This window comes from Equus quagga, chromosome 3, assembly GCF_021613505.1.
Source record: "Equus quagga isolate Etosha38 chromosome 3, UCLA_HA_Equagga_1.0, whole genome shotgun sequence".
In the NCBI taxonomy this organism is placed as follows: domain Eukaryota; kingdom Metazoa; phylum Chordata; class Mammalia; order Perissodactyla; family Equidae; genus Equus; species Equus quagga.
Genome location: NC_060269.1, coordinates 76009998 through 76154176, shown reverse-complemented (window position 1 = coordinate 76154176; position 144179 = coordinate 76009998). Strand labels below are relative to the sequence as shown.

Below are 144179 nucleotides of genomic sequence, written 5' to 3'. Positions count from 1 at the left end.
ATGGTACTTGAAAATATGCTGCTAAGACCAATGTTGAAGAGTGTACTGCCTATGTTTTCTTCTAGAAGTTTCATGGTTTCAGGTCTTACATTCAAGTCTTTAATCCATTTTGAGTTGATTTTTGTGCATGGTGTAAGGGAATGGTCTACTTTCATTCTTTTGCATGTGGCTGTCCAGTTTTCCCAACACCGTTTATTGAAGAGACTCTCCTTTCTCCATCATATGCTCTTGGCTCCCTTGTCGAATATTAGCTGTCTGTAAATGTGTGGGTTTCTTTCTGGGCTCTCGATTCTGTTCCATTGATCTGTGTGTCTGTTTCTGTGCCAGTACCATGCTTTTTTGGTTACTATTGCTTTGTAGTATATTTTGAAATCAGGGAGTGTGATACCTCCAGCTTTGTTCTTTTTTCTCAGGAATCCTTTGGCTATTCGGGGTCTTTTGTTGTTCCATATAAACTTTAGTATTCTTTGTTCTATTTCTGTGAAAAATGTTGTTGGAGCTTTGATAGGGATTGCCTTGAATCTATAGATTGCTTTAGGAAGTATGGACATTTCAACAATGTTAATTCTTCCAATCCAAGAGCATGGAATATCTTTCATTTCTTTGTTTCTTCTTCGATTTCTTTCAACAGTGTTTTATAGTTTTTGGTGTACAGATCTTTCACCTCTTTGGTTAAGTTTATTCCTAGGTATTTTATTCTTTTTGTTGCAATTGTAAATGGGATTGTATTCTTAATTTCCCTTTCTTTTTTTTCTTTTTTTTTCCAAGGAAGATTAGATTAGCCCTGAGCTAACTACTGCCAATCCTCCTCTTTTTGCTGAGGAAGACTGGCCCTGAGCTAACATCCATGCCCATCTTCCTCTACTTTATATAGGTGGGATGCCTACCACAGCATGGTGTGCCAAGTGGTGTCATGTCCGTACCCGGGATCTGAACCGGTGCACCCCGGGCCGCTGAGAAGCGGAACGTGCACACTTAACCACTGCGCCACTGGGCTGGCCCCTTAATTTCCCTTTCTGCTACTTCATTGTTAGTGTATAGAAATGCAACTGATTTTTGTACATCGATTTTGTACCCCACAACTTGACTGTATTCCTTTATTGTTTCTAAAAGTTTTTTAGTGGAATCTTTAAGGTTTTCTAGATATAAAATCAGGTCATCTGCAAAGAGTGACAGTTTCATTTCTTCTTGTCCGATGTGGATCCCTTTTATTTCTTTTTCTTGCCTGATTGCTGTGGCTAGGACTTCCAATACTATGTTAAATAAGAGTGGTGACAGTGGGCATCCTTGTTTGGTTCCTGTTCTTAGAGGGATGGCTTTCAGTTTTTCTCCGTTGAGCATGATATCTGCTGTGGGTTTGTCACATATGGCCTTTATTATGTTGAGGTACTTTCCTTCTATACCCATTTTATTTAGAATTTTTATCATAAATGGATGATGTATCTTGTCAAATGCTTTCTCTGCATCTCGAGATGATCATGTGATTTTTATTCTTCATTTTGTTAATGTGGTGTATCTCATTGATAGATTTGCGGATGTTGAACTATCCCTGCATCCCTGGAATAAAACCCACTTGATCATGATGTATGATCTTTTTAATATATTGTTGTATTCAATTTGCTAGTATTTTGTTGAGGATTTTTGCATCAATGTTCATCAGTGATATTGGCCTGTAATTTTCTTTTTTTGTGTTGTCCTTGTCTGGTTTTGCTATCAGGATAATGTTGGCTTTGTAGAATGAGTAAGGAAGCCTCCCCTCTTTTTCAATTCTTTGGAAGATTTGAGAAGGATAGGTATTAAGTCTTCTTTGAATGTTTGGTAGAATTCACCAGGGAAGCCATCTGGTCCTAGACTTTTATTTTTGGGGAGGTTTTTGATTGCTGTTTCGATCTCCTTACTGGTGATCAGTCTATTCAAATTTTCCACTTCTTCTTGATCCAGTTTTGGAAGGTCGTATGTTTCTAAGAATTTATCCATTTCTTCTAGATTATCCAATTTGTTGGCATATAGGTTTTCATAGTATTCTCTTATTGTCTTTTGCATTTCTCAGGTGTCCATTGTAATCTCTCCTCTTTCATTTCTGATTTTATTTATCTGAGCCTTCTCTCTTTTTTTCTTGGTGAGTCTAGCTAAGGGTTTGTCAATTTTGTTTATCTTTTCAAAGAACCAGCTCTTGGTTTCCTTAATTTTTTCTATTATTTTTTTTAGTCTCTATTTCATTTATTTCTGCTCTGATTTTTATTATTTCCTTCCTTCTGCTGATTTAGGGCTTTGTTGTTCTTTTTCCAGGACCTTTAGGTGCACTTTTAGATTGTCTATTTGGGATTTTTCTTCTTTGTTGAGGTAGGCCTGAATTGCTATAAACTTCCCTCGTAGAACCGCTTTTGCTGTATCCCACAGATTTTGGCATGTCATATTTTCCTTTTCATTTGTCTCCAGGAATTTTTTGATTTCTCCTTTGATTTCTTCATTGACCAATCGTTGTTCAGTAGCATTTTGTTTAATCTCCACATTTTTGTGGCTTTTCTGGTTTTTTTCCTGTTGTTGATTTCTAGTTTCATACCTTTGTGGTCAGAAAAGATGCATGGTATTATTTCAATCTGCTTAAATTTATTGAGACTTGTTTTGTGGCCTAATATATGATCAATCCTGGAGAATGTTCCATGTGCATTTGAAAAGAATGTGTATTCTGTGGTTTTTGGATGGAATGTTCTGTATATATCTACTAAGTCCATCTGCTCTAATGTGTCCTTTAAGGCCAGTGTTTCCTTATTGATCTTCTGTTTGGATGATCTATCCATTGGTGTAAGTGGAGTGTTAAAGTCCTCTACTATTATTGTGTTACTGTCTATTTTTCCTTTTATATCTTTTAATAGACGTTTTATATATTTAGGTATTCATATGTTGGGTGCATAGATATTTACAAGCATTATATTTTCTTGTTGGACTGTTCCCTTTATCATTATGTAGTTCCCATCTTTGTCTCTTGTTACAGCTTTTGTTTTAAAGTCTGATATAAGTATGACTACTCCCGCTTTCTTTTCTTTGCCATTTGCATGGAATATCTTTTTCCATCCTTTCACTTTCAGTTTGTGAATGTCTTTATAAAGGTCTGAAGTGTGTCTCTTGTATGCAGCATACACATGGGTCTTGTTTTTTTATCCAATTGGCCACCCTATGGCATTTGATTGGAGCATTTAGTCCACTGATGTTTAAAGTAGCTATTCATAAATATGTATTTATTGCTATTTTGTTACTTTTTTTCCAGGTGTTTTAGTAGTTCTTCTCTGTTCCTGTCTTTGTCTCTTGCTCTCTTCCCTTGTGGTTTGATGGCTTTCTTTAGTAATACGCTTGATTTCTTTTGTCTTACTTTTTTGCTTGCTTATTATAGGTTTCTGATTTGTGATTACCATGAGGATACTATTTAATATTCTATGTATATAACAGTCTATATCGAGTTGATAGACTCTTTAGCTTGACCTCTTTCTAAAAGCTCTACTTTTTCACTCCCCTCCTCCCACACTTTATGTTTTTCAAATCATATATAGTCTCTTGTTTAGTGTGTGTCTATCCATTACCCTATTATTATTGAAATAGGTGATTTTAGTATGCTTGTCTTTTAACATTCATATTATCTTCACAGGTAGTTGATCTGCTACCTTTACTATATTTTTACCTTTACAAGTGACTTTATTGCCTGGTTTTTGTTGTTGTTGTTTTGTTTTATTTGATAATAATTTTTTTTTAAATCTCTATTTGTGGTCCTTGCTTTCCCACTTAAATAAGCCCCTTCAGCATTTCTTGTAGAACTGGTTTCTTGGTGATAAACTCCTTTAATTGTTGCTTGTCTTGGAAGCTCTTTATCTCTCCTTCCATTCTGAATGACAACCTTGATGGATAGAGTATTCTTGGCTGTAGGTTTTTTCCTTTTAGCACTTTAAATACTTCATGCCATTCTCTTCTCACCTATAGGATCTCAGCTGAGAAGTCTGCTGACAGCCTGATGGGCTTCCCTTTATATGCCTCTTGTGGCCTTTCTCTTGCTGCTTTTAGGATTCTCTCTTTATCTTTAATTTTGGACATTTTAAGTATAATATGTCTTGGTGTGGACCTCTTTGGGCTTATCTTGTTTGGAGCTCTCTGTGCTTCCTGAACTTGGATGTCTGTTTCCTTCCTCAGATTAGGAAAATTTTCATCTATTATTTCTTCAAATAAATTTTCTGCCCCTTTGTGTCTCTCTTCTCCTTCTGGGACACCTATAATCCGAATGTTAGCACACTTGATATTGTCCCAGAGTTCCCTTAGACTGTTTTCATTCTGTCTAATTCTTTTTTCTGTTCCACTTGGGTGATTTCCTCCAGTCTTTTGTCTAGCTCACTGATCTGTTCTTCTGTATCCTCTACTCTGCCATTGAGTCCCTCTAGTGAATTTCTCATTTCCAGTATTGTATTCTTCATGTCTGATTGTTTTTTTTTAATATCTTCCAGGTCTTTGCTGATGTGCTCACTGTCTTCATCCAGTCTTCTCCCCATATCTCTGAGCATCCTCATGATATTTTGTTTGAACTCTTTGTTGAGTAGGTTGCTTGTTTCTGTTTCATTTAGTCCTTTTTCTGGGGTTTTGTCCTGTTCCCTTGCTTGGAAAGTATTCCTTTGTCTCCTCATTATGCCTCTTTCTCTGTGCTTATTTCTATGTGTTAGGTGTATTGGCTGTGTCTCCTGATCTTGGAGAAGTGGCCTTATGTATGAGGCCTAGCAGTGTGCTTCCCTCTCATCACCAGACCAGAAGATCCAGGAGTGACCCATTTGTGGACTACTTGTGTCCTTCTGCTGTGGCAAGGTTGCTGCCACTGCAGGTACCCAGGGAGTCTAGTCTTTCCTTCCCTGGCCAGCTGTTTGCAAATCCGGTTTGGGGAGCCTCAGCACCGTTGGCCACAAAGTCTATCTGCACACTCCTATTGCAGTTTTCCTCTTAATTGGGTTGGTACCCAGTGTAGCTGGTTGCTAGGCTCAGGGGCTTACAGTTGCTATAGGCCTCAGGCCCACAAGGCTGTTGTCAGTTCTCTTAGGAGTACAGCTGAGTGGGGCTGGCCCTGGTCATGGAGCACTCAATTGTTTCAGGCTTTGGAAGGTGAGGCTGCTCCTTTTTATGGCTATTTGTGAAGCATGAGTCTTCTGCCGCTGAAAAGCCTCACCCCCCACAGGACCACATTGACATTGACACACACTGTCAACACAGTCCTGGTCCGTGCACACTTCTCAACCCCCTGGAGCATACCCTCACGCCACACTGCAGAGGCCCCCACCTCTCCACCAATGCCCCCCACAGTTCACCTGGTCCTCACACAGGCCCTGCCCCACAGAGGGAGACACCCTTGCCTGCCTGTAGAGGATCAAGGCACTCAGTCAATGCAGGCTGAAAAGTAGCCTGAGGGCTTGCTGTTAGGTGGGGCCAGTCCCTAGGACAGGTTGCCTGCCCTGGCTGAACTAGATTAAATCTGTTCTCTAGTGGGTGTGGCAGACCCCTGGGCTAACAGGCCAAGGGATGAACCTCAATGGTGCCCACTGGGGTCCGTGTCAGCATGCCTGGACCAGTTCAGAACAATGGCCCCCACCAATGTCTCATTCTCCGGAGATGTTCCTCCTCTCACCAAGATGCCCCCAGAACCCACCAGGTGAGTCTCGTTTCAATAAAGGACTGTCAGCCTTCTCTCTGGTGATTTTAGGCTGCTGAAATGGTGAGTTTGTGCGTGGGCCCTTTCAGACCCAGATCTTTTCAGCTTTCCACTGATAGCTTTTCTGGGGGTGTCCTCGCTGCAGTCAATAGTCAGCAAAGCTAGACAATGAGACCCCCATCTCAGTTGGGCTGAGTCCGAAGGATGCTTATAGCAGTATCAGCCCCACTCCAGTCTTCACTCCTCCAGGGAGGGCTGCGTACCTTAGGGTGGCTCCCGCCTGGCCAGCTGAGAAGCTCTGCTGCTCCCAAAGGTGGCTTTTTCCTCTCCAGCAGGAATTGCTGCCTCTTCTGCCTTAGTCAGGACTGTCCCTTGTTGTGGGGGTTCTTTTTATCCAGTTTTCAGTTTTCTCTCCAGGGTAAGTTTTCCAAAAATAGCTGAAACCTAGTTGTGTTTGTGGGAGGAGATGAGTTCAGAGTCTGCTTACACCGCCATCTTGATGGGATCTCAGAAAAATAATTTTAATTACGTTTCTGTCTTTGTTTAAAAGGTTCCTAGACAAATGGCTCTTGAACATTAGGGAGCATTAAAATCTCTAGTGTTGGGGGGGGGAATCTTGTTTAAAATGCAGATTTCCAGGCTCTGTTCCTAGCAGTTTTGACTCAGTAAGTCTGAGGGATGGAGCCCAGGAAACTACATTTTTAAAAACTTTTACCCGAAGTATAATATGCAGACAGAAAAGTACCCATATCATTGATAAATAGCTTAATGAGTTTTCACAAACTGAACCCACACATGTAAACAGAACCCAGTTCAAGAAACAGAATGTTCCCAGTACCCAGAAGCCTTCTCGTGCTCCTTTCTCTCACTCTCCCTTTACGAAGATAACCATTATGCTCCCTTCTGACTCTGTGGATTAGTTTTGCCTCTTTTTGTATTTCATGTGAATGGAAGATCATACAGTTTATACTCTTTGGATTCTGATTTCTCTCACTGCACACATTTGTGAGATTCGTCTATACTGTTGTGTGTAATCACGCACCATCCATTCTCATTGCTGTATGGTGTTCCACTGTGTGACTACACCACAACTTATGTATTCATTCTACTTTGGTTGGGCTTTTGGGTGGTTCCCAATTTTAGCTATTAAAACTAATATTGCTGTACACATTGCTGTTCGAATCTTTTGATGTGTGTATGAATACATCTCTTTTGACAGTGTACCTTGGAGTGGAACTTTTGAGTCGTGGAAGGACGCATGTCTTCAGGTTTGGTAAATGTTACCAAACAGATCTGCAAAGCGGTTACACCAATTGATACTCCCACCATCAGAGGATGAGAGATGGTTACTCCACATCCTCACCAACACTTGGCGTGATCTATTTTTCTCATTTTAGTCATCCTGGTGCTTATATAAAAGAAGACTTTTTTTAAAGGTTGACACGTGAGCTAACATCTTTTGCCAATCTTCTTCTTTATTTTTATTCTTCTCCCCAAAGCCCCCCAGTACATAGTTGTATATTCTAGTTGCAGGTCCCCTGGCTCTGCTGTGTGGGACACCGCCTCAGCATGGCCTGATGAGGGGTGCCATGTCCACGGTCAGGATCCGAATTGGCAAAACCCTGGGCCATCAAAGCAGAGCGTGGGAAGCACTCAGGCACGAGGCCAGCCCCAAAGAAGTCATATTTTTAACATGCCCCCTTCCCACATAATTCTGATGTGGGGGGTGTGCAGACCACACTTTGAAAAGTACTAATCAATTTGTCACATGTTAGGCTAAATGAGGCCAGGAGATATGATTTGTTTCACTTACAACATTCTTTTTTTCTCAAGACCAGACTTGCATTCCTCAGTTTACCGTAATCCATGCGACTCCATCTCATTTCATCCTCCACTGGCTTTACACGTTTCCATTGCCAGCCCAGCTCCCTAAGCATTCTAATGTCTACTCTTGAAGATTAATGAATCAATCAACAAATTACTAATTTAAAAGCAATTATGTGGAAAACACTATGTTAAGTGCTTCTTGATCTACAAAGAAATAATATAAAGTTTCCTTCCTTCAGAAATTTATAATCTAGTTGGATAGACAAGATATCAATATGAAAAAGCAAATACGTTAAAAAGAGGAAGTATTCAGGGCCAGCCCTGGTGACCTAGTGGTTAAGTTCGGCATGCTCCACTTTTGCTGTCTGGGTTTGCTTCCAGGGTGCAGACCTACACCACGTGTCTGTCAGTGGCCATGCTGGCGTGGTGGCTCACATACAAAAAGAGGAAGATTGGCAATGGATGTTACCTCAGGACGAATCTTCCTCAGCAAAACAAAACAAAAAAAAAGAGACCAGCCCAGTGGTACAGAGGTTAAGTGCGCATGTTCTTCTTTGGCGGCCCAGGGTTCACCAGTTCAGATCCTGGATGTGGACATGGCACCTCTTGGCAAGCCATGCTGTGGTAGGCATCCCACATATAAAGTGGAGGAAGATGGGCATGGATGTTAGCTCAGGGCCAGTCTTCCTCAGCAAAAAGAGGAGGATTGGCCGTAGTCAGCTCAGGGCTAATCTTCCTGAAAAAAAAAAAAAAGAAAAAAGAGGAAGTATTCAATGAACAGCTACTATAGTAAGTGCTAATTTGCAATGTAACTTATTAAACCATTATTTCTAAACTACCACATAAAGGAGCTGTTGTAGCCTACCAGATGGCGATAGGCCGTGTGGTCAAGAACTGAAACACTTGCCCATTAGCCAGCACCACAGCGTCAGAAATATGCATGAGGTCCTGCTGGGTCTTCCAGCCCAGCCCAGCCTCTGGTTGAATGTAGCCGCATGAGTGAGCCCGGGTGAAACGAGCAGAACCTCTCGGTCAACCCACAGCATCATGAGAAAAAATAACTTGCTCTTGTTTTAAGCCACTAGGTTTGGGGGCGGTTTGTTAAGCAGCAGTAAACAACAGAGATACATGCTATCTGCCACACCTGACGGTGCACAAAGTGAATCCCACCACAGTATTGAGAGTGTGATTCCATTTGTGGGAAAAGAGCAGATTTTTTCTATGTGTAAAGGAGTCAAACGCATGGAAGTAGAGGATGCGACTACACTACTACTAGTGATTACATCTGCGGAAGAGAGCACCCTGGGAGCCGGGAGAGTGCGCTCCACACCAGCACCGACCAACAAAAATACCACACACAGCAAAGGCCAAACACGTGGAAACTTCAACTTTCCCCAGCTATACGATAAAAAATAAAAAGGAATTGCCATGTTAATTTCAATAGTATCTGGTTTTGATCAAACCAGATATATACAAAAATATTACCATTTTAACGTGTGATCAAGATAAAAAAGTATTAACCAGATATTGCACATTAAGCTTACAGCACATCTTAATTTGGACCAGCCACATTTCAAGTGTTCAATAGCCATGTGTGGCCAGTGACTACCACACTGGACAGCACGGCTCTACAGTTTCTATATTCTCAATATCCATTACAATTTTTTACACTGAAAATGGATTCTTATATTATCTTTATAATTAAATATGAACAAAAAGAACATCAAAGCAAAATGGTTTATACCATTCAATCTGAAAATTAACTTAAAGACTAGAAAGAAAAAATTCAAAATCACCTGTCATCACTGTATCCAGAAAAACCACTCCTAACAAGCTGGAGAATTTTCTTACAGGTCTTTTTCCGTAAGGTGTGCGTTATATGAATACCACTCCTTAGTGTAAGTGGCTTTGTGTACGCATTTGTGGGAGAATGCTGCATCTGTCGGTGTTACATGTCCTTGGGCGCCCTGCCTATAGAAAACTGATTTTGAAAGTTCTGAAGGTTGAGAGAGGATCATTAGTTTGAGTCCCTCTGACTACAAAAGATTTGGAAACTATTCATGGAAACGTACCCGCTGTTGCTTTTCTCTTTCATTTTTAAGACATCTACAATGCAGCGAGTCTTGATTTTGTGTTCCTTTTTGGCCTGCTGATTGGTTATTTCCCTTCCTTTAATTTGTAGGGATGTGCTACTGGAGGGTCGTTTAAACCCCTGTATTGACAGGCCGCGGGGTGGGAGGTGGTGAGGAATTCTCCAAACACTGAGTGCAGCCTGGAATGAAGGTAGGTGGGACTTAGCCATTAGACTCTCTCTTTCACATTTCACTGTGTTTTGGCTTTGTTTGTTTTTAACTTTTTGTGAGGTAGAACAACAATCTGGTTTTTGGAGAGACGTTAATCATGAGAGCTAAGTTCACATTCCTGCTGATCAGTATTGTCTCCTGATCTCACCTTCATAGAGCCTCCTCATTTTGTCCATAAAGGAGCAGCGTTGGGTCAAATGAAACATGTTCCATAAAGAACTGTTCCCAGCATGACACATTTTCCATAAGGCTTGTTGCCAGATTCCAGGGCAAAGAAGTTAAGGTAGAAAAGGAAAGACAGATCCTTTCATACAAAGACAGCATTTAAATAGGGGGTCAGATTTGCCCCTGCTTAGCAATCTCTGGCAACCCCTCCCCTATTGAAATGACCTCTTTTCATCAGAACTCGGCATTAAAATGATCCCTTTCCATCAGAAAATTACTTACAAATAAAGTAAATGTCCTATGCATCTAAAAGATTCCCATGAAATTTCAGTGATTGGCTTCAAGTGCAGAGAAAACACGTGCAAAAGGCAAAAGCAACCACAGAGGTGAGGCTCCAACCATTGTCGGCAGTGCCAGGATGGAACCCCCTGAGTGTGGACTGAAAGGCTCATTTGCTTTTACTTTTCCAACAGCCACCCCTTCCAACTAATTCAGACAGCAAGGAAGAGAACTGTTTCTTCTGACTTAACTCTGGTCAAGAAGGAAAAGTTATTTGGTGATACAGTGATGGGAGAGAGCGACCATGCCACTGTAGACGACTCCTTCCTAATCATCAAGAAAGTCACTGTAAGCACAATCAGACTTATATTTAAGCTTTAGAAGGGCTGCTTTAAAAAAAAAAAAGTTTAAGAAAAAGTAGGTCAGAGCCCACACATAGGCACTCAAAAAAAGAAGAAGTTTAAGAGGGGAGGAATATTGAAGTATGAAACTCTGACAAGGGAGCCACAAGCGAGCCCTGGGAGGAGGGAGAGGGATCCCACTTAATGATCCCAGAGGGGCTGTGCTGGAGCTCTGAAAACGGACTTAGAAAGAACAGAACAACAATTTAAGGAGAGCCCAGGAATCAGGAAGGTAAGAGTCTCTGGACCAATAAGAGCAGCATCTCAAAGCTAAAGCGGAGAAGAGTGACTTGAGGCTTATTTAAAAAAAAAAAAAAAAGAGCTAAGGGCAAATAAGGAGAATTTTAATGTTTAATACTATGTCTCAAACAAGAATAAAGGAAACAATCAGGGCAGATAAGGAAAGCAGAATTACTCAAGTCTTGTTTTTCTTACATCTTTTCAATGAGGAAAACTGTGGTAGGTCAAGAATGGATAGATTAAATATTGTTAAGAAAGAGCTGAATCCTAATATAGGCTGAAAGATGGTAAGATAGCAAGTGGCAGGTTTTGATGCTAGCAAATATATTCTGGGATACTGAAAGAACTTGCGCTGTGATTGTTGATAACCTTAGGAAGGAGAGAGGTGCCCAAACAGTGGAAATGAGCAGCTATTACCCCTCTGTCTAAGAGCCCACTCACCATGTCCTGCCTGGTCAAAATGTAATTGCAAGAGGCACCTTCACACCTCCCCCACATGGCTGAAGAGCAGCCAGGCTATTACTGAGAAGCTGTCCTGTGTGCAGGGAACAGTTCCTAACCTCCCTGTTTGGCTTCTGCAGGACTGGGAAGGCCAGGACAGGGAGCAGCAGAAAATAGGGACAGAGAAACTGAGCATCAGCATTAAGGCCAGAGGACAGGGAATACCACCAAAGTAGGGGGAAAAAGGATGGATGCTGCAGCCAGTTTGGGGTTTGAGACACTGGGGGAATGTGCCTAAGTCTAAAATGGAGTTTGAGAGCATAAGGAGGGTTGAAGTAGATCTTCAGAGAACGGGCAGTGTACAGAAGCCAAACACAGACTCCGAGTGGCAAAGTGCTCAAGTCCAAAGTCACGTGTAGCTGGCAGAGTCAGAGCTCCAGTGCATGGGTGTCTCACTCCAATGGCCCTGCTCTTTACCATAAGGAGGTCCTAGTACGTGGAGAAAGTTGTAAGTCACCCAGAACCCTGCACTGCCCTCAGGAGGCACTCTCAGAGCTACCTGCACACAGCATTATCAATTTACCTGAGCAGAGTCCAGACCCCCGCACCTGGCAACAGCTCAGTCCACTAGTCAGGGGTAAAAGCCTGGATGTGGAATCTGAGAAAGCTTGGTTTAACACTTTTGAGATCAGGGCAAATTATTTCATGTCTCTGAGTGTCAGTTTCCTCATCTCTACAATGTAGATAGTAATACTTCCCAAAGTATTTTAAGGATTAGATGCCAGGATGGAGGTAAAGTTGGACACAGATTAAGCACCATAAGTGGTGCCTATTGACTGGGTTCCATTTCTCTCCTCTAATGCCTGCTTCCTCTGGGGAAACAGACTTGCTCAGCCTGAGCCAAGAGGCGTGTTCACCGATGACCTCCCCTGCACTTTTCCTTGCCTCCTTTCTGTTTGTCTGTTACTAATTAGCCCTTCCACCTCTCAGTCTCCGCTCTGCCTCTGTCTTTATCACTGCCAGCTCTTTTTCTATCTCTTTCCTTGTCTTAAGGCCTTTCCCATTCCTCCCCTTTCAAACTTGACTCCTTTCTTCCTGCCTAGACTTTCTCAGGCTTCTCCCACCTTTCTTCTATTATCAGACTCTTCTCTAGGACATTCCCTTTCAACCAGCTAGCATGAAGTATGTGCTGTGCTGCTATGTGCAAATCACAGTGAGGAATATGAAGATGAGTAAGGCACAGGCCTCAGTTCTCAGAGGCTCACCATCTTATGTGGGAGAGAGACACACATTCCCGCCCTCACCAGGCAATCCCTTTCACTTTCTCCTGGTCACCAGGTTATATGCCATTTGCCCAGCCTCTCACCATTTTGTCATATGGCTACTCAAAATGTACCTGTCCTGTGTCACATTAACTTTTTACCCTTTCCAGGATCTTAACTAGCTAATCTAATGAACCAATTTTCTGTAGCGTGCTCAAGAGACAGGGTTAGGTGAGAGGACCCAGTCTTCTCTGGGATCTTCTCACTTGTCCAAGGTAGACATTACGGATTTTTAAAACAGCTTTATTCACAATAGTCAAGATATGGAACTAACCTAAATCTCCATCGACAGATGAATGGATAAAGAAAATGTGGTACATATACCTACAATGAAATATTATTCAGTCTTAAAAAGAACAAAATCCTGCCACATGCGACAACACAGATGAATCGAGCCAATCACAGAAGGACTGCATGATTCCACTATATGAGGAGCTAAAATAGTCCAACTCACAGAAGCAGAGAGTAGACCAGCAGTTGCCAGAGGCTGGGGGCAGGAGGAAATGGGGAGTTGTTATTCAGTAGATTTAAAAATCAGTTGTGGAAGATGAGTAAGTTCTAGAGAACTTCTGTACGACATTGTGCCTATAGTTAACAATACTATATTGTGGCCTTTAAAAACCTGTTAAAAGTGTAGCTATTATGTTCAGTGTTCTTACCATAAAAATAACAACAAATGAGGGATGAAGAAACTTCTGGAGCTAATGGATATGTCTATTACCTTGATTTTGGTAACAGTTTCATGGAGGTAGGCACGTGTCCAAATTCATCACATTATATACATTACATATGTGCAGCTTTTTGTATAACAATTATACTTCAATAAACCTGTTTTAAAAATCCGTACTCCTGCCTTGGACAAGTCATCTCCCAACTTGTTCATCAGATATCCACTGTCCTAAGTGCAGTCTGCTATCTTGGATTGGCTATTGAAACAGAAAAAAATGACATTAGTGGAAGAACTGTTGAAATCCAAACAACTGAAGATCAGTCAATAGTAATGTGCCGATGTGGGTTTCTTAGTTTTGACAAACACAAACATACCTCGGTGATGGAAGCTGTTAACATTAGGAGAAACCGGATGAGGGGTCTACAGAAACACCCTGTGAGAAGCAGAGTGATTTTGCAACTGGGGCAAAGTTAAAGAGGCACAAAACCTGGTTTTCTAGAGCACTGCCGTCCATAGGACTATAATGTGAGCCACAAGTGTAATTGTCAATCTTCTGGTAGCCGCATTAAAAAGAGTAAAAAGAAATAGATGAAATTAATATTAAAACATTTTATTGAACCTGATACATTCAAAATGTTATCATTTAAAGTGTAATCAATACTCAAAATTATTAATTGGATATTTTACCTTTTTTGTATCAAGGCTTCAAGATCCCAAGTATGTTTTCCACTCAGAGCACATCCATTATTTTGGTCTAGCCACATGTCAAGTGCTTAAGCCTGGTGCCAAGGCCTTCCTTAAAAATGTTAAATGTTAAAAACTTCAGAACAGAAGTAAATGTGTTTCTAAACGTCTGTGTCACATTCCTCAGTTACTCCTGGTACACAGAGTTTACAACAGCTTTAGCTCCCTTTTTGTGGTAATCGTTGTAAGCTGTGTCGGGCAGGCAGGCGTGGTGACAACGCAGGTCTTGCTTCAAACAGACTTGGGTCAGACCCCCGACGGCATTACCAAGTGGACTTGGGAACATTATTTAGCCTCTCTGAGCCACAGTTTTGTCCTCTATAAAATGAGAATAATAATATCTAATAAGAATAATATCTATCTCAAAATTGTGAAAATTAAGTGAGATAATCCACATAAAGTACTTCATGCAGCACTGACTGATGTAAAAGCAAGCATTTGATAAATGCTGTTATTCTGTTATTATCCGGCTGACTAGAAACCGTCTTCTCTGATGCCTTTTAGACATCTAAGTGGAGGTATTCAGCAGGCAGTTAAGCGTATGAGAAAAAAATCAGGACTGAGTAATCCCCAAAGAAGATGCAGTCCAGGCCTTTTTTGTGCTCTAGGAGCCAGTGCAAGATACCACATTGCATTTAGGACAGTTATTAGTTAATGGATAAATCTTAGTTCCTCTATGGAGGTTGCACAGGACAGGAATGTTTGATGGACAAGCTGGGAGATGACAAGTTTATGTGTTTTGGATATAAATGTATAGAAGTTAAGAGCTCAAGGGAATAAGATGTTTTTACCCAGTCTATTCTTATGAACGTGCTGACACAAATCAAGTGACAGTAGAATTTGACAACCAGACCTGGAAACGTCTTCCTGTGTGAATTATGCTCGAGGTAGAGTTGGGTGGGTACAGCTGTCTGAAGTTTTGAAAAGCTTTCTTTACAAGGAGGCACATAGCAGAACAGCATTCTAGATCCCTTTTCTCAGGATTAAATCAGCTGGAGGGGCATCTGGAATTAAGTTTATAAGAGACAATCAATTTGCATCATAATGAAACACACAGCAGATGATAATAAATTTTACATTTCAAATTAAAACGTTTGTTCTCTGCTGGATGGCCCTCCCTCCTAACTTCCTGCCTTGCCTAAGGTCTCAACTTCAATGCCTTCTCGGAGAGATGTGTTCTAGCCGCCCTATCTCCCTCATGGGACCCTGTTCTTTTCCTTCATGGCTGTGGCAGACACTGCTGTCTACCGCCTTCCTTGTTGACTGACACCCCAGTTTTTGTCCAGGGCAGTGACGAGCTCAGCTAAAACGCAACATTTGTCAACCTTCCATGAGCGAGAGGCAGCTGCGCAGCGTGGTCCTGGCCCAGGAACTGAGGCAGAAGGCTGCTGAGGATTCCTGGGATGTGGTTGCTTTCTCTGCGTTAATTGCCACTGCTTCCTCCAGGTTGCTTTCATCTCCTCTGTGGAATGCAGAGGCTGGGCTTGGAGGTACAATAGCCCCTTAGGAACAAAAGACACAGGCTAATGATGGTGGATTAGGAAGAGGGAAGAGGGAAAGAGCCTGTGTCCCATGCCGTCTCTAACAGGAGATTATCTACCTAACATCACATGGCAAAGAAAAGGGCCTCATTTGTTTAAGCCACTGTCTTTAGAAGTTTCTATTATTTGCAGCGAAACAAACTTCAAACTAATATAAGCTTTTTCTCCATTTGTAAACATTCGTTTATTTATGCATTTACTTCTTCAATATCTGTCTTCTTCACTAGACCATGAGCTTCGTGAAGAAAGTTTTTGTTCACCACTGTGCACCCAGCACCTTGCACAATGCCTGGCATATAGATTTTTCAGAGAAAATTTTGGAAAGAATGAATGATACACAGCATGTGGAGTGAAACATTTATTACAACAAAATATCATTGACAGAAAAGTAAGAGAAACAGTAAAAGGCAGCAACACAGAAGCCTCAGCTACAGTGAGAATAAAAGCTGAGAGCAAGGAAGAGACAGCAGTGAGCATGGCTGATGCTGAGAAGGAAGCAAAAGCCTGAGTTCTTTCCAGTTTCTCTTTTTCTAAACTGCCCTTCTCATCACACTCAATACAGTGGACGACTGCAGCGTCTCCTGCTCCTGATTACCATAGCCAGTCATCACTCATCGCCGTTCAGACATTTATGCATACATTTCAAGAAATCTCTCCACCTAGTTTCCCTTTGCTGAAAATAACAGAGTGTCTTGGGCTGGTAGTCTATTTGTTACCAAGACAACAAGGACACACACGCTGCCCTGAGCTGTGCAGTAGAGCAACCTCTGTCCCTTGGTTCTGACAGAACTGCTGCAAACTGTGCCCGATCAAACCAGTTGTACCATTTTTCCTAGTAATGATGAGAAAGGTTCCCTGGGTCTTCATACAGGGAACATAATAGAACCATGGTTATGTAGCCAGGGGCACATCTGCTGTAATGGACTCGTGGCCCTCTCTAAGGAAAGGTACAACCACACAGAGTGTAGACACCTCCTCTTACACAGGGGTTGTCAGGTCTGTGACAGAGACTGCTGTTTATAACCCAATATACGATTCCTCCCTCTTTTGTTAGTAGCCAAACCCCTATTTTAGACAGGGGTGGAATGTGCCCTGTGGAGACACTACCCTTTCTAACCCCCCTTGCAGTAGAAGTGATCAATGGATCTAGGTCGTCTGGGACTCAAGGACGTGAAGAGGAGCACATCGCTAGCATGGGCCCCGGCCTGCCTTTACCCTGCTTTCTTCTGGTTTTCTGCTTGGACTATGGATTTGATATCTGGAAAGACAATAGCCATTTAGATGACTGGAACTTCAGGAACCATCTTGGACAAGAGATAACTTCAAGAAGGGAAGCCACATATTAAGGAGGATGGACCCAAAATGTGGAACAAGCCTGGGCTCATAATGATACCATGGAGCTTCCATTCCAACCCTGGACTGTTGAACTCTTTCATATGAGGGAGAAATAAGTCTCTGTTACTTGCTGTGTAAGATATACTCCTAACTGTTACAAACTGTGGAATGAAAATCTCAAAATGCCAAAATTACCTTAGAAAATCCTTTAAATCCCCCATAAAACACACTAAAGTAGTGTGGCATGTGTCGTGAATGGGTTAAGGCATGGGGAGATGTTGAGCCTTTAATTCTTGGGGCCAGTCAAGAAAACAGACTAAATTAGGCTCTAACCTTGCATTGCATTTGTCCTTAGAAATTATCTACATTGCTTTCAGAGACTGTAATTCAGAAATTGAAAGTCATATGTTGTCTGAAACGAAAAATGCTGGGAAGCAGCAGTACATGTAGTCCCTCCCGGTGGCCGACAGCGACATGTGTGTATATGTGCATGTGTGTATGTGCGTATATGGAATTACTATGTAGGACTCCATCTTCACTTCTCACAGGCAATTTTGTGACTTTCACAGTATTACTTAATGTTTCTTTATGACTTTTAATTAACACTTCAATTTTTTTCAAGGCTGTTGAACAAGTCATCAGCACAGACATCCTGGCTACTAGAGCGGGAGGCCTGGGATGTCTTTAAAATCATTCTCACTTTCTCCCCATAGGTTTTGGATGAGCTAAATTTGATTACATCTGCATGGTATGTGTTTTGTTAGTTTGTTTGGGATTTTTTGTGAGGAAGATCGTCCCTGAGCTAACATCTGTGCCCATCCTCCTCTATTTTGAATGTGGGATGCCGCCACAGCACGGCTGGTGAGTGGTGTGTAGGTCTGCACCTTGGATCTGAACCCTCGAACCCCGGGCCACCAAAGTGGAGTGCACGAACTTAACCAGTACACCACCGGGCTGGCCTATGGTATGTGTTCTTTAAGTAGAATTGTGGGAAGAATTATAAATATGATTGAAATTGCTCTCTTTTTTCTTTCTTTTTCTCTTGCATTCAATTCAACACTATTATAAATTGAAAACTCTGAAAGGTCACTGCCTCCGCGTGGTTTTGTCAAGCTGTGGGTACGTGGAATGCTAAGAAGAATGGCAGGTGGGGAGGTTCCAGAACTCAGATTTTGCTAAGGAATGTTGCCATGTTGCTAAGCTATGTAGTGTATCTTAAAAACCAGGGAGCCACCTAGGCTCCTTGGAGCAAGAGTGGGAGAAACTGGAGGGAGACAGCTATATTCTTTTGTAAGCAGTAGACTTTCGGCTGCTCTACCAATTAAAAATTCCCAACTCAAGTGCGAAGATTTAAGGAAATCAACAACAACTCAGTATGGACCCATTATGAGGCTTGGAGGGTATCAACACCCTTGAGTTCCTATCAACCAGAACACCTTCTTCTAAAACTGTCTTCAGGTATAATTTTAAATTCATCATTAAAATAATTTTCAAAAATTTTAGGTATAATTTAGTTTATGGACCTCAAGTTCATCTTCTTTTCAAGACTATGTAAAAGCCAAATAAGCCTGTTTTGAGGAAAAGGGGTGTCATCTTTTACAATAAACCACCTACTTTTGAGGAGATCATACAAATGAAATATGCTGAGTTTGTGGGATAAAGACATTTACTCTGTAAAAACATTTAACTTTAATACTTATTGAGCATATACTGTGTGACAGGTACTGTCAGTGCAGAGGTGGAAAAATGGACTGGATCACTGTCTGCTTATTACATCCTATTGAGAGAAGCAGAAAATAAGCACAGAACTGTAAAAAATGATGGCAGGGAGTGACACAGGTCACTTAAGCTACGAAGACAGCTTAAGGAGGGTGAGGACAGAGAGTGAGTGAGGCTGGGATGAGGGTGGGAACTACGTTAGAGAGGGTAAGGAAGCCTTATGGAGAAAGTCTCCTTCAGAATAGCAATGAACGAAGGAAGGTAAGAGGCCACAGGAAGATCTGGGAGGCGTGGCTTCCAGGCTAGGGGACCAGCAAACGCACAGTGGTTCAGCACCCATCACCTAAATCATTGTCTTGACACCCGTTGGAGTTCAGAGTAATCTCAGCTGTGGATGGATCAGATATTGTGTTCTCCTTTTGTAAGCATATAGTTTTACATATGTGCTATTTGGCACTAAAAATATTAATATTTATTACAGATTTGCATAGTATTTTCTAAATAACAATGGCCAGAGTTAGGACTAAATAGATTAATAATGCTTTTAAAACCACCTGTTTTGAGAGTTTTGTGTCTGTAGTCTAAATAAAATTCAATAATTTACTAATATATAGGTAGATTCAAGAGGCTGCAAGAAAAAAAATATTGCTCCCAGAAGCGCTTACACGATTCCTTGAATGGTAAATGGTAAACCAGAATTTCCCACAGTTACCTCTATATGAGTTTTTCTTTTCCTCTTCAGAGTGAAAGCAGAGTGTTAGCATCACAGTTAAAATGGAATTATAAACAGAACTGGCCACTTTCACTCAGTGGGTCCTTAGAGTGTTCCTCTGAGTCAGGAGACCTCAGCCTGGGTCTCTGAGCACACAGGTAGGGAAGCGAGACGCCAGGTTTTTACTAATAGTGGCTAAAATGTTCCAAATTGTTTAGTTTTTAAAAGGAATTAATACAAAAAAAGGTAAGTTCTATAACACTGCCTCCGGCATTTAGTTGCAATGCCATGTGCTTACCTGATTGCAAAGACGGGACTTAGAACCTGTTCGTACAGCTCTTCTGAGCGACAGATCTGACACTCTGTAGTTGTGATGACTGAAAACTTTTTTTAGTATTTTCCTTCCGCACAATTTTGGGACACAATCTTTAAAATCTGAACATGTAGTGGGAATGTGTCTTTCACGTGAATGTCATCTGTCATGTGTATCATGGTGGGGAAAATGGGCTGAGAAATGCTGCTCTCTATTATGTAGCAAATACCTATTAAGCGAAAATACTGGAAACAAGTATGTGCTTTTTGTTTTCCTTTGTTTTGGGGGTTTTTACAAATAACCTATTATTTTTCACAAAACCATCCTTAGGCCCTAGTGAATAATCCACGGCACATTCGTAGAAGCACTGTAACTCCTTCAGTCTACAGAACCCATCCGTGGCCTACCGTGGCCAGCTTGGCACTGACCTGCCTCTGTCATTGGCTTAGGAAAATGTTTAGTCACTTCAGCACAAAAGAAATGTTATTTCTGATTCTCCAATAAAGATAGTATTTATCTATCAATAAGTAAATTATTTATTGGTCTCCACTTCGATTAATTCATTATTTTAATAAGTTCTTTTCATATTTCTCTTCTCTTTTGGGAAAAAACTACCCTTTTGTATGAGAATGAATGATTCACTCATTTCTTCTGAGTTTATAAATCTTAAAAAGTTACAGAGAAAAATCAATGCTTTTTATAAACAGAAATCTTAATAGAGAAATATTATTCCAAATCAATTCATCGCATTTGAAAAGGTATCCATTTAAAGCACTGGGCAATGACTTATCGATCAATTAAAGAGTGTTGAAATCAATATAGGTAACAGATGGAAGAGAAAGATGTGGACAATTATTAATAGTAACCAAATAGTTCTGCTATTCTTCAAGCTTGAGGTAGCTTCTTTTTTCTTTAATTAATGGACTTTATTTTTTAGAGCAGTTTTTAAGCTTACAGAAAAATTAAGCAGAAAGTACAGGGAGTTCCATACATCCTCGCTGCCCAGTTTTGCCTATTATTAACATCTTGCATGAGTGTGGTACATTTGTTACAATTGGTGAACTAATATTGTACACTATTATTAACCAAAGTCCATGGTTTGCATTAGAGTTCACTCTGTGTTGTACGGTTCTGTGGGTTTTGACAAATGCAGTGTCATGTATCCTTTAGGACAGTATAGGACAGCATAGGAGAGGTTAGTTTTGCCGCCCTGAACCCCCTGTGCTCCACTATTCATTACTATCCAACTTCCCCTCTGGAATTCCGGCAACCACTGATCTTTTTACTGTCTCCATAGTTTTGCTTTTCCTAAAATGTCATATAGTTGGAGTCATACAGTATGTAGCCTTTTCAGATTGGCTTCTTTCACTTAGTAATATGCATTTAAGGTTCTGCCATGTCTTTTCATGGCTTGATATCTCACTTCTTTTTAGTGCTAAATAGTATTTCACTGTGTAGATGTACCACAGTTTATTTGTCCATTCATTCACCTATTGCAGAACACCATAGATGCTTCCAATATTTATCAATTATGAATAAACATTCATGTGTAAGTTTCTGACTGGACATAAGTTTTCAACTCCTTTAGGTAAACATCCAAGAGTACGATTGCTGGATTGTATGCTAAGACTATGTTTAGCTTCGTAAGAAATTGCCAATCTGTCTTACAAGGTTGCTATACCATTTTGCGTCCACACCAGCAATGACTAAGAGTTCCTTTTGCTCCACATTCTCTCCAGTATTCGACGTTGTCACTGCTTTGGATTTTAGTCATTCTAGTTGATGTATTAGTGGTATCTCGTTGTTTTAATTTGTAATTCTCTAATGACAAATGACGTTGAGTACCTTTTCACGTGCATGCTTTGCCATCAGATAATCTTCTCTGATGAAGCGTTTGTTCAGATCTCTTGTCCAGTTTTTAATTGGGCTATTTGTTTTCTTACTGTTCAGTTTTAAGTGTTCTTTGTATATTTTGGATACAAGTCTTTCATCAGATATGTGTTTTGTGAATATTTGCTCCCATATTGGATTGTATTTTCATTCTTTAACAGTATCTTACACAGAGCAAAGCGCTTTGCTTCAGATTTGAGGTAGTTTTATTCTTCCATCATTAGATCACTTGCTAGAACAATTCAAAGTACAACTTTGTCTTGAGTTATTCATTTACTTTATTTCTGATAATTTAAGTTTAAATCAGACTTTCAATAGTACATAATGTATATTTTTGATTTTGTAGAATTTTTAATGATATATGTGGATAAAATATTTATATATCGCCTTTGTTCTTTTAACATTCTTTTGAGACTTCCAAGAGAAACAATAAAAGCCATAGCATCAGATTATTAAACTTTCTGTAATCCAAGAGTAAGCACTACAACTCCTTTTTAAATAAAAGAGCAAGATGAATTTCAGACTTCTAGGAGGCACTGCAATTTTCATAAGAGGAGGAGAAAGAATTCTCTGCATTGTTTGCTGTTGAGCTTTTTTAGCACAATTTAAAGTGCATCAGTACCCTTCAAATTAGCCTAAGAGAGCTGATGTGAGAAAGACACACATAGTAGAATAGCTGAACATTCCAGCTGACACCTAAGTCAGTCCCATCAAGTTTCAGATGAGCAAATCAAAACCTAGGAAATAAAGCAATTTATCTATGATCACTTCGTTCGTTAACGGCAACACTGGGACCATAAATCCCGTTTTTTAATTCCAGCTCAGTGTCCTTTCCACTCCTCACATTACCTCCCGTAACCTTTTCCTCCAGTACAGATAAAAAATGAATTTACTGACTTCCTTGTACAAAAGGTCCCACACAGAAAGAAGAATGAATAAGTCGAACGTTTGAGTTACACCAAGAGGTTAGAACCACCTCCTCATTCTTCATATGGAGCAATAAGAAAGCATACTTTTTATTGTTAGGTAATAGTATTTTCTGAACTCAAAATATTTGAGTATATTTTATTCAGCCTAAAATAATTTTAGAGTGTATGAAAATCAGATGTTTTGTGCCAATAGGGCTGGTAATTTACATACCATACACTCTGAATATATACCGTGAAAAATTTGAACACAGATTCTCTGGTCTAAAAAGATAGTCAATAAACTGCAAGTATCCGACCCAGCAAAATCTTGAGATCAATTTCTAGAATATGTACATATTTTGACACTACAAATTATTCTGACCAGAAAAGCTCCATACCATGGTTAGAAATAAAATGTATATTTCCCAATACTGCTATGATGAATAAGATTTCCACGTAAGATAGAAAATATACAGCAAAAACCAGAAAAAACATCCTTCTTACATTTCAAGGGTAGTATACCATCTTCAAGAAAGTTTAATTAGCTCTTTCCTATGTTCCTAACCCAGAAATTTTCTTTCTCACGTTTGTGAATTCCCTAAGAGCAGTAACATCATCTTTATCCCTTAAGCCTATGTCACTGTAGGTGTCAAATAAAAGATTGCTGAGTGATTGAGGGAAAATCATTAAATATTACTGAATATTGCAAATAACAACATGCCAAAGGTTCTCCAGTTTACCATCTGCAGACCCAATATCATTCTTTTGCTATTGGATTTTTTTTCTCCTTCTGGTTTTGCCACCTGCTCTGAGGATGATACAAATTTCAGATGCTGGTTTTCTTAAAATACAATGTGAAAGGTCCTCATTTAAAGTTAATTTAATGTAAAGCACGTTTGTGGTGCTGTATTTTAAAGTTATTTTAATTTACTATGTCAAAACTGATGATAACCATGTTATGTACTTTTATGTTGGTAAGCCAACAAAGCGACCTTTAATGTAATTAAATATAAAACATATTTTAAATTTCTCACAAATGTTTTGATTTTTCCAGGGAAAATTTTTCTGTCCCACCCATGCCTATGTTGATTTCAATGTTTACAAAAATTTGGTCTGAGAGTAAACTAGCCTCACGATGCTTTGACCGGAGAGATGGCTCAGTGCAAACAAAGGAGATGGAGAAATGTTGATGGGCAATGCCGAAGAACCCATCAGAACTCCTGCCATTCTGTGTTTCAGGGTCTGAGCACCTCTGGAAGGGATCAACAAGACAGACCCCAAGACCTTTTGTGGCAACAGTGGAGAGGGAGGAACCAACAGTCCATGAACATAAGCCTCAAATCCCCGATGTCTGCTCCCCAGTTTGAGAACAAAGGCAGCCATATTATGGCTAGAAATGGAAGCTATTTTCTAGTCAGGCACACCCCTCATCCGAGAAGGGTCTGCCACATCAAAGGTAAGGTGGCGCAAGGTCCTGGAATGTCTCTTTCTTCTCTGCGTTTGGGCTACTTGATGGTTCTGGTGGGTAAACACAGAGGTACTATTCAAAATATTTAACCACTGGTGGGGCACAGGCATTGACTATTGGGACCAGATGCCATCATTGCAGCAAGAGCAGAGGCCTGCAGGCATCCCCTGTGCAAGGCATTAACCTGTGCATTACTGGATTGTTAGGAAAGGGGCCTTGAGAGGCGCCAAAGGGGCCGCTCAGGGTGCTCAAGGCAGCAACTGACCATTTGGTATAAAAGTATTTCAATATTTCAGCAACCTGCACAGCCATGCTAGCATCTACATGCTAAGTATCAGCCCTGGAGAAGCAGACATTTTATCCTCCCTCCCTGTCTCTCTCTCTCCTTCTTTCTTTCTCCCTCCTCTTCTTCCTTCCATCCTTCCTTCCTCCATCTTTCCCTCTTTCTCTCTCTCCTTCTCTCTTTCTTTCTTTCTTTCATATTTTTAGTTTCTGTAACACCTTATACTCCTAGGGTTTTTTCCCCTACCTCTGAGGATTCTCCATCTGAAATTTTTTTTGGGGGGAGGGGCTGATTCTTCTGTAAATATTGGAGTCCCTCACAGCTCAGTCTTTGTCCACTTTCTCTCTTTAATCTATACTGTGACCCAAATCAAATTTACTCATTCACACGTTTCAAACACCAACTATAGGCCAAATACTTTCAAATGTGTGTCTCAGACTCCGGCTCCTTTTCTAAAGTTCAAACCTCTATATTCAGCTGCCTTCTGGACCTATGCAGGAGGCTCTGGTGCTTCACGGGCACCTTGAATTTCGCTCTTTGAAACCGAACTCTTGATCTTCCCTCAAAAGTGTGGTTCTCCAACTAGTCTACCCCAACTAGTAAAAGGTACTATAAATTTGGGGCCCTTCTTTAATTCCTCCCTTTCCTTCCCTTCCCCTTGCAATACTTCACTTGATCTTGTCACTTTTTCTTCTAAATATTTTGTAAACGAAGCCACTTCTCTCCCAGCCACTATGACAGCTCCCTCCGAGGCCACTGCTCTCTCTTGCTCTGATTACTTTTGCAATTGGTAGCCTCCTAACTGCTCTACTTCTACCCTTGTCCTCATCCAATCCAGTCTCCACAGAACAACAGAAAGATCATAGTAAAATGTAAGTTTAACTGTTGAAACACGCTCCTCAAAGCCCTTCAGAGGCTCCCATGCACCTAAGATAACATTGTGTACCTTGACATGGGCTAAAATGTCCCTTATGATGAGGCCTCGGCCTCTCGAGCCTCCTAAGCCTCCTCTCCTACCAATACCCTCCCCCCACATTATATATATGTCACGCTGGACTTTTCTAAGTGCCTTGACCATGTAAGAAGCCCTTTCCACCTCTGGATTTTCACTTGTACTGTTCCCTCTAGCCATAAAACTCTTTTTCCCATTATTTGTTATTTCTCATTTTTCAGGTATTGGTTTAACTGTCACTTAAAAGAGACATTCCAGGCTCCACATCCTCAGTCTAAATTAGATTTCCTTACAACATATTTTCATAGTCCCCTACATTTTCTATGAGAGCCGTTGTCTTAGATCAGGTTCTCAGGAAATGGATTCTGGGATAGAGATTTGTGTGAAGGGGGTTTCCTGGGGACTGCTCTTGGGAGCAATGTGTATAAAGAGGCAAGGGAAGCTGGATTGGGCAGAAGCAGAATTGCGATGCAGATACAATAGAGGCCTCAGTCAGTCCCGCAAGGAGCAGTGGATGGCTCTGGAGAGGTCTCAACTGAGGCAAGGGTGTCAGGTCTTTGAAACCCCCATCAACCACTCATTGGCCGAACTCCCAGTGTGGCATGAGAGCTCCCTTCAGCGGAGAGCAATTCCCAGAGGGGGGCCTCAGCATGAGCCATCGGTAGCTGACACCACGGCAGGTAGGAGATCAGTGCCTTGGTCCTGAAGGTATGATCTAGGTGGGTGGAATGTGCACCACAGCATCCACTACAGCAAATATTGCAGCTTATGACTAAATATTTATTTTTATTTGATTACTATCAAATATCTCCCACTAAACCATGAGCTCCTTGAAAGTAAGAGGTATGTCAGTTTTTCTCACCTCTTATTTCCATTTCCCAAGGAGTGACTGCCACCTGAGAGGTGCTAAACTCTTATGGAAGGAAAGACATTTAAATTACATCCAGATGAGATCGCAGAGCCACTAATAGGTTTTAAACAGATTTTTTATTCTACCTAAGCTATCTAGTAGTCGTGTGCCCTTGAACAAGTGATTTCATTTAAAAAAATAATTCTAGCTGTATTAGAAAAAGTGGAAGAGGATCAGGGGCATCACTAGAGGTTGGGAGATCAGATTAAAGACTCAGACATTCAAGTGAGAAGTTCTGAGGGATGGGAAGAGAGAAGAGCAGAGAACTGAAGATTGAACTTTGCAGGGAGAGCAAGAGGAAAGTCCAGACGAGCAGCACAGAGACAAGTGTCTGCTGGTTATGCTATAAACAAGATTCAGGAGAACGGCTGGGTGCCGTTCCTGGGTGTCCAAAGACAAATTCCTAAAGGAGATTAGGAAAATGAAGACCAAACAAGAGCAGACAGATGTTATAATAAAGAAGTCATAGATGGCCTTAGAATCTATTGTCTTGGCAAAATCTGAGGACAGGATTTTTCATAAACCACATAAGAAAATCATTGCATTTAATTAGAATTGTCTTTTTTTTCCTAAGAAGAAGCATAAATTTTTCTGACTTTGAATATTTGAAAGTACTTGATATATACCTCTTCCACATTTTTTTCACATTCTGCCTTGAATTATCTTATACCTGTAATATTGTATAAAACTGATGGTAGGCAAGGGACTGAGCTTTGTGTCTTCAAATTCCCTACAATGCCTACCACAAAGCCTTGCTCATGGTAATATATGTTGACAGAGAAACATATGTTCAACTGAATAGAGAATTGTCTTTGGCAATCTTTCAAGGATATCCACGCTAATTCTAGAAGCCTAGTAAATGGAATTGTATGAGAAAGAGGAGAGCAGCAGGCTGCTCTATTTTGACTATTAACAGCTACGCTAAATTCAACACGTGCTTTGAGCCTATGCTTAGCACAAGGACACTACAACTAGCTTCACTAGTTTTACCCCAAAGATAGTTCTTATAATCCATTTTACCAACACTCAAATGTTTAGTCTATGAGATCTAATGTTATTTTCATAAATAAATGCTTAAAATATTAAATCATCCATAAGTTTAGTCAGTCTAAGAAACACCAATTTAAAGTCTGCTATTTGTGGTAGGTATACGTACTTTGCTGAAGGACACAACATAAGTTAATTCCTGCTCACAATGTAGTTGGAAGAGACAGGAATACAAGGAAATAATTATAATGCAGTGTGATATGTGCAATGATATAAGTGTGTTGGAAGTTCAGATGCAGTACAGCGACAGGGAAATCATTGGAGGGTGACAGGGGTGCATTTCACAGAAGTTTCGATTGAGAGATACATATGATAAACATTAAGAAGAAAGAATCAGCAGAACTTGGACCTTTATTGGATTTGGGGGATGGAATAAGAAGTCAAGAATTACTACCAGGTTTTTAGGTTGTTTGACTGGGTGGACAGTAGATCAACCCACTAGTCCTGGGCATATAGGAGGGAGAACATATGTAAGAGATAAGACTCTAAACTTCATTTCAAGATTGCTGTACTTGATGTACTGATGGAACATTCAGGAGGAAAGGGCCAAGCAGAGAAATGGATATGAGGACTTAAAGCCTAAGGACTGGACGGGGCTATAAAATAGATTTGAAAGACAGGAGCAGAGAGGTTGAAACTATAATGCTATTGTCCGAGAACACAAAAACAACCCCAAAGAACTCTGAAAAACACAGGGATGGGTGGACACAGAAAATCCAGTGAAAGAGACAGAAAAGAATTGGCAGAGATGCTGGGGTAGAACCAGGAAAATGTTGTCTCTGAAAATGGACAGAAATGATTTTAAAGAAAGAGGGAACAGTAAACGAGGTCATCCATAGAAAGATCAATGCATATAAAAGATGAAAAATTTCCATTTACGAATTAGTGATCTCTACAAGTCTATTACATAGAATAGGGAAAGCTTGAATTTATAGACATGATTATATTAAAATCTTACATTCGCTTGGCAGAGGTTTTCAAGCTGTACTCTGAAGAGTCCTAGAGATCCAGGCAGGCGACAAAGATGGAGTAAAATGTGTTCGAACAAAGGGCACGGTAGTCAAAGAAGTCTGAGCACCACTACTGTGGGGCAAAAGCATTCTATTGATTCATAAGGTCAAATGAGGCTTTTCTTCTTCCATAATTTTTGCTAAAGCCAAATCGTGAGATCATCTATGCCAACTTGCTAAGAGGTGATTAAAAAAACTGGCCCTGCCACAGCAGTCATTGCTACCTGCAGGCTCTCCTCTTACTTTAGAGAAGAGTGAAGGTTCATAGAAACAAAAGAGTGAGGATTTCCTTGAAAAGAGTCATTGGGATGCTAAGCACTTCCCCTGCTCTCCTGAGGAGCCTTAGCAGCTGCCTTCCCTACACCTGCAGGGCTCTCGAGGGAACTGTTTATAAGAAGTGTCTACAGGGAGGGAGACCAAGGTCTCACTGGCTAGCCAGATCCTTGTCTATGCTGTTCCTTGTCTGACTACACTGTTTCTGCATCGGAATAAGGGGAGACTATTCTTGGGGTGAACTTGTTCTGTATCTTGTATGCTACAGAGGACACAGAGAATAGTGTCTCGTTCTCTCCTAAGATCTAAAGACAAGAGCTGGCGAGAGCTGGCTGAAGCTGCCTGTGTCAGCGGTGCCAAGACTGGGATCAAATTGCTCTCCCACTTGTTACATTGAAACATTCTGGATGCTTTCCAACATCTAAATCTGATATTCGTGAAGAGGCTAACATAACCCCCCTGGTCAGTAGCAAGACTCGGGAAATAGAGGTCTGTCTGGGATAGAGGCAGATCTATTCCCCTTGACTCTCAGACCATGATCAAAGATGAGGGCCTGGTTCTCAAGGCTGACAAGATGGCAGGACATTTTAAGGAAGCAGGTGTTGCAAATGGAACTCGCTACATTGACTTTCAAAGAATGTCCACCTAGCACTGGTTCATACAATTTGAAGTCTGACATCTTATGTACATTTAACAATATGTGGTTGGGAAATTGCTGATCATTCAAAGAAATCTGGTCATTTGGTCTTTTTATCCTTACTCACTTAGGTTTGAATAACATTCCAATCTGTACTGTGAATGATGATGAGAAGTTATTGTGGGGTGTTGGCCAGTTCGGCCACTTAGAGAAGGACGAGATGCCATTTGCCAAATGCAGTTACCCACCTAGCACTGCAGCCCTGGAGAGCCCCGTCAGAGAAGTCTCCCCAGCCCCCAACAGTGTCAAAGTGCCCCCACGGCCTCGTTCTGGTGAGTCCTCTCCACTGATGAAATCTTTCCTGAGGCCTCCTGAAAACTATCAGGGGGAAAATAATCTGTGTGCTTGCCAATATGGCTGCAGTGGCTTTTAAATAGGCATGAAACTTTCTTGCTGCGAATTAGGTTATTCATTATAAAATGTTTTCACTCATCTAATCTCAATTCAGTAGTTCAATAATGTTAATAAATACTATTATTATTAATTGTGCCCAAGACATATTTGGTGTGGCTCCAGTCTCTAATTCCTACGAAAGTAGCTAAGAGATACCAAAAATGAATGTTTACCTAACATTGATAGGGAAAGTACTTCAGACAGAAAGTGACTTGGAGAGATGCAAGAGGGCTGAAAGTATGTATTTACATCCTCCCCACTGGACAGTCAAGCCCTTAAGGTCGGGGCCCAGTGTTATGGCCTTTGGTGTTTTTGCTATTCTCAGTATCTCCCCAGGTCCCAGCACACTGCCTGGTCTTCAGTAAACAATTCAATTAATTAACTGTTTATTGAACTGAAATGAAAAGGGATTAATCAAAAGTACAGCAAGATGACTATAATATACTGTACTACGTATTTGAAAGTTAAGAGAGTAGATCTTAAAATTTCTTACCATAAGAAAGAAAAAAAATTTGTAACTGTGAGATGATGGGTGTTAACTAAACTTATTGTGATAATCATCTCGCAATATATACATATATCAAATCATTATATTGTACACCTTAAACGAAAGCAAAAGCCCAGTATGGCAAAATCTAAAAGGCAAGGTAAAACAGAAGGCATTCTGGATGGTAGGAATTATATCCGGTTCTCTTTCTCCTGCCCTATTCACTTGCAAGCTATTACTAAAGGTTTCGGGGCACATGAAATTATTTTGATATAGTGTGGAAAAATCTTTGTCTCTCACAAGGTAATGGTAAGAGCACTTACGCTGTGATTCCATTCTAAGGTCCTCACACTTGTGAACTCCTTTCGTCCTTTCGAGAGCTCCTCTTCCCTCCTTTCCACTAACAGTGAAGAATCAAAGCCAACTTATTTCACCCGCTTTCTGGTGTCCCTTCTTACACTGTGAAACTTAGAAACTTAAAAGTTACATTTGCAAGAGTCCCTTAAGGGGAATCAGGTGTGGCCATCCAGTGAGATTTGTATGGCAGACATGGGGCTACGGTCATTTTTTTGGTTGCTGGCTGCTGCCAAGCACGCCTGGAGTCACAGTGTCTTCCTGCTGCAGTGCCCCAGTGTTCAGATTCCGGATTTATAGGTGTCAAAAGGCGAAGTCAGCAGATATGGCAGCTTTCTGCTTGCAGCCACGATCCAGCACCTAGGGTTCAGCCTCATGGACGTTGTGACAGCCGTTGAGGTGGCATGGCCTGATGACTTCCCTTCCTCCCCATCGTGATAAAGCCTGTGCCCCCTTAGTGGGCCAGGTGCAAAGTGTTGTTCTTGAAGTGATCTGTGAAGGTCAAGACCAGCCCACTGCCCCAGACCTCTCAACGACTATAACGACTGCCTAATTCCCTGTGTACAATCTTGCTTAAAATAGCTGGAGTGGTATCTGTTTCCTGCAAGTGAACACTCACTTAAACGGATACACTGTCTATAACTTTGTTCTCACTACTTGGAGAGAGGTAACATTTTTCTATCTTTCTTCAGCTAGAACTAATTAATTCAATTACCCTTAGGTATATGCACAAAATCTTTAAAAATTGTTGTGTTAACTATGGCTTCAGTAAAAAGATAACATTGTTTACACAGAATATATCTTTAAATTAATGCAAAAAGAAATTAAGCAAATGTTTAAGTGGTTTTAAGGTAATTTAAGGACATTTAGTTAGAAAGCTGTATGAAATGGGTAGGGTTGAGAGACCGATGTGATGAGAAATAAAACAAAGAATGTAATTATAGCTCAGCACATTCCTTCTCTTTCTGTTTGCAGGGCAAACAGCACACATACAATCTCCTTAATTAGAGAAAGTGACAAGAAACAGAGAAAAACAAGTCTTATATGAAATATGTACTTCTAAAATCAGTTTACCCAGATCAAAAAAGCTCCTGCAGTGTTTTTTTACATCATCTTTCTTGGCATAGAATTAGTTTCTAATATAAATATGCTTTTATGATGTTATTGCAGTACAGTTATACCTGAAAGTTTTCTAATATTTATAAGTAGATCTTAACTGAAATTCAGATGTACTCTTGGCAACTGACGTATATGTCATGTGATAGGAATTGTTTTCAGTTTGATCTAAATATATTTTTCTTCCATATCATTTCAGAGCCCTGTAAAAAAATCGAGTGCTTCAAAACTTCCAGCGAGAATCCCTTAGCGATTAAAAAGGTAGAGAAACAGCTATTCACAGTGACCTATTTACTTTGACTTCCATCGTTTCTTCTCCTTTTCTTCACGTACCTTTCTGAAAAGGCACATTTCACAATATTTTTTACAGCTTTGTTTAAGTATAATCAACATGATATAAAATGTACATATTTGGAGTGTACAATTTGATGAGTTTCGACAAAGATCTATCCACACACGGGAAGCCACCGCTGAAATCAAGAGAATGAACATACCCATCACCCCCAAAGTTTTCTCATGACCCTCCTGCAGGCACACATTTATCTGTTGTTACTAAAGATTAGCTTGCAATTTTTAGGATTTTATATAAATGGAATCGTATAGTGAGCTCTCTTTCTTAATCTGGTTTCTTTAACTCAGCATAACTATTTTAAGATTCATCCACGTTGCTATGTGCATCAGGGGTTCATTCTTGTTTATTGCTGAGCGGTATTCAATGGTATGGGTATCCTACAGTTTATATGGGCATTTAGCTTGTTTCCAATTTTTGACAAAGCTGATATAAACATTTGTGCATGAGTCTTTGTATGGCTATATATTTTCTTTTCTCTTAGGTAAATACATAGGAGTGGAATGACTAGGTCTTATAGTAGGTATCCATTTAAATGTTTAAGAAACTGCCAAAGTGTTTTCCAAAGTTGTATGATTTTACATTCCTGCCAGCAGTGTGTTAGAGTTTCCTTTCCTCCACATCCTGCTAAAACTTAGCATGGTCAGTATTTTTAATTTTAGCAGATCTAGTCAGTGTGTAGTGGTATCTCATTTTGGTTTTAATTTGCATTTCCCTAACAACTAGTGAGGCTGACATCTTTTCATGTTCTCATCTGCCATCCATATACCTTTTTGTGAGAAGTATAGGTTCAAATCTTTTGCCCACTTTCTAAATTGGGTTGTTGGTCTTGTTGTTTTGAAGTTTTAAATATTCTTTATATAAAGAACTGAAGCTTTACTTTTTTTATAACAATGTCTTTTGAAGAACAAAAATGTATAATTTTGATGAAGCCCAAAATTTTCATCTATCTATAGTTTCAAAGCCACATGCTGCTCATCTCTCTGTTGTGTCTTGTTGCGATGGCTAACCTCCAGGGCAGTGGTGAACAGAGTGACAAGAGCAGGCCTCCTCGCCTTGCACCTGATCATAAGGGGAGGCATTCAGACTTTCACCATGAAGTACAATGTTAGTTTACTCTATTCATAGCCTTTTATATGGCTGAGGAAGTTCCTTCCTATTCCTAGTATTCTGGGAGTTTTGATCAGAAATAGGGGTTGGATTTTGCCAAATGCCTTTTTTGCATCTATTTGAGTATGTTCACATGATTTGTCTTTTTAGTCTGTTAATATGTTGAATTGCATTGGTTAGCTTCCAAATGTTAAACTAACTTTGCATTGCTGGGAAAAAGCCCCCACTTGGCGGCGATGTGTTATCCTCTTTATATATTCAATTTCATAAAATATCGTTTACCATTCTTGTATCTGTGTTCATAGGGAATATGTGTTTGTAGTTTACTTGTAATGTCTTTTCTGGTTTTGGTATCAGCATAATACTGGCTCCATAGAAAAAGTTGGGAACTCCTCTTTAATAATCTCAGGGATTTAATGTAGAATTGGTACTAGCTCTTCCTTAAAAGTTTAATAGAGGGGCTGACCCCGTGGCCGAGTGGTTAAGTTCGCGCACTCCGCTGCAGGCGGCCCAGTGTTTCGTTGGTTCAAATCCTGGGCGTGGACATGGCACTGCTCATCAAACCACACTGGGGCAGCGTCCCACATGCCACAACTAGAAGGACCCACAACAAAGAATATGCAACTATGTACCGGGGGGGCTTTGGGGAGAAAAAGGAAAAAATAAAATCTTTAAAAAAAAAAAGTTTAGTAGAATTCTTCAGTGAAGCCATCTGGGCCTGCAATTTTCTTTGAGTTAAGGTTTTTAACTACAAATTTAGTTACTTATTTTCATAAATATAGGCCATTCGGGTTATCTATTTCTTCCTTGGTGAGCTTTGGTACTTTGAGTTTTTCCAGGAATTTGTCCATTTTATCCAGGTTCTTGAATTCACTGATATAAAGTTATTCACAAAATATCCTTTTAATGATTGTATGATCTGTAGAGATGTTCTGTCACTCATTACTAATGTTGGTAATTTGTGTCTTCTTTTTTTACTGATGTGTCTAGCTAGAGTTCTATTAGTTTTATTGATCTCTTTAATGAATCAGTTTTTCTTTTCATTGATGATCTCTACTGTTTTGATTTTCTGTTTCTAGTTCATCGATTTTGGTTCATGTTTTTATATAAGTTGAAAGCTTAAGTCATTGATTTGAGACACTTTTCCTTTCTGATATAAGCATGTAGTGTCATAATTTTTCTATAAACACTGCTTTGACTACATTCCTCAAATTTTCCTGTATTGAGTTTTCATTTTCGTTCTGTTCAAAATACTTTCTATTTTCATTTTTAATTTCTTCTTTGACCCATGAGTTACTTAAAATTATGTTTGCTCATTTCCAAATATTTGGGATTTTTAAGATATCTTTAAGTGATTGATTTCCAATTTAATTCCATTGTGGTCAAAACATACTTTGTATATTTTGAAACTTTTAAAATTTATTGAGACTGGTTATATGGCCCAGAATATGGTTGACCTTGATACATTTTCCATGTGTCCATGAAAAGAATGTTCACTCTGCTATTGTAACAGAAATATCAACAGGTCAAGTTGGTTGATACCGTCATTCAAGTCTTCTGCAGCCTTACTGATTTGCTGTTCAGTTTTTCTATCAATTATTGGGAGAAAGATGTTGAAATCTCTAACTATAACTGTGGATTTCTATATTTCTCTTCATTTCCATCAGTTTTTAATCATGTATCTTAAAGCTCTCTTTGTAGGAGTATAACTATTTAGGTTTGTCATGTCCTCTTAATGAAATGACCCCTTTATCATTATAAAATTGCTATCTTCCAACCCTGACAACATTCTTTGCTTTGAAATCTATTTCATTATAGAACCATCCAGGTTTTCTATTTCTTCTTGAATTGATTTTTGTAATATAGTCTTTTCCTAAAATTATCCATTTCATTTGGACGTTCAAATTTATTGATAATGTTGTACATAATATCCATATATTCTTTTTTAAATATCTGCAGGATCTGTAAGATGTACCCTTTTACAAATCAGTTTAATTTGTGTCTTTGTCTTTCTTGATAAGTTTTAACAAGTTTATTAATTTTATTAGTATATCAAAGAGCTAATTTTTGTGGGGTTTTTTGATCCTCTATGTTGTATATGTCTTTTCTGTTTTATTTACATTATTCTTTTTTTCTTTCCATTCACATACTTTTTGTTCTTTTTCTAACTTCTTTTATCTTTCTAATACACATATTTTAAAGCTATAAATTCCCCTCTGAGGATTGCTTTAGTTGCTTTCATAATTTTTGCTATGTAGCATTTTCATTAGCATGAAGTTAAAATTTTTTCTAATTCACATTATAATTTCGTCTTTGACTCATGACTTAACTGCTGAACATTATATATGAAAAATTACTTGTAGGAATCTGAAGTTCATGATAAATGGACTTTCTTCCAGAGAGAACTTGTGTTGCTTCTGTAGGAACCCAGAGTAGTAGAACCTACTAGCCTAGACCAACTTCAACCAAGCTCAAGCCTTGATCTCGGGCTACTTATTCTTCAAAGCCTTGCTCTTCTAGGTCACCTTCACCTTGAGGGTACAGCCCTTTGTTGGCCCTTATTTGGGTCCTGAGATTTGAGTCCTGTCTTCCAGGACCTTGAAGACTTTTGAAAGGAAAGTTTTCATTTTCCAGGATCGGACAGTGACCTCAGGGCAAAACGGCTACTGCGCTGCTCCATCTCAGGCTTCTCATTTCCCCTTCATTTTCATCTGTTAAGTCCTATCTTATTCACTCCTTGACGGTTTTATTTATTTATTTTTTTAATCTGTCTTGTTAGTTGTGTTTGGAGGGAGGGTTGAATAAAAAAATATATTGCTATTCCTCAAGATAAGAAGTCTACATAATAAACTTTAACAGAAGAATGCATCTATATATAATATAGCTTTATTTTCACTAAACATCAATAGTTAAATATTGTTGTGTCAATTCCAATTGTCAGTTCCTGGTTCTTGACACATTCAGCCACTAGCTTCTGTGTTTGTTTGTATGTCACTCACTTCTAAAGGTTAAAAAAAGTCTTTCTTGAAATAGGCACACCGATCTAAGGCTTCTATAACTCTTCTTGGACTTAAAGCTCTTATAACCTCTTTTTAAAAAATTGCAAACATTATATTTGCCTCCCGGAACAAAAAATAGCCCTTCTATTTCCTCTTCCAACTCGTCAAGGAAGTTATTTAGTTTACCTCTTTCATTCTCCAGCTCCCAGCTGCCGTTTACCAATCAAGGAAGCAGCAGTTCACACCAGGTAGTCTCTTCACAGACATGGCATAAAACCTCTCAGCTGGCTTTTTCCAGTCCTAGAATGCAAAGCTTCCCACTCAACAGAAAATCTCGTGCCATGAGTTGGTTGTTATTTGGAGCAGCAAGATAAATAAAGGTTACACATTAAACATTAAAAACTTATTATCTTGATGTTTAACCAAACATTTAAAATGCGTTCATGAAAAGTAAATAATATATCACCTTTGTTTTGTCTCCAAATGCAAATATTTGATAATTAGATTTTTAAGGGAGGACTAAAACTAACCTCCTTTTTACTTTCACGTATGTTTCTCATTTAGCTACAATATTTCTCACTCTTTTTACATTCAATTTTCAGAGAAAATCTAAGTGGATACCAATGCATGTTGATTATATTATACCTTTGATTTAGGAAGAAATTAAGGAAAAGGATCCACCGTCACCTCCACAGGCATGGTCCACTTCCGGCTCCTGTTCTTCGGAGGCGATACATACCAAGACTGACGTCAAAGAGAACACTATTCGCATACCAAACTATCTGGATCAGGAAATCAAAGTAAGAGGCAGGTGTTTTGGATCCATAACTTGGGAACTGCATAAGTATACAAAAAATCACGTCACAAGCATCCTTAAAACTCTTTAATGTTCCCCTTTGACATCTGAATTGATTTTAAACTACTTAGCCTGAAACCCAAGGCCTGCTCCTGTTTTTATTTCCAGCATTACTTCCCCCTGGAATCCTGTCGGTCTTACAGAAACACAATCTTTGGTTTAGACCTAATGAAAAGCTTGGTGTTCGCCTAACAGACTCGGCCCTCTTCTTGCCCTGTCTTTCTTCATCATCCTCCTAATGCTTGATAGGCACTGCCTCCAACTTCTTGCCATTGACTATACATTTACTTCACATGTTTTAAGGCAGAGATTCCTCCAATCAAATTCATCTCTCTTCTTATCCGTGAAAAACTGTTTCCTCAAACTTTCTCTGCCTGGGTTTATCAATTTAGTTGTATTAATAGTAAAATGTCACATCAAACTTCTGGAAGGTTCTCTCCACAGTTATTGCTCAGAAGGGCATACAGTCAAGAATCAATCAATCAGCTGATGTTTGTCATCTGCCATTCTTTGTTTTCCTTCTTTAGATCCTTTGGGTAACTTCCGCATCACCTCACTGTAAGACTAATTGCAATGAATCAAGGGTCAAAATATTGTAATGATGACTCTGATAGTGGCTTTAAATAAGTATCTGTAACAGCAATTACAAATAACAGAGCATGCCATAAGGATTGTTATTGAATAATCCTGATAAAGAACTATTTTAAAAATCAAGCTTAACAGTGGCATTGGGTATAATACTTTATGCTGATGACTAAAATTGGGAAGGAGAAAAAAAGGAAAAGAGGAAAAGAAAAGAGAGTATCTGCAGACTTGACTTGTGTCTATATGTTTCCTGACGATTCTGGCTAAAGACCTTATATTATTCGGAGTCTTCAGAATTACTGTCCACCTTACCCACCACACTCTGGCACCACTGATCTTTCTGTACTTTGCTCATTCCCACCCTTAGGGGCCTTCCCCTACTAAGAATTCTCTTCTCCTTGATCCTCTCAGTAGTCACCCTCTTCTATTGTGGTCTCAGTTTAAATATCACTCATTCAGAAATAATTTCTTCTCCATCCAATCTAAAGTAGCTCTCTATCCAGTCATACTCTATCCCATTGGCCTTTGTTATTTTTGGCATAGCACATTGCCATATCTGATATGTTCATATGTATGTATTTATTTCAATATCATCTCTGCCTCCACACACCACTCACACTAAAATTTAAGTCTTATAAGATCTCATACTGGTCTGTCTTGATTACTGCTTTATCTTCGGTGCCTAGAGAGGTGCTAGGTACCTAGTAATTATTAAATAAGTATTTATTAAATGTTGAATACATAAATTAAAAAGAAAACTTCTATCAAGACCAAAGTGAAGCTGTAGAAGATTAGCTAACCACACGGGCCCTCAACTCAACCAAACCACAAACTGAGACCAGTTTTGGTAAGGCTGTCTCACTTCCCTGGGCACATCAACAGACCAGCATGATCCTGTAGAACTGGCCTTGTGGGCATCTGTTAAAGAGTGCTCCTCTCAAAAGCATCTTCCACCTTACAGATATTGACTTGACATCAATTGATACAAAATCTGCTAAAATGTAGACTCTTTGAAGGAAGGGATCTTGTCTGTCTTGTTCACAACTAATTCCTTTCACTAATTCCTAATTAGTGAATCACTTTGCTTGAAAAATATTAACTGGCACACATAGCATGGCATTTTATCAAATAGTTGTTGGCAATTTGTTAAATAAATGAAAGGAGAGGGAGTAAAGTGAGAAAATAGGTCTTACCAAGATTTTTTGAGTCCTAAGCATAGTGCTTGTCTTGGTGGTATTTCATCCCTCCATACTGTCCACAAAAAAATCTGAAATATCTTCCAATTTCCTACCATACAGGCTGGTAACTCTGAATGGGTTTTGACATCAAGAAATGTTTGTGCTGGGGTGTGTATGAAAGAGTATGCAGCTTCACAATTATTACTTTAAAGGGAAAGAAAAACAAAATTCTGTGTCTATTAGTATTTCGTTTTTAGCCTTCCTCCCAAAGATCCTGAATTTGTAAAAATAATAGTCTCTTTACTATGGACATCAAAAAGTCTACCAAACACATTCACTTGTTCTATAAATATTTAGTGTCAAACAACAAAATACTAGAGTTGGGATCCAACTGGCTCCTTCATTCACATACCTTATTAGAGGGATTGTACAGGCATTCTAACAACTTACAGGAGGAGATTTTGGGCTAAGAGAGTCTTCAGGAGAAAGAAACCTAAAGAATGTTTAAGACAGAATTAGAAGATGAAGAGAAGTGTGGAAGAGATAATTCCCAGTCAAGAGACCTTTATCTCTAGAGGCTAAGAGGTGAGAGCGTTGTTTACTTGAGGAACTAAAAGCAGTTAGTACGGCCGCCGCAGAGCGTGCAGGGAGAAGGGTGCCGTGATGCGGCTGGAGACTGCAGCAGAGACCAGATGATCAAGTCCTTCACGAGCCATAGCGAGGTATTCAGATTTCATCCCAAGGCTGTGGGAGGCAGTGAAGAATTTTAAATTCTACTGAAGTCCTTCTAAGTACAAGAATTACATGGTCAGAGTTGTACTTTAGAAAAATCACTGTAGATACAATACACAGAATTAATTTTGGAGTTGGAGGCAAAATTGCAGGCAAGGTTCTCTGCTTCCAGAATAATAGATAAGGTTCGACACTTAGCCTCCTACTATAAACAACTATATAACTGAGGAAAATACATAAAAAAATTGTTTTTAGACATTGACAACAGACAGTATAGATTTATGACGATTGAGAGAAGGGAAACAATTGGGCTGATTCCTACATTCAACCCAGATTTCCACCTGCGGCACATTCCTAATCACAGAGAAGTGGAGCCCAATCGAGAATAACTGCTTTGCTGGCTAGAATTTGGGGATGCTGAGGTAGCTGGAATTTATGAATTAAGATACTGAAGTAGAGGGATTTGTGGAGAGAAAGAGCTCCCAAACTCCACACCGGGTTCCGTGAGTCTTTAGCCCAGGAGAACCTGCACACACACGGGGTGAGATGGAGACCTGGCGGAAGAGAGCTAATGGGAGGTCGCACGCTGTTTAGAGATGACAGACTTCTGATCTGCCAGAGTGGAGAGACTTTGCTGAACACACCAGGAATTCAGCTGAGACCCCAGAAACGTCACACTTTAAAAAAGAATAGAGTACTCTAGACCTACACTTTCAAATCCTAAAATCCAACTTCAACAGATCAAACTCAACTACCGATATGTTAACTACCACCCAGAATAAAACTCAATGAAGAGAAAGCAAGAGGTTTCCTAGAAGAGTATGTTACACTTCCTCTCACTGAAAGTATAATTGTATTCTCTCAAAGTTGATCAACGAGTGCTCTATGAGTCAGAAGAAGCTGGGAGTAATGTGCAATCACCATATTGATGAAAAATCATTAGAGGCAGACTAGTCTAGAGAATACCATAGGGCTCCTTTTCTATTTTTGCCATGGCCATTGATTTATTGTGAAATTACAAGCAATTTAACTTACGCTCTTCTGGGATATGGTATCATTGAGGACAGGAATCTTAATAATGTAACAAAGCTCAATACAGGCCAGTGGATTTTTCTGCCCTCTAATTTCAGTTCTATATCTCCAGCATCTGGATCAATGACAGACACAAATATTTGTGGGATTAATAGTATTTTAAGAGAAGATTTTGGGCAGAGAGACTAGGAAAAAGGATGTTGCAGTAGTGTAAGAATTGATGATGGGTAGACTGGGTCAAGACTGTGGGGATAAAGAGAAACGGAGAGATTTAAAATTTAGAAAGAAGAATGTACTGAACTTGTTCGGCAGTGCGTTGTAGAAAAGGGAGTTGTCCGGGATGAATCCCAGGGTCTGGCTTGGACGTACGTTCAATGTATGCTGGTGCTGTCCACTGACACAGGGGAACCAGGAGGAACAGGAAGTTTGGAGCAGGTTTTAGGAAGAGAAAGATGGGTTTAGTTTTAGATATTTTGGGTTCAAAGTACCTATAGTATATCTAAGTGCATGCACCTGGTAAGCAGATGGATATGTAAGACTGAAGTTCAGGCGACACGTGTGAATTTCAGATATGTCCAAGTTCCAAAAACAGATAGAATTTAGGGTCAAACTGGAAATATCATTACATGTGTTTAATACTTGTACTTTAGTGCTTATTATAGTCCATTTTATTAGAATTATTCCATATATCTGTCTCCTCTATCATCCACACTTCAGCCCTTAGCTCAGATAAAAAATGTCAAGGAACGATTCTGATTGACAAAATGGAATTATATTTCTATTTCATTGTGCCAATCACTGTCTTCAGGAAACCGAGGCTCAATGATGAATCCAGCTAGATTCACCCCCTCCCAAGAGGAGCAGTACAGATGGGGACAGCTCTGTGACTGGAAGACCCCCTTTAGAACCCCGCAGGGCAGTGGGAAAGGATAAATTCCCCAAGAGACAAATAGTGAATTGCTCCTCCGGAAGATTTTGGTACTGAACAGACAAAACAAGAGAAACATTGCCTCGCCTAACCTAAACTATTACTTGTATTGGAGGTGTTTTGTTAAGATTCCACTGTGTATTATTTGAAATTTGGCTCCCAAGTTAAATCCCAATTGATTTAATTGAGCATCATGCACAGAGTGACATTTGGGAAGACGAGATTGTGGAAAAAGTAAAGGGAACCTTGTGGCTGTACGATTTATTTGCTCACCATGTAACTCTAATATTTTCTGTCAGATTCTGGCAAAGCTCTGCAACATTTTACATACCGATTCTCTGGCAGAAGTTCTACAGTGGCTGCTTCATGCAAGTTCAAAAGGTGAGATTAAAATAAGCATTTGCAAACACTGAGCTCTGTTTATTGTCAGCAACCAGGAATGTGCCAGTATTTGAAGTTTTCTACCTTGGATTTGCAAAGATAACGTTGCAATATGATTTTCCTAGTGTTTGAGTCTCAGAGTCTTTGCAGTCCTGTAAACCCAACTGCATGTAAGCTGGTCATTCAATGACCCAAAATTAGGTATGCCCCAAACTGAACTTCTTTGGGTGACGTGAAACACGTGTATCCAGGGCTGATTTGCCTTTCTCCTCTTAAGTCCACACATCCAGGGCTCTCCCTGAACCCAGAGCCTGTTTCCTTCTTTGGTATGCAGGCAGGAGCCCAGCCTTCCAAGTTTCAGATTCCAACAGCTCTGCCAATTCCCCACCAAAACCATCAAGTTCATCATCTTTAGGCCCTTCTTGGTCTGTTCCATGAAAACATATGACAGTTCCAGTGGGACAACCATAAATAGCATGGAGCAGCTATCCTCAAACCTAGCTGATCATCAGACTCACCGTGAAAACTTCTGAGGGGGGTGGGGCCTGAGAATTTGCGTTTCTAACAGTTCCCAGGTGATGCTGATAATGCTGGTCTGGGGCCTCTCTGAGACTGCACTAAGCAAAGTCAGGAAATAGCAGTGTATTAGGGACAGAGTAATGTTTTTAAATGGGAAGCATTTTGGAAATAGTACCTTACCCCAGGAATTCAGGACAACTTGGCAGGCAATTGAGAAGTATTTTGGAGGTAGGGAATCTTTAGTTGCTCTCTTTTTTTTTTCTTTTTTAAGAATGTAACAAAAAAAATTACAGAAATAATAAGTGTTTATTGTTGGGGGAGAAAAACGGATGAACTAGAAAAAAGAAAAAACAAAAGAAGAGCAATAATCAATTAAATTATCACAGACATCATTTCAGTGAATACTTTGGTGTAAATCTTTCTAAATATACCTGTAACTATGTAGTAGTTAACTACTGGTCTGTGTTTTAATGAGATCATATTGTACTTATTATTGTGTATAGGTATCCTTGTGTTTTCACTTGGCAGTGGCCTGTAAGGCTGGGTTTTGTACTCAATATTTAAAAACCAGTCCACTGCCATTCAAGGACAAGTACCTCAGTGAGTTAACTCCTCTGGGCAGTCCACAGGATCACAGGTCAACAGAAACTAGGTTGATGTGGACCAACTTTTCTGCAGAAACCTTGACTCACACACAGGTGCCTACTGGGAACACAGATTACCAGCCTTTCACACTGGAGTGCTGGGCAAAAGAACTAATCCTGTGTTTCTCGCCAACGTGATAATGAGAACCTTCTTCCCCCTCCTTTTTTTCAATCAGAAAAAGAGTGGATCTCAGCTTTGATTCACGCTGAGCTGACTGAGATAAACTTATTGGCTCACCAGCGAAGAAACACCTCAGCAGAACCAGCAGCAGAAACTGGGAAGCCACCCAAAGTTAAATCGCCCCTAAATTCAACCGCAAAATCAAAAGTGCTGACCGGATCTAGGGAAGGACCTCACCTGGCCAGGTAATTAGACACGATGGCCACCTAGAGGCCATGCGGCCCGCAAGGACTTAGAATTTGCTTCTTGTTATTTTTCAAAATACTAAACACGCTGAGGTTATAAGTCTCCTCTTGATTCAGTGAGGGAATGTAGCATGAGAGTCGTTCTGAATCGGGTTGTTCAGAGCATCTTGGCAGGGCTGTGTCTTCCTTTCCCAACAAACTTTGTTTTGAGGAAAGCTCCCTTTCCACAACGGCAAAGCAAGAGTAGCCACTCAGAAATCCAAGAAAATATAGGGTTTTTTAGTTTACCTAAAAATAGAAGCAATAAAAGGAACCAAAATTGTATTGTTATTGTATATTTTGTTAATTGCCTATCACATAGGTATCACTTTTTTTGTGTGGAACAATGCAAGAATAAAATAAATGACTTCACTTAATTTTCTCTGAAATATTCCTGGGGGCTGCCAGGGGGAAAAAATAACTGTTACAGGAATTGGAAATTATTTCAGCAGAAATTTTTCTTAAAATTTGTAATTTCAATAACAGAAGAAAATACACATTTATGTATAATATCGTGGTGAAAGAATGCGGTAAGAAGTTATTTAAGCTGGGAGGGAAAATCTTATTGCTTTAAAATTAAAAGTTGGGTAAAGCTTAAATTCAGAGAAAAATATTCAAAAGACATAATATGTCATTTTAAAAAGCACCATGACAGAGGAGAATTTTGTCTACAATTTGTCTCCACCTTAAAATTTCCATACAGTTGGAAACTGGGAGATAGTCAGGGTCAGTCTCTCTACCTTAGTGATGTACTGTTTAGATAGTTACTCAAAGTCAGAATCTTTCATTGGAAAGTAAATTTAATACTGTCTGCATTGAAAAACAAAGGGATTATTTTGTATAGAAAGTACTCGTTTCTATCTGTGAATTTCATTTTCTCTTTCTCCAACTGATTTAGAGTATCAAGTCAAGGATCTGAAGGAAATAAGGAAGTGCCGAAAGGTTAAGTACAGTTTGTGATAATTACTGAGTTGGTATAAGGAAACCAGTAAGTATCTAACTAGTTAGGAACACAGATATTAAGGATCGATGGTTTTAAAGGCAGTATAATACTGTAGTGATTTCCAGCCGCACTTGAGGCACAGCATCTGCTGAATTTCTCATAGAGACAGATTTGACATAAATTAACTTTGTTTTGAAAGGCAGAGGTCCTTATCAGGGACACTCTTTGAGAAGCAGGACAGCAGGAACTCTAGGTTTGGTCACACCAATCCAGCGACAGGAGAAGCCCTGCATTGACCTCACAAAAGGACAATGATCTCAGAGTTTTGCATCTAGACAGCTTACCTGTCATTGAGCTAAATGATTTTCACTAAAAACAAAGTCGACTGGAGAAAATAGTAAAATGGCAATCGGCCACAAGCTGATGCCCCATGAGACACCTGAAATCAATAGAGTAGCAGTTTTGTGTCCCCACCAGAAGTCCAGCCCCAGCCAAAAATTTGAACCAAGAAAAATGAAGAATTGTGGAAAGGCCTACTTTGGCCCAGAATAGCCCAATTTGAATGTCCCTGTGGGTTTGGCAACTCCTAGCTTTAAAATAAGCACAGCAACAATGACTCCAGAGCCACAACCATGAAGTATGTCTGCAAGCCTCAAACAGAAGGCTGTCTCGTTATTTCTACAGGTTCACCTCCTACCAGGAATGATAGGGTAATGAGTTAGAGCTCCTTGAGGTCACTCTAGACCCCAGCAATTTCCTTTGTGGTTAACCAGACCCAGAAGAGGCTCTATTTACTGATAGGGAATAAAATAAGTGTAGTTTAGAAATTAGAAAATACTCCCTTACTCTGACACTCCGAGGATGGCCTAGTGTATCTGACTTCTCCTAACACACTCTTTGCCCTAGGACTGTAAGTCATGACGGTGAAGGTTTCTTTCTTTTTTTTTAATTGTTTTTTTTTTGAGGAAGACTGGCCCTGAGCTAACATCCATGCCCATCTTCCTCCACTTTATATGTGGGATGCCTGCCACAGCATGGCTTGACCAGTGGTGCGTAGGTCCGCACCCGGGATCAGAACTGGCGAACCCCAGGCCGCCAAAGTGGAATGTGCAAACTTAACCGCTGCACCACCAGGCCGACCCCATGACAATGATGGTTTCTATTACTTATCTATGTCTTCATTATAGGCCCCAAATATATTCTACCCTGTCTAGATATTTGGAAAATTTTGCATTAGAATCCCCACATCATAGCCCTTTGTCTCCAGTGTTGATATTCAGCATCTCCCCAAATCCTTATTTCTGCTTGTTATAACCATGTAGGCCTTAGGAAGGTCTTAGGAGTACAATTGTTTTAACCTACTTGTCTATCTTCTCTTTTGTCTGTCAAGACCACAGATCCTTCTCCTTTCTCTCACTGGTCCCATCCTTGCCCATCACCTTTACCAGCTCTAAATCATTCCTACCAAAATAATGTTTGATTCTAAGAGTGAAAGAACATATACTGCATTTTATAGAACAAACAACTCATCAAAGATGAGCAGGTGGTAAGAAAGAAAGATAAGAATAGATTCCTTTATGAATTTGGGGTATATTTGATTCATCTAAACTTCATGTAGTTTTTGTGTGTCATTTGCTACCAAAACACGACAGAAACTAAATTTGATGTTTAATTGTATGTCTTGTTTATATATTTTTTTTATTTCAGAGGCTGAGCACAAGTCCCCATTGTTTATAAGAAGAAATGAGATGAAAATACCTATTACAGAATATTTCAGCAAACCAAAGTCTCCTCCTAGGCCTAAAACTCAGGAGAGCATAGCAACAAAAGCAGGTTCAGCAAGAGCATACAACAAGGAGACAGTCTCTCTCCCCAGAGAGCGTTTTATCCTGTGAAATACCACAGGTAGAGATTCTCGACCCGGCTAAATCTTTCACAAATAGGCTTCACTTTGTTACAATGTCAAATTATTTTAAAAAAATATTCTTGTATCAAGGAATCAATACATCCTCTATTTGGTGGCACAGGTAAATCTCAAAGCATCTGTATATAATGTCACCAAATAAATATTAATGGAGACAATGTTTCTATTTGTAGTTAATTTTAAGGCCATGTGTAAAAGAAATATGTGTATTTATATACTCCATTTCCAGTCTTGCACCCTTAGTATTAGCACATAAGCACAGGGCCCATCATCCATAACCAGAATTAGTCGTTTTAATCTGATACCTACCCCAGTCTCTGATAGAGGAAAAACAAACAAAACCCAGAATTCTAACATCTGAGCTACTTTCCACAATTCACAGTGTTTCAATGTTGTTGGACTATTATTGAAAAATGCTTACGTCCCTCCAAAAAAGAAAAGAAACAAAAATTATCCCTAACTTATGAGCCAGAAAGGAGCTAGTTTCCACTCATCGCAAATTGTGAATCATATTAGCAAATTTCCTAATATTGAACTTTTGTACTTTTAAAATAAACCACTCTTGGGCGATGACCATTATTCTTTCAGTGTATTGCTTGATTCTATCTACTAATTAGCCAAGATTTTATTTAGAATGTTTGCACTGATATTTAGAAAGATACTATAAATTGCACATGTGTGAGTACATGTGTGAATGCACACAATCTTAATGATGACATATCACACTTCCAGTGTGTCAGGAATCATTTGATATAGTAACAATTTTCACAATAAATATTTAAGGTAACCACTATTGTTATTCTCTCTTTTTTTTTTAAATAAAAAACTGAGGCACAGAGAGTTGTACTCACTGGGATGGGATAAACAGTTGTAACAAATGTCACCATTCAAATACTACAGAGGTCTATTTCTCACTCTTTAAAATCCTTAAAATCCTTTACGTCCAAAGCGTATGTTTTCAGTCAGCAGATGATTTCACTTTATTTGGTGCTTCAGAGGCCCAGGATTCTTCCATCCTGTGGCTCAGCCATCACCTAAGTTTTCACCGTTAACTGCATCTTGCTGACAAAGGAGGAAAAAGAGAGTGGAGGAAAGTATTAGTTTCCTATAGCTGCTGTAATAAATTACCACAAACGTAGGGGCTTAAGCCAGCACACTTTTAATCTTTTACAGTTCTGGGGGCCGAGGCCCGAAATGGAGGTGTCGGCAGGGCTGCGTTCCTTGTGGAAGATTTAGGGCAGAATCTGTTTCCTTGCCTTTTTCAGCTTCTAAAAGTTGCCATGCTCCTTGGCTCATGACCCCTTTCTATCTTTAAAGCCGGCAATGGCTGGTTGAGCCTTTCTCACAACTCATCTCCCTGACACCCTCTCTCCTGTCCCCTCCTCCACTGTTAAGGACCCTGTGATGGCATCGGGCCTGCCTGTTTTCCAGGTTATCCAAGATAAACTTAAAGTCAAATCATTAGCAATTTAATTGCACCTTACCATGTAATATCACAGGTTCCACGGATTAGGATCTTGGGGGAGGGGCATTATTCTGCCTTATACAAGGAGGGTACATCTGCTTAAAGTCTTGGACTTGAAGTGGGAAACATCACTTCTGGTCACGTTCCATGGTTGAGAACCAGTCTAGCTGAAAGGGGGCTGAAAAATTCTTAAGTAGAAATCATATCGCAGCTACAACTATATTCTACGAAAAGGAAAATTGGCCTTTGGGTGACAGTCAACACTGACACAAAGGTTTAGTGACTGGCTCCCAGCGTGGCTGGAATCTACACGCTTCACCACTAGACACTGCCGATACGTATCAAGACAATGCTCACCTCACAAATTAATGTTGAAGCGCGCTCTCTCTTTTTCCTGTTAAGGAGAGGTGGTAACAGCATTGCAGATTCCTTCTCCCTGAAAACTTAATAAAATTCACCTATCTGACCATGTAGCTTTGGAGGTTTGGGAGGTGGTAACCCTTTGACAATTTTATTTCTTCTATGATAACTGGCCTGGTTATATTTTCTGTATTTTGGAGGATCAATTTAAGAGATTTTTATTTTCTTATAAAATTAATCATTTCATCCAGGTTTCCAAATTTATTTTCAGAGTTGATAATTCTCATAATTCTTCTAAATTCCTCACTATGTTTATTCTGCAATCTCGTTACGTATTTGTAATTTTTTGTATTCAGTTAGTGGCTTTTTACATTTTACTATCACTTTCAAAAAACCAGATCTTGGATTTAGTGCTATGTTCTACAATATTCCTATTTCTTATTTCATTAATACCTCCTTTCATTCTTTGTTTCTTTTAGTTTCTTTAGGTTCATTATTGTTCTAATGTCCTGAGTTGAATGTTTTACATATAGTTATATTCAGTCATTATGATTTATTAGCATAAGTTTTTCAGGTGGGATTTATACCTGGAATGCAATGATGGTTCAATATATGAAAATCAATCAATGCAGTACACCACATTAACAAAATGAAGGACAAAAGTCACACCATCATCTCAATCAATGCCAAAAAAGCATTTGACAAAATTCAACACCCTTCATGATAAAAATACTTAAAAACAAGGAAGAGAAGGAAACTATTTCAACATAATAAAAACCACATATGAAAAGCCCACAGCTAACATCATATTCATTGAAAGATTAAAAACTTTTCCTCTAAGATCAAGAACAAGGCAAGGATGCTCACTCTCACCATTTCTATTCAACATAGTACTGGAAGTTCTAGCCAGACACTGACAAAAAGAAATAAAAGGCATACAAATTGGAAAAGAAGGGGAAGAAGATAATTAAAATGATTTCTGTTCACAGAGGACATGATTTTTTTTTTTTTTCTGCTGAGGAAGATTCACCCTGAGCTAACATCCGTGCCAATCTTCCTCTAATTTTTAGTATGTGGACCACCAGCACAGCATGGCCACTAATAGAGCGGTGTGGGTCTGCGCCTGGGAACTGAACCTGGGCCACAAAGTGGAGAGAACTGAGCTTAACCACTAGGCCACTAGGGCTGGCCCAGATGACATGATCTTATATGTAGAAAACTCCAAAGATTCCACCAAAAAGACCCCAGTTGGAACTAATAAACAAATTCAGAAAGTTGATGGTTCAAAACCAACACTCAAAAATCAGTTGCGTTCTTATACACTAACAATGACCTATTCAAAAAGGAAATTAAGAAAAACAATCCCATTTACTATATCATCAAAAAAGATAAAATACTTTGGAATAAACATTAATTAAGGAAGTGAGAACTTGTATCTCTAAAACTACAAAACATTGCTAAGAGAAATCAAAGAAGAAACAAGTAAATGGAAAAACATCCCACACTCATGCATTGAAGGACGATATTCTTAAAACGTCCATCCTACCAAAGACATCTACAGATTCAACTCAATCCCTATCAAAATCCCAATGACGCACTGCAGAAATAGAAAAAAATATTCTGAAATTCGTATGGAATTTCAAGGGATCCCAAACAGCCAAAACAATCTTGAAAAAAGAACAAAGTTGGAATCCTCACACTCTCTGATTTCAAAACATACTAAAAATCAGTAGTAATTAAGACAGTGTGGTCCTGGTATAAAGATAGACATATAGACCAGTGGAACAGAATAGAGAGCCCAGAAATAAACCCTGAAGATATGGCCAAATGATTTTCAACACAGGATGTCAAGACTACACAATGGGGAAAGGACAATATCTTCAACAATTGGTGCTGGGAAAACTACCTATCCACACGCAAAAGAATGAAGTTACCTTACACCATATACAAAATTAATTCAAACTTGATTAAAGACCTAAATGTAAGACCTAAAACCATTAAACTCTGAGACAAAACATAGGGGAAAACCTTCAGGTCATTGGATTGGGCAGTGATTTCTTGGATATGACACCAAAAACACAAGCAACAAAATAAAAGATAAGTGGGACTCTACCAAACGTTAAAACTTCGTGTCAAATGAAACAATCACCATAGTGAAAAGTCAACTTACGGAGAAAATATTTGCAAATCATATTTTTGATAAGGGGTTAATATGTAGAATATACAGGGAACTTCTATAGCTCAATGAGAGAAAAATGACTCAATTTAAAAATGGGAAAAGGACTTGAATAGACATTTCTCCAAAGAAGATATACAAATAGCCAAGAAGTACATGAAAAGATGTGCAACATGACTAACCACTAGGGAAATGCAATGAAAACCACAATGGGTTAACCCCTCACACCCATCAGGATGGCCGCTGTCAACAGAAAATAGGTGTTGGCAAGGATGTGGAGAAGTCGGAACCCTTATGTATTATTGATGGGAATGTAAAATGGTACAGCCATTATGAAAAACAGTATAGAGGTTCTTCAAAAAATTAAAAATAGAATCACCATATGATCCAGCAATCCTACTTCTGGGTATATATCCAAAAGAATTGAAAGCAGGATCTCTAAGAGATATTTGCACACCCACGTTCGCAACAGCATTATTCAAAATAGCCAAGAGGTTGAAGAAATCCAAGTGTCCATCAACAGATGAATGGATAAAGAAAATGTGGTATATACATACAATGGAATATTATGCAGCCTTAAGAAAGAAGGAAATTCTGTCACATGCTACAACATGGATGAACCTTGAGGACATTAGGCTAAGCGAAGCAAGCCAGTCACAAAAGGACAAATAGTTATGATTCCACCATATGAAATATCTAAAATAGTCAAAATCATAGAAATAGAAAGTAGAAAGGTGATTGCCAAAGACATGGGGGAGGGGGAATTAGCGTTTAATGGGTATAGAGTTTCAGAGTTGCACGATGAAGAAGTTCTAGAGATCTGTTGCACAATGATGTGAATCTACTTAACACAACTGAAATGCACACTTAAAAAGAGTTAACATGGTAAATCTAATGTTTTTATGATAATTAAAAAAATAAGTGGGAAAATATATGAATTGAACAGCACAGTTAACAAGCTTCATAAAATGATTGTTCCCTCATTTTTAATTTTCCACAAAAAATCTGTGTAAGGTGATTTTTTTGCTTTTGGTATGTTTCATAGATATGCATATGGAACATTTGGTCATAGATTTCAAAATATATCAATGTAGTTAGAATTATAAAAATCTTTGGGGTTTTAAATATTTTTTTCTTGAATTATTTTTGGTAATTTTTATTTATTTTTATAACCTAGTCATTTCGTATAAACTTTCAAATGTATTGACATAAAGTATTTTATAACATCCATTTGTTTCCCATTTAATATCTCCATTATTCATTTCTATATTATTATATGTGCCTTCTCTCAAAATTTTTTTGTTTAATTTTGTAGAGGTTCATCTATTTTCTTAGTCTTTTCACAGAGTTGATTTTTGCCTTGAACCTCTTTACTGTAGGTTTGCTTTACTTTTCATTATTGCTGCTTTTATCTTTATTATTTCCCTCTTTCAATTTCAAATTTATTCTGCTGTTCTTTTTTATTTTTTTTGAGGAAGATTAGCCCTGAGCTAACATCTGCCACCAATCCTCCTCTTTTTGCTGATGAAGATTGGCCCTGAGCTAACATTTGTGCCCATCTTCCTCTACTTTATATGTGGGACACCTCCCACAGCATGGCTTGACAAGCAGCACATAGGTCCGCACCCGGGATCCAAACCAGCAAACCCTGGGCTGCCGAAGCAGGAAATGCAAACTTAACCACTGCACCACTGTTCTTTTTTTAACTTGTTAAATTAAATGCATAGCTCAATACTAGTCTTTCTTCTGGTTCTAACTTAAGCAATTAGGCTCTAAGTTTTCCTCTAAATGTTGCTTTAGTTACATTCCACAAGTTTTAATACATATTCATCAAATTTACTTTTAAATACTTTCTAATTTTCATTGTTTTCTCCTGTGACCCATAAGTTGTTTGGAAGGTATTTTTAATTTTTAAGATTTTATTTTTTCCTTTTTTCTCCCCAAAACCCCCCGGTACATAGCTGCATATTCTTAGTTGTGGGTCCTTCTAGTTGTGGCATGTGGGACGCTGCCTCAGCGTGGCTTGATGAGCAGTGCCATGTCCGCACCCAGGATTTGAACTGACGAAACACTGGGCTGCCTGCGGTGGAGTGTGCGAACTTAACCACTCGGCCACGGGGCCGGCCCCAGGTATTTTTAAATTTTAATTCCACATAGATGTTTTTCAAACTTGTTATATTTTTAAATAATTTATGGTTTAATTGCATTGTGGTCAGTTAATGTGATCTATAAAAATAATCAATCCTTTGATTTTCTTGAGGGTAGCTCTGAGGCTTTGCACATAGTCAATTTCATAAACTTTACATGACTTGTAAAGAATGTGGATTTTAAAATTGTTGGACACAAAGTTGTAGATATATCCATGAAACAAAACTTGTTAATTATACTATTCAAATCTTACATATTCTATCTAATTTTTCTTTGTGCTTGATTTACCAGTTACAAAGATGTGTATTAAAATTTTCTAACTATTATGGTAGATGTTGCAGTTCTGTAGTCTTTGTAATTTTGTCTATTTTGATTCATGTATTTTGAAGTAATATGTGAACATAGTTTACAATTTTGTAATTAAGTCATGACCAATTTTATCTCTAACACTGCTTTTTACTATAAAGACCATCTGACATTAAAGAAGTAGTTCTAGGTAGTAAGGATTTCCTTCCATCCTACAAGTTTATTTTCACTTTAAGGTATTGTTCTCAGAGAAGTTGCCTGTATTCTTTCTCCTTCTGGAACTTATTTTCCTTTGTGGGCTAATATATAGACACTTACGAACATTCCTTGGGGCACTGGAAAACTGCTTTCAGCCTACAGAACTTGATATATGTCAATTATATATGTCTTATTAATTACAGCATCTAAATCTCCCATCTATTTGTTTTGTCCACTTGAGCTGTCATGGACCGGGAGGTTGAATTAGTCTCCTTACGCTAACGCCTTTCTTGCTATTTCATGTAATTCCTGAAGTTTTTTCCCATTGAAATGGAATACTATGCTATTTGGTGCACAGATATTCATAACCATCAGATCTTCACCGAGGATTGAACTAAGGATCTTGAACATTACAACATGCCTTTCTTTTCCTTGTTTAATTGTAACATGTTGAACCTGATTGAGTGTTAAGACTATGCTTTCTGTCTTCTTTTTCTGTTTGCCCAATTGCCTGTCTCCCTTATTTTCAACATTGTTGAGTAACTTTATTCAAATACAGCATATATTGAGTTTTGGGTTTTTTAAGTCCAATTTGAATGATTTTAGACCATTTACATATGCTGATAGGACAGAGACATAGTCTTCTGTGGTTGCTGCATTTTACGTCTGTTTTTATTGCTTTTTGGAACATTTCACTAAATGATCTGATTTCAATATTTTGTTTAATGAGTGTTGATTCTTACAATATAAAAAGTTCACATTTTAAAAATATTATCTAAGTCTGGGTTGCTCAGAAAGGAGAGCCTGAAACAAAGCCTTATTTATCCATTACTACTTTTTTCAGATAGGCAATGTCAAAAAGGAAGAGTGAGAAACAAGAGAAATGAGGCAAGCAATGAAGACATGCCAACAGAGAAACTAAGTTAGCTGCTGCTTGGTTGCAAACCAATTGCTTGCTTAACCCTGATAGGATAAATGGGCTAACAGTCCCATTTACAAACGAGGACACTGAGACTTGCAAAGGTTGAATAAGTTGTGCAGTCACACAATTAACAAGCGGCAGTGCTGAGATTTAAGCCAACTCTGCCCACTAACTGCATTACCTTGATTCTGTCTCTAGTTCTCTCCTCCATGTTCATTAAGTGCCTCCCCTATGTGTCTGGCAAGGAGCTAGGAAAACAGAGACAAATATCTGTGTGCTGAGGTCGGTTAATGAGTACTGTAGGCCACTGCTGTCATTAGTTCCAATCCCTGCCATTTTTTTTCACAACTGCTGTTTGTACATTCTCAGTGTTCTATGGACAATGCTTGCCTTTTATCTGTATCATCTCAGTGACCTTTTCCATCTACAATGTGAAGTATCACTTTACTTTGTAATGGTAATTGGTGGGTTTCGTAATTGTTCATGCACCTCCTAAAAGACATTCTTTCAGAATTGCTTCCTTTTTCCCTTTTTGCTTTTTTCAATTCCAATTCCGAGCATTTTCAAATGCTCCAAGGTAGCAATACACTAATCTCTGGAGAATCACTCTGAAGAGTGTCCCTTCCCTTAAGAATGTGCTTGCTTTATGAAGACCATAGGTTTTTAAAGAGATGAAATAAGAGAAAATCCCATTATTCCAGTAGAGATATCTCCTTCTGACGAATTTAAGTGCTAACTCAATTCTCAACCTTTAAGTTCCAATACAAGTGTCTTTAATATTACCAAGTTTTAAATACGGCACCTCAATAAAGGAAAACAATGTTGAGAGAAAAGAACACATTAAGAAAAATGATTACTATTATTTAAAAAACCAAATTTATAAATACCTCAGAAATGAGTTATTTTTTATTTTAATCTCTGCCTTCTTGAGGTGAAGACTGTAATCTTTGCCTTCTTGTCGTCAACAGCCTGAACATATGGACTTGGAGTAGACAGAATTGTGTCTACCCACAAGATGTTCAAATCATAATATCTAGTACCAGTGGATGTGACCTTATCTGGAAACAGGGTCTTTGTAGATTTCATCAAGTTAACGTGAGGCCACCGTAGATGATGACTGGTGTCCCTGTAAGAGGGACACAGACAGGCACGGAAGCCGGGGTAGAAGGCCGTATGACGACAAAGGAGAGAGTGGAGGGACACAGCTGAGGCCACAGACGACCAGGGATTACTGGCAGCCACCACAAGCCAGGAGGTTGTTCCCTAGAGCCTTCTGAGGGAGCACGACTCAACCCAGGCCTCGACTCTGCGCCTTCAGCCTCCAGGCTCCAGGGACAGAACAAGTTTCGGTTGTTTTGAGCCTCCCAGTTTGCGGTAGTTTGTTACGGCAGTTCTAGGACACTAACGCAGAGTTTTCATAATGAGCGAAAACTAAACTACACAGTGCCTGTAATGATTTTTCCCTACCTTTCAAAAACATTCCCTATGGAATAATTCAATTAAAAGGCATAATATTTCATGGTACTAAACCACATTTACTCACAAAAACTTGAAACTGAAAAACACAACTTAAGACATAGCTTTGTTCCTGAATTGTAGGGGCTTTTCTTTATTCGCACACCTTGCTCACATACCTTACTTTAAACGGATAACTATAATAGATTACTAAGAATAAAGCAACAAAATGTAAGGGACAGTGAACATCCATCCTAAATGCAGTGAACTCTCTACCAAATGTGTATAGAATTTGGGACGCCAATGAATAAAAAGAACAGAAACTCACTTTATCCAAACTGAGTGAAGGCTTCTGAAATCTTACTTTAGCTGCAACAAAGAACAATCACTGTACTTTAAACATAACTGTTTACTAGTAGGAAACTGAAACAACTCCTTTCAGCCCCATCTTCCCTTGCCAACGTCCTCACACAAATGTTTGTTATGGACTTTTGCACTTTATGAAATTCAAATTTCTTAGTGTTGTTCAACACAATCTTTCATGCTAATACAGATACACGGCAACTCCATCCTGTTATCAGTTAATAACTGAGCAGCATGCAAACTGTGGACAGACGTATGTACAATTATATGCATATTTTCACACATGCTTATATTATTTACAGAAACATACATTTACATTAGCTTGAATATTATTACTCTATGATAGTAGGCAGGTACAGATATAAAGTTAACTTTATTCACTTTAAGAACCAATAGATATTTTATTTTAAAAAAGTACACATGGAAGGAAAGGATAGCTGCTATGAGCTGCTTTTAAATTTAGGTAAAGAAAAAACTGATCCTTTGATAGCCTTTTAAAGTAATCTGGCCTGAAAAACTAAATCTTGTAACTGAAATAATTTATCACCATTATTGGAAGTAAGAAAATACCTTAAAGAGGTTCTTAACTCTGTGACTGCTTTAGGACCACAAAAAGGCCTTACAAAGGAGGAACACGGACAGGCTCCATAAGCCAAAAGATAGACTGTAGAGTTTATCAGTCTGACACTTCTCCCTAAAATCACTATATTCCTCTGAAGTAACTAAACTGAATATAAAACCTGCAAATAGAAGGTAACTTCCCACAGAGAACATCTTGGCAGACTTGCAGGAGACTTAGGAATACGTACCTCCACAAATAAGCAGACAGCAAACCAGAAAGGCACTGAGATAAACATAAAATAATAAAACTGAAGGTCAGAAGGCACATTCTAAAGAATACATTCCAGTAAAAAAAAAAAAGAGAATGAAGCTTTACTAATAAAATTCTCAAAAAACTCATTAGAGGCTTAGAAAACTATTTTAAAAATTACACATTTAAATCTTATGCAAAAGCAAAAATTGTTTTCTTATAAGGGCTTTTTATTTTAAAAGAAAGTTTTAAAAATTTACAACAGAACTAAGAGAAAACGAGGGGACTAGCCCAGTAGCGTAGTGGTTAAGTTTGCACACTCCCCTTTGGCAGCCTGTGGTTGGAAGGTTTGGATCCCAGGTGTGGACCTAGCACCGCTCATCAAGCCATGCTGTGGCAGCATCCCACATGAAACAGAGGGAGATAGCCAGGGATGTTAGCTCAGCAATAGTCTTCCTCAAGCAAAATGAGGAAAGTTGGCAACAGATGTTAGCTCAGGGCCAATCTTCCTCACCAAAAAATAAAAACAGAAATAGAGCAAATGAAATTTTCTTCCAATTCAAATATTCTCTGAAGCATGTCATTTTCTCCTAATTTGTCCTTTAACTAAAAAACAAAGATCCCAGATGACATTAGTGTGGTATAGAGTTCATGGCAGATTCAGTGCTGTTTTCTTTATCCCGATTTTCTTCCTCACGTGGTGAATCCAGTTCATTTCCGCTATTTTCCTCTTCACTGGAATCACTGTCCAGTCCACCTCCAACTCTGGCAGGCTTCTTGTTATGTGAGGAACTTCCACAGGCGTTGTCTGTGGGAACAGCTCCTTTCCGCTGGGGTAAGATGGTAAAAAATGCTTCCTGCCAGTCTCTGGTTTCCAGATATTCCAGAATAATCTCAAACACTGCAACAAAGACAAAGCCCATACATTTCTTAGCTGAGTTCATCACAATGCTGCATGCTGTATTTTAACACACATTGTGTTTGTGTGAAGAGTGCCAGCATGTCCTAACAACTACTCCGTCCTTACCACTTCCTTCTCCCACTGGCTCTCAGGGCCAGCTGCCCCAAGGTGCTCAGCCTGTCCTGCCTTGTCTGGATTCCCCTCAATCTAGTCCGTAGGCACGCAAGGGTTCACCACTACTCTTGTTAGTGATAATCAGTAGACAGAGGACCTTTCTCCTTTCCTGCCTATTCTTCTTTATCCTCCTCACTTCTTTATCCTTTATGTGCTAATAACAACCAGAAAAAAAAAGTTGGCATTAATCTAAATTTCTTCTGTCTTTCCTATAGAGCCACTCACTCCGAGGAGCGTCTGGCCTGCCTTTTTTCTATATTAGAGGTAAAGAATATTAATGCTGTCTCCAAGGTACTCTCACTTTAATACACTGCTCAAGGGTTAATCAGGATTACTTTACGGAAAAGTAATTTCCACTGTCTATCCAAAGTCTTAGAAGTAGTTCATTCTCTGAATCAACAAGTTCATTTCTATAACTCCCTAGATGCTGCTATAGAGAATGTGTTTAGCACATAAAAAGAGTCCACTAAATAGTTGTGTACTAACAAAAATCTGTACTAAAACTGTTTTAAAAAGCAAAACTCCAGGCAAAGACTTAGGTCCAAGGATGTCTATTAAAATGTTATTTACAATAGTAAAAAGAAAAAAAAATCAACAGAAGAACAGTTAAATTATTTTATATATATATATATATATTCAGATGGTGGAATATTACATAGTCATTAACAATGATTCAATGACATGGAAAAATATAATTATAAATGGGGAAAAAAACACCCCAGATTTTTAACATCTTATGCAATACAGTAAAAATCCAATTATGTAATAAACAGTATCTATGCATAGGAAAAAACTGGTAGGAAACACATCAAAAAGTTAATACCAAGTATCTCTGGGTAGTGAAATTACAGCTTACTTATTTTCCTTTATACTTTACTACATTTTCAAAATTTTCTAAAATATGCCTGTGTTATTTCTACATTCAAACAAATTACACATGATTATACTTTAAAATTTTGTCTCCAGCAAGGTACATATTTTGTACTTGTCCAAATGTAAATGTAATATTCTTCTTCACAATGTTCACTCAGGTATATTTTCAGTTTATCCCCTCAGAGCTTACCATGATTAACTGCCAAAACTTTTCTACTATTCATCTTCACGAAATTTCCAAGGGGAAGCTGCGCATGATCAATTCCATGCTCTGATGCTTGTTTATATGTGAGTCCCTAAAACAAAGACACTATAACTTGGACTAGAACATTAAATTATTTTAACTTAAAGTCTATGACAGAATAAATAATTTCTACAAAAGACTTTAGTTCAGAGAATGTAATCTGAAGAAGTGTGTGTGTGTGCGCCTGTGCGTGTTTAACTGCTAATTTGGAAACACTCTCCTGACAGTAGCAGTTTGTTTAGGGCAGTAAGTAGAATGTTTAGGGCATTTGCTTAACCAGTTTACAAGGAGGAAACCAGAGACATGTTCCCTCCCCTGTCACAAAGCCCCCAGTGGCGGACCCACAGGAGAAACCTGGCTCATGCCTCCTGGCTCAAATATCTTTTCACCACTCCACTCTGCCTTTTCTCTCACTTTAAAATACTCAAACTGAATTCCTAGAGCAGCACCATTACTCTTCCCACACATGTAAAAGATATAAAGACAAAACTATGTTTCATTACATAAGACTAGAGGCACAAAGGACAAATTAAATGAAAATCTGAATTTAGAAATTTTAAAAATTGCCTATAAAATTTTATTTTTCTCTTTCTGTCAATTAAAAGAATGTTGAATATGAATTTTCTCCCTTCTCAAAATTAAAATCCTTAAAGCCTGGGTCTAACCAGAACTGAAACAGCCAAAAGACAAGAGCAGAGGAGAAAGAAGAGCGAAATTTCTCAACTAGTAGTTTGCCTATTTTAGGGACAAATACTTAATAACAGATTGAGGTAAGTGCTTTTGAAAACAAAATTGTTTTAGTTCAGAGAAACAGTCAACATGAGAGGAAAAACTTTGGTTCCACATAAGTAAAAGAGAATTTTTCCACTGAGAAAAAAGTAAAAAGGCCACAGATCATTCTGCTAAAATTCCCTATGATGCTAGAGAGCTGCCCTGTCCGACTGCAGCCACAGTGACCACTCCAATTTAACAGTTTACACAAAGTCAGCTTCTCAATCACTCTGTGCACATGTCACGTGCTCAGCAGCCATGTAGCTACCGTGCTGGACAGGAGGACAAACGTTTCCAGCATTGCGGGAAGCTCTTCTGCACAGTGTGCTCTACAAGAACAATGAATTCCTTCCTGTTACTCTCCTAACAATACTTCCTCAGACACTTAGGAAACATGTTTTTCTTTAGTTCGGTTAATTTGGCCTGCCACAAAGTAGCTGGCAAAGTACAAAATGATGTTTTCTTTTAGAAAGTGTATTTATGTAATTTTTCATTAGAATGAGGGTGAGTAGGTGGGAACAGACAAAAGTATGAATACGAAAGAACAGAAAACACATCCCATGAAAATCACATATTTAAAACTTATAAATTTACCAGTTTTGGTATAAATTGATATAAATTTTACCAATGCCTAGACAGTGATTAGCAACATCATCTTCTATCAATATAGTGTATCACTTAAGTATGTGGGCTCTGGAACAATCCGCCTGGTTTCAAATATCTGCTTTACCACCTATTACTATTGGTTCTAGACTTATTTCTCTGTGCCTCCGGTTCCTCATCTGTAAAATGTAGATGATAACAGCACTGACTGCAGTGGGCTGTAGTGAGGATTAAGCAAACTAACGTACGTGAAATGCTGTGCCTAGCTAGAAAGGTGACTGAAATTTGCTAGGCACTCAATAAAGATCAGCATTACTGTTACTATCAAGAAGTATTTTTACTATCAGGAAAATTGATGTATCAATTTTAAGTATGAGCAAAAGCAAAAATGAAACCTTAACAGTACCTTGTGATGGTTGTGATCCACTAACCCTCCGATCACATAGGCCTTGGATTCATCTAATTCCTTCAGGACATTAGGTGAATCTGACGTAAGATAAATCAGGTCTTCTTTCTTTATGAATTCACTATAGTGATCTGGTTTGATGTGGATATCCTTTAAGACACAGGGCAAAGATGTTATTAATTAATAAGATTTTGTGAAGACTGGCTAAAAATGATTATGTTCTGTTCCATAGACAAACCCACCCAAAAACACACGATAGGAAGTTTGAAAGAATATCGTTACGATGTATCATTTAGAGCCTACTACCTCAACTCCTTATCACCCTCACATGTCAATGATTTAAGTAGCCCCCTAATGTTACTTTCCTGTCTCTAGCCTCAGATCCCTCCAATTTACCTCCACATGCTGATGGAAGACTCATTTTCTAAAACACTATTTTCAGTGTTTTATCATTATCTGTACGATAAAATTCAAACTCCTTAATTTAGTAACTCTTTCCTGAATATGGTACTGACCTACCTTTCTAACTTCATCTCTGTTCCAAAAAAACAAATGCATTTTTGTCACATATTTGCTCACACTGTTCTCCAGCCAAAGAATGCCTTCTTCAATTACTTGTTCTACATCCACATGAATCAGCAAAAGAAAATGGCTGATAGATTTAATAAATTCCATGCATCTGTTTTTACAAAGATACACATTTGAAATCACCTTCACCAAAATTGTCAGGTTAGAAGTCCAAGACTGAACAATAGCTGGCAGGCAGAATTTTGAAAACTACATTGACAGAATAAAAGAGGATGTGACACCAGGCCTAGATGGCATTTACCCAATAATTTTTAAGGAAATCAAAAGTGAAGCAGGGAACCTCTCACCTAAAATGTACAACCTACTGATTAATAAACCGCCACTTTTCTGGAAAATGGTATATTAAAAATTTGACCCCTATGCTTAAATAAAGGCCCTAAGAAGGACCTGAGTAATTACAGACCAGTGAACTCACGTCTTTCTGGAAAGCTGGTGGTATAAATAATAAATTTACAAGGCACAAAATAACTGAAGGTATGCCTATTTCAACTTATTACATTATGCCTCAGGAAAATAGGCATGAACGTAAAACTTGGTAAATATCTGTACTTTAAAACTTAAAAAAGTCTTTGACAATGTTTCACCCTATAAGCTATTAATAAAATAAATGTAGTCATTACAGGACTAGTGAGTGTGAGAGGGAAAGTTAGTCACAGAGAGAACTGGCTTTGAGAAAGAAAAGCATAGGAATAACCCAATACAGACCAGGGTTCCTCAGCAATGGTACCAAAGCCGAGCTATTAGTCATCTTTGCAAATGACTGAGAGTGCTTTAGCCCAACATAAAAAAAAATGTGAGCCACATATGTAATTTTAAATCTTCTAGTAAAAGTAAAAAGAAATAGGTGAGATTAATTATAATAATACATTGCAGTCAACACAACATAGACAAAATGTTATCATTTCAACATATAATAGTTTTTAAAATTCCACGGAGATATTTTACATTCTCTCTTTTTTTGGTTACTAAATCTTTGAAATCCAATGTATAGTTCACATTTACAGCACATCTCAATTCAGACTAGTCACACTTCAAGAGTTCAACAGTCACGTGTGGAATGTGGATGCCATATGGGACAGTGGAGATTTAGAAGAAACAGAATGCATTCACATTTCCAAATTTTAGAGTGACTTCACTCTTATAAATAATGGATAGACAGTTCACTAGGCAGAGATTGTATAAAGATCTTTAAAAGTCTTCCTTTTTCAAAATATGTTTTAGGTTGGTGGTAAAATGGCAAGGGAGGTTTAACGAGAGTGAGGACAAGCTAATAGAAATCTCAGTCTCTCTAGCTTCTCCCAGTCTTGTAACCTTAGACTTAGGTACAGTGATACACTGGGTTTGGGTTGCTGACTCCTATATTTATTGGCAGTACATAGAATATAGGTAAAAAATGTAGACTTTTAAGCATAAAAATATTGGAATTATGTTAGAGTTACTCTATTCTAATTACCTTCCAGTTGACCCATCCTTTGTCATTTTCATCCATGTTCTTTTTCAACTGGCCTCCATGGCTTGTCAAGTAAAACTGTAAAGAGATTGGTAGGCATAGAAAGAAAGAGCAAATGACTATGAAAGTCCAATATTTTATTTCCCTCATTCACCCATCTGATCATCAGGGAAACACAAAATATTTTCATTCTAGAAAAAAATTAATTTGTGACATGCTTTAAACACACAAGAACAAACTTGTGGAAAAATGACATTTTGTTTCTCTCATAACCCACCAACTCCCATATTCCATCTACATTTTCACCCCATTTTTCAAGCAGCTATCATTTGCCTCGCCCTTAACGACCACTCTTCTACAAAGTCCCTGCTTCCATGTCGAGTTCCCATTCCCTTTCTTTTGCCACCACTGTTACTTTTCACCAGTCCAAAGTCTTTGTAATTTGCCTTTGATTCTAAACCCTGATACCTATTTCAAGTCTAATCAAGGGTGAGAGAAATATAAAATTATTATCACTTGACAAAAAATATAGCTAACCAAAAAATATCAAGAGTTTCTGGTTCTTAACATCAGTGAGCCAGTGTTAATTTGTAGGTCATCTAGAACTCAAGTAAATTCAGAGAGAAAAAAGACCCTCCTCTTAAGAGTAGCCAACTAGTCTCACAAATCACTTCCTCACTCTAGCTAAGGAAGTATCCTTCAAAATTATCAGTGACTCAAAATCCTTTAAGCAGAAAAAATCTATCCAACAGGTACCACAGCACACAAGAGGCAGGGGAGTTCCCCCACTCCCCAGAAGGGAAGGAATTGAGAGCTGAGAAACTGGTATGAAAATATGTGTATATCCCTTAATGCAGACATTTAACTACACAGAAATGAGCAGCAGGTCCATGTGCACAAGACTGACGGTGACTCCGCAGAGCGTGCCTGAGAATGACATACATGAAAAAACGTTTAAAATATTTTCCTTTATTTTTGCAGAAAAATGAAATATTTTTCAAATAGGCATTTTGTTCTCTAAGGAAGATTATCTGTAAGACTCTTGTAAAGGCAATTAGGATCATCTATGCCTTTTTCTGAGGCAGACATAAAAGGAAACTGGAGTCTGTTTTAAATTCCTCAAACAAACCTGCACAGGATGCAGTGCTCGTCGATTTTCTGCATAACATCGTTGAATCTGCTTATGAAGTTTCTTAATGTCCTATAAAAGAGTGCAGTTTTTAAAGGAGCATTTTCAAAATCATCTATGACCATTCCATAATCTCAGTGGAACAGAATAAGCAGAAGCCATGACTAGATAGATGCATTTTTTCTTTTGAAATACAAGTCTTTTCTGATAATTTCCATTCAATTTCCTCACATATTAACAAAATAATTACCATAAGTAAAGTCAATACTCTGTAAGTGAACCAATATTTCATATTTTGCATCCACTTAAAATACTAGTTCATCAAACATGTACTTTTCTTAAGAGACAACAACAACAGAAAAAACTCTCTTAGAGCCATACTATTACTATTTTCATAACTAACCCATGGTTTGGAAAGTAATTAAACCATGTTCTCTTCACTAGCATTGCTCAAACAATCAGGTTTCTCAAACTATTAAATATAAATAATTCTATTAAGCAAATCATATTTCTTATTTTCTTTTTGATTAGGACAAATAAAAACACACAGATCCTTATGACTAATATGCAGTTATTGACTTTTATCATATAATCATGGTGTCTGTCTCTCTCCCTCTGTCTATACATATACACATGAGCAATTTATTAGTTTAATTTAGGGGGCACAGATTTTTAAAAACTTGATTTAAGATACATTTTAGTACACAAATTTATATCAAAGTGGTATTACATATTAAAGCAAGAATGATTCACCCTACTTTACCTACAGGATTTTTCTTACAGTGATTCATGATACCTTTAACACCATCAAGCTGTCAAAACTGCAGTCAATGACAAGGCGGAGTGTACTATGAACAACATCTCTTCGAATACGTTTTCTGTCATTTCCATCTGAGTTTGAGTCCTGTTGACAATGTCGCTCTAATTGCTTTCTCTTGCGTTTTTCCTTTCGCTTTTGTCTAAAATTAGTAATTAAAATAACTTCTTGTTATTTGTATATCCAGATATTTACAAGCCTCTTCTAAATAGACAAAGAAACAATTACTTTTTTAAATCAGCAGACTGAACTAATGTATGAAACTGCCACTTCTGTGGATCAAAAATGATCAAATATCAGCAATTTTATATAGTCAATCTAAAAACTTTTGATAAGAAGGAAATGAGTTTGAAAAACAATATAATGCTTTCCTTACAAACTTAAACTACACTACTAATAATTTCATGTATTATCGGCATCACACTATACCAAGAAAACTTTATAAATACTGAATTTGAGAGTTATGATGAATTTTTCTTTTATTCTTCCCCTACATGATCTTCATCCCCTACATGATCTTCAAGCAACATTTATGTGCTATAGGAAAAAAATAAAGTAAAATTACTTGTAAAAAGCACTCATAGACTTCTTCTTTGATCTACATTAACTATAGTTTATTTCCTCCCAGTAAATTCTGACATTAGACAATATTAGCTTCAGCCTTACTGCTCTCACCAAAACCTGCAACAGTTCTAGCAAAATCAACATTAGGCCCAAATTTGATCTTTCTGAGGTAGTTATTTTTGTTCCACATCTAGCACATGGATACTAACTATATCCCTTATTTAAGTCAGTTGTTTCAGAAATTGTGCGGCTACTCACAATAGGTTCTGGGTGAGAAAAAGTGTACAGTGTAAATTCATTAACATTGCTAAAAGAAAATAATCCAAACACACACAGTTTTAACAGCCAACTGACAATGTCAGCTAACAATATGCGTAGCCCCAATTTCAATTAACACAATTACTTTGAATGTGACAAAGGGCTACGCGAGGTCCAACATTCCATATGTCTGAATGGAGCCAGAACATAGGCACTTTGAAACATACTTGCGGAGTTCTCGTTGTTCTTCCCACTGTTTCTGCTTTATTAGCTTCTTCATTTGTCGTTTAGATATTGGTTCCAACCCTTCACCTGATCTTGGCTTCTGGCTCTCCTCTTGATCCTCACTTAAGTCTTGCGTTCTTTCAACATTAGAAGCCTCAACAAATGCTGGCAACATTTCAGATGACATTATTTGATGCTTCTGAAAAACTGAAAAGCAACTTTTGACATGAACGTGATTCACAAACACCCAAAAAGTAAAAAAACAAATAACCAAGAGATGAGGTTAAAATTAAACCATATCAGTAATGAATAAAAATGCAAACTGAGACAATTAAATGTCATTTACTGGCAAAGAGCATTTGATGAAATGGGGTGTTTTCATATACTACAGGTGGTCATGGCATAATTTTTCCAGAAGGCTACACAGATCTATGTTTTAAGAGCTTTAAAATGTTAACGCCCTTTGACCCAGTAATTTATTTCCTTAAAATAAATTCCTGTAAATGAATCAGAAGTACAAAATTAATGCAAAAGAGAAACGTTACTTTCATTATCTAGGTATACACTTACAATTGGTTTTTGACCAAAACTATGCTACAGATTTGTACATTTTGAACAGCGTAAAAAACAAATTTTGTTGCCCCCCCACTATTTTTCACTGTAAATATATAATTGTAAATATTCCACTTTAGTAAAGTCTGAAAACCAAAATATGGAAGTTGATTCTGTAATCAGTTGTGGAATACTTAGGGCCATCTCACACATTTCGATTTAATAGCCACATTTTTATATACTGCCTAGAACCAAACTTGCCTTCAGAATAGAGAAAGAGCTAGAAATACTGAGAGTTCTTTTCCTGTTAATAGATTACTAACACCAGAGCTTAAAAATGTATTTTGCTATTTATCCCTATCAAAGACTAAGCATGAAGCTTGCAAATATTTCACTGGCCTTAAAGAAAATTCTATGATTCTTCCTTCTTACAGAGATAGCTAACAACTCAATGCAGAGAAGCTACTATCTAAAACAAAAAGAAAAAAACCCCACAATTCAGATAATGGAAGGATGAAATCTTAACAGCACATAACAGAAGCAGTAGTTTTATTATATGGTTCTTGCTTTCTTTAAAAGTGCAATGTTGTTTAAAAAACAAGACGCAACAATATGCTGCCTCCAGGAAACACACCTCACCCCAAAGACAAACACAGACTCAGAGCAAAGGGGTGGAAGATGATACTCCAAGCTAAGAGCGAACGAAAGAAAGCAGGTGTTGGCATACTTATATCAGACAAAGTAGACTTCAAGACAAAACAGGTAAAGAGAGACAAATAGGAGCAATATATAATGATAAAAGGGACACTCCACCAAGAAGACATAACACTTATAAAGATATATGCACCAAACACAAGAGCACCAAAGTACATAAAGAAAATATTAACAAAACTAAAAGGAGATGTCACCAACAATACAATAATAGTAGGGGACCTCAACACCCTACTAACACCAATGAATAGATCATCCAGAGAGAAAGTCAACAAAGAAACTGTAGAACTAAGTGAAAAACTAGACCAGCTGGACTTAATAGATACATATAGAACACTCTATCCAAAAACAGCAGATTACACATTCTTCTCAAGTGCACATGGAACATTCTCAAGGATAGATCATATGTCGGGAAACAAAGGAAGCCTCAACAATTCTAAGAGGACTGAAATGCTATCAAGCATCTTTTCCAACCATAATGCTATGAAACTAAAAATCAATTACAAGAAAAAACCTGGGGAAGGGGCAAAGATGTGGAGATTAAACAACATGCTACTGAATGACCAATGGATCACTGAAGAAATCAAAGGAGAAATCAAACACTAGCTGGTGACAAATGAAAATGAAAACACACCATAGCAACTCATTTGGGATGCAGCAAAAGCAGTCCTAAGAGGGAAATTCATTGCAATATAGGTTCACCTCAACAAACAAGAAAAATCTCAAATAAGCAATCTCAAACTACACTTAACAGAATTAGAAAAAGAAGAACAAAGCCCAAAGTCAGTAGAAGGAGGGACATAATAAAAATTAGAGCAGAAATAAATTAAATTGAAACAAAAAAGACAGTAGAGAGGATCAATGAAACAAAGAGCTGGTTCTTTCAGAAAATAAACAAAATTGATAAACCCTTAGCCAGGCTCAGAAAAAAAGAGAGAAGACTCAAATAAATAAAATTAGAAATGAAAGAGGAAAAACTACAATGGATACCACAGAAATACAAAAGATTATATGAGACTGCAATGAAAAATTATATGCCAACAAATTGGACAACCTAGAAGAAATGGATAAATTCTTAGATTCTTACAACCTCCCAAAACTGAATCAAGAAGAAATAGAGAATCTCAATAGACCAATCACAAGTAAAGAGATTGAAACAGTAATCAAAAACCTCCCCAAAAATAAAAGTCCAGGACCAGCTGGCTTCTCTGGAGAATTCCACCAAACACTCAAAGAAGATTTAATACCTATCCTCAAACTATTCCAGAAAATTTAGGAAAATGGACCACTTTCTAATACATTCTACAAGGCCAACACCACCCTGATACCAAAGCCAGATAAGGACAACACAAAGAAGGAAAATTACAGGCCAAAATCACTGATGAACACAGATGCAAAAACCCTCAACAAAATATTGGCAAATCGAATACAGCAATACATTAAAAGATCATCATGATCAAGTGGGATTTATACCAAGGACACAGAGATGGTTCAACATCTGCAAGGCAATCAATGTGATACACCACATTAACAAAATGAGGACCAGAAACCACATAATCATCTTAATAGACACAGAGAAAGCATTCAACAAGATCCAACATCCATTTATGATAAAAATGTTCAATAAAATGGTTAGAGAAGGAAAGTACCTCAACATAATAAAGCCCATATATGACAAACCCACAGCCAACATCATACTCAATGGGGAAAAACTGAAAGCCATCCCTCTGAGAACAGGAACAAGACGAGGGTGCCCACTCTCACCACTCTTATTCAATATGGTTCTGGAGGTTTTGGCCAGACCAATTAGGCAAGAAAAAGAAATAAAAGGAATCCAAATAGGCAATGAAGAAGTGAAGCTCTCGCTATTTGCAGACGACATGATTTTATATATAGAAAACCCTAAAAAAAATCCACTGGAAAGCTATTAGAAATAATCAACAATTACAGAAAAGTTGCAGGGCACAAAATCAACTTACATAAATCAGTTGCATTTCTATACTCTAATAATGAACCAACAGAAAGAGAACTCAAGAACACAATCCCATACACAATCACAACAAAAAGAATAAAATATCTTAGAATACATTTAACCAAGGAAGTGAAACACCTATACACTGAAAACTACAAGACTTTCCTGAAACAAACTGATGACAACATAATGGATGGAAAGACATTCCATGTACATGAGTTGGAAGAATAAACATAGTTAAAATGTCCATACTACCTAAAGCAATCTACAGATTCAATGCAATCCCAACCAGAATCCCAATGACATTCTTGACAGAAAGAGAACAAAGAATCCTAAAATTCATATGGGGCAACAAAAGACCCCAAATACCTACAGCAATCCTGAGAAAAAAGAAGAAAGCTGGAGGCATCACATTCCCTGACTTCAAAATACTCTACAAAGCTATAGTAATCAAAACAGCATGTACTGGTACAAAAACAGGCACAAAGATCAATGGAACAGAATTGAAAGCCCAGAAATAAAACCACACATCTATGGACAGCTAATCTTCGACAGAGAAGCTAAGAACATACAATAGAGACAGGAAAGTCTCTTCAATAAACAGTGCTGGGAAAACTGAACAGCCACATGTAAAAGCATGAAGGTAGACCATTCTACACCATTCACAAAAATAAACTCAAAATAGATCAAAGACTTAAAGGTAAGACCTGAAGCCACAAAACTTCTGGAAGAAAATATAGGCAGTACACTCTTTGACATCAGTCTTAAAAGGATCGTTTCAGACACCAGGCCTTCTCAGACAAGGGAAACAATAGAAAGAATAAACAAGTGGGACTTCATCAGATTAAAGAGGTTCTACAAGGCAAAGGAAAACAGGATTGAAATGAAAAGACAACCACTAACTGGGAAAAAATATTTGCAGTCATATATCTGACAAAGGGTTAATCTCCATAATATATAAAGAACTCACACAACTCAACAACAAAAAATCAAACAACCCAATCAAAGAGTGGGCAGGAGATTTGAACAGACATTTCTCCAAAGAAGATATACAGATGGCCAATAGGCACATGAAAAGATGCTCATCATCACTGAGCATTAGAGAAATGCAAATCAAAACTATACTAAGATATCACCTTACACCCATTAGAATGGCTATAATCAGCAAGACAAAAAATAACAAGTGTTGGAGAGGTTGTGGAGAAAAAGGAACCCTCATACAGTGCTGGTGGGAATGCAAACTGGTACAGCCACCATAGAAAACAGTATGGAGATTTCTGAAAAAATTAAAAATATAAATACCATACAACCCAGCCATCCCACTACTGGGTAACTATCCAAAGAAACTGAAATCAGTAATTCAGAGAGACTTATGCACCCCTATGTTCATTGCAGCATTATTCACAATAGCCAAGACGTGGAAGCAACCTAAGTGTCCATCGACTCATGACTGGATAAAGAAGCAATGGTATATATACACAATGGAATACTACTCAGCCATAAAAAAATGACAAAATAGTCCCATTCATAACAACATGGATGGACCTTGAGGGTATTATGTTAAGTGAAATAAGCCAGATAGAGAAAGACAAACTCTGTATGATTCCACTCATATGTGGAAGATAAACAAACAAATGGACAAATGGAAGAGCTTAGTGGTTACCAAGGGAAAAGGGGGGGAGGGTGGGCACAAAGGGTGAAGGGGTGCACCTATCAGATGAATGACAAATAACAACATCTATCATAACCTCAATAAAAAAAAGAAGAAAAAAGTGCAACGTTGTAAAAGGACATATGGAGATAACTTAGCAAGTTTACCAAATTTTGACTGAAACACAAGAAATTTTAATATGTGTGCTTTCTAGGCTACAGCAAAAGCCCCGGCATTTTACCAGGTCACAAAACTACTAAGAGAGAGAAAGAATCATCCAGTAATCCAAGTAAGAGTTCACAAGTTTTCCTTATACTATTAACCAAATAGCATCCTGAGTTTGAGGGAACACCTAGAAATAACTCAAATTTGATTCTACACTGGAAGCTCCATATGAGCAGGGATGATGTCCACTTTTGCCTAACATTAGATTGTCAGTACTAACACAAGGACTGGCACTTAATACATGCTTATTATATAGTGGTGGAATAAGTAAATGAGTGAATATGATATTACAAAAGACTTTAAAACGCAATGAAAATAGTAAAGTCGTGAGTCACTTAATGACAGGAGTATATTCTGAGAAATACGTCATCAGGCGACTCGGTCATTGTGCAAACATCACAGAGTGTACTTACACAAACTTAGTTGATACAGCCTACTACACACCTGGGCTAAATGGCACTAATCCTATAGGACCACCGTCATATATGCAATCCATCATTGGCCAAAACGTTATGAGGCGCATGTCTGTAATAGCAAACATTTATTAATTTTTACTGTGCTTAATAAAAAACTTAATATCTAATTTAATCCTTAAAATAACCCTATGAGGTAGACGATATTATGCCTACTTTACAGAGAAGGCAGACACAGTGAGGTTAAATAACTTGCCCTAAATTACAAAGCTACTAAACATTTCCTAAGAAGCAAGGCACCTAGACCAAACCTAGCACCAAGCAGGTCCTCAAAATACTTGTTGAACGAATAGACAAATAAAGCGATGGAGCTAAGATTCAAACCCAGATCTAACTCTACCATCTCCAGAAATCCAAAACCGTATTTAGAAAATAAGAGTTTCCAAAGAATGTAAAAGAGCTGCGTTGCTTCAACCCTGCTGTTGGAGGCCTCTGAGAAGACTTGTGTCACTGTAAGATACAGGGAAAAACAGCTGCAGTCCTATTCCTACGCCACAGAATCAGGTAGTTGGAAGAGACTTCCCGGAGATGGTTGCCAAGAGTTCATGTTTTGAAGCACCTTGCCTCCCAGTCTTGAAATACATGACAACAGGAGATAAAATATAAAAAGGGGAAACAAAAAAAGGTATAGCCTCTCTCAAAACCAAACCAAGAACTAGAATAGGTACTGACCCTGCTGGTCTGCTGTGCAAAGGCAGCTGGGAGGCCTCCTACTTGTAAAGTAAGGAGAAAACAACACAAGACAGAGGATGGGGGAGACAGGAGACAGCTTAAGACGAACCCTTAAACTAGTATTTACAGTGGGGCTCTCCCTTCCATGAAAAAAGACTGAAAACAGGTAAAATGAGACTAAGGCTTATACAGAGCAGAGTACTTGGGGGAAACCTGAAGGAAGCAGACACAGCTTCGTAGCGACAACCTGGGCCAAGCCGTGAGGGGACATACGAACTTTAACACTACATGGTAAGAATTCTGAAGCACCCATATACGCTTTGCTGTGGCCTGAAGCACTGAACAGGACCATGGGTGGGACCAACCACAAAATCAGTACTAGACAGACAGGTGGTTTGGAGAAGGGAAGTGATAATTCCACTCAACATGAGCCTGCAAAGTGAAATTACAAAAAGACAGAAACGATGGGGAAAAAGCCAAAATCAACACTTGAGATAAATCCACTCGACACAAATTGAAAATAATAGGGCAATGTGAAAATGACTTTAAAATAAGTTTGACTGGAATCTTTCAGACATCATAAGGAGTAAGAACCATAAAAACAAAACAGGAAATTGGGACATAAACATAGACACAAAAAAGCAAAATTAGAATACTTGAAAAAGAACCAATTTGGAAACCAGGAAATGAAGATATAAAGATTTCAGAATATGAGACAAACTCCAGATTACCTGGTGTCCAAGAAGTAACCGATGAATTAGAAGACATCCTCACAATCTGACTCAGAATTCAGACAGAGAAGAGAACGAAAAAATAATACGTTGGAGCAGTTAAAAGCCTGAATAATAGGATGAGAGAAATACAGGCAAAAAGGCCTCAATTGGAGACAAATGTATAACATTGAGGGCATTTATTAATTTTTTTTTTAAAAGCTAGAAGATAAGGTAAGCACTCAACTTAGCAAATGGGAGGCAGGAGAAACTCAACTACCCCTGAAAAGATTAGAAGGAAGAAAATTTTAAAATACATATTGCGATCCCCAGGATCACTTTCATTTTACTTCTTTCGCATAGACAGTACATTAAATAGAAGTCAGCCATGAGTGTATCTAAAACAACATAGGGTGAAAAAAACATATGCTGAACCTGTCTATTAGGCTAAACGTGCAAACTTAAAAGCACAATTAAAATTCACAGGAAACAAATTGCTCTCGTCACAAAACAATGATTAAGATTCTAAGAAAGAACATTTCTGATCATCACTGGCATCGTGTTTTGCCAGTTCCCTATTAAGTTCAAAACTGCAAGTGTTTATTCGCTCTATAACGTGAAAACTTTAAAAAGCAATGTATAGCCATGTTTTACAGCTCATGTACACCAGGGGGAGCGTTTGCCTTTCCTATCCAAGCAGCCTAAATTAAATTTAACCTGGCCTATCATTGCATACTAATATTTTTAAACAGCCTATCAAATACTAGGAAAGATCATGAGTTGGTCAACATCATCATTATTATTTTTAAAGCCATTCCCAATTAAGAAAACGCACTGTAGTAAGTGAATTTTTTTTAAGTTTTGAATAAGCTACATACAATGAGGCATGGAATACAACAAAAATGATGCTGGCTTGAGCTCCTATAAATTATTGCTCACAACACTCTATGTACAAAGATATGTAGCAACTCCCCCTGCTGTACCACCCAATAGCGTTTCACTATGTCCTAGCTTGTTCGGATCGCCTGATCAGCAAAATACGGCGCTTCACTAGGTACACTTGCTTCTTATTTTAGTTTTGGCCGGTTTATAGGCTCCACGGCAGAGGGTTTTGCACTCCTTTCTCACACACAGTGATGCTCAGTGTACGTTTTCATTCATTCGACCACGTCCAACCAACATTTAAGAACGGTATTTTGTAGCAGTTACAGAAATATTTGCGTGAAATTTACTTTAGCATAGGGAAAAAATTTGGTTCACTGAGTCACAGACATCGATTATCAGGTGGTCTTACAAGAACGGGAAAACGATGACTAAGGCCATCTGCTGTGGGACTAATGCGTAAAAACCGATGCCAATCCTCCTTGTATTTCCACCTCTTCGCACAGCTTCCGGCAGGGAGGACACATCATCCATCAGTGAGCGTCCAAAAGAAATGTTAAAGAACAAAATAACTTTTATGGATTTTATTCACTGGGCTGAAATAGAGTCTTCATTTGTGACAGCCTCCCTTCCAGAAAGATCCAAACCAACGCCGGAACAACTGCAGAACGCAATTACAGAGCGACAGCGACGGAGCAGGAGCAGCCCGGGGAAGGGGCGGGCTGAGGCCGCGCGGCGTCAGCTCGTCGGCGGGCAGGCCCGGGGCGGGGCTGGGGAGAGCGGCAGGATTTAAACAAACAAAAACCGGAAGAGCCGCTGTCGCTACCCTCCCTGCAGCTCTAGAAAACGTGCCGAATTGTCACGCTGAAAGTATTTCGCTGAAAGCAGGAACACTGGGTCTCGCGGGCGCTGGACCGGCCTTGGCGCTCCACGTCCCAAGGCGCTCGCTGCGTACCCCCAGGGGGACACGGGGAAGGCGCCTTGCCCACGGTCTCCAGCCACCCAGGGACAGGACGAGAGCTCGTTTTCCGGCCCTTCAGAGCGCAGACTTCCCTCTCCCATCATTCTTTAGAAACTCACTCTTCACATACTAGGGCCCGGCCGACCCCACACACACACGTCGACTACAGGCGGGCCACTGGGGAGGGCAGAACCTCGCCCCACCCTCCCTCTAGGCCACCCCCGGCGAATGCACTCGAGAGGCGGGATTAAGCAGCAGCCAGCGAATCAGGAAGCTGCTTGGCGCACGACGGGGACGCGCGGTAGCTGACGTCACTTCCTTCGAAAACTGGGTTGAGGCTGCCCCTTCCACAGCCCAACTCCCCTCTTCCCCCGGAAGCCCTTGTTAGTTGAGAGCGGCTCTGGCACGCACTGTTTTTGCGGCCGGAAAATACCAAAGGGTAGGAGAGCGCCAGCCTCAGTGCCAGGAGACTTACCTAGCTAAGGAGTGGTTGGGGAACCTGAGAGCTCAAGCAGAAAGCCTTTCTGGAGTGGTCTTGGTCCCGCACCCGAGTCCTTTCGGAAACTTCAACTCCCAGAGGCAGAGACGGTAGCCACACGTAGGCGGCTACGCCGGCTACGCCTTACGTCATCTAACTGCGCCAACGCCGGACCTGCAGTGGGAGAAAGGGGAGGGAGGTTTTGTGGGGCGGAGTCTGGAGTGGGAGGTAGTTACAGTGATGCCTGTTTTTCCGCTTCAAGGCTAGTGCGTACCTACGGGCGTGTATTCATTCATATATTCCTGCGGGCATGGGGGTGGGGATTTTAAGACATTCCTACTCTTCAAAATTAAAAATGCGACACTGACAAAGGGCTCTTAATCTGTGTTGGAAATGAAAGGAAATGATTTATACAGAAGGTTGTCAGTATCACATAATTCTACACAACTCAAATGGAAAATCAAATTTAAAAAGCGAGTCAAATTCCTAATAAGGTGCATTTCAATCTACAATGCGTAAGCCTTTTTTCCTGCTTACAGCTGTAAGTCTTACTCCCATTCATTCCTTGAGCTATTTTTCTCTATCCTGTTTTGCAAAACATCAGGTGACATTTCATTGTTTATAATACTTGACCTTATATAATCTTTTTGCTATATATAGACCAAGTCAACTGAGGGAGAACTGAAACATAATCTCATAGACTGTCGTTTTCTATTTAGTTTTTGATTTGATCCTACTTCTAATAGTATCACAGAATTGGAACATAAGAATGAGATTTAAATCAATGAGTAGAAGACTACCATTTCAGCGTGGAAAGAATTCGGAAGTATATTATTCTTGATATTTGAAAACATTTAAACGTTTAAATGTTTCAATGAGTAGGAATTTAAATTCAGAATTTGAGTTTTCTAAAAGTATTGAAATTTCTCTAGTCACAAAATTAAAGTCACTCTTGCTTTAAACCCTCAAATTTTACTTGAAAAATCATGTCAGCTGGAACACTATCGTGGCTTACTCTGTTTCTTCCTCATCTCAAATCTAAAAGATCTCTTAACTGGGCATTGGCAACGAAGTCTGGATCCATTTCTGATCTGTTAGTAGGGCATCTTTTTTCAGCTGCCTCCATATCAGGGCAAAGGGTAGCTGAGGGAGGATTAGTAATTGGATATGAAGCCCTTCACATGTAGGTCATTAAACTCAGGCTGGCATAGTGATGTGCCAAATCTTTGAACAGCTGTTCAGTTGCCCCTTAGGGATCTGTGTAGTGAATAATTATATATTTTTTCAGAGTTAATGCCTGGCATCCTTAGATTCGCATATTGGAAACAAAAATTTTAAGTTACTTTAAAAACCCTCATCTTTGAATAGTGGAGTTCGTAAGTTTTATTTTGACATAGCCATTTAACTTTATAGTCATATGGTACAAAATTTAAAATGCTTCCAGTGTCAATCCAAAGCAAGCACCAAAAAAGTACCGTCAAAAAAAGGGCACTTTAACAGAAGATTGAAGCATATAGAAAGTATAGGAAGATAAAATCATGATATGGAATAATCTTACTTTCATTGATTTGTAAAATTCATGGGTTTATTTGACACATTTATTGAATTCCATGTTTTTTGTCTTAGTACTCTTGATACAAAGATAACTAAATCATGATCTGTATCCATAAGGAATCCCTAGTCTAGAGGGAAAGCCAACAGTAAATAAATGCCATACACTATATAATGTACTTGAGATGCCTTTACTTGGAAAGGAGCAAACTAAATGCTCCTGGAGGCAGGGGATGTAGTTTCAGAAACTGATTAATTTAGTTCTGTCTTGGAAAGTAAGTAGGAGTTTTCCAAATGTCAAGAAGGGAAAGGTATTTAAAATATTGGGAACAGTGAAAGCAAAGATATGTCATAGTTTGGCACATGACTGAAAAGCTGTGGGTAGGATGAGGAAGAAGGAGGAAAGAATAACCCTAAGGGTTTTTCTAGTTTGGACAACTGTGGGACTGTAATTCTGTTAACTGGGTCTTTTAGAGAATAGTGGAAGAAAATTAGGTTTTGAAAAAAATGGTTTGATTTTGAATATGTGGGTTCTGGGGAGAGTCTACAGGACATCTAAGTAGAAACAGATTTAGAAATCATTAGCATGTATTTGGTAGTTTAAGCCAACATAAGAGATTGAAATCAAAGAGATGCTAGTCCATGGGTTACAAACTTGTAATGTCTATGAGGACTAGAAGGTAACAAATGAGAGAAGCTATCTGGGAGAAAAGTGTCACAGACTGAGCACATTCTATGTTTAATCAGGGTACAAATTCCAAGTAGGAATGTGGGCCTAATGACAGAGATGTCAGTTTTTTAAGAGCAGCTGGAAATCTGGATTTTTATGTAAAATCTGTTTTTTTAAGTGTTAGCAACTATTTTGTTTGTTTTTAAATACTGAGCAGGCAAAACAAAACGTGTCTGTGGACCACATTCAGACAATTGGCAGCCAGTTTGTTAAATTGGACTGTAGATTGTAGAGTGAGAAGGTGGCTACAGATAGAACCAGAATTTCAGGACACAAAAACATGGTAATAAATACAATTATGAGCTCCTCCAAATGTTTGGCCTGAAAACATCAGGCAGTCATTATAAATTCCAGTATTTTAAGCCTACTTCTGATATTTTGTTAATTCTGAGAGTATTCTTAGCAAGTTGAGAATGAGGAAGTATGCAAATAGAGTAGCACTTGTGAGTATCTTAATTTCAGGCTAAGAAAGATAAAAAGAAACTAATTTTTTTAAATGACTTGAAAGGTATCTAAAAGGCAGAATCAACATATCATCCATAAACATTTCTCTTGCATTTTGTTTGACTTTAAAAATATAGAAAAAGTTTAAAGTGTTCTTTTAAAAATACTTTATTCCCCTCTCAGTAATATATGAATATTGAAGACTCTAGGAAGATGATTATGGAGGGAGTATAGTCTGAATCTCCTCATAAAACCAGGCGGAGTGTCTAGAATAACAAAACAACAATAATAACAACAAACCCAGATCATGGCTACAGCATAACTCAGTGAAAAAGAATCCTTATAACATTCATAATATGAGCAAGCAGGAAGAAACCGCCAACTTAGTTTCATCATCTGTGTAAGAGGAAATAGAGGGAAGACAACAGAGCATCTGAAGGCCATGAGAATGGGAGGACCCCCAAACTGCCAACAGGTGTTCACTGAAAAACAGGGGAAACCAATATAAGATCAGCAGCAAAACTGGCAGAACTGTAATTCAGGATGAGTACAAAGGGAAGAGCAGGAAGCTCTGAAAGTGCTGGAGGGATGTGAAGTCTACGAAGTCTCAAAACTTAGTAAACTTGAGCTTCCTTCTTGGACAAAACCCAACACCAAGGAGAAGCTTCTGGGAGTAGAATCCACATTGAACATGACAGGGACAATAGAGGCAAAGGAAAAAGCGGGTCCAGATAAAAGTGGGAGAGAAGAAGAGGAGACACAGCTCAGAAATGGCAAGGATACATGTGTGTCATTTTATAAACAGATCGGGAAAGGAAGCTCTAGAACCATGAGGCTAGGAAAGCTATTTAACCCACTCCTCCCTCTTAAATCTACAGAATAACTTATGTAGCCTACAAATATACCACATAAAATGATCGCGGTTGAGTCCTATTTAACATTATTATAATAAAAAAGAGAATATGAAGCAGGAAAAAAGCAAATGAAAACTATAACCCAATATTTCAAAACAAGTTAAAAGAATTTTTTTAAATGATGGAAGGTAAAACAACAGAAAGCAGAAAAACTCAGGAGTGACAGAACGCAGAAAAGAATATGAAATATAAAAAGTACACATATATATTCAACATCATGTTGGAAGTCCTAGCTAGTGCAATGAGGCAATAAAAGGAAATAAAAGGAAGTAAAACATTTCAGATGACATCATTGTCCATGTAAAAAATCCCCCAAAATCAGCAAAAAGAATCTTCATGAAACTAATAAGTGATGATAGCAAGGTCACAGGATGAAAAATTAACATACAAAAGTCAATTGATTTCCTATCTACCAGCAATGAACAACTGAAACTTGAAATTAAAAAAGTAATAGCACTGAAAAAGGAGAAATACTTAGGTATAAATCTAACAAAATATGTATAGGATCTATATGAGGGAAACTACAAAACTCTGATGAAAGAAATAAAGATCTAAATAAATGTAGAGATCTTCTGTGTTCGTGAATTGAAAGACTCAATAATGTAGAAATGAGCACACTTTGTGTCCAGATCTTGGTTTCTAATACCATTCTTCAATAAAAGGAACCAGAGCTCCTTGGGGAAATGACTGATTCTAGAATTGGGGTCAAATAGTACAAGATGATCCTGGAGCATCTTGTAGTGCCAGAAATTAAGGAAATACTTACACACACACACACACACACACACACTCAAGGATGGGGTATGTCAAAGGAACACAGGAGCCAAGTGAAAGAGCTCCCAATGGCTAAATCTGGAACAACTGTAGAAACAAATTAAATAAAGGAGTATTGGATTAAAAGGACAAAGGAGTAAAGGATTGGAACCACAAAATATAAAATAAATATTCATAAGTCCATACTGATGTAAATGATAAATAAATGGAGGAGAAGAGATAACTCTCCCATATAGAGGAATTCCAAATAATTTATGGAGGTACTCTAACCTTAAGGAGGAGGAACATAACTCCTTACTCCTTAAGTATGGGCTGCACATAATATTTCCTTCCAAAGAGTACAGTATGGAAAGGAAGGTGAAAAAAGAGTAACTTTTACAATGTAGAAACCTGACAATACTACTCAGCCAGGTGGTCAAGGTCAACATCGACAGTGATAAATCATGTTGACAGCATGTCCCTTTGATGTAATAAAAATGGCACCTCTGTGGTCTTCCTCCCCCAACCCTATAAGCCTGGTCAAATCATGAGAAAAACATCCAACAAATTCCAATAGAGGAGTATCCTACGAAACTCCTAACCTGATGCTACAAAACACTTCAAAGCTGTCAAGATCACCAAAAATAAGGAAAATCAGAGAAATTGTCCTCACCAAGAGATTGTTTATGATATGTGACAACTAAAAGTAGTGTATCCTGAGTGGGATCTTGGGACACAAAAAAAACGTTAGATAAAAACTGAGGAAATCTGTGAGCCAGCCCCATGGCCAAGTGGTTAAAGTTCCGCACACTCCCCGTTCGTGGCCTGGGTTTGCAGGTTTGGATCCTGGGTGCAGACCTACTCCACTCATCAGCCATGTTGTAGAGGCATCTCACATACAAAAGATAGAGAAAGATTGGCACAGATGTTAGCTCAGGGTGAATCTTCCTCACCAAAAAGCCAAACAAACAAACCAAAAAAACTAATGAAATCTAAATAAAGTATGAATTTTAGTTAATAATAATATATCAATATTGGTTTATTAATATTAACAAATCTACCACACTAATGTAAGATACTAATAATAGGGGCAACTGGGTACAGGCTATATAGGAAATTTCTGGGCAATCTTAATAAGTGAAATTATTTTGATCAAAATTTAAATTTTGTTTTCTTTGCATTAGTCTACTGAAAGAAAGCCATCGATTCTCTCCTTTAAATGCTAGAAATTCAGTTTTGTGTGATGAAAGGTAATGTAAGGTTAGACTGCTCTTAGGGTGACTGTCGTTGACCCATGAAGACTTTTTGGTTGTTGTCAAATATGAGTGCTTGGGGGCGATGAGAGCTAGGGGTAAAGTTTGGTTAATAACTCCATTTTGGAAAAATGACTATTTTTCTTGGAGGGTCTTAGATTCCAAATGTTTCAAACCTGATTTTCAAGTTTACTTTTGTTAAGGAAAGGCATTTAGTGGGTTATTATTTTCTCAAAGGGAAATCTTAATGCCTTTTGAAATAGTATATGTACTCTCTTATAATTTTGCCTTGGTAAGAGATCATCGCATCGTAAGAATACTCTTAACCTAAGAAAAATCTTTTTTGCGAGATTCCTTGGAAATGCTAACTTTCTCACTGAATTGAGAATATTAGTAGATTTTATTATGACCACTTAGGGATAACTTGAAGTGCCTCTCTAAAAAATTTTTTTCATTAATGTCATTCTCCTAAGAACAGAGTAAAGTGTTCTGATGTTATAAAGTCTTTTTTTTTCTCTATAGCTGTCATACATCCTGACTTATCATATCTCTATCTGATAGGGTAATACATTTCCTTCCAACCTTTAGTGGGGTGAAGTTCATCTGTCTTCCAAGCTAGGAAAATGAGTTAACTCCCGACAACTTCTAATACTCAACAGAAGCACAACTGTATTTTGTACATTTCATAGTCTCTTATTTATCACTAAAATAGTAGTATAGCACATATTCCATGGTGTCATGTACTATCAATGGAATTTCATTGCAATAGGATTGTTTTAAAATCTACTATTTGATTTTGACTTGGCTAGCACAGGTCAGTTTTTTCCCCTGTATGTTTAGCCTGGAACATCTAACTATAACAAGCAAGTGCTCTGTTAGCCTCCATAAAAAATTATGATGGACTTATTAAAGGACAGTCCCAATAATTCTATGTCATCCATAAGAAATATTTTCCACTTCCTATCTCTAATAATTTTTAAGTAAAGAAGAATATTGGGTCTAGGTTTCAAAGTTTGTTTTCCTATTTTGCTTAAATCATTTTACTAAATTAATCTGAACTTCATTTTTCTAATATGTAAAATCTTTATTTTTAGGATATACTATAAAAAATGTAAAGTGCTTAGCATAGTGTATTGCACATAGTAATCATTCCACAGATGGTAGCTCTTGTTATTTTCATACTGTGCTGTGCACCTGTCCTGCTTCACATGCCGTGCAAAAAAGCCGATGAGTTTTGGGAGGTATCTCCCACGTATGTTGTACAGTATGATATTTGTTCTGCTTCATCAACAGAGCAATAAAGGAGAATGCCTGTTCTTTAGTACACAGAATTCACTGAATATGGAAAGAGTTTGGCATTTTTATTTCATCTCTGGTAAAACAATCTTAATATGTCTTTCAAATGACATAAGAAAAAGCAAAACAAGTTTTTGTAAAAAGAAAAAGTTATAAGCAAAATATAAAAGGATGATATTATTTATTGCCAACAGAAGCAGCCTTATTTGAACATCCTATGTTGAAATGACTGCTTAATACAGTGACTCGTAGGAGCTTTCTAGTGGAGAGCCGATGCTGAAATGAAACAGCATTTATTTTGTTAGGCAATAGTGATATGCCTTTTATTGGTTGGACTCTAGGAAACACCTGACCACAAATGGTACTTTACCCTAAGAGACACGTATCACATACCACATATTCTAAACGCAAACATTAAAGGTCCATATAACTCTGAACCTCAAGTGGAAATACAAAAGACAATTCTCATAGAGTCATGTAGTATTCAAAATAGTCTTTAATTTAAGTAAATAAGGATGTGAAGTTTAAATGACTATGATGGCTTCATGTACGTATTGCAGGAATTGTGGGAATACATAGAAATCTATTCAAATGCAAAGCGATAAAGCACATTCACGTTACCTTATATTTATACCAACTATTCAAAAACAGTTATATTTCTTCTACAAAGGTGTTTTTCTAAGAATGCCCTTTTCTGTTTGCCCCAGGAAAACTTATTATTTATGACTTCAAGGTAATAGTCACAAATATTTTCTTTTTGTGTAGGTACTTTAGCCATGATCTGTATACAAAGCTCATGATAGCACATGAAGTTCTCAACTCAACAGACAATAAAGACAAACACTTTTCATCTTTCACTTCCTTACCTAAAAATATATTTCAAGAGGAAATGTGCTTAACTTTGGAGATTTTTAAATTTTGTATTTCATTTTGTGGCCCCGTCTGTCAAGCTGGCTATCTTTTACCTAGGTTGTCTAGAAGATTTAAGCTTAAGGTTAGGATTCTAGAAAAAGGTTTTGAGAGAGAAATGAGGGTAGATTTAGGAACTCAGTTTATCCTTAAACGTGGCTGTAAGTATTTTCAAGTTCATTCACACAGCCCTTCACCACCGCTTATTCCCTCCTTTGCCAAAACCTCCTCATGCGCCTCCCAGACATCTCATTTTAGTAGGTTTTGTTTGATCACGTCTTTCTTGAGGGAGTTTCCAAGGACAAGAGTGGGTTCAGTTAGCGTGGCCTTAGCCATACTAGGGTATTCACTTTAATTCTGGAGAAGCTTCCTAGGTAATTTTCTGAAGAAAAGTGCTAAGGCCTAGAATCCCCTCCAAGAATGGGATTCAGAAAGCACGGAGGACCCTCTCTAGCCAGTCTGGGGACTTAGACAAGTGTTTCTTGTCATAGACATAGCTAGGGGTCTGCTAGGATATACTCAATCGGCCTGCTAGCATGTTAATGATAGACAACGCTGATTCGCTACAACTCCATACAGTTTCACACATAAGGAGAATCATCTAGCTTTCGGAAATGAAATGTTCTATCTACTCCAACGTGTTGAAAGGATTGGTAGTAGTACAACTTAAAAATTTAAAAGTCAAATCCTAAAATTCAGAGTGATTTTTTATAATAGCATACACATAGCATAAGAAAATTCAAAGATGACCATACAAGACATAATACAATTCAAATAAGTTTAGCTGAGTTTGAGAATCCTCACCACCCTCCCACATAAAGTGGTAAAATGTGAAGACAGGCGTTTAATGTTATAGGCATGGTGATGATTACGTACTGAGCGGAAAAATATCACCACCAGTTTTCCTCAAATGTCCCTCAGTATTTCTGAAGTTATAAGAAGGTAGACTGGTTTAGTTCAGCTCTCAAAAGTGAAGTTTTTAAAAATTTTTACTTGTTGAGTAAAATAAGTAGAAATAAAAAATAAGAAGAGCGAGAGACTGAAAACTACAGCCCACCTAAGTTTAATCATTAATAGGGAGCCCTTTGGTGAACTTAGGTCCTGATTTTGGAGTTTGGAATCTGACCTTTCCAGCGAGATAAATATTATTGATGCAGATTCTGAGGAGGGTCACTCCCTGGCTGCCTTCAAAAGAGTCCACTTCTCAGTGACTGCTCACTGGGAACCGGCTGTGTTAAGAGGGCAACCAGTCAATATGATTCTTCTTGCTGTGCTTTTTCTCTGCTTCATTTCCTCATATTCAGCTTCTGTTAAAGGTAAGTTTGTGTTGCCTTTTGCTAAATTTTAATTTAATCTTTGAGGGAAAAAATGTGTGTGCGTGTGTGTGAATAGTGAAAGAATTCCTAACTAAACCATCCTCAGAACCATGTAACTTTGGAGTGTTTGTGAAGACAGGACTGGGTTGGAAGGAAAACCAAATCAAATTCCTACATACACTAAGAAAACAGGGGTTCCTTTTAGTTTCAGTCCCTCAGACTGGTGTGCTTTTTGCTTCGTTTTCTCATTCACGGTCTATTTTTTAAATGGAACAAAAAGATGCCAACTATTGTTACCTGCTGCTGTTGGTCACTCACTGAATGCAGCTCTTTCATTTGAATTGTAAAAGAGGCTTTTAAAAAACCAGTTCCTAAATTTCCCTCTAGTTGCTTAGCAATGTGACATCAAGAAGAATTAGACGCAATGAAAAAGGCCTTCCATTTGCCAAAGAATTATGAATGAAATGGTAAAGAGTGTATTTAATTCCATTACCATTCAAAAGTGATAGAATTATCTTGGTGAATTAACAGAAAATAAAACTATGTGATACAGATTTAAGAAAGAAGACATTATCTTTGGAAAAATAGTGTTGCTGGTTATAGCTTCTATTTTAAGTTGAAATTTATTTTAAAAAACACGTATGAATTGATACCTTTCACAGAAAACAAATTTTTTATGAGTAATGGTTTCAAAATCTGTATGAAATGTATTAATATGGAATCTTGTTTTAAATCAGCTCGTTTATACACTCTTTTGGTTTCTAAATGTTGCACCTGTAAAATTTTCACTTTTTATAGTCTCTTAAGAGGCTGCAATGTCAAAACCAATTGATCTAACACTTAACTTAGCACAATAGGGTCCAATTTTAATAACTGTGTACTCAAAGTAATTGATATAAAATAATTCACTTGTAAACTTCTAAAACCCTTTAGGGATAACTGTGGCTTTTGATCATAAAAATGAAGTTTGTCTTAAGATACTTTTTGAGGAAGATTAGCCCTGAGCTAACATCTGCCACCAATCCTCCTCTTTTTGCTGAGGAAGACTGGCCCTGAGCTAACATCCATGCCCATCTCCCTCTATTTTACATGTGGGACGCCTGCCACAGCATGGCTTGATAAGCAGTGTGTAGGTCTGCGCCCAGGATCTGAACCAGTGAACTCCAGGCCGCCAAAGCGGAGTGCATGAACTTAACCGCTATGCCACTGGGCCAGCCCTGTCTTAAGATTTTTTGTGTAGAAAATTTCCACGTGAAGAAAAAAGAAAATCTTTGTTATTGGAACAATAAATGGAGAGCTAAATAGAGATTGTTTCATCTAAGCAAATCATATTTTAGGTTCTTGAACTAAAGATAATATTTTTCTCTAGTTTCTAAAATGTTTAGCATTTAAAGATACAGTCCTTACTTGGATGAAAAAAGTTTTAATGAGAAAAAAGTAAAGGTTTCTAAATTATATCTGACTGAGAATTTTTTTTTTTAAAGATTTTATTTTTTTTCCTTTTTCTCCCCAACACCCCCCAGTACATAGTTGTATATTCTTCGTTGTGGGTCCTTCTAGTTGTGGCATGTGGGATGCTAACTCAGCGTGGTTTGATGAGCAGTGCCATGTCCGCGCCCAGGATTCGAACCAACGAAACACTGGGCCACCTGCAGCGGAGCACACGAACTTAACCACTCAGGCACGGGGCCAGCCCCCTGACTGAGAATTTTTATAGACAGCTTACTATTTTATCTGTCAAATAAACTGTTGAGTATTTGAAATATGAGCAATTTATATACCATTAATATCAAACCTAATGTCATGATTATTTTGAGACAAATACTTGAGATATAGTAGTTATTGTGGTGTTTTTTCCCCCAGTCTATAAATGAGAAACTTGAATAACTTGATATTTTCAAATACATGCACTTATAAAGATTTAAAAATACACACACATACATACACACACATATAACAATGACATACAGAGAAATATGATTTAGAACATGATAGATAGCTGCAGTTTGTTGTGTGCAAGCTCAGTGGCAAATTGAAATTTTTAGACCCTGAAGCTTATGCAGTTAGGGGTCATCTTTGAGAAAAGATTACAAAAATATCTTACTTTTGCAAATGTGACTGAAAAAATGGTATGGCATATGTACACATTCCTAGAGTCCCCTCCAAGGTCTTGGAAGGAGCCTGGGGAAGTGAGGGCCCCAAAGCCTCAGTGCCATTAGCCTCATAGCACCAGCTGCTTCTACCAAATATCGCAAATACAAGGTACAGGACTCGGCAGGTCTCTCTCTACTTGGATGCGATAATCTCTTGTATTGCAGTACAGTGATTTAATTGTAAGTTCCTTTCCCTCTGTAATGATTGACATTTAATATGCAAACAACTTGTGAAGAGATTACTTTAAAATCAGGCCATTATAAGTTTTGGGATCCTATGCATCACCTCAAAACTCATCTCAAATTTAATTATCAGTGTAACTGGCAAATCCCCGGATCTGGGTGGATGTTGAGTGCAGCTGGGCTGTGAAGAGAATGGAGGAGGGGTTAGGATTTCTATGGAAGGGGTCTATTTAGAAGAGATATGCTGAGTGTGAACATTCTAAAGACTCAGGTTTTCCCTACTTTTTCTGAATCGTATTTTGTAATGATGGGTCTATTTTCAATGCCTTCTTCAGCTTTCCTTGTTGTACTTTACTTCCAATAATTCATACATAAGCTTTCCATGTAATCCTGTCACCTCTACAGTCCTGAACTGCTCTGCACTTCCAGTCTTTCTCTCAGCCCCTGGCCCTACCTGTACTTTTCAGTCCATTCTCGTTAATCATCGTCCAATTTGTTTTTCCTTATCTTTCATCCTTCTCTTTTACTTCCAGCCTTATAGTTTTCTGTTGGAATCCTAAATCCCATTGCCTATCATCTTTATCACTATTGCATGTCTCTTCAAACCTCACCTTTAATTTATCTCTACTTTATTTTCTTGCTTAAGCAAATTAACTGTGCTGTTGTATGCATGTAAGTGTGATAAATGAGTATTTTAAGATATTTCTTAAAAGATTCAAAACTGGGGCTGGCCCAGTGGCATAGTGGTTAACTTCATGTGCTCTGCTTTGGCAGCCTGGGCTTCACCTGCTCAGATCCTGGGTGTGGACCTGGCACCACTTATCAACCCATGCTGTGGCAGGCATCCCACATATAAAATAGAGGAAGATGGGCACAGATGTTAGCTCAGGGCCGATCTTCTCCAGCAAAAAGGGGGGGATTGGCAGCAGCTGTTAGCTCAGGGCTAATCTTCCTCAAAAAAGAAGGTTCAAAACTAAGAATTTTGTTACTTTTAAGTCACTTAAAAATTCTAAATGCACTTGAAGAGGCACAGTGAAGAGGTACCGACTCCTTTTTGGGCTAAAGTGAATTTCCCTTCTGATTTTACCAACATCACTTCCAAAAAATGCCATTCTAGAAATTAAGTCAACAATATGAATACTGCCCTGTGTTGCCAGATCTCTGAATAACCTAAAAAGAGAAATATTTATCAAGGAGGAGAGGATAAAAGGCCCACGCTACAGCACAATCCACTTATTTGAACCCCTTTAGGCTTTATCTCCTGTTGAAAGAGGTAGGAACAAGTTCTAGGTGAGCAAGGCCCAGTCTTTCCCGTGCTTTATCACGTGCAAGTCGTTGTCAAGAACTGGTCTATGACATATTGTCCTTTTTCACATTCTTTTGACCAGTAAAGGAAAACTAAGAAAAAATGATCAACATGAAAAGCTTTGGAATTTAAGAATTTAAGAAAGGCTACCTTCCTACAAACTTTTGTTACTTATTTTAATCAAAAGACACCTTCATGTAGTCCACAAAACTTGGATCTCAGTAAATTTAAACGTCAAATTCTGCATGCTGTCTGCTATGTTGGGATGAATGCAGAGTCAGCTTTTCTCAGCTGTCGTATAACGCTTACCTTTCAGAATTGCTCTGAAGATTAGATAAGACAGCATGCATTTCCTTTATACTCTACGTGGGATTTGGTGGGTGTCGTAAAAAGAAGGCCTCTCTGGCCAGAATATCTTTCCTGGCCAGGAAGCCAATGTTTGACCCTGCAGCACTACCTCCAGCTGAGATGTAGAACAGTTGGAGGTCGGCGAGACTGGAGGGAGTCACAGACTTCATCTCTGAGGTTTTTCCTGACTTCCTGCCTTCCCATCTCACACCTGAGCTTCTGCCTGCCTTGGCGCTTGGCCACAGTCTGTTTTTGTGTGTATACACCTGAATAACCACTCCCAGGCCTCCTTCTCCTGGCTTTTCTATATTCCTATTTCTTGCCTCCTTATCCCCTTTCTTTGAAGGTTTGTCAGATCTTGTGACTTCACCTCCAAAAACTCTCCAGTTGTTTCCCATCTCACTCAGAGTCACATTCTAAGCCTATGCAAATGTTCTCCCAGGTCTCCCTGCCACCCATAGGTACCCATCTGACCTCATCTTCCACTGCATCTTTCACTTACTCAGTTCCAGCCTCTTTGGCTTCCCTGCTGTTCTTCCATTACACCTGCCTAAGCCCACCTCAAGGGCCTTTGCGCTTGCTGTTCCCTCTGTGGGGGGCCGGAGTGGAGGGGGATGCTCTTCCTGCAGATCTTCATGTGGCTGTTCTAAAGCCTTTGCCAAGAATATTACCTCCTCACAAAGGTCTTTTTCTCAGCATCCCCCTTCCCTTTCCTGTTTCATTTTCTTTCATTAGTACTTCTGACATACTTATAATTTGCTTATATGCTTATTTTTTATTGCCCATCTCCTCCTCATTTAAATGTAAACTCCACAAAGGTAGATATGTTCTCCGCTTGTTAAATAGTATAACCCCAGTGCCTGGGAAAGTGCCCCTCACGCAGCAGGGGCTCAGCACATCCTTGTCGAGTAAATGAGTGAATGAATGAATTCCTAGATCACTCCCTAGGATTGGAACAGAGTTCAGCCTAAAGCTTTAGATACATGCAGTACAGGTAAGAGCATGGTCTCTGGAGCTGGCAGCCTGGGTTCAAATCCTGGCTCCACTGCTAGCTGTCTGAGTAATCTCGGGTGCAGTGTATAATCTCTGTGCCCCTCGATTTCCTCGTCTATAAAATGAGACTAACAATGGTACCTACCCCGTTAGGTTTTTGTGAAGATTAAATAAGTTAATGCACAAAAAACATTTACAACACTTTATTACAGACAATGTGTCTTGGCCATTTTTTCCCTCTGGGCAATAAGTGCTGTAGTAGGTGATGAAGACTGTAGATGGTAAAGACTTGCCAGAGGTTTTCTTAATTTTTTGGACTTGCAAAGTAACTTTCCTTCCTTTCTCAGCTGCCTCACTTTAGTTCCAGTCATCTCAACCTCCTTTCCTGTCCCTCCCCCCATATGCATATTTCCTGAGGGAAAAGAAAGTTATGGTTGACTCTTATAGTTAACTAGGCAATGCAACCTGGTTAGCACCGTGGAAAAATGTGTACCGAAATGTTTTTTGACTATCTCCTGAAAGCCACAGACAGAAAATATACAAATAGAGTTTGTATGACCCTAAACTTCAAGTCTTCTCTGGGAAAGACTTGATCCTACTGCTTTGCATGTCTTTGGGTTAGATTAAACTGAACTGGAGAGTGTGTGAACTCCTCTATATATGATTTTAGCAGATGGAGAAGTAGAGCCACCTTTCATTCAGCAAATGTTTACTAAGCTTCCACTGGGCACCACTGTGCTAGATGAGGAACGCATTGATGACAAGATAGCACACACCCTGCCCAACGGGGGCCTTACAAGTAAGACTTAACTTGTGTCACTATCTTTGTGCAGGTCACACAACTGGTCTCTCATTAAATAATGACCGGCTATACAAACTCACGTACTCCACTGAAGTTTTTCTTGATCGGGACAAAGGAAGCCTCCAAGACAGTGTGGGCTACCGAATTTCATCCAGTGTGGACGTTGTCTTGCTGTGGAGGAATCCTGATGGTGATGATGACCAACTGATCCAAATCACGGTGGGCAGTTTGTACCAGAGAGACGCAAAGCTTAGATGTCAGCAGTCTTTAAGAAGTGTACCATTTGACAGTAGTTGTTCTGTGCGGTCGGTTTCATATCCGTTTAGTTTGTTATCTCTCACTAAAATGAGTTGACTACAGTTTTGAAGTTTTTCCAATCAAAGTGATCTGATCTTTCTAAATTGTTGAAGCAGGCAAAAGAAGGCATATACTGGGGAGTAACTAGAGTACGAAGTCCCGTTCTACATGTTGTGTTAATAGGCACATTAAACTAGAAGCCAATGGAAACGTTCTGAGAGTGAGCAGTCTAGAATCCATGTCATGGAAAAAAACAATTGAGACTGTGCTAACTGAAAGAGGAGATATATTGGGACATCCCAATTTTTCTGAGTTCCTTGACGTAACAGATGGAATTACCAGTGAGGGAGTAAACCTATTGTTTACTCATCCTGAGGAAAGAACCAAGTGCTCGCCTGCATGGCAGTGTTCGGTCGGTTATGATGGCTCAGGTTTATGTGTTGAGAAAGGAGGTCAGATTAGATGGCCTCTGAGGCATATTCCAGTTTTAATATATGGTGATTCCATATTTGCTTTTCAAGGACCTAAAGACAATAGATTTCTTTAGTAAAGTCGGTTGGTGTTGTCCACGTTAGTGTGAAACAGGTACACAGAACCAACATTTGCTTGCTTGTAACTAAGCAGCTGCTGGTATACTTTATAATGAAGTGTCATTGCGATACATCTAACAAGGAATCTTTGCTTCTTTGTATGTCTAATAGCTGTTGTGTTTTCTAAGTTGGATCAAAACTTCGTCAGCCACCTCTCTGAGCCATTTCTCAGTAAAACAGCAAAGTACTCTGTAGAAAACATTATATACCTCCTTGTTTAGTAGTCAGACTATCTTTAATTTTGTGTATACAGATAAAGTGCAGTGAGGCATGATTCCTTTTAAACAAAAAGTGCAGAAAGTGAAGAGATCAGACAGACAGCAACACTTCAAAACGAATGAGGAGAGTGACAGTGGCATAAAAGAGCCATCTTCCAGTCACAATTATTGTAAACCTGAAGTCACAGATTTCTTTGAGTATCAGTATTTTTACCTAATTTTTGAATACCTTCTCCATTCTGTTGAAGTTAATGGGTAGGTCCTGTGAATCATAAATTGAGAAACAACAGACGAAATTATGGCCAGCTCTGTTTATTGCTTTACCATTTTATTTTCTAAAAGACTCTGATGGAAACAGGCATAGGAAGTTTTCTAATAGGTTTCTTTCCATTATTCCAGATGAAGGACGTAAATGTTGAAAGTGTAAATCAGCAGAGAGGAGAGCAGAGCATTTTCAAAGGAAAAAGTCCACCCAAAATCATAGGAAAGGAGAACCTGGAAGCTTTACGAAGACCTGTGCTCCTTCATCTAATCCATGGAAAGGTGAAAGTGACTGGGGGCTCCACACCTTTTTTCTCCAAATTCAGGTTTTTCTTCCCTTCAGTAGAAATTACTTTGAGGTGATCATGGTGTCACTACATTTATGGTAAATGGAATTTTTTCAAGAACTAATGAATAGAAGTTGCAAATGAAATGTTTCAGAAGTAAATCAAGGCATTAAACTCACATTTTCTAGCCGTTTATGTTCTCTATTTTTATGAAAATCTTTATAGTAGAATCAATGTTTATTGATGAGAGGTGTTATTAAAAGGTGCATTTCTTATTAAATTATGAAGGATTAGAAAGATATTGTAACACAACAGGTCGTCACAGCTGATTGGATAAATTTAGGAAAGTAGACAAATTATGAGAATGAAGTGATCTAATTTAGATAAGTGATATTAACTTGTTATGAGAATATCAATATCTGGCTAAAGTATAAAATTGAAGCTTTTGAAAGGGCATAGCATTTCTAAGGTAGAGTTGATTTTTAACACAGCGTTTAGAGATTAGTTTAACACTATGACTTTGAAAAGCATTTTATGTATAAAGTAATTAATGAATATTATAATATTCATTTGGAAATTTGCTCAGAAAATTCTGTAAGTGTGCATTACTTATGATTTGATTCTAGTCTGTTAAAATGGTCTTAATATCTTTGAAATTGAGAAGCAATTGTGATCAGTGAATTATTAGGCATTATATTTGTGGGTTTATGAAGAGTATAGATATTATATTGACATGCATAAAAATGTATCAGTAAAGATGAAAGCTCAATTTTAGTAACTAAAGCAGAAAAACAGAAAGAGATCATTAGTTAAAAGTTTACAATTTCTAAAATTTCTCTAGACTCAAAATAAAAATGAAAAAGAACCTTTAAATATAAATTTCAGACAATATATCGCTAATCACAATGCACATTTTTATCTAAAGTACTAAAAAAGGACTCACAAGAAGCATTCTTGTGTTGTCACCTCTCCTACAATCAAATATGAATCACCATCTCAATAACGCTTCTCTTCCTTCTCTACTTGTCAATATACCACGCTTCAGCTTTGCTCACAAGCCTTTTCTTTCATAAAGTTCACACCCCTCCAGCCATCAGGAAATAGCCATCCCTCTTTAGAACCCTCTTAACATTTTGCAGCTCACTCAAGGCCCTTATTACTTTCATTTTGGCCATGTGTGTTCATGTTAGGTTATGGGTAGAGAGAAATTCCTGTTCCTCTTTGTATTCCAGGCGCTCCCCCTCACCTCCATGCCCTTCCACTCCCTTCCTCCCTAAATCCCCAAGAACCGTGCACTGACTGACCTGATGTTCGAGGAAGCTTCCTAACATTCTCCCAAACCCATACTCCCCTGGGTTTATTACAGTGTATTGTAACCCTCTCTTTATCTGCACACCATCCACATTCGAGTAAGCTTCTCTTGGGCAGCAATTGTGTCTTTATCTCTGTATGTTACTGCCTTGCTCATAGTGGGAACTCAACAAATGTTTGTAAACTAAAGGAATGAACAAATAAGGTTATATGGGGCTCAAATGAGTTGAACTTTGAGAAAGGCTTTGCTTATTGTTTGCTTAATGATAGCTAAAATGTACTGAGCACTTTCTGTGCCCCAGAGGCTGACTGAAGGCATTACAGGAGTTAGCTCTTTCATCTTCATGACAGCCCTAGGAAGAAGGTGCCGCTTCATCATCCTCTTGTACTAGATGAGAAAACCCAAGTTAAGAGAAGTAAAGAAACTCGCCTAGGGTCACACAACTGTCAGGTGGTGGAGCTGGGAAGGTCTAATTTCAGAGTCTAGGCTGGAAACCTTCCATGTATACTCTCTTCTAGCTGGAAAGTATTTGGGGAAATACCGCCTCTTTGGTTGACTTGTAGTATTCCTGTTTCAATCTTCACTGTATCTGTTAACTCACTTGATTTTCATATAGCACAACTTTGTTAACAACATGAAATACTATTATTTTCTTCTCTGGCCTTCCAATGTGCTAAGACACTTAAACCCATGAGATATTAATTGCATTTACAATCTTAGTGACAACCAATCATTTTCTAGCTCCTTGGGCAGCAGTTGAGTACAAAGTCTTTTGTTACACACACAAAAGGACTCAGTACCCTCACTGTTCAAAGGCTGGCAGGGAGCTGCCACATCACTATTTCAGTGACTCCAACGTGCCAATTCTGGAGGAGCTATGACTTATGATGGTTTACTGTAGCCACAGGTTAAAGTGCAGTATGGTATTTTTTAATTATACAATAAAGTACTTGTGGGAAAAGACATGACCCTGGAGGCTAACAAGCCACGTGGAATTTTCAGCCACATCACTGTTAGAAAGATCATTATTGAACTATCACTTCAGCTTACTATGAGAAAAATTATGAAAGGAAAGACTGAACTGCTGATCGGCAATTTTCTTAAAGAGTATTTTCTACCCCAGGCTCAAATTAAGTTTTACTTTCTGGAATTTCTGTGATTTCAAGGATGCTCATCAGCATGTATTTTTTTGTCCTTCCAGAGCCCCTTTTTTATGCTCCTATATTTGCATTATAAAGGAGAGCCCATTAAAACACTTAGATGCGTATTTATTGCACGTCTTTTTTTCCCATGCCCACTCATCTCCCCTATGTAAGTGTTTGGGTGTGACTCTAGTTTTGTCTACAAACCGTAATTGAAATTGGGAATATGACATTTTCTGGTTAAGTTGATTAACACCAACAAGCAAAAGATGCCTCAAGTTACTGCATGGATCCTTTTTGACCTGAAATGCTAATCCAGTTAACTGGATAATTACCTGCTTTCCATTTCTAGTTTTCCCAGTCAGTATCCATTAAATTCATCACTTTGCTGCTGAGCCGGCCCTTTATTTTGTGTCATATCTAAGCATTGGTTTGCTATCTGAACCTCGCAGTGTGGCTCCTGTGTGCACACTGAACCTCTAAAAGAAATGTGACACCTTGAGAGCCTTCTAATTCTCCATGTATTTCTTCCCTTCTTGGTTTCCAGTGTGCCATTTCCTAGCTGTGCTCTGTCTTAGACACATGTCAAAGATACGTTTAGAGACGTGGCTCCCGCTAAGTAGACCAAATCAAATGACCAATCTCTGTTTGCTGGGATTCTTTTTGTTTCTTTTTGCTTTTGGCCACTTAATGGAATTTTGCGTTACCTTCTCCTTAAAGAATGTATAAATTAAGGGAATTTATAGAAGCATTTTTTTCCTAAGGGAAAAGTACTAATAATCCCTACAGATTCCAAAGGGAAATTTGGCCCTCGGAATTTGGCTGGAAGAGGCACCACATCTCCTTCCCCACAGCCCACCCGTCTCCCTCTGCGCTCGGTTCCTCTGGGTTAAAGGCCGAGTCTGTAACTGGGTTGAGCCGCTGCTGCTCCCGGGGCGCTCTGGGGACTGTGGACGTAGATAAGAGTCCTGTGCTCTGAAATGTTCAAAGCTCATTTCAGAGCTGAATGAAGTAATCAGCTTTACAGCCTGAACGTGGTAAAACGTACTCAGCTCCTATTGAGAGAGAATGAATTTAAATTATTGCTGTGACAGCCACGTGAATTGAACTGCAAAGTTCTGACTTATTATTAATTTTTTAATTATCTAAAGCCAGCCCAATTCTAACAGTTTTGACATTTCGCTAATATGGATACCAGTGCTGTCTTCATTTTGGATCTCATTGGTCTGCAGTAAAGGAACAGAATTTTAGGCCCCAAAGCGAGCAGTCATACAAAGGAAAAGAGACTTGTCCACCTTTCTAGGGAAACAATGAAAACTAACAGAAGGAATGAAAAAAACATTCTCTTTCTGTCTCGCAGTTTACATTGTTCAGACTGCCAGGAACAAAAAAGGATCTAACACCATTTTCTTAGGGACCTAGCGGTCAAGATCAAAACTTGATCCATAGAAGTGGGCCCCTAATAGAGGAGCGCTTAACCTTATGCACGGTCCAAAGGTGAAATCTGAAATTTTAGGTTTCCTGAAATTTTAGGTAAAACTTTATGAGTAGTTCAGCTACATTTTGTAGCCTGGAAGGAAATTGAGGATACTGATGATAGTACAAGTATTTTTCCCGCTTAATGGCTCCTCTTGCTTTCTGAGGTATTTAAGACAGGCCAGAAGAGTTGCAGGCCATAGGCATGTGTATATTGCCACTGAGTGAGCCCTTCTCACTGTATCTGGGCTCAAGGGATCTGGTTATGAACCTCTAATAGTCATGATATCTGGAGATATCATACTCCCAAATATTTGAAAAGGAAATTACACTGTAATTTTTCAAAGGAAAGACCCAGTTTGCAAAATAGAACATCAAAAACTCAGCCTTGGATCTGAGAAATTGCCAGTGATTTGTTTGAGAATATGATAGCATGGATTTTCAGACGCTGAGGTCACTATTCCAGTTCCTTTTTAACCTGGACAAACACAATTCCAACATTTATAGGTTTGTCCAGTGAAACAACTAAAATTGATTGCCGAATAAAGTACCTAGTAAATCTGTCACTAGGCAGAGTATATGTAGAAAATAGAAATAGAGATTCAGGCACTTGTTTGGATAATTCAAATAAAATATTCTCTTCTTCTAAGGTATGAGAGAGTTTTCATGTAGGCTGAATTGTTCAGATTGATATTAATGGAGTTCATTGCATAATTACTGAGCTTTCTGTTTTGCTTGAGAAGTCATGGTTGATTTTAAAGATAAATAGGAAGGCATTCAGGATATTTCTGTTAGAAAAGCTCAGCTAAAATTATCATAGACTTTGGGAATTTTTATAGGGAAGCTATATCCGTCCTCTATTTCTAAATTGTGTGAAGTGTTTGGAGTTAATACAGGGTGAAAAATGACAGACTGCTTTCCAGAAAATTCTCTTTGTATTTTTGTCCTTGTTTCTTAAACATTATCAGAATTGTATGAGACATTGTTATCACCCTTGTGCCCATAAATATCAAGGATGAAGCAAAGCTAAGATAAGCCATTTATTATTGCAGCCAAATCACAGTCACTCTCCTCTTTTCAACTTCCTTTTCCTTCTTTCTTAAAGGGAACTCAAGCTGGCCAGACAGTAATAGCATTCTCAGCCTCAAATCTTCCAACCTCTGAATCTCCTTATACCCAAGGCCAACACGAATGCTCTGGAGGGCCAAAGAAAGTCACCCCTGTGGAATTTTGTCCATGGACTTTATGGCCACATCTGGCCCTTATCACATAGAGGCTGTGCCATCTCAGGAGTCTCAAGAGTGGTGATAGCTGTTCTCTTCCAAGAACCTCTGTCTCTGCTGTTGTTGTAAACCTTGGGGGTTTTTTGTTTCAAGCAGGGTTACAGGTAGAGAACATGTCGACATGCTCAAGGAGAATGCTCTTGATTTCTCTTCCTTGAGCAATCTTGTTTTCACAGAAATCCCAGCCTACGTCAATGTTCTCTTCTCTTCCCTGTGCTGTGTCCATCACGTTAAGAGCCTTCCTTATCAGTCTCCTGAAATTCCATATTCTGATGGTCTAGCTTCTTAGAATGTAAATAGCTTCTTTTCACAGAAAAAGAAACCCCGGCTTTGGAGTAACAAACTTCTTTCTCCCAGAATTGATAGGAGTGAGAATCTGACCCTTCCTGCCACTTATTTAACCAAATCTTATAAATGATGCATTTTTGCCTCATTTGTGCTTGTCCTTTTTCTCCCTTAGGTCAAAGAGTTCTACTCATATCAAAATGAGCCAGTGGCCATAGAAAATCTCAAGAGAGGCCTGGCTAGCCTATTTCAGATGCAGTTAAGCTCTGGAACCACCAATGAGGTACTTACTAGTATTGAGGATCCAGAATCTTATTTGTCAATGGAGTTACCAAAATTGTTTATATGGATTTCTCTTTGTAAAAATTCAGTAAAAAAGTTACTACTGTGGTAATGCTCAGAAAAGTTGAGTTAGGTAGTCATCTCATTTACGTATGAAACAAATTGCCATTTACCCCAACATTTTATTACTCAAATATAGGGTAAAGGAAAATAGAATTGGTTATACTAAGGAGGCCTATCGAATGACTAAATGTTAGAGATGCAGAAAACTTTGGGGAGCATTTCAGTGACATGACTGTGCATGTCTGTCCTACAGGGAGCTTCATAAAAATGTAGATTCTCTGGATGCTCTGCACAGATTCTGATTCAATAGATGACGGAGGACCTGAGCATCTGTATCTTAACAGTTTTCTCACACAATTTGTATGTGTTGTCAGTTTGGTGAACCACTGGTCTAAACCAACCCCTTTCATTTTACAGACAAAGAAATTAAGGTTAAACTAGGGAAGTTGAGTGGCTCTCCTGGCATCACACCTGGAGTCAAAGGTAGAGCTGAGTCCAAGTTTCCTAGTCTGAATTCAACCACCCATGAGTGGGTGAGAAAATCTGATGGTAGGGCTAGGCCAAGGAAATTGTTGGTTAGTTTGCTAGAACAGAGGCTGAAGTGGTGCTGGCAGATGCCCAAGGGGAGGCTCAGAGAAGCTAAGCAGAGTCTGTATTGGGATAGATTTGCCTGCACTCAAGTTGTTGATGTCATTTATAATGAGTTGAATTAATCCCACAGGATTTTAAGAATTTCTCATTATATTCAGCTGGTCAAAATATGTGCACACACACACATAGCCTAGATGCAGCATTAAAAGTCAACTCCCAGAGGTTTTGGTTATGACCAAGCCGTTTGTCCAGTTCTTATTAGATATTAAAGAGAAGTAGGAAATCCTTTATTATTATTCTTGGGGCAATTAGAAGGCACCAGAAAGACTCAACCAAAGAGGATAGAAAAGAGTCTATATGCTGCAGGAAACACTGAGTTCTCCTGTCTTCCTATCTTGTCAGCCTGGACAAAAGGCAGTTCCCAACAGTGTATTAGGGACCCCAATTTCCAAGCCACTTCCCACTAAGATTCAAATGGTCTATACAAGAATCCCAACATTGTATTTTTACTTTTCTTCTTAGGTAGATATCTCTGGGGATTGTAAAGTGACTTACCAGGCTCATCAAGACAAAGTGACAAAAATTAAGGCCTTGGATTCATGCAAAATAGAGAGGTCTGGATTTACAACCCCAAATCAGGTATGATAGATATCACTTTCTTTGAGGGATTCAAACAATCGCATTTTGTAGAGATTAAATTTAAAATAATAGAAAAATAAGGTAACGATATAGTTTTGAAATATTTAAAATGTTTAGTTTGGGGTGTAGTTTCATATATATCAAATGAATAGATTTGTTATAATATATCATAAGTTTGGGTATGGGGGGAGGGTGTGAAGGGGCAGCTCTTTTGAAGATTAAAAGAGAGTTTGTTATTTGACTTGATTCAAAGATAAAAAGCAGATTACTTGTGACTTTTATAAATATTTATTTATTTATTTAGGTCTTGGGTGTCACTTCAAAAGCTACATCTGTCACTACCTATAAGATAGAAGACAGCTTTGTTGTAGCTATGCTTGCAGAAGAGACACATGCTTTTGGGCTGAACAGTCTACAAACCATTTCAGGGAAAATAGTATCAAAGTGAGAGAATTTTTATTTTCTTTTCTATTATTTGATATACCATTGTACTTGGCTTTTAAACAAGTGTATATATACATATTTGTGTGTGTGTATGTGTCTGTGTATTGTGCTCCCTCGTTTTGACTATGAGCTCCTTGAAAACAGTGATTTTATCTTGCTCATCTTTATTTTTCACGTCATCTACAATAATATGGCACGTGATAAAAGTTCTATTTTTCAATAGAATTTCATTAAAAATCAATTGTTTATTGAATAGAATTTAAATTTTAAAAAGACAAACTATTTGATTCATTCTAGTTCATTTTCTAATTTCTCTGTCAAATGATCTTAATGTTCAGGTTAAAAAGTAGTGGCATTCGCACGTTTTCCCCTCCAGAGTTTTTTTGTTACTGTTGTTAAGCAACACGTAAAAGTTCCATAGTAAAGCAATGTGACAGAATTTTTGGTGTGATTTATAACACAAATATTCAAGCCTGTTTCTTCAATTGGAGGAAATTTCTCTGGTCAGAATAAATCTCACAGGATTAAGAACTGGAATTTTAAATCTAAGAGTAGGTGATATTTTTAGATTTTAATTCAGAAACGAATATTTTCTAGCATTAAATGTAATAGGCCTTATGCCACTGCTTCGCACATGTTTCTTCCGAAGCAGCCCTAACGTCAGAGGTGAATGGATGCAAAATCTTTGGAGAAGTGCCTCAAACTATAAATGCTTTGAAATTTTATTGAAGCCTCATCTGGAGTAGAATTTTGCAGTTTATTTTGTACTATATATATACTGTTTTCATACAAACTAAATATTTTTAATTGCTTATCGGGTCCATCAGATTTCTGTTGGTGTATAACAAACCAGCCCAGATTTAGCGGTATAAAAAGGAACAATCATTTTCTTTTTTTCTCTCATAATTCTGGGGCCTGCCTTGGCCCAGCTGGGCGTGACCTGCTTGGCATCTGTTATGCAGTAGCAAACGGTCACTGCCTAGAGCTGCACTCGTTCAAAGGTTGCTGCCTCACCTATCTGGTGCCTGGGCTGGGAAGACTCAGCTACTGCGGGTCCTCATGCGTCTCTCTTTATCTCCATATGCCTCTCAACATGGCAGCTTCAGGTAGCCAGACCTCTTACATGGCAGCTCAAGTCTCCACAGGTAATTGTACTACTAGCATGCCATCTGAGAGCTGAGTTCCTATGTATGACTTAGCCTTAGAGGTCACATAGTGTCACTTCCACCGTCCTCTATTAGTCGGGGCAGTCACAGAGTTCTGCCCAGTTTCAAGAAAAGGGATGCACACACTACCTCCTGATGAGAGACAGGCAAAGTTCTAAAAGAGCATATCAGAGAAAAATATTATTGAGGCTATTTTTGGAAAATAAGATTTCCTAGTTGTCTTAGTTAATAAGTGACACATGGTCGTATTGAAGATATCGTTTTCAGAAAGCCGGGCTAAATTTGAAAGAGGTGACATCGCATATCTTGTTCAGCATCCAGGCAAATTTTTTCCCCTGTATTACCTTGTCATAATAGTTTGAAAATTCAGACTTACATTTTCAAATTTTTGAATAAAATTATTGCTCTAGAAAGATTTCATAATTATCTTGAGGTTTGTTACCACTGGAGATACCGCAGTTTGAAAGACATGGACTTACACAATTTGAATATATTAGTATCCTATTTGCCAAAAGAATGGCAATCTGTAGCTTGTTCACTTAAAAGAAGGCTGCTAATGTGATATTTCTCTTCCTCTATATGCAGGCAGAAATTAGAGCTAAGGACAACTGAAGAAGGCCCGAGACTGAAGCCTGGAAAGCAGGTTGCAGCCATAATTAAAGCAGTTGATTCCAAGTATGTGGCCCTTCCCATTGTGGGACAGGTCTTCCAGAGTAAATGCAAAGGATGCCTTTCTGTAAGTGTGAAGAACTGCATTGTGTGGCCAAATATGGGAATAATCATGCCTTAAAATTTTTATTTTCCTGTTGTCTCCACTGGAAGCTTCAGTTAATTCTATGAAGAAAATTGATAAAGAACCACCAGCCGTTACTGAGTTAGAATGGCAGTAGCTTAACAATATGCACCTGCAATGATGAATAATAATATAACAATAACTAAAAATAACTACCATCCACTCATCTCGAATCAAGAATGTTATGATGTAAGGGCAGCTTTTTAAAAGTGGCACCTAGAATGCAGGAGGAATAAGGGCCCAATGAAGTTAGGGGGAAGCATATGGTGTCAAGAGCGCGCACAGTGATCCGAATCCAGAAAGTTCTACCACTTAGTAGTGATGTGTCCACAGGTGAAATGTTTTACTGAGCTCAGTGTTCTGAGTATTGCTGTGAGGACTAAAAAAGGATACAAGCTCTCTGCCTAAGTTAGGGAAGACTTCTGTACCATACCCCAAACTGCCCTATAGTTACAGCCAGAATGAGATAGCATGTCCCCAAGTCAAAGTACAAATTGTCTTACAACACTTTTAATACAACAAAGAGAAATTTCATTTATTGCATGAGTCAGTTGTGATGTATGGCCACAGAAATGACTTTCGGGTCCATTATTTCATAATACTTAACCTCTTGTCAAGAGAGCAAACACTTGGCTTCATGCTCTGTTCTTAGCTACCAGAAGATGTTCTTCCCGTGGGTCTTATTGGTGTTCAGGGAAGTAGAATGATCAAGAACTAATACCATAATTTGCTTAAAGTACAAGGCACTAATTCCTTACTAGTTTCTCAAATTTATCAAAATTGAATTAAGGGAAAACCAAAATGAAACAGAAAATCATCATTCTCAAACTTCATTTTATTTTTTACTTGTTTTTTTCTTCCATATATCATTTAATGTTCCAGTGTAATTTTCTAATGTCACGTGAGATGGAAATTGTTTAGGAAGGTGACTAATAAAACCAATGATCTTTTTCATGCTGTGAACTATTAATTTCTCCCCCCATAGTTATTAAGCATCATGAGCCATCCAAGATTTTTGATAATTATTTCATCATTATTGTAGGAAAGGTTTATGTCTCTGAGAAATCTGCTTTTCCAACTTCAGTATAATGTCACAATTGCAATGCTTTAGAGAAAAAAAATCTAAATTCACACTGATATGCTCTCTGCCCTTAGAAATGACTCAGGAAATCTTTAGCTAAGTACAGCTGGAATTTTGCTTTGGAATATCCTCCTAAGATTAGATAACCAAAAGGATGTGAAAAAGAGAAAAATATGTGTATATCGCTTATTAGAAGGAGTTAATAAATTAAAAACTGGTAGCATGCTGATTACCACAGAGTTGGAGAGTTGGAGGTCACTAATGGGATTTAATGCATTCTTTGCAACTAGGGGAAATGTGGTCAACTACAAAAAATAAGTTCTTTAGCTTATTTCAAAGCCAAAAGATGTCATTATTTAGAACTATTTACTATTCTTAAAACCACAGTAGAATAGCAATAGAGTGTATGAGAATTACCTTTATCTAAATACTACTCTGACATATGAGTAACGAACAGTTCAGACCTCAGTAATAGTTAAACATTGCTTTCATACAAACAATAAAGTGAAGAGATAGAATAGGGAGCTCAAATTAATACAAAGATGGATTTTCGGTGAGACTTCAGTAAACAAGAAACCTGACACCTTTCTTCAGCAATTCTGATTCTTTCCCCCTCCAATATCATTGTTCCCCTCCGATGCCATTAATTAATATTCTGTGCAATTTCACTATGGTAGTCAAAGCCTGGCCTCCGATATAATTCCCTTGGTGTAACCATGGAATGACGTATATGCCCGAAGCCCAAGGTCCTTTGAGCTAAATACTAATAGACAAAAACGATCCTTCTACGGAGGAACCGTCCCCAGGCTGGGTAGGCCTCTATATGTGCCTCTGAGCAGGGCAATCAGGTATAAGGAGGTAAGATGTAAAAAGCTTCTTTTGCTTGTCAGATCTGAGGAAAAAATTTTTTCTGGGGAGAACATCCCTTGTAAATGTGGATGTTCAGAATTCTGAATGGGGTATGAGCCTGCCGCCATGTTTTGCAGCTCTCAGAGCATTGGCATTTCACCAGAAAACACCTGCAGCCTGACAACCTCTCCAAAGCTGAGGCTGTCAGAAGCTTCCTGGCCTTCATTCAGCACCTCAGGACTGCGAAGAAAGAAGAGATCCTCCAAATCCTAAAGGCTGAAAACAAGGAAGTACTGTAAGTTCACTGAACATCGTGTGGGGTCGTCTGTAGGGAAGCATTTCTGGGTTATTGTTTTTTTGTTAAGCAAGAAAGACCCCTTTTTAACCAACTGCCTGCCCCACCTCCAAATCAATTATTTCATTGTTTTGCATTTTCATCCAACAGTTATGCCACAATGCTGTAATTTAACAGTTACTTGGTCAGAAATGCAGTAACAAGTTTTTAGCAGTGACTCAGAATGAACATTTTTTGAGTATTTATGAGTTTAAATCAGGTCTAGCTTGGTACATAGATAGAGGAGGGCAGGCTCCATCTTGACACCATGGTGCATGTGTGGTCTCATGGTTTTTGAAATTGTGTTCCCAGAACTATTAACTTACACTTGAAAAGATTTCAGAGTTGATTATAAGAACAAAAAAAGAGTATGACTTTTTCAATGGAAAAATATGATTTCATTAAAGATTCAATGATCATCCCATTGAGGCAATGTTTTATGTAGAAAATTGAGAACTGAGGTAAATAGCCAAAAGAATCTAGAAAAAGAAATCTGTGCATTATTTGAATATTTGGTGAAAGTGTGATTCATTGTACATGCACAGTAAAGATAGTTGACTTAATTCTCAAATTTACTTTGCAAGAGTTTTTTGTCTGTAATGTAGAATTTCTAAGTGCAAATTCAGCTGTGTGCTACCTGTTATCCTCGTGATATAGAATATGGCTCGATTCATTTGACAAACACTCGAAACGGGCCATTAACGTGATCAAAAGTGGTAATTGGCCAAGTTGCACGGACACATGGCAGCAGTAGTCACTGAGTTCAAAGGACTCAGATTTTCAAGAAAAGAATTTAGCTTTTTTTCTGAGAAGTCTATTTATTCTTGATTGTATTTGTCATTTACTTGCCTTGAGGATATTAAAAAAAATTGATAGGAATTCCATATGACTAACTATACTTGGTTGCTTTCTCACAAACTCATAAATTCTCAGACCCTGTTTTAATCCTAGAACTTTAAGATGTGTTCTTAGGGTGATTTGTCTTTATATCAAACACAAAAATACTGACAAGAAAGAGCAAAAATTAGCTATTGATTTAGAATAGATATAAAACTAGACCTTAACCTTATTTGTATCCTAAAAATCTTAAGGTGGCAATGATCTGGATGACTTCATGTATTTGATGTATTTTCTAAATCAGATTATTTTGAAAATATTGTATCATATTTGACACACGTAGCATAGTGTAGTAGAAAGGATACTAGGATGAACTAAAATCAGAAGACGTAGTTTTAAATTCTTACTTCCAATGGCGTATAACCTTTAATCAAGTCATTTGCATTAAGCCTCTCTGAGCCTCACTTGCAACATCTGTAAAGTTCAGAGAATAATTTCCTCTATTTACTGTAGGATGGTGAAAGGCAGGGTGGTGGAATGTAACCTTTCCCAAAGTGTCTATTGTGTGTATCCTGTAATTCGCAGAATATTAACAAGTATGCCAAAACAAAAGGATTCTGTAGGCCACTGAGTTTGAAAAACACTGCATAAAACTAAGTCAAATAATTCTCTTTGCTGCAGAAATTTTCAGCATCTTTAATCAGATAATATTATAGATGTTTCCATAAACATTTTCTAAACTTACATGACCTTGAGAATCCCTTTTCTTAAAGCATTTTGTAGTACTAGAGTTGCATGGAAAACACTTTGGGAAACACTGATGTGATTAAAAGATCACGGACTCCTGAGTTAGAAAAACCTGAGTTCGAATCCCAGCTGTACACTTACCGGTTACAGGATGCAAACAAATGACTCAATCTCCCTGAGTCTGTTTCCTCATATGTAAGGGGGAAAATTAGTATTAAACTGGCAGAGGTGTTCAGTGGATTAAATGAGGTGATTGTGTTAATAATAGCACATATTTATTGATCGCTTAACATGTGCCAAGAACTATTCTAAGTGTTTTTCAAAGATTACGTAGTTTAATCCTTTCAACAATCATAAGGTAACTGCTATTTTTAGCCCCATTTTATAGATGAAGAAATTAAAGCAAAAGAGACGTTGTCCGCCTAAACTGTCGAATGCAGTGCTTACATAATAGGCACTTAATAAGTATTATCTCTCAGTTTTTGCTTTATTCCCTAGATTTTTGTTAGGATCAAAATGATATCATGCAAGTCTATCATTTTTGTAAAGTGTAAAGGACTAACCACATATATGGTGTGCTTATATGGATATAGAATATAATATTTACATACATAATGTGTTTATTAGTATGACAACTAGTTTCAGAAATTTTACCATCCCAGACTCAACCAATCAAAGATTCCATTAGACTAGAATATGCAATTAGAACTTTCCTATGGGATTTCCTGTCTGTCCATACATAATTATTGTAGTTGAACTATACCATGGTCCTTTTTAAAAAAAAAAAAATGGCGAAACTTCTCCTTTGGGTACAAATTAAAGTTAAAAGAATTTTCTATCTTTCTATTAAATAATCCTACCTGAGTTAAATTAGGCATTTGGGAAGTGTGTATATTTGCAAAACTAATTAGAGAAAGAGAACCAATTTTGGGGACTATGGCTTTTATGTATTACCCATGTAGAAAAGAATTTGAACCTAATTTATAATTTATTTATATAAGTTTTGTTTACAGTTCTCCAAATTACATTTGGCTTAGCTAATATAGTAAAATTAGTTTGTGTACTCTGAGTATACACTGAATTTAAAGGAGAGAATTAAAATAAAATGTAGAGGTATTTTTAAGAAAGTCATTCATTTTTCTTTTGTTCAAATAAAAAAATTTCACTTCCTTAGGAAACTCAAACCAATGGAAAGTCTGTGAATGGTAGAGATTTTAAGTAATTTCTTAAGCACCCTAAACATTGATATCCATCACTGTGCCTTTTTGTAGACCTCAGCTGGTGGATGCCGTCACCTCTGCTCAGACTCCAGACTCATTAGATGCCATTTTGGACTTTTTGGATTTCAAAAGTGACAGTAGCATTATCCTCCAGGAGAGATTTCTCTATGCCTGTGGATTTGCCTCCCATCCCAGTGAAGAACTCCTGAGAACCCTCATTGTGAGTTAATGAACACTGGGAAAATAAACGCTCTCAGCAGCTGAAAACCTCCTAAGAATCTAAGCAGTAAAGGGAAGTTGCTAGATCAGAGTGAGGGCTGAAACTAGAGCCTTCCGTTTATTTATATTCAAATTCTATTGGACTCTCTTTTTATCCATTAATCGTTAACTGTATAGTAAATTATTTCACATAATGTCCTCTTCGCAATTCTTCTAAATAACATAAACTATATGGAAATTTAAAGATTGTGTTTACCTATTGTGTAATGTGACGGGACAAAATTTTGGATGGAAGTCTTGGTTATGCTTCAAAAGTTGATTTTAAAAGATTTATTTTGATTTCAAAAATCTTCATTGTATTTAATACACAGTACACTGAACAGATACAATTCTTCTGATATTTAAAAATTTGGGGGCTAGCTCTGGTGGCGTAGTGGAGTTCGGTGTGCTCTGCTTCGGTGGCCCGGGTTTGGTTCCTGGGTGTGGACCTACGCCACTCGTCTCTCAGTGGCCATGCTGTAGCAGTGGCTCACATACAGAAAGAGGAAGATTGGCAGTAGGTGTTAGATGAGGGCAAATCTTCCTGAGCAAAAAAAAAAAAAAAAAATTATTTGAAACAAAAGCTAGACTTCTTTTAGGTCCAAAATTTAAAAATAAAAAGTGCACTTATCCCCTTATGATCTAGTGGAATAGTTCATCATCTTTTTGGAAAATGGGCTCATTTGAGAATCTGATAAAAGCAATGAAACCCCTTTTCACCCATACATAAAATTTTACATACCGTTTTCTTGGTTCACTGATCCAGTGAACTCAATCCATAAACCTCTAGGGAGTTCACAGACTGATGTTAAGAATGTCTGGACAGGGGATATTCTATTCACTCTTCAATTCAAAGCTAGACAATGAATGTCTAAGTGTCCTCAAAGCAAAATTCTGAGTTTGCAATCTAGGAACATAAAAACATTTTCTTCAGGCATTGGTTACTTTGTCTCTTAACTAAAAATGTCCCATGGAAATGTTTAAATGTTTTGGTAAGTCATTTTATCCCTGTTTGGCTAACAGAGTAAGTTCAAAGGTTCCTTTGGGAGCAATGACATCAGAGAAACTGTCATGATCGTCATTGGGGCCCTCGTCAGGAAGCTGTGTCAGAATGAAGACTGCAAACTCAAAGTAAGTGTGAATCCAATCTCAGGTGTTATATGTACAGTCACAGACCATCCTACGTCCTACTCACCGTGCTGCCCACCACTGGCGCCCCTAATCCCCTTACCGTTCTTTATTTTCCCTGTTTACATAGCAATTATCGCCATGTAACATACTTTATAATTCAGTTATTATGTTTATTATTTCTGTCTTTCACTGAAATGTAAGCTCCTTGAAGAAATGGATCTTTGTTCAACACCAATTGTTAAAATGGTGCCTGGTACATGGAAAATGTTCAATAAGTACTTGCTAAAAAGCACATAGTCCGTTAACCCCCATCAATATCTATTGCCTGCCCACTATGTATCAGCTTTGAATGGTGTGTGTGGTATAGTTCTTGTTTTTAGAAAAATAGCAGCCTCTAGGGCTACCTCCTAGAACAGGACTTTATCTATCATAAGTGTGGTTCGCAGCTTTGAGTTTTAATGGTGGGAATTTACTTACTTCTAATTACTTAGAACTTTATATTTTATTTTTTATTTCATTTGCTCAAAACTTCCCCACTTGCCTGAATGGACTATCAGTTTTAACATCTTTCTCACTAAAATAAAACAAAGCCCTCCATAAGCATAACTAAATGTGGAAAATCCAGATGGATTAATATCCAACACAGTCCATCTTTCTATAATGAAAATAGATTAAAGATGGTGAATATGTAAAAACATAGTCTTTTTTCTGTCCACATTTATTATACAACCAGCTTCCAGTCAGTATTTTTCTTCTATTTCCAAAAGACATCACTATATTATTTTGCTGAGTGCTTGCTATTAAAAACAAGAGAGAGAACATTCTTGAAACCAAATAATTCCCAGAGAGGGAACTCATAACTAGAACATAAACTATGAAAAAGATCACTAAGAATAATGGCATTGAAAATGCTTGAGTATCAGCTTATTAAGTTCTGGCAGAAATCAAATTTGCATAATTTTTATGACATCAAAGAGTTATGACTTCTTATGTTTTTCAATTTCCACAATTGTTGAGTAGCTGGTTTACTTCAGCAATCAGATATCAAACCTCTTGGCTAAAGAGAAAACTCACATATAGAAACATCCATCCAGCAGTATTTAATGAACGTTTACACTGTGCTAGGCGTGATGCTAATCCTGTAATGAAAAGATGCACAAAATATTCTGCCATCCTCAGAGAACTCCTAGTTTATCAACTGCAAACAGATAAATAATAATATTGAAATATAAACAGAACGCTCTGAGAATGCAGAGATGTAGCAAACTATTCTGTTTGGGGGGAAGTTTTCATGAACACAGTAATATTTGAGTTTAGTCTAGAAGAGCTTCTTAGGTGAAGAGATAGAACTATGGAATGGAGGACATTCTAGGAGAAATGCAACAATGTGTGAAAAAGCCCAAAGTCAAAATGGGCCTAGTATGCTTGGGAACAGTGAGAAATTCTGTGGGGCTGGAACACAAAATACATATGTTTGTAAGGCAGATAAGTGAGAGGGGCGATGCAGAAAAGGGGAAGAGAGAAGAAAGTAGGCTGAATCTTTATTAGTAAAAAGCTAAGGAGTCTGGCCTTCAGTACACAGAGAGAAGGGAGAACAATGTGGTTTTTAGGCAGGTGGATGACGCGCTCAGATTTTCTATTTAGAAAGAAGCAAAATGGTATATGGCCTGGGTGTTGGCTGGGTTACAGCCAGTGAGGTCTGATTGGAAACGTTTGCAACAACCTGGGCATGAATTATTAAAGCTCTGGATTAATGTAGGGTCAGTAGGGTGAAGGAGGAGACTGATTTAAGAGCCATTTAAGAAATAGAGTTAATAGTATTTAGTCAGTGAAGGGATGTGGGGAATGAGAAAGAAGTAAGAGTCTAGCTGACTTGAAGCTTCCAGTTTAGGATACTAGATGTATGGTGATGTCAACCGCTTAAGCAAAGTTTGTAGAACCTGGTTTGGGGGTGGGAAGAGGGTAGAATTGTTAATTTATTTTGGCCGTGTTAAGTTTGAAATCCTTTGGGCCACCAAGTTGAGTTGTCCAATAGGCAGATGGCCACACCTATCTGCAGCCCAGAATCGGAGTCAGGGTCAGAAATAGAGAGTGGATGGAGCCTTGGGAGAGAAAAGAACGTGCATGAGAAGGAAAGTTAAAGTTCTACTGATAATGGAACAACCTAGTTCTCATCACATCTTTAAAGTTACCTTGTAGGTAGCTGTAAACTATCCACTATCACCGTCATTCAATTTTGTTAATGTGTTTGAGCAACTTTTAAAAGATGCATCTTTGAAGATAATTAGAGTTGGCCATTAGATGGATTGTAGTAAATGCACATTTTCTTTTCAACTTTCTGCTATATAATCTATCTTTTGCCCAAATCAAAGACATATGAATAGAAAGAAAAAGATGTAGGGGCTGGCCCAGTAACATAGTGGTTAAGTTCACACACTCCACTTCAGTGGCCTGGGGTTCACGGATTTAGATCTGGGGTGCAGACTTAAGGCTCATCAAGACATGCTATGGCAGCGTCCCACATACAAAATGGAGAATGATTGGCACAGATGTTAGCTCAGGGACAATCTTCCTCAAGCAAAAAGAGGAAGATTGGCACAGATGTTAGGTCAAGGCCAATCTGCCTCACCAAAAAAAAAAAAAAAAAGAAAGAAAGATAGAAAGAAAAAGATGTATTCTAAGTACAAATTTAAGTTGTCTATTGGGACAATACTTATACTACCCCAAAGGTACCTGCCATCCTATTGAGTGCTATAGCTTTTCAGCAATTACTAGCATGAAAGCTACTGCCCTGTGACAGTCTGAATGGCAACTAGACAAGTTCACAGAGTGCTAAGCCCCCTACTTCTTTTTTCTATTTGTTTTCTACTTAAATTTTGTCCTCCTGCATCCTAATTTCTTTTTTCCTCAAATTCATATTTGAAAAAATTCAAACCTACAGAAAAGTTGTAAGAATAGTACAATTCCATGAACATTTGTATACCCTTCATCTATATTTGCCAATTGTTTACATGTTGCCATATTTCCATGAACTAATTCTGTTTTCTTTCATTTTATTTTATTTTGGTTGAGCCACTTGACAGTGAGTTGCAGACATCTGACATCCAATGTTTTACTCGTAAATGCTTTTATTTCTCGTTACTTGAGTGCCGTTGCATCTAGGCTCTAACCATGGACAAACGCATATTTTTGTATTTATTATATGATGAGTTCATAGTGCTGCCTTTACTTCCAATCCGATATGACAAGGTTCTTCCTCTCCTTTCCCCACTCCATAGCTACATCTTCCTTCTCCCACAGAGAAAACACTGGTTTTCAAGAACATCAATATATTGATTCATTTGCTCAGTCCTGGAACACACACAACATAGTTTTGGAATTGGTACACCAACATCACTTCAAAAGATAAACTGACTAAATAAAGGTCAAGACTTCGTCACAGTTCCTTTTTTCCTTAGAATATATCTCAGGAAATGTGTACAGAGTTCTATGTTCGAAAGTCTCTTGGATTCTTTTTCTTTTCTGTTTAGTTATGTTATCAGTTTGATATATGCTTAAGTTCATTCATTTCTGTTTGAATTCAATTTTAGCAATCTTCCATCCTTGATTTTAATTTTATTTCTTGAATATATGAACTATTAACATGGTTCAAAAGTCAAAATGCCATTCTGAGAACATTCTCGAAGAGGTCTCCTTCCCTTCCCGGCCCCTTCCACCCATTCGCACCTACCTCCTCTCTGGAAGCAGTGTCATTGGTGTTTGATTTCTCTGTTCTGTGTTTCTTTTTGCACAGTGAGCAGACGTACACACATATTCTTACTTCTTTTTTCTTGCACAAGCCATAACATTCTATATAGACTCTCTTGTATCTTATCTTTTCCACTTAACACTATGCCCTGGAAATCCCCCCATCCTGGTTCACAGAGATCTTCCTCATTCCTTCTCACAACTGCCTAGGCTCCATCTGTCTGTGTACCACAGTTCATTCACATCTCCTCTGTATGATCATTAGGTGGTGTCCACTATTTTGCTATTACAAACAATGCTGAAATGAATAATCTTAGGTACATTTTTTCTTATGGTTGGAGATGTAACTTCAGAGCTAGGGTTGCTGGATCAAAATTCAGATTTTTTAGCTTTTGCCATATTATCTTCCACAGAAATTGTACAGTTTTATGCTTCCACCAGCAACGGATGAGAACACCTATTTCCCACAGCCTCCATAACAAAGCATGTTATCAAACTTTTGAATTTTTGTATCATTCTGATAGCTGCGAAATGGCATTTCTGTAATTACACATGAAGTTTAGCATCTTTCTGTCTGTTTGGGGGCCTTGTATATCTCCCCACATTCCTCAACTCTCTCTCTCTCCCCCACATGTGTGTGTTTGTATGTGTGTGTATTTGCAGCCTAATTTCAGAGTTTGACAAATTCAGTAGATGAATTAGATCTTAGGAATCTTTATTTTAAAGATGAAACTGAAGCCCCTAAAACGCATGTAGTGGCAAGGACCAGAACCCAGACGCCCTATTTCTAATTTGCTTTTCCATTAAATTGTTAACTTGTACTCAATTCCATTTTTTCTAGGCCCGGAAAAAGGCCTTTTCTGATTAAAGAACATATTTGAAAAGTACCTAGCAAAATACACGCCACAGTCAAGAAATATTTTTTGAACCGTGTGGCAGCATTAAGCAAATTTGGAGTCAGATGGAAACAAGCACTTTTTAAACATTTAGGATGAGGCCTTGTGGTGGATTTCTAAGCAGTTTCACCAAATTGTTACTTAAGAGAAAGCATGTGGCACCACGTAGGTGCCATCTAATTGTTGCTTTAGAAATTCAATGAATGGGCAGTTTCACGAACAATCAATTACAAGGGAATTTTAAAAGTGACTTTATACGTTCAGAATGTCTTCAAAAGTAAATATGTCCATTATTAATTATACTCATCACTTCTTAAGAATATTTTAATGCATGTATTTTTTAAAAACACACCACACCCTTACCAAGCTTTACTTGTTCATTTTCATTGTGTGCCTCAGCCAGGCAAGCAATGCAAAGCTTTCTAAAGCTTGAGGTTGTTTTCTTGGACGCAGAAGTGAAGCCAGTCTTGCTCAAGCCTTGTGTAATGAACGGTTGGGCATACGTCTGAGGAAGTCTGTGATTTTTTAGGCTGTGGTAGAAGCCAAGAAGTTAATCCTGAGAGGACTTGAAAAAGCAGAGAAAAAAGAAGACACCATGATGTACCTGCTGGCGCTGAAGAACGCCCTGCTCCCAGAAGGCATCCCTCTCCTTCTGAAGTACGCCGAGGCGGGGGAAGGCCCTGTCAGCCACCTTGCTACCAGCACTCTCCAGAGATTCGATGTCCCTTTCATAACTGCTGAGGTAAACTCCCCGAGAATGTTCCCAACCTTCACAAAAGGAAGAAAATATGCCTAAACATGAGTCAAATGCTGTCAGCCTGTTTTTTCCAATACTAACAATCTCTTTCTTGTTTAAGAATAACTCTTAAATTGAGTTGAAGGCTACTCTGAAGCAGCCTCACATTTTGAATAGATGATGTTCTGTACCCTGAGGCATAAATATTGAGGCACGTTCTCTTATTGTAAGAAACAAATCTTGTCAGAAATATCTTTACTTCTGTAAGTTTTAAGATGCTGTGAAACTTTTCGACGTTGTGAAATATCTGGGGTTAAGTCTTACTGTGTTGGTTCCTACAGCTACATTTTCAGGAAGCTGGCTAAATTAACTTTTTGTTAGGGCAGAGAATGTTTGTAAACCTCAAGATAAACCGTCTGCTGAGAATGGTGTTTCCGGTTTGCAGCTAGGCGCTTTGTCACCAGTTTTGTGTCAAAGTTGGTAGGCTGCAGTGTGACGGGCTTTTGAGACAGACAGACCCCTGCATGAATTCTGGCTCCGTCCCTTCCTAGCTGTTTGTGCTCAGGAGAGTTGTTTAGCTCCCATAGACCTGAGAACCAGGCCAACATTTAGGGAGATAGCAAACGGCAGAGGGAAGGAGAAATGAAAGAAATATTTATAAGTGCTTGGTACAGAACCCCACACACCACATTATTGTTAGGCAATGCCAGTGACCAACAAAATTATTTGTCACCACAAAATGCAATTATTTTTGCAAATTTTCTTTGGTGTTACTGTTTTTTTAAAGAAAAAAAAAAGCCCCCTAATGTAACCTATGAACTTTGGGTGATAATGATGTGTCAATATAGGTTCATCATATATAAGGAATGTAGCACTGCGGTGCGGGCTGTTGACAGAGGGGGAGTTGTGTGTGTGTGTTGGAGGAGGGGAGATGGGCACAGAGAGTACACAGCTCTCTGTACTTTCAGCTCGATTTTTCTGTGAACTTAAAATAGCTCTAAAAAATGAAGTCTATTCATCAAAAAAAAAAAAAAAAAAGAAGGGAAGATTCTGAGGTACTTCATTGTAAGGAAATGTCAGTTCGTCTAGCTCTCTCTCCCCAGAGCCCCACTGCACATAGCAGTAGTATCTTTAAAAATCTAAATTAGTTCGGTAACACCTAAAAATTTGCTACAATAGCAAACGTGCCTCCAAATCTCAGCTTATCAAAAGTTTATTTCTCATTTGTGCTCTACCTGCTGTAAGTAAGGGGAAATGTGGCCCTAAGTTCACCACAGGAGTAGAAGAGAGGGAGAAGGCACGCCAGCTTCCAACTGCCTCAGCCCAGAAGTTACCACAGCGATTCTGCTCACGGTCCATCAGCCAGAATTACGGCCCCGCCCTAACTGCAAAAAAACCTGAGAAATGTAGGGATGCATGTGCCTTTTTAAGAGCACTAACTATTCCTGCCACAGTATCAATTTTAAAAATCTAGATGTGCACCAGCTAAGCTTGAACATCTTCTGAACAGGTGAAGAAGACTTTAAACAGGATATACCACCAGAATCGTAAAGTTCATGAGAAGACCGTGCGCACTGCGGCAGCTGCTGTCATTTTAAATAGCAATCCATCCTACATGGAAGTGAAAAACATCCTGCTGTCTATTGGGGAGCTTCCCAAAGAAATGAATAAATACATGCTCTCCATTGTTCAAGACATCCTACGTTTTGAAATGCCTGCAAGGTATGATACTGTGCTCCTGTCTCTGCTTAGTCAAGCTTATTTGTATATTGGGGTGGTACACGTGTGGCTGTTAATAATGGTTGTGGTCATTATGCTGGGCTATGTTGCATAAAACCAAAGAGTTTGCCGAATTTCCCACATGAGAACTATTCGGTGGGCCAGATAAAAGAACTTCGCTTTGGCACTATGATTTGGAACTCTGGGTGTGATTTTTACTCTAAGTCTCCCGTTCAGCCTCGTGAATATATATTGCCAAATGTTTGTAATGTTTTCAAATTCAACTACATTTTTAATAGGACTATTTTTACAAATAGCACAACAAAATGATGTAAGTTCTCACCAAACAGTCTTTGACCTTGACTTTCCAAATGTTAGGGATCTTTGATACCTCATTTATCACAGACCAAAATTAATTCACCGTTTAAGTTTAAAACCTTAGACATGGCCCATGTTTCAGGACTAGCAAGGTGTGAGGCGTGGGAGCAGCAGACTGTGTTGCGCGCTTACTGGATTCATCTTCCTTCCCGTTTCCACGTCTCTTCTCCTGAATTCATGGACGCCTCTCTTCACAGCGGCCCCCCGAGCTCTCTACACCCCTCACTGAAATCAGAGAGCCATAGAGGGAATGTCTAGTTCCCCTGCTGAGTACGTGCGGAGCACCATCCCCAGGAAAGATCCAATTTGAGCATTCCCAGCTGAAAAGGAAAACAGACATTGGCGAGGGTGGAAAATAGATAAAGGACATTTTTTTAAAAATCAGTAAAATATTGAAGGAAAGAAAATAAGGAGTAAGAAGACTGAAGGAAGAAGAAACAGGAGGGAGTGAGTGGAAGGGAAAGCAGGACAATAAGGAAGAAGGATGGAGCAGATGAGTGAGGGAGAAAGAAGCCAGGGACTCCTGGGGGACAGAGTGGACTTCTGCGTCTTGGTCTGCTTTTAAGGCACTCTGTGGAGGAGACCCTGGGTGTGTTTGGTGCCCTTGTCTGGTGAATTTAGTGATTTAGGGACAATGAAGGGGAGGCAGTGGGGTAGAGAGCAGCCTGGGAAAGGTGAGGAAGCATCGCAAACACTGCAGGTCAGATTCTGAGAACAAAGATGCTAGAGTTGGAGGGACGGGAAAGGCCAGCTTGCTTGGTGTGTCTCTCCAGTGTGCAGGTCTAGTCTCCTGGCAAGTGGAATCCAGACTCTGCTTGTACCTCTCCAGTGGCAGGAGGCTCACCTCCTCTGAGGAACTTGGGTCATTTTTCAGAAACTCGCACCATTGCTTCTTTGTATAACTGAAATCTTCCCCTTGGCCCTGGTTTTATCCCTGGAGTAAAGCAGAGCAGGTCTAATCATTCCTCCACATGCAGGCCCTTTGAATAGTTGAGGACAACTATCTTGACCTTTCTCATCTTTTCTTCTCCAGGCTAAAATCTTGTAAACTAGTAGTATTATGGGGAAAACCTGTAAGGTTACCATTCCCTCCTCTCAATCATTTTCTACCTCAGTTCTAGATCCAGATGTCTATAGCTGATTATTTTAATACTTTTTGCTGTGTTGTCACAATTTTATTCTTACTGATATGATTAGTGTTAAGTAGTCGGGACTGGAAAGATCACAACACTATTTAGATAGATAGGCAAGACAGAACATGGGGTAAGGCCTAAGACTTCCTTTAGAGGAGACAGTGGTTACTGACATGTCTTTTTAATTGGAAATAGAAGAAATTCTTGGAAACTTGACTGTTATATATCATTATACTATTGAACAATAGAACCATGGTGATTCAAAGATCGTATGTCGTCCACTCCTGAGGTATGTCCATCAGTCATTTTAAGCCATCTCATAGCCAGGCATCCACACCTTGCTGTCATTTTGATACCAAACTGAATTTTACGTATGTGAGGAATGGACGGGAAAGCCCTAATCCCAAAGCTGGGGCTTCAGCTGGCACCTCTCCAGTCTTGGAGCGGCAGGAGGAAAATTTGGCCACCTCTTTTTTCCACTGAGGGTTTGATTTCTTTCCAAATCTGACTTGGGAAATAGCCATTACAATGAATGTGCAGCTTCTTCCTTTTACGTGTTGCAGCAAAATGGTCCGTCGAGTTCTGAAGGACATGGTTGCTCATAATTATGACCGTTTCTCCAAAACTGGATCTTCTTCTGCCTATACTGGCTACATGGAACGTACGTAACCCAAAAAGGGGTTCTCCCTCCATGCCCTTCCCCAGCTTGGATGATGCTGGAACTGTTATTAAATTGCAGGGTTTTTTGTCACTAGGTAGTCCCCATTCGGCATCTACTTACAGCCTTGACATCCTTTACTCTGGTTCTGGCATTCTAAGGAGAAGTAACCTGAATATCTTTCAGTACACTGGGAAGGCTCATCTTCACAGCAGCCAGGTAACTCTTTTTCCATTAATTTTGCTTAATAAAGTACGTAAGAAATTAGTCTGAGGTAGAATAAAATATGCACTGATGGTAACACTGTAGAATGCAGAACTGAGCGGTGGCTTCTGCCATAAGTTGCTCGTGACTCCGTCATCTGCAGGAGGCGGTATGGTTCATAATCCCAGAGAGAGTTTCAAACACGAACTTGAAACCTAAGTATTTTGGTTCACTGGACTTGCCAAACCTCCATTTGCCATTTCAAAGGTATACATATTCACAAAATTGAAATCATGCCAGTATTTCTCACAAAAGTTTTAAAAAATATTTTATTTTTATTCACAGATATATTTCTTATAATCATATATTAGTTCTGGAATATATTTTCCTTTCTCTGGATGTTTCTATGAAGAGATTGATTCCCCATAATAAAAACTTTCATAATAGAATATGGCTTTCTAAAGAGTCGTTCTATATTTTTCAATACTGATAGGAGAGAAAAGAATAAAGTATCAGCTTTTGACAACTGGCTGATTTCCATCCCTTTGGTTTTATCTAAAATTTGGTGACAATCTATAAAGGTTTCCTAATTATGAAACATACTTTCCTTTTAGTTTTCATGCCTATCAAATTATGACCTTCTAAATAAGTTCATTTAAGCTTTAAAAATGATCCAGTGCTATATACGTGAGTTCATATCAATATTATATTACCACACCCCATGAGAGGACTCTGCTGAGAATACTGTGCCCTTCTGTCCTGAGGAATCACCATCTGTCTTCTGATATGCACTGTGAAATGCCAAGCACCCAGTGGTCAAGGGGCTGGGTATGGAGCACAGAGAATGTGTAGGATTCCTATGTATGGTAGAGCTCAGGGTATGAGCCCTCTTCATGGCGATCAACAGCTTTCTTTTAGCTAGAGAGAAAAATTTGGCATGGAAAGGTGTGAGTCATGGCGTAGAGAGTTCCACACCCTCTCACAGCAGAAGCCTTAGGTCGACTGTCCCAACACCTCTCCCTCTCCTTTTAGGGGCTCTACAAGATAGCCAATCCATTATGTATGACAGTCCTGGAGAGACTGAGAGTCTTTCGGACAATATCATAAAGTCAAAAGCTCATGGCCTTTGTAGTCAGACAGAAGGGGTTTGAATCCTACCTCTGCCATTTGAGCAGGGTTTTTTTTGCCTTATCTGCAAAATGGATAAAGCTATATGTACCTCAGAGGGTGGCTGTGAGGATTAAGTGAAGAAAACTAGCTCACCTTATATTCAGGCATAGAGTTGTTTTTCGTTTTTGTCTATTTATTTATTTATTACCTAGCTACTGCAGATATTTGAATTTTATTTCATTTATTTTTTTGTGAGGAAGATTGGCCCTGAGCTAACATCTGTTGCCAATCTTCCTCTTTTTGCTTAAGGAAGATTGTCGCTGAGCTAACATCTGCGCCAATCTTCCTCTGTTTTATGTGGGATGCTGCCACAGCGTGGCTTGACACGCAGTGCTACGTCCACAACAGGGATCTAAACCTGCGATCTTGAGCCGCTGAGGTGGAGCATGTGAACTTAACCACTGTGCCACAGGGCTGGCCCCTGAACTTTTGACCCCTAGGAAAATTCTACCCATAGCTCAGAAGGCTCACCATCACTTACATAAAGGCGGGGAGCTCACATCATAACTGATGTATCCATTTTTCCCCAGGTAGTCATTGAAGCGCAAGGACTGGAGGCCTTAATTGCAGCCACTCCTGACGAGGGGGAGGAGAACCTTGACTCCTACGCCGGCATGTCAGCCATCCTCTTTGATGTTCAGCTCAGACCTGTCACTTTTTTCAATGGATACAGTGATTTGATGTCCAAAATGCTGACAACATCCAGTGACCCAATCAGTGTGGTGAAAGGACTTATTCTGCTAATAGACCATTCCCAGGTAATTCATTCATTCTGCAAGGATTTGTTGAATCTCTAAAGTGTGCCAGGCACAGTTTCAACGTGCTCTATGCTTGGAGGATACAAGACCAAGTTCCACTCACCTTGGAGCTCACATTCTAAGCATTCGGTCCTCTTGCTATTGGTGCCCTTTCTCCTTTTCTCCTTTGCTGTAGGTAAGCAGGGTTTGTGTGTGTGTGATTGTGTGTGTGTGTGTGTGTTTGCCTTTATTAGCTGATTCAGACTTCTCACTGTTAAGGCGAAAGAGAAAATACTCAATATAATATAATATAATGTCAATTCAATAAAACTGAAAGAAAAAAAGAGAAAATACTTATGCTAACAGAAATGAGAACTTATGGAGAAAATAACCTAGGATACAACAGAGCAGAGGTGGCACTACCTCTTCACGTGGTTTTCCTGGGCACGAGGGCATAGATGATATTTATTCTGAAGGCAGGCACTGAACTGCATGGCTTCCTAAGTCACCGATGACATTTATCATGACAGCTATGATGAAGATCCAGAGAGCGCATCGTCTTGACCCTGCCAAGTTAGTAGAGCCACAAACAACCACTGACACCAACTACGTGTTTCATGGAGACTCTTTACTCAAAATTCTCGTGTTCACAGAATCTTACAAAGGTTCATTCATTATCAGAGAATAGGAGTACTTTCACTCACTTGAACTGCATTCTTCAGATCATCCTTACGATATTGAAAATACTCAAGGAGATTGGATTAAAATTTATAGACAATAGTATTTGCCTGGGAAGTTCGCTTTTGTGGTTTAATAACTTTATGAGCAATCGCCTAGGTCTGAGTTCTGCCTCCACTACTTACTTTCTATGTGCTCTTGGGCAGTTGCTTAATAGCTTTACACAGGATTTCTTACTAATACAGTATGACTCCCTTATTTGTGGTTTGCTTTCCACAGTTTCAGTTACCCATGGTCAACCGCAGTCCAGAAAATAAAACTAGGTCACAATGCCTGCATCATTCACCTCATTCCTCCCATCACGCAGGCACTGTGCCATCTCACACCATCACAGGAAGAAGGGTGAGCACAGTGCAAGGAGATATTTAGAGAGAGACCACATTCACGTAACTTTTATTACAGTATGTTGTTATAATTGTTCTATTTTGTTACTAGTTACTGTTGTTAATCTCTTACTGTGCCTAATTTACGAATTCAACTTTATCATAGGTATATGGTCATCATATATGTACAGGAAAAACATAGTACATATTGGATTTGGTCCTATCCATGGTTTCAGGCATCCACTAGGGGTCTTAGAAAATATCCCCCACGGATAAGGGAGGACTAGCATAAAGTGAGGCATTTAAAACAGATGAGCCAAAGTTTTTACCATCTTCGCTCTTTGCCGGATGATTTGAGGATTCTCATTTGTTGGATTCTGGTTGTGAAATCATAGATTTTAAGACCTGGGAGAGAGCTTAAATGTTAAATTTTACTAAAACTCCTCCAAAACATTGTCAGTTAGAACTAAATGTCAATTCCCCATCTTTATTATCCCTCACATCAGTTCACAATGCCGTCTGTAACAAAAAGCCGATTTAGAGTGGCTTAACCAAATAGTTCAATTTTTACCATGTAACCAATATTTGGAAGTAGCTAGTCCAGGGTCGTTATGGAAACCCTAAGATATTATCAGGATCCAAGCTCTTCTTCCCTCAGCTCAGTCATCTTTACTTGTGGCTTGTCCCCCATGCTTGTCCCCTCGTGATTATCAGCTGATGGCTACACTGCCAGCACTATCGACTCATTCCAGGAAGGAGGAAGGGAAGGGGCAGCAGAGTCTGACTCTTTTTAAAGAACTGTCCTGGAATCTCTATCTCTTCCTGTAAAAGTTAAGCATCTACAAAAGGAAGCCCTTTTGTTATTGACCAAAACTGTGTCATATGATGTCTCTAGCTGCAGGGCAGGCTGGTAAATATGGTTTTTCAATGGATGCCTTGTCGCTCTGAATGAAACTGTGTTTCCGTTAATATGAATGAAGAGAAGAAGGGCAACCAACAGTGGCTGTCATGTCCCTCAATCCTCAAGGACACACGTGAGAAAAGTTCTCAGACCATATGAGAATTTTACACTGCACATTTCCATTGCAGTGTTGGCTCTGGGGAGATGCGTTCTTAGTGAACGAATCTCTAAAGAAGGCCTAAGAGTGCTGAGGGAGTGGTCCATATTCTAGGACACAGGAATAATAGCAGTTCAGCACCATCAGTCTGTGCTCAGCTACCCTTCAACAATGCCTGATGGTCTGAATCGGGTGTAAAGCTTGATGCAAACATAGGTAGTAACCTACATCAGGGTCAGCAAACTTTTTATGTAAAGAGTAGAAAGTAAATACCTTAGGCTTTGTGGGACACGTGGTCTCTGTTGCAACTATTCAACTGTGCCATTGTAGAGTGAAAACAGCTATCAGTAATACATTAACAAAGGAGGACGCCAGTGTTCCAACAACATTTTATTTGCAAAAACAGCGAGGGGCCAGATTTGCCTGCAGACCGTAATTTATCAGCTCCTGATCTAGATTATCTTGTAAGGTTTTTCTATTCATTGAACAAGAGCACCTAAGGGATATTCTAAGAAAAAGATGGTCCTGTTGCTATTAAACATAACCCAGTGTCTGTATTTCAGAGTGGAGTATTTGGCAGATCCGGGCTTACTATACAGAGAAGCTGTGTGAGGCACCCTGGCTCTGCAGAGCACTCCAGTAATGCCACCCCAGCTTCAGAGGCACATACCACTCTAGGTCAAGTGCTGACTTTGAAGGAAATTTTGGCAGTGGGCAGCCTGTCACAGCCACCAGGGCAGATGGAATTACTCTGTGCTCACTCTCTCTCTTTTTTCGGCTAATTGGATTACTCTTCAGAGAAAGATGTCTGCTAAAGTCAGCTTATTAGGGGGATCCTTTTTTATCTAGCAAAGAACATATTTTCCCGAATGGAAGCAATGGGATGAGTTGTCAAAGTATTGGTGTCTGAACACCTTTGGTAAGAAACACCTTTGGGAGCAAAGGTCAAGGATCCAAGGAGCCACATTAGCTACAAATACAAAGCTCCAGGATCGTGTTCCTGTAGTTCACAGTCAAAAGTTTAAACACACATGCACTCTGGGTCAAACAAGGACCAAGCCTAGGCTCTTTTTCGCGATATTTCTGAGAACAGGCTTCCTGCACACCAGGAGACAACCAAGAGCTCTGAGTTCGTGCTAGCCATGTCTGAGAGTAGAAAGGTCTCCACCCTAGAGACAGTCTGAGTATTCATTCTGGCTCCATGCGTGGCCACCAAGCCTGATTTTTCTTGTCAATCTTCAGATATAATGCCTAGCATGGAAGATTAGTATAAGAATGAAATGAGACACCAAATGTAGACACAGTAGGGACACAGTGGGTGCTCAAAACTGTTAGTTCCGCTTATTTTATACCCTCACAAGCAAGAACCACTGCACTATGTGCTTTAGTCCCTCTCACAAAGAAAGAATGGTTTGTCTTTCTACAGGGGTCAGTGGTTGGGCCTGTTATGGGGGTCCAAGCAAATTCCTCTGTGGTGGCATGTAAGAGTTCTTCCATGATCCCTTTGCACGGGAGAAATGGAATCTTCCCAGAAAGCCAAGGCACTCCTCAAATCCGCACTGCAGTGGAAATGTTCTCTCTCCGTAAGAGGCACGTTGTCTAATAGCCAGGAAATGTTCTTTTCCATGGCACTTGGTGTGTTTTGACATCCATCTAATATATGGTCAGCAGGAAGGCCAAAGTCCACATCGTAGACCTTTTGTGGGTTGGATGAACTTAACAAGATGATAATTTTTGCATTGGGAAGAGAGGAGAAGACCCAAAGAAAGAAACACCTCTGAGGCAGGACACACAGCAGCATTCATTTGGCAGCAATCACAGCTACAGTGCGCATGCAGAACTCTGGTATCTTGGTTCTCCAGTTCATAGGCACAGCTTAAAATTTGGGCAGGATTATTGTAGTTTTTTCAGGATAATTTGTATTCCTTTATATTAGTTATGATACTTTAGACAACCCCTGCATCCTACCACATCCTATTTTGTTCTAGACTGAATGTAGCTGTGAGTATCCTTAGGGCTCTCTCCTATGTGTCCTGAGCTCTGTGTCGAGAGTCTCACGCTTTCAGCCAAGCGTCTTTGAGATTGAAAGTAGCTTCATGCCACAATCAGATTTCTCTAGAATGCCTGGTTGGTAAGCAAGTCCTTTGAATGAGATTTCCTGCCACAATTTTTAGGACGTGGAAAGAATTCAGGGAGATCAACGTGATCCTTTCTAGAAAAGGAGATCAAGGCATTTGAGTCGGTGAAAGCACAGCTTGTTTGGTCTGAGCAAGGCAGTTACAGAAAGAATTTAGTCATGCTGCCGCTTGCCATGAACCTAAGATCGTGGAGAGAGATCAAAATTAATGATACTGAGCCTTTTTCCCAGGACGTTTATCATTTTCGACACTGTCCCCAGGCAATCTGATTGCAATCCAACTGAAGATGTTTTCAGCCAACATTACCCTCCCTAACATACATAGAAAATGCAAGACTTGAGGGCTAAAGGTGGGCAAACGGCACAAAACAATGGGTTTCAGACAACTACAAAATTTCTCAGGATGGACTGTGTTTACAAATGAGTGCCGTCTCTGGAACATGCTGTTGAGTTCATGCTGGACTTGTTTGTTAATTTGATATTCCAGTTGTCAAACAGCAGGTATTAAGGCTTAGTTAAATTGCCTTGCCTTCCTTTCCTAGCTTGATTAGGCAGTTCCTGGAACTTGCATAGGGCACCAGCAGTTTTTATCCTGCCTTTCAGTTGCCAGCAGGATGCAGTTGTCTATATTTGACACGGCACATAGCTAGAGAAGTGCTGAAGGACCTCAAGAGATCATCTAGCTCAACCCCTCACCCAACCGCAAAGCCATGCCTGGATTTCTGATGGAGATGCCCTCATTTTCCCCAGGCTGGTGGCTCTCAAATTTAGGTGCATCAGAAGCACATGAGGGCTTATTAAAACACAGATTGCTGGGGGCCAGCCCAGTGGCATAATGGTTAAGTTCATGTGCTCCACTTCCACGGCCTGGGGTTTGCTGGTTCATATCCCAGGTGTAGACCTACACACTGCTCATCAAGCTGTGCTGTAGCAGCATCCCACATACAAAATAGAGGAAGATTGGCACAGATGTTACTTCAGCAACAATCTTCCTCAAGCAAAAAGAGGAAGATTGGCAACAGATGTTAGCTAAGGGCCAATCTTCCTCACCAAAAAAAAATAAAAATAAAAAAATCCACCAGATTGCTGGGCCCTACCCTCAGAGTTTCTAATTCAGTAGGTATGGGACTTGCATTTCTACCAAGTTCCCAGTATGCTGATGTTGTTTCTCAGGGGACCACACTTTGAGAAACTTTGCCTCTACCAAAATGAGGGAATGATTGAAAGAAAACACCCTTCTCAATTCGTGCTTCACTTCTCTAGTATTTTAGTTGACTAATCTAACAAACCAGCAGTCTACTTCTAGTGATCAAGATTAGAATAATGTGTTTCCAAGCCTAGGGAAATACTCCAACATTAACACAACTCAGATGGTATTATGTCCAGCAGGAGGTTGAATGTGCCTTTGGAAATGGGTTGGCTAAATTGTGCTTATTTTTATTATAACTACTATGTATATTTTCGTTTCTAGGAGCTTCAGTTGCAATCTGGACTAAAGGCCAATATGGAGGTCCAGGGTGGTCTCGCCATTGATATTTCAGGGGCAATGGAGTTTAGTCTGTGGTATCGTGAGTCTAAAACTCGGGTGAGCAATCGGTAAGCATACATATAATATTCTATGCAAAGAACCACCGAGATATGGTTTTGGAATTGTTTAATTCTCTGACTTTTCAGAATCTATGCTTTCTATTTGTAACCATTAAATCACAGAGTAGGAAGTAACCATGAGAAGTCATTCTTTCCATAGCTGCTTGTGAGAAAGTCAGTACCTAAAACGACTCAGCCAAGAAGCTTCTTGCTTTTGAAAACGCCCGTCGACGGCACGCCGCACGTTTGAGGAGTTCGCTTCTCTTGGGCTCCACTTCAGTGTTGACAGTGCTGCCAGGAAATTTTACTTTGAAGTAAACTTTTTAGCTTATCCCTCTTGTTGGGATTTGAAATCTTTTCTTTTGCTGTCTTCAGTGGAGAAAGATAAAAAGCTGATCACTTTTGAGTAGAATCTAAATCTTAAGCATGAGGAGTCCCTGAGTTTTTTGTTAGCATCCATTTTTCTAAACAAAATGTTCTCAGCTCCTTTAGTTTTTTCTAATCTACCTATCAGCTCAAAGTGAAATGTTTTACTTTGAACATAAAATAATATCTCTGAGCCAGTGTGTTCATCAAAAGAATTTTTCTTCTGTTTATTATAGAATTGAATAAAAAAAAATGGAAAATGCGATTAATCTTTGCCTTTTTTTGGTATTTAAAAATATGGTGGGACAGAAGTAGATAGAAGTGATAAAATTAAATTTTTGATTTATTTTAAACTGTAGATGAAGGAATTGAGAACAATCAAAAGGTGGCACATTTAATGTGAGAGGTGACCCACAGTGTTAGTAAAGGAACCAAAGGGTGAGAAATGGAGCAGACCATCAGAGGGATCAGCAATATAATTTAGGGCTTCCCACTGAATCAGTCATCTTTCTCCTCTTTCTGAAGGATTTTCTAGATAGACCTTTCCCCAAATTAAACTGAATTGAATTCTTTGCAGGAAGAAATCAACAACAGCAAGAACAAAAAGAGTTTCGATTTTTGAAAAGGACACAGTATCCCTAAGAATCTACCAGTATCCACACTGTAGCCAATCTAGCTTCACTTTTTCATTTGTTCAATTTAAAGACCATCTCATAAGGCTTTGTTGAGTGTAAGATGTTGGAAGGTGTGTTCAGGGATTTGGGGGTTTAAACAATACCGCCTCTGACCTACTTTTCCACTGACAACAGCAGCAGCAGGGCCTCTAACGTTTCACAACAAAAAGTAGTACCCCTACCAAAAATCGTGGACATACAACTCTGATTTAACTGTGGGAGTATTTCCCACAAATTCACTTAAGGTCTACAAATAAATGAGACTGGTCCTAGAGGTAAACCTTCTACTGGGATCGTTTTTCCTCTTCATTCATCCAAGCCACATTCCCTAGTCAATTCCATCTCTGTCCAGTCCTCTGGGGGATTATTGGAGAACCCACCATATCTATCCTTCCTGGACACCCATTTTACATGCCCCACTGTGGGAATGGTTCTTTGTGACACAGTATTTCCTCAAAGAGCTTGGCAACCATAGACTTATGTCTCTAGAGACCCTTTGGAGAAAGTAATGAAATGGAATTGAAATAGTTACATAAAAACCAAGAGAGAGCTAGTTACCAAGAAAATTATTATAAACGTCAGCTGTCTTCTTGGTGAATTTAGACTTTGTTTTAAGATAACTCAGGTATTTCTGACTTCCTAAGAGGACAACTTTCCAGGCATGTTTTCACCTTGGCCCTTGGTATGGCCATCGCAAACAGTAGTACCTGATAGACATTTCACTCGCACATCTAGGACTGAAGGCTAGGGGTGGGCTCAGGGCAAGGACAAACCTTCCCACCCAATCCCAGGGACTACTCAGGCCCTGGCTCCCAACAGAACTCTAAGTACACACAGGTCACATATTGGTCCCTTAAGTGTTTCCTTATAGTCATCAGCATCACAAGTTCAGACCCTGTGAAACTATAGCTGTTAGTTGAGCTCAGTTAAATGTGACCTTAACAGATTTTTTTACCCAAATCCTTAGGGTGGCTCTGGTAATAACTGGTGACATCACCGTGGACTCTTCTTTTGTGAAAGCTGGCCTGGAAGTCAGTGCAGAAACAGAAGCAGCCATGGAGTTTATCTCCACAGTACAGTTTTCTCAGTACCCATTCTTAGTTTGCATGCAGATGGACAAGGATGGAGCACCGTTCAGGTAAGAAGCTGTGCTCATGGAATGTTCCAGGGCCGTCCCCAGTTCACTAGGACCTTGCACTCAGTTTGAGCATTTGGTTTCAGAAATTAAAAGAAAATGGTAAAAACCCAGTGAAACATGAATTTTCTTTAAATGAGTAAAAGAATAATTGATAAGTCTGAAAAAAGAGTCAGTTTCTAGAATACCAAGAAACTGTAGTGACTAACCAGTTTATTTGATTCTGAAGATAATATCATGTTCTAATCCAGAAGTAATTCTTCAAGGAAACAAAAGGATTTGATTTACTATAAGAGTTGCCATGTAGTTTCAGCAAAGTACTGGATGCATATATATATAAATATATTTTTTTAAGATTGGCACCTAAGCTATTGACTGTTGCCAATCTTTTTCTTTTTTCCTCTGCTTTTTATCCCCAAATCCCCCCAGCATATAGTTGTATATTTTAGTTGGGGTCCTTCTAGTTGCGGCATGTGGGACGTCGCCTCAGCGTGGCCTGACGAGTGGTGCCATGTCTGCACCCAGGATCCAAACCAGCGAAATCCTGGGCCGCTGAAGTGGAGCGCGCAAACTTAACCACTGGGCCACGGGGCCGGCCCCACGGATGCATATATATTATTGGCTATCTTCACAATTGTCTCCTGGACAGAAAGTTCAAAACAAAACACCTAGCAATCGTTTACCGTGGCTTAAGAGCCCAAGTGAAGTCACAATTTTTAGGTAATCCATACAACAGCATTTTGACCTTGTTTAAGTTTTGGCTCAAGCTTGAGAGTTTGAGATTTTGAATTTAAAAAAAAAAAACGCTTTCAGCAGAACTTTTAGTGTCTTCAAAACCAAATATACATGTAATTGTCCATATAACTTTCTCGACACCTCTTCCGCTCTAGAGCTTCTCATTCACACTGTGTCCTTTGAATCTTGAGGCCATATTTGTAACAATGCTGTCACGTGGAAGTCACATGCTTGGGTCTCCGTAGCACTGACTCTTCTGTTGGTTATGGAGGCCTCCTTGACACGTACCACTAACCATGAAGCCATAGCCTACATCTCACTCTTCATAAGTAGGCCAGAGCTGAGCACCTTCTCTATTTGATTGACCTTTCATGATCCAGCTAAGGAATGCAAAATGATGTAAGTACAAATATGTGTAGGTTATGTTTTTACAGAATAAAAGGTAGTGGATTATAATCAGAATATTAAGCAGTTGCTAGCTTGTAATAACTCGTGTCCAGAATAAACCTCCATGAATGCAATATAGAAAATCAAAATGCAGTGACCACCAACCGAAGCACATGGCTAACTGGTTCTACATTTCACTCGGGCCAGAGCTCTGGGAATGTTTCCCTGTCAGCATTCTCAGCTTAAGTCCAGTTGGACTTGCTACTTACTCAAAAGGGGAGTGCTCCCAAGGTGGGGCTCCTGGAATGTGGGGTGAGAGACATAGCAAGGCCTGCAAAGCTTAACAGCATCTCCAAAAGGCTGAAAGGAATTTAGTCCTTCATTGCAGAAAAATGTATGGCAGGATTCCCATTCCCAGCCATTTGAAGCATACAGTGAGTCTGTTGGTGTGAAAAGAAAGGGGAAGAAACAAATCGCCTGACTCACGGGAGTGAGAGCTGGGAGTCTGGCGCTCAGGCCCCTTCTCAGGTTGCTTTGAGAGGAAGCTTCAATGTACTCTCAGTCATTTGGCTCTGAGGGGTGTGAGGTGGCTTCAATGTGTGTGTGACTTTGTTATTGTTGTTGTTGTTATGCAGGCAATTTGAGACAAAGTATGAAAGGCTGTCCACAGGCAGAGGTTATATCTCTCGGCGAAGAAAAGAAAGGCTGGTGGCAGGATCTGAATTCCCGCTCCACCAAGAGAACTCTGAGATGTGCAAGGCGGTGTTTGCCCCTCAACCTGAGAGTAATTCCAACAGTTGGTTTTGAACTGATGGGTGCTGTTGGCTTGAACCTGTTTCCCCAGAAGGGATACAATGTGACATGCCGGAGTACTTGCTCTCTGAGAGCACAGTGTTTACATATTTACCTGTATTTAAGATTTTTGTAAAAAGCTGTAAAAAACCTCAAATAGTTAAATTTGGGCCTATTCAGTATACTCCCTACGGTGTCAATTTTGAGCCAACGTACGTGACACTTTTAGCAACGATCCTAGTTTTCGGGTACCTCTCTCGGATCCCATTTGATACAGTGAGAATCATTCTGCCCTAAGAAGAAACTATTGTTTATGAAAAAACAAAGCAAAACATGCCATACTCACAAGAACCCAATTTTGTTTCAGCAATTTTCAATCAGTGCGTATGAAGCCCTTGATAGAACCTTAAATGTGGATTGTTTCTACCAAACATGTTGCCCAATCAGGAAAAAAAAGACCTTTTTTTCTTCTTTTTTGGGAGGGTAGGAGCAGGGGACAAGACTTTTTAAAGCCTTTTGTCAGCCAACTTCAAGAATTAATATTTATCTCTTCTATTGTTAGTTTTACTAAGCATTGAGATAGAAGGTGCGCAGAATTAGAACATACCATCGCATCTTTCTGCAGACCACAGAGTTAGATTGCTAAAAGAAAGCATTCAGTCCTCTGCCTTCTGCCCTACAAAAATAGTGAGCTTAGCACATAAGAATCAGAGACATTAATTTCAGAAGCTCCATTTGATTTTTTTTGTGCTGTGTCTTTTTGACACTGTCCTTTATAAGGGATGTCTTCATATATTCATCATTTTACCTTTCATTCTATTGTTTTGTGGTGGAAATTCTAATCTGTTTGACTACAATCATACAAAAGCCAGAATAGCTGAGAGAATTTCAGCCAAAGAGAATGTTGCTTTGAGAAACTAATAGATTTGGACTTCTAAAATATGAAATCAAGGAAAGATTGTCTTTATTTGTATAAATTAAAAGAGCCATGTTAAACATTTTCAAATATTTATTAATCAAACAGATACATGTGTTTATAGTGTTAAACCCAAAACCGATAACAGGTGCTCATTTTTCCATTAAACACACACACACAGTGGAAGCTTAGCTAGCCTGCCATTGGTTGTCCATTTAGAATGATGTGTGATGAAATAAATATGTGTAAATCTTATCGAATTACTTTTGTCTTTCATTACTGCAAACACCGTATTTCTCTGTTCTTGCCACTTTCTGAGCCAAGACACATACACAAATAAATCTGGCTCTATAGTACGGGCTAGATTCTCTAATAGGAGGTCAGAGCCTTTTGAAAAATGGGCCACTGAAAATCGCCCTCATTTTTAATACTCAGAACCACTTAAGGACCTGTCAACTTGAAAACAAGCTTCTAAGCCCAGTTTTCATAAAGGAGGGGACTGATACCATTATTGTTACATTACTGAGAAAAGAGAAAAAAATCAAAAACTAAAGGTGGGGGCGCTGTGTCATTGGTGGTGGCATTGACCCTGGAGGATGCCCTCTATAAAGACACTCATGCTGCAGCAAAAGCAAGGTGAGTGAGGGCACTAAGCTGAAGATTTCATGGGCTAAGGAACCTCAGCCGTGTCATGTTCAACAAATCACAGCTGCTTCTGTGAAATGGAAAATGATGATTTACTTAAGAGTGATGGCTGCGGTGTCCTGGACGTTAGTGCTGTGCCGCTTCCCAACAGCTCATCTGCCTGGCAGAGTCAAACACAGCCACACATTTGGAGAATGGATAGTACTTAGCAAGTCTAACATGCTCCAAAGAAACAAGAAACCTGAAGCACAGAACAAACATCAACCTCTTTCTAGATAAATTGGAAATTTAAGAGGAATTGAGTGATAGTCCACATTTTGAAGTGACATATTGGAGCCAGAAATGTAACTGTAAGCCTCGCTTGCTATCCTCTAGTTCTGACCACTTCACTGGTTCAAACCTCAGTGTCCAGATGGTTTTGCCCTCCGCTAAGATGTCTGTCTGGGGGCTACACAGCCCTCTGATGCGGTTCTCTGCCCAGCCGGCTTCTTCCTGCAAACCTTAAGGGTTGAGCCTGCAGCTTTTCCTCTGTGAAGTGCTACTGCCGTTCCCTGTCTCTCGTTGGTGTCCTGCCTGTGACAAGTTGCCCTCTGCTTCTCTGAACCTGATCACCTCCAAAATATTTTTAATCTAACATTTATTTAGTGCTTATTATGGGCCAGGTATTTTTAAAGACTTTACATGTCTTAAATCATTTAATTCTCACAATAACTGTATTTAACAGGCAGCCTTATTATTTCCATGTTCTAGATCAGCACGGTCCAATAGAAATATAACGTAAGCCACATAAGTACTTTTAAATTTCTAGTAGCCTTATTAAAAAAATAAAAAGAAACAGGTAAAATGAAATTTAATAATATATTTTAACCCTATATATCCAAAGTATTATCATATCAACATGTAATTAATATAAAAGGATTAATGGGATATTTTATTTAGGGGGAGGATTAGGTCTTTGAAATGTGACATAATTTGCATAGAGAGCACATCTCCTTTGGAGTTAGTCCCATTTCAAATGTTCAACAGCCACATGTGCCTGGTGGTTACTGAACTGGACAGCACAACTATACATAGAGAAACTGGGACACAAAAGACGTTTACCTTACCCCACAGAAGACGTTTTCTCAGTGAGAAAACGGTAAACTAGGATTCAAGCATAAGCCATCTCGCCCCAGAACGTGCTCTCTCAATCCACTAGACTACATTTTCCAGATCGTTTTGGTTTTAAAAACTTGCCACTAAAAGAATATAGACAGTAGTGATGAAAGTGACAAACGTGGGACAGCAGCTACAAGGCTTGAAGCTGTGTTACAGAGTTCTGGGAGTCAGTGCCCTTTCTCTGTGGTTCTTGTGTGTTTTTCTCTGACACTATCAGAGTTCCTCGTCCACTCGTAGACCTCTATTTTTTCTTTTGCCAACTGTCCCTTCCGCCATGAAGGGTACTTCATCATTCGAGGCAGGTCTGAATGTGCAATAACAAATATGCATTTTTTTGATAGCAGCTTTATTGAGATATAATTCACATGTCATACAATTCACCTATTTATAGTACAGAATTCAATTTTTATATTATATACAAATATGGCATATTCACAAAATTATACAGCTATCACTACAACCTATTTTGGCACGTTTCATCATTCCAAAAAGAAACCCGTATCCTTTAGCTGTTACCCCCAATCTCCTCAGCTCCCACTCCAAGGCAATCACAAATCTACTTTCTGTCTCTATAGATTTACTCATCTAAATGGAATCATATAATATGTGGTCTTTTGTGACTGCCTTTTTTTCACTTAGCATTACATTTTCAAAGTTTATCCATGTTGTAGCATGTATCAGTACTTCATTCTTTTTTAAGGTTGAAAAATATTTCTGGATTTTCAGTTCTGTTCCATTAATCTATATATCTATCTTTTTGCCAGTACCACAGTGTCTTGATTACTGTTGCTTTTTAGTAAGTTTTGAAGTTGGGAAATGTGAGTTCACCTACTTTGTTCTTTTTCAAGATTGTTTTGGCTATTCTGAGTCCTTTGAGTTTCCATATGAATTTTAGGATCAGCTTGTCAATTTTTTCAAAGCCAGCTGGGATTCTAATAGAGAGTGTGTTGAACCTGTGTCAGTTTGAGGAATATTGCCATCTTAATATTAAATCTCCTGATCCATGAATGTGGGGCATCTTTCGACTTACTTAAATCTTCTTTAATTTCTTTCAACAATGTTTTGTAATTTTCAGAGTATAAGTTTTGCACTTTTTTTGTTAAATTTATTCCAAGCATTTTATTATTTTTGATGCTACTGTAAATTGAATTGTTTTCTTTCATTTTTGGATTGTTCATTGCTAGTGTATATAAATACAATAGATTTTTGTATATTGATCCTATATCCTGCAGATCTGCTGAACTCGTTTATTAGTTCTAATATCTTTTGGTAGATTCCTTATGATTTTCTATGTAAAAGATCCTGTCATCTATAAACAGAGGCTGTTTTACTTCCTTTCCAATCTGGATGTCTTTAATTTCATTTGATTGCTTAATTGCCCTGGCTAGAACCTCCAGGACAGCGTTGAATGGAAGTGGTAAGAGGGGACATGGCAAAGATGACGGTGTGGTGAAGAGGGTGGTGGGCGATAGCAGTGACAGACAGTGACAACCACATAACGGGAGAAGAAGGCTCATTTAGCGATGGCTTTGGTTCTATTTTCACTAGGAAATATACTTGAAATTCATAAGATCTTATCTCAAAGCTTAAAACACATTTTGAACATAGTCTAAATGCCCTCCTGCACAGGGAGGGGAAGCAGAACTCGAGGTGTCTATCCCAGCCTTAGGAATCTATTCAGGATTCAGATTGATTGAAGCTTTACTGCCCCTCATCAGTTTAGCTGTCAACTAAGAGGCAGTGGGGGGAGCAGGGGAGCGGGACAAGGAGGGCTGCCTTGGAACTCCAGTCCCACCATCTACCAGTTGAATGATCTAGGCATGTGACTCAATCAATTGTCCTTTCTGAAATGGGTGTGGCAATCTCTATTTCCCTGGGTTGTTTTAAGGATTCATTGCGACAACACAGGTAAAGTACAGTGCCAAGCACAAGCATTTGATAAATGTTATTTTCTTCTATCATTAGTGTTGCTTTTATTATTAGAGATGTAGTGAGCAGTGTTCTTATTCATTAATGATCAGTTTTAATAAAAGAGGTTTGTTCGCACTTCATCTCTACCTCTACCTTGCACTGGTTGGAGCGCACAGTGGTCATTCCCCCCTCTGACTCTCAGGGTTCCGTGCGGTAGATGGGACATCAGAACCTCTCACATGCAGCATCCAGGAAGGTGGCAGCAGGAGAGCAGAGCAGTGAGGGCAGTTTGCAGCAAGATACTCCTGCACATCTGAAATCTCACCTTTTCCACATAATCTTGCTGTAGATACCTTCAAGCCTCTCAGCTTCCACTTCTGTGCAATGAGGAGCCCCTCCTAGGGTGTTGTGAGGATGAAGTGACGGAGTAGGCCAGTGCCTGGCACATAGCAAGTGCTTAATAGGTATTCACTAATATTAACTTTTAATATGTGGTCCTATGGAATTCCTGAATAAACCAACACCTTATGTTCTGACTCCTTGGGATGAAACTGTTGTCTGGACTTTTACCCATGAGAATCATGGGTTTTAGGAAGATTATCAGGTTTGTTTATTTGCTTATCATGAAAACGCTACTTTCAGATTGTAAAAATTATTCTCATATTTTGTAAGAACGTGACTTACATCCATGTCTGCACACACCCAAGAAGACTTCAGATTTCACCGATTCCATCTTTACTAAATTCCTTTGCCTTTGTTCTCTGTGAATCTGATAATTACCACGAGGAAAGAGTAAGTACTTTCGTGAGGAAGCATAAAATGAATCTAAAACTCAGCCATAAAATAAGCAAGTTCCAGTAGTGTTCTTCGACAAAATAGTAAGAGTTTTCCACATCGTAAGTGAAATGGATAGCAGTTTTGAGAGGGAAGAAAATACTGGAAGAAGGCTGCATCCCAGCTCAGTCATTGTCCTTCTTCGGGACTTGAGCGGAACGTCATATTTGTGCCTACACTTCTGCCTGTTCTCAGTCACCATGTCCCTCACTGTCAGGTTCTCTTTCTTTGTCAGGCTCCCTGCAGGAACTGGGTTGCTGCATGAAAGGGATGGCACATCTCAACTGGTAATTTGAGAAGAGCTCAATGAACTTTATAAAGGTAAGAGCAGGAAACAGGGAGACCAAAAGGCATGGTGCAGGACCCCGAGGCTCATAATGACAGGGAGCCTGACAGGTCATGAGAGAGCGTGATCACTGGAAGCTGGAGAGCATGGCTGTGTGGAGCAAAGGTCTTGAATTAAGGGTTGCAAGAAGCCCTCGACTGGAGGGAAGCAGGGAACCCAACCCGTGATTTCACTTTGTTTCCTTCCTCTGATCTCCTGCCTATGGTACCCATTGGCTGAAACCAGTCAGAAGGTAGAGGTCAAGAGTGCCTGTTGATCCAGATCATCCACAAAGGCGGAAGGGTAGAGAAGAGTTTGGAGAGGAAAATGGAAGAAATCCAGTCCAAGCTTATATGATGAGTCCTTCCCTACAACTTATTAATTTACTTAATCAGTCATGCCACACAATATGGAGAGTCTATTAGGATCAAGAAATGTACTAGGTTAAAAAAAAATAGGTCACCTCACCTCAAGAAACTCAGTATAGTGTGAAGGAAGTGAAGGAAGCAATATAACTAAAAATAATTTTAGGACAATGGTACAAATATTGTAAAAGAAATGTATTCAAAATCCTAAGAGAGCATAAATGGGAGAGAGATGAAGAAAACATCACCAAGGAGGTGAAATTTGAGCTAGGCCATGTGATTTCTTACCTCTGTCCCAGCTATTACTTAACCAGAGTGGTTCTCTTCCTTGGGCAGTGTATCAGATTCTTTTACTACCCATGACATCTGAAACCTTCAAATGGAGTATGGTCAGTTTGTCTTCAGCTTGAGTGTGCAGACAAACAATTGTCAATGCTCAGAAAGCCTACCGTACAATCGCATTTTCTGTTTGATGAGATTAGAAAAGAATATAAAGATTTAGATCAATAAAAAGTCCACCAAGGGAGGTACATTAGCTAATCATTTACCTTCCATCATGGGATTACAGTTAACCTAGAAAGAATTAGTAATATTTTGTTGCCCCCTATTAATAAAAGTGTAATTTATTCACAGTTGACTTGGAACATCATATAAACCTGTAAGCTATTTTCATCCTTCTATTTTTACTAGAAAGATTCCTGTCATAATCTTCTAGGATTACATGTAAAAGTTTGGATGTTCTCTTTGCAGAATAGGCTTTAGGTTTAAATGAGCTGATTGCTTTTGTTAGTGAAAGTAAATCATCTTCCTTCTGTTTTGGGGTAACTACTCCCACTTTTTTTAACGCTTCTCTCACTAAATTTGCCTGAAGATTAACCATGTAATCACAGTCATGGAGTAAGATTTCAGTGTGACATGAATCTTTCAAGTTGTTTAGATACACAGAGAGCCCTGAGTGTAGAGATATTCTAATATATTCCTTAATTAGGAAAGAAGATATTAGCTCTTTAGTGAAATCTAAGGAGGCAATGGTGAATACAAAGCATTTATTGGATAAGACAGTTTTCAAGACTTAAAATCATTTATGCGTATTCAAAGTCTTCCAACAGAAAATTCAAACATGCTACGTTGCACTTGTTGGGTGCCATGCACTGCTGTAGGCACTTCATAGGTTCCAGTCATTTCATCCTCATAACAACCCTATAAGGTAGGAACTGTTATTATACACTCCTTGTGTGCGGAGAACTGAAGCACAGAGAGATTCAACGACTTGTCCAAGAGGTTACAACTGAAGGGCTGAGTCAGGATTGAACTCAGGGCTCTCCCTCTAGAGTCAAGCATGTAACCATTGTACTCTGCTACCTACCAAGATCCTGTCTAAGCTCCTGAACCTGGAAGTCAATTCCCTCTCCACACTCAGGTTCAACATTTCATTCCAGCCTCATGTGCACTACTCTTCATGAACAACACCCCTCCTGTTCCTGCAGCATGCACTGCAAACACACCAACCTTCAGCTGTTTCAGTTCCTCTGCTCTCATCCTTTCCCCTGCCCTTATGCCCAAATGAATCTTACCAAGCTCAGCTCCCACTATATTTCCTGTGCATATAAACTGCCAGCTACTGAGACACCTGCTTCTCAGGTACACTTATTACATATACCACCTACTTGGGAATTAACTGATACCAACTGGGGTGTCTGCCCTTCTCTGTTGCACCATGTCATTAATAAAAAATTACTTTCAGGGCCAGCCCCGTGGCCGAGTGGTTAAGTTTGCATGCTCCGCTGCAGGCGGCTCAGTGTTTCGTCGGTTCGAATCCTGGGCGCGGATGTGGCACCACTCATCAAGCCACGCTGAGGCGGCATCCCACATGCCACTACTAGAAGGACCCACAACTAAGAATATACAACAATATATAAGCCTGGGGGGCTTTGGGGAGAAGAAGGAAAAAAAAAATCTTTAAAAAATAAAAAAATAAAAAATAAATTAAAAATTACTTTTATTATGTAAATATCTTATCTTCCCAAATAAAGTGTAAGCTTCGCATGTTCAGGAACATGTATATATTCCTTAATATCCTCCATGCCCTAGTTAGTCAGTGTTCAGTAACTGCTGAGCTATTCCCTGTGGATGTCAGTGCACTCATAACCTTCGGGATGCTCACTGCCTTCAGGAAGGCTAAGGTGCCATTTGGAGAAGATAGATTTCTGTCAGAACCTCCACAGCAAAGCAATTTACGCTCCCTTCATGGCCCAGTGCTCTTACACTTCCCTCAAAAGAAAAAAGTAAAGTATCAAGGAGACGTCAGCATCATGGCAGAGTGAGTTGTTCCCTTTGTCTCTCCCCTCTAAGCTACAACTAAATGGACATCCATTAACTAACACAGGATTCCCTACACAGCACAACAGGCTGCCTGAGAGATCCCTGCAGTCGTACATCTGAAGGTAGGTGGACTGGACCCAAGGAAGCAATGGAACTAAGGGAGTGCCTCCTCTCACCCCTGGCCACAGTGATCCAGGATGTGGATTCTCACACAACAGCCAGCGCTACTGTGAGTGGAGGTGGGGGCAACCTCGGCCCCCTCATGAATGCTTGTGGAGCAGTGGTCGCCCAGCTCCCAGGAGCCTCAGCAGCCTCGCCCATGAGAACACTCTCCTTTGACTGGCAGTGGCTCAGCGCTCATGAAGGCACCCTGCCTGAGTGGCAGCTCTACCCATGCAAGCACCACCACCCCTGCCAAGCACAGTGGCCTAGCCTGCACAAAGGCACCCCCTAAGTGACTGCAGCCTGGCCTCCACAAAGGCAGAGTGGCTGATGAGCACAGCTACCAGCAGACAGGGCGGGAACAGATAAAACAGCTCCTTCCCCACCCCAGTGGTGGCAGGGGGAATCTGCAACCAAAACCAACAAGAATCACAGCAGAACTGGTGACCCAGCACCCAGTGGTGGCCACACCAACACCAGCTCCAACAGTGAGGGCTGTATACAGTCCCCAGGTCCCCCTGCCCCTACCAGTGATGGTGACATCATGAACCCAGCACTTCTGCCAGTGGTGCAACCAGCACCCCAAGACAACTCAGGAACAGCAGTGCAGGTGGTGCAGGGAACAGAAGCATCTGAGCCCATGGAGAGTCAGTGGAGGAACATGAGACCCAGGAGACCAGAACCAAAGTAAACAAAGCTGCGCCCAAGTAAGAAAAGGTGATTACTACCACAAATGTGCCAGCAGAGGATCAATGCATCAGACACCATGAAGAACTACAGTAATACTGCAAAGCAGAAGGAAAACGACAAGTCTCCAGAAACCAAACCTGAAGTCACAGAAGATTACAATCTAACTGACAGAGGATTCAAAAGAGCTGTCATAAAGAAACTCAATGAGTTACAAGAAAACTCAGAAAGATGGTTCAATGAGCTCAGGAATAAAATTAATGAACAGAAGCAATACTCCACCAAAGAGATTGAAGCCCTAAAAACAAAAAACCAAACAGAAATTCTGGATATGAAGAACACAATTAATGAGATAAAAATAATGTCAAAATCATAAAAAATAGGGTAGACCTTTATGGAGCAGAGAATTAATGACCTCAAAGATAGAAACCTAGAAAAGCTTCAGGTGAAGGAGGAGAGAAAACTAAGATTTTTTTTAAAATGAAGAAATTCTTTGAGTATCATCCAACTCAATTAGGAAAAGTAATGTAGGATTATAGGTATCCCAGAGGGAGAAGGGAGGGAGAAAGGAATGGAGAGCTTGTTCAAAGAAATAATAGCTGAGAACTTCCCAAACCTGGAGAAGACACTGGACATGCAAATACATGAAGCCAATATAACTCCTAATTACATCAATGCAAAAAGTCCTTCTCCAATGCATATAATAGTAAAACTGTCGAAAGTCAATGACAAAGAAAAAATATTAAGGGCAGCAAGGCAGAAGAAAATAACCTACGAAGGAACCCCTTTCAGTCGTTCAGTAGATTTCTCTGCAGAAATCTTACAGGCTAGGAGAGAATGGAATGAAATATTCAGAATACTGAAAGACAAAATCTTTCAGCCAAGAATACTCTATCCAGTGTAACTATCCTTCAGATATGATGGAGAAATGAAAAATTTTCCAGATAAACAAAGGCTGACAGAATTCATCGCCACTAGACCTGCCTTACAAGAAATGTTGAAAGAAGCACTCCTACCTGAAACAAAAAGGCAAAGGTTTGAGCCAGGATATAAATAGACAAAATCAGAAAATTGCATCTCTCTATCAGAATAGGTTTGCAAACACTTAATTATAACATAAAAGATAAAGGGAAAGAAGGCATCAAAAATAACTATAAACACATCAATTTAGTCACAAATATAACACACAAAGAAATAATTTGTGACAACAGAAACATAGAAGAGGAAGAGGAAAGGGATGGAACCTACTTAGGCTAGTGGAGACAAGAGGCTATCACAAAATGGACTATCTTATCTGCAAGATCTTTTATACAAACCTCACGGTAACCACAATAAAAAAAAAATCAGAGGAGAGTTACAAATCGCAAATAAAGGGCAAATTGAGAAAACCATTGCAGAAAACCATCAAGCTGCAGTGGACATCAGAAATACAAGGAAAAAGAAACAGTGGAAACATAGAACAACTGGAAAACAAGAGACAAAATGGCAGTATTAAGCCCTCATATATCAATAATCTCTCCAACTTTAAACGGACTGAATTCACTAATCAAAAGACAAAAAAGAGTGGTTGGATTGATTAAAAAATAAGACCCAACAGTATGCTGCCTCCAGGAAGTATGTCTCAGCTCTAAAGACAAACATAGGCTCAGAGTGAAGGGATGAAAGATGATACTCCAGGCAAATGACAAGCAAAAGAAAGTGAGTGTAGTCATGCTTATATCAGATAAAGCAGACTTCAAGATAAAAAAGGCAATGGGAGGCATGGAGGGGCAGTATGCAATAATAAAAGGGATATTCCACAAGAAGACATAACACTTATTAATATATATGCACCTAACACAGGAGCACCAAATTATATAAAGCAACTATTAATAGACCTAAAGGGAGAAATTGACAGCAACACAATAATAGTAGGGGACCTCAACACTCTGCTTACATCAATGTATAGATCACCCAGACAGAAATTCAACAACATGGCTTTAAATGAAACACTAGAACAGATGGACTTAATAGATCATTGTAGGATATTCCATCCAAAAACAGCAGAATATACATTCTTCTCAAGTGCACATGGAACATTCTCAAAGATAGACCAAATGTTGGGAAACAGGGTAAGCCTCAATAAATTTAAGAAGATTGAAATCATATCAAGCATCTTTTCTGACCACAATACTATGAAACTAGAAATCAACCACAACAAAAAAGCTGAGAAAGTCACAAATACATGGAGACTAAACACCATTCTACTGAACAACAATTGGACCAATGAAGAAATCAAAGGAGAATTAGAAAATACCTGGAGACAAGTGAGAATGAAAACACAACATACCAACACTTATGCGTTGCAGGAAAAGCAGTACTAAGAGGGAAATTTATACCAGTACAGGCCTATCGCAACAAACTAGAAAAATCTGAAATAAGTAATCCTAACTTACACCTAAAAGAACTAGAAAAAGAAGAATAAATAAAGCCAAAACTCAGGAAATGGGGGGAAAATAATAAAAATCAGAGCAGAAATAAATGAAATAGAGACTAAAGAAATAGTAGAAAGGATCAATGAAACTAAGAGCTAGTTCTTTGAGAAGATAAACAAAATTGGTAAACCCTTAGCCAGATTCACTAAGAATAAAAGAGAAAATTCAAATAAATAAAATTAGAAATTAAAGAGGAGAAATTATAACAGATGTCACAGAAATACAAAGGATTGTAAAAGAATACTATGAGACACTATATGCCAACAAATTGGATAAACTAGAAGAAATGAATAAATTCAACCTCCCAAAACTGAATCAAGAAGAAATAGAGAATATGAATAGACCAATCACTAGTAAAGAGATTGAAACAGTAATCAAAAACCTCCCAAAAAACAAAACTCCAGGAACAGATGGCTTCTCTGGCGAATTCTACCAAACATTCAAAGAAGATTTAATACCCATCCTTCTCAAACTATTCCGAAATACTGAAAAAGATGGAACTCTTTGTAACACATTCTACAAGGCCCACATTACCCTGATACCAAAACCAAATAAAGACAACACAAAAAAGAAAAATTACAGGCCAATATTGCTGATGAACATAGATGCAAAAATTCTCAACAAAATATTAGTAAATTGAATACAGCAATACATTAAAAGGATCATACAACATGATCAAGTGGGATTTACTCCAGGGACTCAATGATGGGTCAACATTTTCAAAACTAATCAATATGATACCCCACATTAACAAAATGAAGAATAAAAATCACATGATCATCTCAATAGATGCGCAGAAAGCATTTGACAAGATCTCACATCCATTTATGAGAAAAACTCTCAATCAAATAGGTATAGAAGGAAAGTATCTCAACATAATAAAGGCCATCTATGACAAACCCACAGACAACATCGCACTCATCTGTGAAAAACTGAAAGCCATCCCTCTGAGAACAGGAACAAGACAAGTGTGCCCACCCTGGCCACTCCTATTAAACACAGTACTGGAAGTTTTGTCCAGAGCAATTAGGCAAGGAAAAGAAATAAAAGGAGTCCAAACTGGAAAGGAAGAAGTGAAACTCTCGCTGTTTGCAGAAAACATGATTCTATATGTAGAAAACCCTAAAGAATCCACCAGAAAACTGCTAGAAATAATAGCAACTACAGAAAGTTGTAGAGTACAAAATCAACTTACAAAAATCGTTGCATTTCTATATACTAATAATGAAATAGCAGAAAAAGTAATCAAGAATACAATCCCATTTACAATTGCAACAAAAAGAACAAAATATCTAGGAATAAACTTAACGAAGGAGGTGAAAGCACTATACAGTGAAAACTATAAGACATGATTAAAAGAAATTGAAGATGACATAAAGAAATGGAAAGGTATTCCATGCTCATGAATTAGAAGAATAAACAGTTAAAATGCCCATGTTACCTAAAGTAATCTACAGATTCAATGAATCCCAATCAGAAACCTGATTATATTCTTCACAAAAATCGACTACAAAATAGCATGTAAGTATAAAATACACTTACAGGTATTTATTTCTAGAGGTGATTTGTGTAGTAGCTCCCTTTGCGTGAATAAGAATTTTCCCTACTTCCCAGTTTTTAGAATATTTTAATATTTTCTAAATTTCCTCCAAAGAACAAGCATTATTTTTATAAATAGAAGATTTTTTTTTTTTGGTAAGGAAGATTGGCCCTGAGCTAACATCTGTGCCAATCTTCGTCTATTTTGTATGTAGGATGCTGCCACAGCATGACTGATGAGTAGTGTAGGTCCGCACCTGGGATCAGAACCAGCTAACCCTGGGCCACAGAAGCAGAGCACATGAACTTAATCACTGTGCCACCAGGCTGGCCCCAGTTTGAGTATTTTTAAGCAATGTGTGTAGCAGTGAATTTGAATTTTTCAGAAGCAGAAATGCTATAATAGAGAGGTATTTTGTAGTGCTTAGCATTTCCCGAATGCTAACTACAGGCTAGAGGTAATTTATATTATCTCTTTACAATTCACACATTATAATAATATACAACATGATAATGTTATTCTGCAATACTCCATCTAGTGTGTTTTTGTGTCTATAGATATGTATATAATGAAACCTATTCTTACTCTCTACCCAGTAGTACTGAAGGTATATAAGCCTTCAGGGGAGACTGCACTCAAGGGACAATCTGTTGATCAGGTTGTAACCTAAGGGGTGGAAAAAACAATTTCAGTTTTTGAGGTGTCTTCGATGACTCTCTTTTCCTCCCTCCTCTGCTGGGTGAGATTCCTATCAGAGGGCTCTGGCCATGCTGCTTCTCCCTGCGCCCCTCCCCTTGCTGCCCTTCAGTAGCTCCCTGCCCCCTGCACAGCCGAACAGCTTCTTCGCTTTCCTCTCCTGTTATTGCTCTGGTTTTCCTGTTCTCTTCACACCTAGCCATCTTTTCTCCCTCCCTGCCGCATGCTGGGTCATTGGCATGGATCTCTTCTCTGTGGCTGTTAGCCAGTTTCCTCTTCCAATCTCCATGCCTTTGACAAGGCTTAGACTAAATGGCTTCATCAGCATATCAGGCATTCTCACCATATTTAAAGGCTTCCTGAAACCCTAACCTCTTCATGAATCAGAGCACCTGGCATATAGCAGGCATTCATTCATTCCTAAAGAACATTGCTTCCCTCTACACTGGAAATACAACAGTGATTTCTGCTTTGTGAGACTCCAATATATGCCCAACACACAAAAAAGCATGCCCACCAAAACTTGTATAGACTACCTCATTCTAGATCTTTCTAGAATCTTTAACTGGGCCTAGACTAATGTAAGAATTGACTTTAGAATTTCCTTTAAACAAAAATATCTGTTTAAAAACATCCCTTAATGAGGCTGGTGGTCTTAAAACATGTCCCCAAATTGTTTGACACTCTTGCCGTTGAGAGGTGGGATCTGAGTTCCTGCCCATTGAATCTGGGTTCTGTGATGGCTTGTCAAATAGGGTACAGTGAAAGTAATGCTGTGTCACTTTCTGAATTAGGCCTTAAGAAACTGGCAGCATCTTCTTCCTGCCTTTTGAGATACTCATTGTTGGAACCCAGCCACCATGTTTTGAGGAAGCCCAAGCGGCCCATGGAGAGGCCCAGCAGAAGAGGAACTGAAGCCCCTGGTTGGCCCCAGCTGAACTCCCAGCTGATAGCCAGCATCAGTTTTCCAGTTACATGAGTGAGCCATCCTGGAAGCAGATTCCCCAGTCTCCTGTGTGAAGCAGAGCTGAACCTCCCATGCTGAGCCTTGCCCAGATTGCAGATTAATGAGCTAAACAAATGATTTTTGTGTTTTTTAAGCCACTAAGTTTTGGGGTGGATTGTTACTCAGCTATACGTAACTAGAACAATGGGTCTATTTGGTTATGAAGATGACGTATTCTGGACATAGTACAGTGGGTCTGCATTAGTAGGGCTTCATTAGGTGGTTAAATTGTTCTATTTACCACCTTTAAGAAATAACAGGAAATTAGAAGATTCTGAGCCAGCAAGCTAAGGAGCAGAGGAAGCAGAGGATGAAGAGAGGGAGAGGCTCTGGCAATAAGGTGGGGGTTGGCTGAAGCACAATTGAACTCAACAACCAGTGAAAATTATCTAGTGCCAGAGATGGCATGCGGCTATTTAAGAACAGGTAGGTCAGTGTTTCAGGTTTAAAGTGTTTGCTAATGCAGCTGGCTGTCTTAAGATGGAGGACCTGCTAATCTCCATCCATGCACCCTAAACCTTCAGCAAAATCCACACATACAGCATTGAGTCTGGAATACTCAGGATTGGACGGGTGCACTGCAATGAAGCCCGGTGGGGTAATGCAATGAATGCAGAGTAAAACAGTGCACACTTGAGGCAAGATGGAAAATGGAGTCTGAGAATTCACTGGAAACAAGAGCTGGAAGCCAGGGGTGACTCAGGGAAATATAAGGCCTGGAACTGCCTTCAATATTCT

At 38.8% G+C, this 144179-nt stretch overlaps 3 protein-coding genes across 7 annotated transcripts; 2 read left to right on the top strand and 1 right to left on the bottom strand.

Annotated features, from left to right (window-relative positions):
- The first annotated feature begins 23831 nt into the window (after positions 1-23831).
- Positions 23832-46030, top strand: C3H4orf17 (chromosome 3 C4orf17 homolog). Its single transcript, XM_046655979.1, has 8 exons — positions 23832-23940; positions 29196-29396; positions 31674-31735; positions 36589-36732; positions 41543-41624; positions 42964-43153; positions 44091-44134; positions 45843-46030. Exons 1-8 carry the CDS (start codon positions 23832-23834, stop codon positions 46028-46030), a joined length of 1020 nt encoding a protein of 339 aa, XP_046511935.1.
- Positions 46031-56680: 10650 nt separating this feature from the next.
- On the bottom strand, positions 56681-74684 carry TRMT10A (tRNA methyltransferase 10A). 5 transcript variants are annotated; one of them, XM_046657363.1, is made up of 8 exons: positions 74551-74684; positions 65269-65484; positions 64199-64361; positions 63403-63474; positions 62277-62351; positions 60236-60385; positions 58402-58507; positions 56681-57164 (listed from the first exon to the last, which is right to left on the bottom strand). In XM_046657363.1, exons 2-8 carry the CDS (start codon positions 65451-65453, stop codon positions 56896-56898), a joined length of 1020 nt encoding a protein of 339 aa, XP_046513319.1. In that variant the 5' UTR covers positions 65454-65484; positions 74551-74684; the 3' UTR covers positions 56681-56895. The 5 variants fall into 5 exon arrangements, with proteins under 5 accessions (XP_046513319.1, XP_046513316.1, XP_046513318.1 ...); XM_046657360.1 differs by having other exon boundaries at positions 65269-65473; XM_046657362.1 differs by lacking the exon at positions 74551-74684 and adding an exon at positions 73465-74262 and having other exon boundaries at positions 65269-65473.
- Positions 74685-83590: 8906 nt separating this feature from the next.
- Positions 83591-129570, top strand: MTTP (microsomal triglyceride transfer protein). The gene is made up of 18 exons (XM_046655867.1): positions 83591-83719; positions 89536-89723; positions 91009-91152; positions 96831-96938; positions 98114-98230; positions 98535-98674; positions 100426-100576; positions 102701-102858; positions 105753-105921; positions 106983-107090; positions 112263-112475; positions 113980-114191; positions 116263-116360; positions 116455-116576; positions 118262-118489; positions 124196-124320; positions 126319-126489; positions 128244-129570. The coding sequence occupies exons 1-18, from the start codon at positions 83659-83661 to the stop codon at positions 128413-128415; spliced, it is 2685 nt and encodes an 894-aa protein (XP_046511823.1). The 5' UTR covers positions 83591-83658; the 3' UTR covers positions 128416-129570.
- Positions 129571-144179: the final 14609 nt, after the last annotated feature.

Excerpts from the sequence above, each read along its gene's own strand:
- C3H4orf17 (XM_046655979.1), top strand. The coding sequence starts at position 23,832 with ATGTCTGCTCCCCAGTTTGAGAACAAAGGCAGCCATATTATGGCTAGA. Across the intron at positions 23,941-29,195 it reads AAGGGTCTGCCACATCAAAG|GTTTGAATAACATTCCAATC; the intron begins GTAAGGTGGCGC and ends TTACTCACTTAG. Across the intron at positions 43,154-44,090 it reads GAAGGACCTCACCTGGCCAG|AGTATCAAGTCAAGGATCTG; the intron begins GTAATTAGACAC and ends CAACTGATTTAG.
- TRMT10A (XM_046657363.1), bottom strand. The coding sequence starts at position 65,453 with ATGTCATCTGAAATGTTGCCAGCATTTGTTGAGGCTTCTAATGTTGAA. Across the intron at positions 64,362-65,268 it reads GAACAACGAGAACTCCGCAA|ACAAAAGCGAAAGGAAAAAC; the intron begins GTATGTTTCAAA and ends TACTAATTTTAG. Across the intron at positions 62,352-63,402 it reads GAGCACTGCATCCTGTGCAG|TTTTACTTGACAAGCCATGG; the intron begins GTTTGTTTGAGG and ends ATCTCTTTACAG.
- MTTP (XM_046655867.1), top strand. The coding sequence starts at position 83,659 with ATGATTCTTCTTGCTGTGCTTTTTCTCTGCTTCATTTCCTCATATTCA. Across the intron at positions 96,939-98,113 it reads GCTCTGGAACCACCAATGAG|GTAGATATCTCTGGGGATTG; the intron begins GTACTTACTAGT and ends TTTTCTTCTTAG. Across the intron at positions 116,577-118,261 it reads CTCATCTTCACAGCAGCCAG|GTAGTCATTGAAGCGCAAGG; the intron begins GTAACTCTTTTT and ends ATTTTTCCCCAG.